Source organism: Oncorhynchus mykiss, chromosome 2, assembly GCF_013265735.2.
Source record: "Oncorhynchus mykiss isolate Arlee chromosome 2, USDA_OmykA_1.1, whole genome shotgun sequence".
In the NCBI taxonomy this organism is placed as follows: domain Eukaryota; kingdom Metazoa; phylum Chordata; class Actinopteri; order Salmoniformes; family Salmonidae; genus Oncorhynchus; species Oncorhynchus mykiss.
The window spans coordinates 60,260,633-60,398,086 of record NC_048566.1 but is presented as its reverse complement, the minus strand read 5'-3'; the positions used below and the strand labels follow the sequence as shown (position 1 = coordinate 60,398,086).

Sequence of the window (137,454 nt, the reverse complement as noted above, 5' to 3'; positions counted from 1 at the left end):
CAATAATGGAATACTAGTCACTTTAATAATGTTTATATACTGCTTTACTCATCCAAAATGTATATACTGTATTCTATTTTACTGTATTTTAGTCAATGCCACTCCGACATTGCTCAATCTAATATTTATATAGTTCTTCATTCCATTCTTTTACTTTTAGATTTGTGTGTATTGTTGTGAATCGATATACAGTGCCTTGCGAAAGTATTCGCCCCCCTTGAACTTTGCAACCTTTTGCCACATTTCAGGCTTCAAACATAAAGATATAAAACTGTATTTTTTGTAAAGAATCAACAACAAGTGGGACACAATCATGAAGTGGAACGACATTTATTGGATATTTCAAACTTTTTTAACAAATCAAAAACTGAAAAATTGGGCGTGCAAAATTATTCAGCCCCTTTACTTTCAGTGCAGCAAACTCTCTCCAGAAGTTCAGTGAGGATCTCTGAATGATCCAATGTTGACCTAAATGACTAATGATGATAAATACAATCCACCTGTGTGTAATCAAGTCTCTGTATAAATGCACCTGCACTGTGATAGTCTCAGAGGTCCGTTAAAAGCGCAGAGAGCATCATGAAGAACAAGGAACACACCAGGCAGGTCCGAGATACTGTTGTGAAGAAGTTTAAAGCCGGATTTTGATACAAAAAGATTTCCCAAGCTTTAAACATCCCAAGGAGCACTGTAAAAGCGATAATATTGAAATGGAAGGAGTATCAGACCACTGCAAATATACCAAGACCTGGCCGTCCCTCTAAACTTTCAGCTCATACAAGGAGAAGACTGATCAGAGATGCAGCCAAGAGGCCCATGATCACTCTGGATGAACTGCAGAGATCTACAGCTGAGGTGGGAGACTCTGTCCATAGGACAACAATCAGTCGTATATTGCACAAATCTGGCCTTTCTGGAAGAGTGGCAAGAAGAAAGCCATTTCTTAAAGATATCCATAAAAAGTGTTGTTTAAAGTTAAACAACAAGCCACCTGGGAGACACACCAAACATGTGGAAGAAGGTGCTCTGGTCAGATGAAACCAAAATTGAACTTTTTGGCAACAATGCAAAATGTTATGTTTCGCGTAAAAGCAACACAGCTGAACACACCATCCCCACTGTCAAACATGGTGGTGGCAGCATCATGGTTTGGGCCTGCTTTTCTTCAGCAGGGACAGGGAAGATGGTTAAAATTGATAGGAAGATGGATGGAGCCAAATACAGGACCATTCTGGAAGAAAACCTGATGGAGTCTGCAAAAGACCTGAGACTGGGACGGAGATTTATCTTCCAACAAGACAATGATCCAAAACATAAAGCAAAATCTACAATGGAATGGTTCAAAAATAAACATATCCAGGTGTTAGAATGGCCAAGTCAAAGTCCAGACCTGAATCCAATCGAGAATCTGTGGAAAGAACTGAAAACTGCTGTTCACAAATGCTCTCCATCCAACCTCACTGAGCTCGAGCTGTTTTGCAAGGAGGAATGGGAAAAAATGTCAGTCTCTCGATGTGCAAAACGGATAGAGACATACCCCAAGCGACTTACAGCTGTAATCGCAGCAAAAGCTGGCGCAAAGTATTAACTTAAGGGGGCTGAATAATTTTGCACGCCCAATTTTTCAGTTTTTGATTTGTTAAAAAAGTTTGAAATATCCAATAAATGTTGTTCCACTTCATGATTGTGTCCCACTTGTTGTTGATTCTTCACAAAAAAATACAGTTTTATATCTTTATGTTTGAAGCCTGAAATGTGGCAAAAGGTCGCAAAGTTCAAGGGGGCCGAATACTTTCGCAAGGCACTGTAGATACTACTGCAATGTTAGATACTGCTGCACTGTTGGAGCTAGGAACACAAGCATTTAGCTTCACCCACAATAACATCTGCTAAATATGTGTGTGACCAATAAAATGTTGATTTGATTTTGATTTCACATCAGTCTCAATGTGACACCTTTTGCTGAGTTTTTACCTCACATAATATATTGATATATAGTATGCCAGACAAAATATCTTGTTTTGCTATCATTATTTCCACAATGTTACAATGAGATGCTTCATGAAGCAAGCTCATGCTGAAGTGATTGTGTGTGTGTGTGTGTGTGTGAGAGAGAGAGGGATCCTAGTCCTGTCTAATTAATCCAAAAGGCAAGTCACGTTTGTAATACTTATGCATGTGTTTTGTACACAGCTCGGGTGGCCAGTGCACCAACCCTTTGGGGGACCATTTGTCTCGCAACCAGAAGGCCCGACAGAGGGTGGTGGTGCGGACGGCCCAATACATCACTCCCTGCCCTCCAGGATATCTACACCAGGCGGCGTCTGAGGAAGGCCCGAAAGATCGTCAAGGACTCCAGTCACCCGAGCCACGGACTGTTCACTCTGTTACCATCTGTCAAGCGGTATCGGAGTATCGGCTCTTGGACCAACAGGCTCCGAGACAGCTTCTACCACCAGGCCATCAGACTGCTGAAAAGCTAAACCTAGCAGTCTCCCTGCACAGATCTGCACCTTACAGACTATTTGCACCGGAGAGAATATTATGTAGATTATAAATTATTTGCATTGACTTCACACACACAAGCATAAAATACATGTTTTCCCATCTCAAAAGGTTTAAAAAAACATATTAGGTTCCAAATAAAGTAACTGGGTTGAACAATTATTCTTAAATCTCCCATAAATCCTATTGTGACATGGAGAATGGAAGCTTGTGTGCAACAGGGAGTGGCAATTGAATGCAAGCTTCACAAAAAACTTGTTCAAATATTTCTAGCCTGTCTAGCTATGCGTAACAGGGTTGACGTGTTATGCTCGACCCGCTTTCATTTGATTTGGCAGAACGTGTCGGGAGTGTGTGTGGGGAGAGAGAGTGTGTGTGTATATGTGTGTGTGTGTGTGTGAGAGTCGAGAGAGAGGATGGAAAGAAAGGGTTTGTGAATCTGGAGAATAGTCAAATTGATTGCGCTCTCTTATCCATTATTGCTGAGTTTGAATGTTCAATTAATTAATGAACACAGATGATGAGCATATGAGATTACAAATGACTTGTCATTGATTTGTTCATTAGATATTACATAGAAGTGCTGGGAGGAGTCTTTCCTTTTCATAATAATACAAAGGACATTTTCCCTGAGCTCTGAGCTGGCAAGCCCTACAAAGAGAGGCACTGATCTTCAGATATTCTTTGTAGAGCTCTGTGTGTATTTATTTGTACAGACTTCTCAAGCACTAACCCAAAAGATCCCTTTGTAAAAACAACAAGCCGGGTATTGTGATTGACTGCTGAAGAGGCAAGTCTGAAAAGTGACAGAACAAAAAAGAGCTGCCTTTTGAATTCCCCCAGGTGTCCAAACCACTCAGCATTGGCCCATGTCCGTCTGACATCACACACCGTTTGACATCAGCTCACCGGTTTGAATGGTGACTGCTGCTGCGAGCTGCTCTGTTTCTGCCTGAACTCCCCAATTGTGTGTCCAGAGAAAAGGGTCCATCTAGGGGGGTACTGACTCGGCCTGAATGGGGCGCAGCACGAGTACTCGCCAAACTCAGCTGAACTCGACTGAACCTGTTTTAATGGGTGGCATGATGGACCCCGTAGTGTGTGTGTGTGTGTGTAGGTTCTATGTGGGTTGACAGTGGTCCTGAGATTCTGTTGCCATGGATCCCGTTACACTCTGTGCCACTGTCAGAAGACCTAATTATTGTTAGGTGAAAATATCTAATTGATGGTTAGGATGCATGCTACTCATTTTGATGCTGCCATTTGCTTCCATACCAGACACTATCTTTGTAAAACAAGATTTTTAACCTAATTGAGTTATCCATTGATTATAATGTTTAGGCCACAATGCTGAAAGATAATGTACTAGGGTTATAGATACGTATGTATTCTTGATCTTTAGGTGGTTTTGAACATTGCCATAGTGATACAGTATGTGTTGGCCTGGGTAACATGTCCTTGATTGGCCTCAAGTTGTATTTTGCTACAAAGTGAACACTAGAGGGCACTACTTGAATGCATAGATGTACAATTTCTAAAACTGGTGTACATTTCTCTTGACATGATGAGGAAAAACATTTTCTTATAATTAAATTCATGGACCCCAAGGAGAGTTGGAGGAAAGGGTTTTAAACCATTTTTTATATTTTTTTGTGACTCCTACTTACACAAATGACCGTTTCATATTATCCTTGTAAATATTATGGAGGCTGAGAGCTTTGGGTCCATAGGCCTATGAATGGTGTATAGTTTTGGCAGTATATTGGCTACCCAAGCTCATTGCGACAAATGCAACAGCCACAAACTTTTCTTCTCTAATGTTTCCTCTGGATTTGAGTCCCTCCTCAACGATTTCTAGAACGCAAACACATTCTAACTGTTCTGATTGGTCCCAGAAACTAACGAATTGAGCCAGAGCCAGAACACACTTCGATAAAGTGGCATTTTGAAAAATCGTCATTGGCTTTAATACTCTGATTGGTTAGAGACGATCCAATCGCTGATGACTTTGTTTTGTACTACATTTTGACGTCACACAAACAACTTCAATGATGCAGTCTCATACTGAAGTATGTAGCGAACATACACAACCAATATACTGCCATTTTCTCCAAAAAATATTGTCTAAAAAGCAGTAATACCTAAGTCAAATCTGACTGAATCACCTCCTCAACTATAAATGTTTCACTTCCCTTTGCCAAAAGTACAAATTATGCAGGCATTTAGTTCCAAAATGTTATTATTAAAAACCATGTGCTGTTAGCCTGTTGGCTATAATTTGCAGCTCCTGAAAAGTGACACTTAAAGGAGAGCCAACTAATTCTACATCATGTGACCCTTGCAGGTCTTGAACCAACAACCTTGGCCTTGCCAGCATCATGCTCTTACCAACACACATGACACCCAATGCCAAAGTTCTTATTTAAGTGAGTGGTTTTAATATTTATTTTAACTAACACTGTCATCGCAAGAAATGTTAATAATGTTGCTAAAAGCAAATTCTGTACATTTATCATCTGAAATAGAGGTTGTTTTGTGCTCTTTTAGATGCAGGGACAGACAAATTAGATTAAAAAACACCAACAACACCCTCAAAGACACACCCGAACACACAGAGAAGGCTGCTTTCAAAGTCAATTGTGTGAATTTCAAGAGCCAGCTTTCATGTCCCGTCTCAAGTCTTTTCACGTGCTCGCCAAAACAGCTACCAAACCCAAAATAAGTCCACTTCCAACACGACATGAGCAAAATGAGCCTTCCAGAGGCATCCATTTGGCAAAAGGCTGCGCCTTGTGTCTTGCTTACACTAAAGGGCCCTATTCTATAAAAGCCTTTTCTCTGAGACAGAATAAAAGTGAAAGAGAAAAGGGGCCTGATTAAAAGGGGGTGCCTTTTGATTCGCGGTGCAAAACCGCTCTGTGCAGATATACGGGGCAAGGGGATTAGGCCCTGGGTCTATGTGACGTACAGCGACTCTCCTTTTCACCCTTTCCAAACCCCCTCATTGTCTCCGGGCAGCCTTGGGGTGGTAAGCTGCCGGCTTGCCAATGGGGCCCGTTGTACAGCGCGACAATGGTTCAACCCCCCAGCCCAGACTCAGGATGTGATAGGGGAGCTAATGTCTCCCCATGCGAGGTACGGGGTGGGGTGGTTAGGAGGGCAGGAGGGGTGAGTGTGTGTTTGTGGAGGAGAGGGAGTAGGCATTGATTTGACATTTCATCATTGCATCCTTGCTTGTTACTGTAAACTATTATTTCCACGAAATTAGAACGACACTGACGTTACTGCATTGTTCTTGTTGTTGTTTTACACATTTCAAGTTACTTCCACGCACAATCTAACCTTTCAGTTTGTTTTATTAGAGTGTTGAAATCTATTTTATTCCAAATCATTGTAAAATATTACCGACCACTGAAAGGGGGGGGTGGGGTAGAAAAGAGAGAAAAGCTCATATTCTAGCGGTGGTTTGTGGGGAGGAATGCCATTGAAATTGGCCGTTTTTATGCACCGGGCTCTTTTGTATGAAGGCTGAGGAAGTCCATTGTGAGTGCAGACACCCTGAGAAAGAGAGTATTGGAGCTGTTGTCTGCGGCTGCTTTTCCTCAGACCTAGCGCAATGAATGAGTGAATGCCATCGGAAGCAGCCAGCCCAACCCTGGGACAACACCACTGGGCAACATTTGAAGATGAACAACAATTAAAAATGCAGCTTCACTGTATTAATTAGTGCATACATTATTTTGTTTGATTTTTAGAGACGGTGGCAGTGTGAGTTGTATTGTTATTATTACATTAAACAAGAGAGAACGAGAGTGAAAACGACAGAAGTGATACAGATGCGACTCCAAGCACTCAGAAACACAGCATTACTTTACACCTTACGGAGTATAGAAATGTGTCAGTTGAGCACTCACACGCACTCCGAACAACATCTAGCAAGCCCACAGAGTAACAGAACCTTCTAAATTTAGATTGAAAAAAACAAGTTAAATGATGACTTTACACTTATAGAAACTGCTCTCTGAATCCCTAGCAATGTACTTCATTGAACTCAGAACTTCTTGGTTAATTTTCGTCTCAGCCCAGCATCTCGCTTACTTAGTGTTGCTAGGAAACCCTGGGGCACTATTTGAAGTTGCACTGGCGCTTTCTTTCTGGACTAGCCTGGCTAACGTTCACTTCTTCTTGGAGGCAGCATGTATACAAGAAACATGATCAGCCAACCAGCTTTCTGAAGACTGTGTAAGCAGTTTGGAGTCAGGGCATTACTGTTTACTGGCAGCAATGTCTGGTGTTTCTGTTGTGCTTTAAGTACCAAGCAAACATCTATTTAATCTACTGTGAATGTTTCAGAAAAGCCAACATCCACATGGATTGAATTGGACAATTCATCTAATGAAGAACTACTTATTATTCCTTATAATGCAACATTTTTGGCTTGTTGATGTCCCGCGCCACCCACTCAGTACAATCTATTTTGTAGGAACAACCATTACCTCAATAACCTTTCATCCGTGCTGAGGAAGAATGAAAGATGTATCTTATATTTGAACAGGGCCCACATACCAATGTAATTAACTAGGTCTCTGTGTGGCGGTACAGAAACAGATCAACAATCAATATTCACTAATTAGCCGGAGTGTTCAGTTTGTGCCTACCGCCTAAGGTGGATCGCATAAAGATCGTTAGAGCTTCAAACTGTTTCATAACCAGGAAAATGGAGTGCAATGACCTTTAACACACTTCTGTGCCCTATTTTTTAAAATGTGAAACACAGGAGCAGTCCTATACAGTATACTCCATGGATTCTGCACTACTTTACATTGTTGGCATTTCAGGAGTTATTCTGATGTGACTGTTATGTGGACCATGGACATACGGTATAGATGTGCATGTGCTTGCAGTTGGGTAAAAGGTACATTGCAAAAATACAAACAACTCATAGACAACTTGAATACCATCTCATCAGCAGAGTTAGTAAGTGGTCTGCGAGTGTCTGAGAGAGAACAAGTGTATGTTGTGTGTCTGCATGCATCATAGCGACAAAGAACTTGAATGCCAGCTCATTGAGGAGCCTCAGCACATTCCAGGCTCTTTATTAAGATCATATCTGGCTTGTCTGTTTAAAAATAAGTCTGTTATCGCATTAAATGTGTGTGTGTGTGTGTGTGCATGCATGTCATCTCTCCCTTTACAGAGTCTGAGTGGCAGAGACAAGGGTTGGGAGTTGGGAGGTTCATTTGAGAGCCCACTGAGTACCCTTCTACTCTTTTCTCTCTGGATTCAGAGAACCCAGGCGTGTGTGAGAGTTTGTGTGTTTGAGTAAGAGTGTGTGTTTCTGGACACTGGGTGCAAATCTGTCTGTGTGTGTGTGTGTGTGTGTGTGTGTGTGTGTGTGTGTGTGTGTGAGAGAGAGAGAGAGAGAGAGCGTGAACCTGAACTCCTTTTGATTTAAAGCCCTCCATTTGAGTGGCTGAAGGAGCATTTTGTTCTGCTCTGGTATGCAGAAAGCTCCTTGACGCAGTAGCCACAGCTCCCAGGCCTTGAACCTGAGCTGAAGAATCACACAAAGAACTCCATAATAACTGTTAAGGTGAGTGAATGAGGACCCAAAAGCGAACTAACTTAAACAGAGCTTCTTTAATAACAAAACATAGGTAGGCTCAGATAGACCGGCAGATTCCGACAGGACAGGACAAGGTTACAGCAAACATGACGATAGTCTGGCTCAGGCATGAAACACAAACAAACAAGAATCCGACAAGGACAGGAGCAGAAACAGAGGGAGATATAGGGACCTAATCAGAGGGAAAAAGGGAACAGGTGGGGAACGGGGTGAATGGGTAGTTAGGAGGAGACAGGGAACAGCTGGGGGAAAGAAGGGGAGAAAAGGTAACCTGACACGACCAGCAGAGGGAGACAGGGTGAAGGGAAAGGACAGAGACAAGACAACATGACAGTACCCCCCCACTCACCGAGCGCCTCCTGGCGCACTCGAGGAGGAAACCTGGCGGCAACGGAGGAAATCCTCGATCAGCGCACGGTCCAGCACGTCCCGAGAGGGAACCCAACTCCTCTCCTCAGGACCGTACCCCTCCCAATCGACAAGGTACTGGTGACCACGGCCCCGAGGACGCATGTCCAAAATCCTGCGGACCCTGTAGATGGGTGCGCCCTCGACAAGGATGGGGGGGGGGGGGGGGAAGACGAGCGGGGGCGCGAAGAACGGGCTTAATGCAGGAGACGTGGAAGACCGGGTGGACGCGACGAAGGTATCGCGGAAGAAGAAGTCGAACTGCGACAGGATTAATGACCCGAGAAATACGGAACGGACCAATGAACCGCGGGGTCAACTTGCGAGAAGCCGTCTTAAGGGGAAGGTTCTGAGTGGAGAGCCAAACTCTCTGACCGCGACAATATCTAGGACTCTTAGTTCTACGCTTATTAGCAGCCCTCACAGTCTGCGTCCTATAACGGCAAAGTGCAGACCTGACCCTCTTCCAGGTGCGCTCGCAACGTTGGACAAAAGCCTGAGCGGAGGGGACGCTGGACTCGGCGAACTGAGATGAGAACAGCGGAGGCTGGTACCCGAGGCTACTCTGAAAAGGAGATAGCCCGGTCGCAGACGAAGGAAGCGAGTTGTGGGCGTATTCTGCCCAGGGGAGCTGTTCTGACCAAGACGCAGGGTTGCGAAAAGAAAGACTGCGTAAGATGCGACCAATAGTCTGATTGGCCCGTTCTGCTTGACCGTTAGACTGGGGGTGAAAGCCGGAAGAGAGACTGACGGAAGCCCCAATCAAACGGCAAAACTCCCTCCAAAATTGAGACGTGAATTGCGGACCTCTGTCCGAAACGACGTCTGACGGAAGGCCATGAATTCTGAAAACATTCTCGATGATGATTTGTGCCGTCTCTTTAGCAGAAGGAAGCTTAGCAAGGGGAATGAAATGGGCCGCCTTAGAGAACCTATCGACAACCGTAAGAATAACAGTCTTCCCCGCTGACGAAGGCAGTCCGGTGACAAAATCTAAGGCGATGTGAGACCACGGTCGAGAGGGAATAGGAAGCGGCCTGAGACGGCCGGCAGGAGGAGAGTTACCGGACTTAGTCTGCGCGCAGACCGAACAAGCAGCCACGAAACGACGCGTGTCATGCTCCCGGGTGGGCCACCAAAAACGCTGGCGAATGGAAGCAAGCGTACCCCGAACGCCAGGGTGGCCGGCTAACTTGGCAGAGTGAGCCCACTGAAGAACGGCCAGACGAGTAGGAACGGGAACGAAAAGAAGGTTCCTAGGACAAGCGCGCGGCGACGGAGTGTGAGTGAGCGCTTGTTTTACCTGCCTCTCAATTCCCCAGACAGTCAACCCGACAACACGCCCCTCAGGGAGAATCCCCTCGGGGTCAGTGGAGGCTACTGAAGAACTGAAGAGACGAGACAAAGCATCAGGCTTGGTGTTCTTAGAGCCCGGACGATAAGAAATCACGAACTCGAAACGAGCGAAAAACAGCGCCCAACGCGCCTGACGCGCATTAAGTCGTTTGGCAGAACGGATGTACTCAAGGTTCCTATGGTCAGTCCAAACGACAAAAGGAACGGTCGCCCCCTCCAACCACTGTCGCCATTCGCCTAGGGCTAACCGGATGGCGAGCAGTTCGCGGTTACCCACATCATAGTTACGTTCCGACGGCGACAGGCGATGAGAAAAATACGCGCATGGGTGGACCTTGTCGTCAGAGAGGGAGCGCTGAGAAAGAATGGCTCCCACGCCCACCTCTGACGCGTCAACCTCGACAACGAACTGTCTAGAGACGTCAGGTGTAACAAGGATAGGAGCGGATGTAAAACGATTCTTGAGGAGATCAAAAGCTCCCTGGGCGGAAACGGACCACTTAAAGCACGTCTTGACAGAAGTAAGGGCTGTGAGAGGAGCGGCCACCTGACCGAAATTACGGATGAAACGACGATAGAAGTTCGCGAAGCCGAGAAAGCGCTGCAGCTCGACGCGTGACTTAGGGACGGGCCAATCAATGACAGCTTGGACTTTAGCGGGATCCATCTTAATGCCTTCAGCGGAAATAACAGAACCGAGAAATGTGACGGAGGAGGCATGAAAAGTGCACTTCTCAGCCTTCACAAAAAGACAATTCTCTAAAAGGCGCTGGAGGACACGTCGAACGTGCTGAACATGAATCTGGAGTGACGGTGAAAAAATCAGGATATCGTCAAGGTAAACGAAAACAAAGATGTTCAGCATGTCTCTCAGGACATCATTGACTAATGCCTGAAAGACAGCTGGAGCGTTAGCGAGGCCGAAAGGAAGAACCCGGTATTCAAAGTGCCCTAACGGAGTGTTAAACGCCGTCTTCCACTCGTCCCCCTCCCTGATGCGCACGAGATGGTAAGCGTTACGAAGGTCCAACTTAGTGAAAAACCTGGCTCCCTGCAGGATCTCGAAGGCTGAAGACATAAGAGGAAGCGGATAACGATTCTTAACTGTTATGTCATTCAGCCCTCGATAATCTATGCAGGGGCGCAGAGACCCGTCCTTCTTCTTGACAAAAAAAAACCCCGCTCCGGCGGGAGAGGAGGAGGGGACTATGGTACCGGCGTCAAGAGCTACAGACAAATAATCCTCGAGAGCCTTACGTTCGGGAGCCGACAGAGAGTATAGTCTACCCCGGGGGGGAGTGGTTCCCGGAAGGAGATCAATACTACAATCATACGACCGGTGTGGAGGAAGAGAGGTGGCCCTGGACCGACTGAACACCGTGCGCAGATCGTGATATTCCTCCGGCACCCCTGTCAAATCACCAGGCTCCTCCTGTGAAGAAGAGACAGAGGAAACAGGAGGGATAGCAGACATTAAACATTTCACATGACAAGAGACGTTCCAGGAGAGGATAGAATTACTAGACCAATTAATGGAAGGATTATGACAAACTAGCCAGGGATGGCCCAAAACAACAGGTGTAAAAGGTGAACGAAAAATCAAAAAAGAAATGGTTTCGCTATGATTACCAGAAACAGTGAGGGTTAAAGGTAGCGTCTCACGCTGAATCCTGGGGAGAGGACTACCATCCAGGGCGAACAAGGCCGTGGACTCCCTTAACTGTCTGAGAGGAATGTCATGTTCCCGAGCCCAGGTCTCGTCCATAAAACAGCCCTCCGCCCCAGAGTCTATTAAGGCACTGCAGGAAGCTGACGAACCGGTCCAGCGTAGATGGACCGACAAGGTAGTGCAGGATCTTGAAGGAGAGACAGGAGTAGTAGCGCTCACCAGTAGCCCTCCGCTTACTGATGAGCTCTGGCTTTTACTGGACATGAAGTGACAAAATGACCAGCAGAACCGCAATAGAGACAGAGGCGGTTGGTGATTCTCCGTTCCCTCTCCTTAGTCGAGATGCGGATACCTCCCAGCTGCATAGGCTCAGCTCCCGAGCCGGCAGAGGAAGATGGTAGTGATGCGGAGAGGGGGGCAACGGAGAACGCGAGCTCCTTTCCACGAGCTCGGTGACGCAGATCAACCCGTCGCTCAATGCGAATAGCGAGTTCAATCAGGGAATCCACGCTGGAAGGGACCTCCCGGGAGAGAATCTCATCCTTTACCTCTGCGCGGAGACCCTCCAGAAAACGAGCGAGCAAAGCCGGCTCGTTCCAGCCACTGGAGGCAGCAAGAGTGCGAAACTCAATAGAGTAGTCTGTTATGGATCGATTACCTTGACATAGGGAAGACAGGGCCCTGGAAGCCTCCTCCCCAAAAACAGATCGATCAAAAACCCGTATCATCTCCTCCTTAAAGTCCTGATACTGGTTAGTACACTCAGCCCTTGCCTCCCAGATTGCCGTGCCCCACTCACGAGCCCGTCCAATAAGGAGAGATATGACGTAGGCGACACGAGCAGTGCTCCTGGAGTAAGTGTTGGGCTGGAGAGAAAACACAATATCACACTGGGTGAGGAACGAGCGGCATTCAGTGGGCTCCCCAGAGTAACACGGCGGGTTATTGATTCTGGGCTCCGGAGATTCGAAAGCCCTGGAAGTGGCCGGTGGATCGAGGCGGAGATGGTGAACCTGTTCTGTGAGGTTGGAGACTTGGGTGGCCAGGGTCTCAACGGCATGTCGAGCAGCAGACACTTCCTGCTCGTGTCTGCCTAGCATCGCTCCCTGGATCCCGACGGCTGAGTGGAGAGGATCCGAAGTCGCTGGGTCCATTCTTGGTCGGATTCTTCTGTTAAGGTGAGTGAATGAGGACCCAAAAGCGAACTAACTTAAACAGAGCTTCTTTAATAACAAAACATAGGTAGGCTCAGATAGACCGGCAGATTCCGACAGGACAGGACAAGGTTACAGCAAACATGACGATAGTCTGGCTCAGGCATGAAACACAAACAAACAAGAATCCGACAAGGACAGGAGCAGAAACAGAGGGAGATATAGGGACCTAATCAGAGGGAAAAAGGGAACAGGTGGGGAACGGGGTGAATGGGTAGTTAGGAGGAGACAGGGAACAGCTGGGGGAAAGAAGGGGAGAAAAGGTAACCTGACACGACCAGCAGAGGGAGACAGGGTGAAGGGAAAGGACAGAGACAAGACAACATGACAATAACAGTTAATCTTCATAAAACTTTATTGGTTACCATGGCCTACAATTAATTTGTTTCCTGAAAGTTCACATCTCCAATTTTACAAGTAAAAGTCTAAAAAAATATGTCAACATTAGTTGTAAATTAAATATGGTAGGGTTTTAATACCATTACAAACAGTTGTTAAAAACATAGGATTCGTTGAGGTAATATTCGGCTTGTTTACATCAAGCTGCTAAAAGCTTTTTTAATTAAGTCATGCTTGAGGCCATGGTGTATGAGGGAAAAGGATGAACAACTAAAACCGCAACTTGATAAAAAATGTACAAAAATATATATTTATATATACATTTATGTGGGTGCCCACATGAATGGCTCAATGGAACCCTGGCTTTAGAGAGGGAAGATTATGAAAAATGGTAATGAGATACGACCAGGTCTCGTGGTGTGCTGCACTTCCATCACCCACCATGATCAACAGTGACAGTCATCGATCCTCAGTCTCAGTTCACGGCCTGCATTATTGGCACTCGGTTGTCGATAACAATGCTGGTGTCGTGCCACAAACCCCTGGTGTCATGGAAACCACGTGCCAAGGCAGTGAACCAAATAAATGAGGTGGATGGGTGTGAAGGGGGCAAGGGAGACGATATCTTTAAACCCTGTCTGTTTTTCGCAATGTGACCTCATTACTTTAATCCCAATGGGGAATACAGTGTAAAAGCAACGGCAGAGGATAATGGAGAAATGTGTAGAACTGTGTCATGTAGTGAGGGTTATGCTATTCTTTATTCTAGAGTTGAACGTATTTACAGAGTTATTCGTTATTGGGTGAAAGTCTAGAACCTTCTATTCCATGGCCTTAGTTCTCTCTTGTTTGGAATGGCATTTTAAATGTTTCAATACTTAAAAAAAAAAATTACAGTACCAGTCAAAAGTTTGGACACATCTACTAATTCAGGGGTTGTTCTTTATTTTGACTATTTTCTACATTGTAGAATAGTGAAGACATCAAACCAATGAAATAACACATGTGGAACCATGTAGTAACCAAAAAAGTGTTATGTTGTGTTGTGACAAGGTAGGGGTGGTGTACAGAAGATAGCCCTATTTGGTAAAAGACCAAGTCCATATTATGGCAAGAACAGCTCAAATAAGCAAAGACAAACGGCAGTCCTTCATTACTTTAAGACAGGAAGGTCAGTCAATCCGGAACTCTTGGGCTCCCGGGTGGCGCAGCGGTCTAAGGCACTGCATCTCAGTGCAAGGGGCATCACTATAGTACCTGGTTAGAATCCAGGCTGTATCACATCTGGCTGTGATTGGGAGTCCCATAGGGCGGTGCACAATTGGCCCAGCGTCGTCCAGATATGTCCGGAGTAGGCCGTCATTGTAAATAAGAATTTGTTCTTCACTGACTTGCCTCGTTAAATAAAGGTTAAATAAAAGGTTTCTTCAAAAGCAGTCGCAAAAACCATCAAGTGCTATGATGAAACTGTCTCTCAGGAGGACCGCCACAGGAAAGAAAGACCCAGAGTTACATCTGCTGCAGAGGATAAGTTCATTAGAGTAGACTGCATCTTAGATTGCAGCCCAAATAAATGCTTCCCAGAGTTCAAGTAACAGACTGATTTATTTAGAATTCAAGGCACACTTAACCAGCATGGCTACCACAGCATTCTACAGCTATACGCCATCCCAACTGGTTTGGGGGAAAAAAATGACCCCAAACACACCTCCACACCATCACACTCTACACACAGAAACACGTACAAAGCTCTCCCTCGCCCTCCATTTGGTAAATCCGACCACAACTCTATCCTCCTGATTCCTGCTTACAAGCAAGAATTAAACCAGGAAACACCAGTGACTCGGTCTATAAAAAAGTGGTCGGATGAAGCATGTGCTAAACTACAGGACTGTTTTGCTATCACAGACTGGAACATGTTTCGGGATTATTCCGATGGCATTGAGGAGTACACCACATCAGTCACTGGCTTTATCAATAAGTGCATCGAGGACGTCGTCCCCACAGTGATTGTACGTACACACTCCAACCAGAAGCCATAGATTACAGGCAACATTCACACTGAGCTAAAGGGTAGAGCTGCCGCTTTCAAGGTGCGGGACTCTAACCCGGAAGCTTACAATAAATCCTGCTATGCCCTGCGACGAACCATCCAACAGGCAAAGCTTCAATACAGGGCTAAGATTGAATCATACTACACCGGCTCCGACACTCGTCGGATGTGGCAGGGCTTGCAAACTATTACAGACTACAAAGGTAAGCACAGCCGCGAGCTGCCCAGTGACACGAGCCTACCAGACGAGCTAAATCACTTCTATGCTCGCTTCGAGGCAAGCAACACTGAGGCATGCATGAGAGCATTAGCTGTTCAGGACAACTGTGTGATCACACTCTCCGTAGCCCACGTGAGTAAGACCTTTAAACAGGTCAAAATACACAAGGCTGCGGGGCCAGACGGATTACCAGGACGTGTGCTCCGGGCATGTGCTGACCAACTGGCAGGTGACTTCACTGACATTTTCAACATGTCACTGATTGAGTCTGTAATAACAACATGATTCAAGCAGAACATCATAGTCCCTGTGCCCAAGAACACAAAGGCAACCTGCCTAAATGACTACAGACCCGTAGCACTCACGTCCTTAGCCATGAAGTGCTTTGAAAGGTTGGTAATGGCTCACATCAACACCATTTTCCCAGAAACCCTAGACACACTCCAATTTGCATACCGCCCAAACAGATCCACAGATGATGCAATCTCTATTGCACTCTTCACTGCCCTTTCCCACCTGGACAAAAGGAACACTTGTGTGAGAATGCTATTCATTGACTACAGCTCAGCGTTCAACACCATAGTACCCTCAAAGCTCATCACTACTCTAAGGATCCTGGGACTAAACACCTCCCTCTGCATCTGGATCCTGGACTTCCTGACGGGCCGCACCCAGGTGGTGAAGGTAGGTAGCAACACATCTGCTATGCTGATCCTCAACACTGGAGCTCCCCAAGGGTGCGTGCTCAGTCCCCTCCTGTAATCCCTGTTCACCCACGACTGCATGGCCAGGCACGACTCCAACACCATCATTAAGTTTGCAGATGACACAACAGTGGTAGGCCTGATCACAGACAACGACGAGACAGCCTATAGGGAGGAAGTCAGAGACCTGGCCGGGTGGTGCCAAAATAACAACCTATCCCTCAACGTAACCAAGACTAAGGAGATGATTGTGGACTACAGGAAAAGGAGGACCGAGCACGCTCCCATTCTTATCGACGGGGCTGTAGTGGGGCAGGTTGAGAGCTTCAAGTTCCTTGGTGTCCACATCAACAACAAACTAGAATGGTCCAAACACACCCAGACAGTCATGAAGAGGGCACAACAAAGCCTATCCCCCCTCAGAAAACTAAAAAGATTTGGCATGGGTCCTCAGATCCTCAAAAGGTTCTACAGCTGCAACATCGAGAGCAGCATCACTGCCTGGTACGACAATTGCTCGGCCTCTGACCGCAAGGCACTACAGAGGGTAGTGCGTACGGCCCAGTACATCACTGGGGCTAAGCTGCCTGCCATCCATGACCTCTACACCAGGCTCTGTCAGAGTAAGGCCCTAAAAATTGTCAAAGACCCCAGACTGTTCTCTCTACTACCGCATGGCAAGCGGTACCGGAGTGCCAAGTCTAGGACAAAAAGGCTTCTCAACAGTTTTTACACACAAGCCATAAGACTCCTGAACAGGTAATCAAATGGCTACCTGGACTCTTTGCATTGTGTGCCCCCCCAGCCCCCTTTTTTTATGCTGCTGCTACCCTCTATTTATCATACATGCATAGTCACTTTAATTATACATTCATGTACATACTACCTTAATTGGGCCGACCAACCAGTACTCCCGCACATTGGCTAACCGGGCTATCTGCATTATGTCCCACCACCCACCACCCACCACCCGCTAAACCCTCTTTTACGCTACTGCTACTCTCTGTTCATCATATATGCATTGTCACTTTAACCATATCTACATGTACATACTACCTCTATCAGCCTGACTAACCTATCTTTGTATGTAGCCTCGCTACCGTATATAGCCTGTCTTTTTACTTTTGTTTTATTCTTTACTTACCTATTGTTCACCTAATACCTTTTTTGCACTATTGGTTAGAGCCTGTAAGTAAGCATTTCACTGTAAGGTCTACCTACACCTGTTGTATTCGGCGCACGTGACAAATAAACTTTGATTTGATTTGATTTGTAAAGGCTATTTGACCAAGGAGAGTGATGGAGTGCTGCATCAGATGACCTGGCCTCCACAATCACCCGACCTCAACCAATTTGAGATGGTTTGGGATGAGTTGGACTGCAGAGTGAAGGAAAAGCAGCCAACAAGTGCTCAGCATATGTGGGAACTTCTCTAACACCGCTGGAAAAGCATTCCTCATAAAGCCGGTTAAGAGAATGCCAAAAGTGTGCAAAGCTGTCATCAAGGCAAAGGGTGGCTACATTGAAGAATCTAAAATCTATAGTATGTTTTGATTTGCATAACACTTTTTTGATTACTACATGATTCCATATGTATTATTTCATAGTTTTGATGTCTTCACTATTATTCTACAATGTAGAAAATAACAAAAATAAAGAAAATCCCTTGAATGAGTAGGTGTGTCCAAATGTTTGACTGGTACTGTATGCATACATATACATTGTATATATACATATACTGTATTTATATACAGTGCCTTGCGAAAGTATTCGGCCCCCTTGAACTTTGCGACCTTTTGCCGCATTTCAGGCTTCAAACATAAAGATATAAAACTGTATTTTTTTGTGAAGAATCAACAACAAGTGGGACACAATCATGAAGTGGAACGACATTTATTGGATATTTCAAACTTTTTTAACAAATCAAAAACTGAAAAATTGGGCGTGCAAAATTATTAGCCCCCTTAAGTTAATACTTTGTAGCGCCACCTTTTGCTGTGATTACAGCTGTAAGTCACTTGGGGTATGTCTCTATCAGTTTTGCACATCGAGAGACTGACATTTTTTCCCATTCCTCCTTGCAAAACAGCTCGAGCTCAGTGAGGTTGGATGGAGAGCATTTGTGAACAGCAGTTTTCAGTTCTTTCCACAGATTCTCGATTGGATTCAGGTCTGGACTTTGACTTGGCCATTCTAACACCTGGATATGTTTATTTTTGAACCATTCCATTGTAGATTTTGCTTTATGTTTTGGATCATTGTCTTGTTGGAAGACAAATCTCCGTCCCAGTCTCAGGTCTTTTGCAGACTCCATCAGGTTTTCTTCCAGAATGGTCCTGTATTTGGCTCCATCCATCTTCCCATCAATTTTAACCATCTTCCCTGTCCCTGCTGAAGAAAAGCAGGCCCAAACCATGATGCTGCCACCACCATGTTTGACAGTGGGGATGGTGTGTTGCTTTTACGCCAAACATAACGTTTTGCATTGTTGCCAAAAAGTTCAATTTTGGTTTCATCTGACCAGAGCACCTTCTTCCACATGTTTGGTGTGTCTCCCAGGTGGCTTGTGGCAAACTTTAAACAACACTTTATGGATATCTTTAAGAAATGTCTTTCTTCTTGCCACTCTTCCATAAAGGCCAGATTTGTGCAATATACGACTGATTGTTGTCCTATGGACAGAGTCTCCCACCTCAGCTGTAGATCTCTGCAGTTCATCCAGAGTGATCATGGGCCTCTTGGCTGTATCTCTGATCAGTCTTCTCCTTGTATGAGCTGAAAGTTTAGAGGGATGGCAAGGTCTTGGTAGATTTGCAGTGGTCTGATACTCCTTCCATTTCAATATTATCGCTTGCACAGTGCTCCTTGGGATGTTTAAAGCTTGGGAAATATTTTTGTATCCAAATCCGGCTTTAAACTTCTTCACAACAGTATCTCGGACCTGCCTGGTGTGTTCCTTGTTCTTCATGATGCTCTCTGTGCTTTTAACGGACCTCTGAGACTATCACAGTGCAGGTGCATTTATACGGAGAATTGATTACACACAGGTGGATTGTATTTATCATCATTAGTCATTTAGGTCAACATTGGATCATTCAGAGATCCTCACTGAACTTCTGGAGAGAGTTTGCTGCACTGAAAGTAAAGGGGCTGAATAATTTTGCACGCCCAATTTTTCAGTTTTTGATTTGTTAAAAAAGTTTGAAATATCCAATAAATGTCGTTCCACTTCATGATTGTGTCGCACTTCTTGTTGATTCTTCACAAAAAAATACAGTTTTATATCTTTATGTTTGAAGCCTGAAATGTGGCAAAAGGTCGCAAAGTTCAAGGGGGCTGAATACTTTCGCAAGGCACTGTATATATATATATACTGTATATATACTGTATATATATATATATGTATATATACTGGAAATACTTCTATATTTCTTATAATTTTGTTCGGTGCAAGGGGAAATCAATGGAAGAATAATTAGAGATAATCAATTATCCACTTCTGAGGGTGGTGTGACCTTTTTTGAAGAATCATCCCTCAAAGTGGTCCTTCCTGTGCTTCAAATTTCCCGTTCTCTCTTCCCTTTTGGTCAAAGGACATTTGATTGGCTGCAGTTGAAGCTCCCTGTGAGCAGATTGGACACGGAGGAACTGACTGTTTATATCACACAGTGTTGTGTCAGTTTTCTGGAAACTTGCCTCAATGGGAATGTCTTTTGAAACCGAAGAGACTTTAGTCACACTTTTCTTTAGTCGTAGTGTTATTAGTTTAAATTTGTGTTGCTGTTTTTGTCCATTAAAGTTCTGTATTTTGACATTTTTGTGTGGACCCCAGGAAGAATAGCTGCTTCTTCTTCAACAGCTAATGGAGATCCGAATAAAAATCGAATCACTGTGGATAGGCCTTTTCTGGCAACTTCAGAGCTTCTACATTTTCCCTTCGTTTGTGGGACATTTGAATCTGGGGCAGGACTCTGGAACTGGTCTGTCCCCAAATCATCCCCCCTTTCCTTTCCTCCCCTGTCCTCTTGACCTTCCCTTTGAAGACAGACACTTATTCCCTACTACTTGAGCTGGACTGACCAAAATGTTTACAAATAGAAACTAAACACTCATTGGACATTTGCAAAATTCTCATCGATATCTGTCCTTGTTTTTTAGCAGTTATATGATGGCTTCTCCATCGCTTGACTCATGAAAATCCAATTATACAGCATGAGCATTAGACAATTCAATTTAGCCTATAATGGAGGCTCATCGGATGTCCTGAAACACCTTGGGAAATTGTTGCTGTTGATACGCCCGTTGGATATTCCTATGTAACATTATCCACGGGTGGAACTTAGGAGTCTGAACAGGATGTTTGTTAGCAGTATTGACCAGTAAACTGAACAAAAATGTTTTTCTTTTGATAATTTCTGTTATTTCTCATTGCAATGGTTTTTCTTAGTGCTCTCCTAACAACAGGCCTACCATTCATCTCCGAACCGTCCTCTCCAATGCTACTGTAGATTGGGCTATTTCCACAGGCCCTAATGAGTTTGTGTTGTCCACTTCACTTCCCATATTGATCAGTGGAGATGGTCACTCGATGGTTGCTCTCTGCTGTTCTGGCCAGGCCCAAGATCGATGATACCTAGTTGAGGGTAAAGGTTTTGGAAGTTGTTTTCTTACTTTTCTGAATGGGATGATTTTTCTTGGGAATGCATTATCTTCTGGTTCTGTCTAAGATGGCATTAGAGGAAAAATTATAGATCCATTGGCATCGAAAAATGAACATTTGCCCCGTGATGTATGGATATTGAGATAGAAGGAATATCAGTTTCCAAATGTTTTCTTAGTAGGTCTCTCACAGGGGTAATTTGAGGACAGAGATTCATGTGCTAGGTTCTCCTGTGGGGACAGCCAAATAACTTTTATAGGTTTGAGATTGAACTTTTTTTCTAATAGTGTAGTAGTACCCTCAAAAGGTTCTACAGCTGCAACATCGAGAGCAGCATCACTGCCTGGTACGACAATTGCTCGGCCTCTGACCGCAAGGCACTACAGAGGAGCCCCCCCCCCCCCCACGCACTACCTGCTCTCCAGTGTAAAAGTAATTTTATTAGGCCCCCTGGAAACCTACTACAATCTAACAAGTGAGGAGCAGCCTCTGCATAAATTAAAGATAATCCTGGCTAAATTATGCAAATGTATTCACAGGGGTAAAAGGGGGGGCACATGGAAGCATGATATTGAAGTAGAGAATCCCAAAGGCTTGGGGTTGCCCTTTAAAATGTAGCTCTCTTTGTTACGTCTCAGACCTGGGGAAATACTACACCAAACTCAATAAAATACATTCACTTTATGATCTTGTTGTGGTATTTCCACCCAACTGATCATTACCATAAAACCATCAATAAAATCCACTTGATTGAATGATGGTAATGATCTGTTTGAGGGAAATCTTGATTTGTATGGTCATTCAATCCTGTTTAAACAATTGGTGTATGTGTATCATCGGTCCAGACTTAGAGTACCTGTCTGGCAAGTCTTATCTGGTGCTTTCCAAAATATTCTGCCTGTATGTTTAGTTTCAAACCCCTTAGGCCTAATCTATTAAAACATGTGTGAACCGGCTCTGTGAGCTAGTGGACTCAGAGTTTAGTGTCACATGAATTGTGATGGACCACCCCTCCCTTCCCCTCAATATTGAGGGAGTGTTAGCCATTTTGTTGAAACACGCAAGCTTGAAGATATGTAACCCCCCCCCCCCCCCCCCACATCTCAACACCCACATGCACTTGTCCCTCATTCCCTGACTGAATTGTGATTTCAGGGTCACTGGTGATGTGCTAGTCTCCATTTCACCAGAGTTTAACCCACCCCTCTAAGTCAAGAGGTCATTAGCACTTCACAAAAAGTAGTCCTCCCCCAGCATCTCTGTTACTTGCTGCTCCATGCTGCTCTTTGCTTTTCTTTTCTTACCAGCCATATTGCTAGCTCCTCAGAATAAATCTATACGTGTGAACGTAAAGTTTCCCAATACATTGCAGTTTTATGTTGAGAAGTGGAGTTTGGCAACCCATAGTCAACCATTCCACTTCAGTCTGGTGCCCTGACAAGTAGCCATAGCCGCAGGAAGTAGGGATGCTGAGGGTGTTGGAGATTTGAATGTGGAATCAGATTGTAAGCATGGTACCTCATGGTTGCCAGCTCAGACCCCATTTCCAGGGGTTTTATTTGTATTTAGCGTATAAACTTCTCCTGTGTTTTCCCCTCATTTATTGCTAAATCCCCCATCATAGAAATATGGGAGCAGCCATCTGACTTATTTGTGTTTTATAGTGAATGGCATTCTGGAATTAGGGAGTTTTCATTTGTTAAACATGAACAAACATGGCTGCCATCTTAAAGAATGTAGCTCCTGTTAGCTTACCTGACACATCTCTTTTCTAAACAATATTACATTTCTCCCGTGTGCTCACCAGAGATGAGATACATTGGAAACAAGTCTAGCTGTTAGGTCGCTAACTTATGTTTTGTTTTTTTGTCAGGGCAACCTGTTATTTAGATTGGTTTATGGAATGAGTTTGGCTGTGTTCCGTGTGATGTTTAGATGATGAAGTTTGCATTTATCTTTTACAATAAAAGGTCAAATTGAGGAATAAAGTTGTGAAGACCTTTATTTCCCAGCAGTACAAAACAACAGTACAACGACTTTTTGAGCAGAATTAATTGAATTAATTGACCATCCTTATAAACCACTTAAATGTGAATGTACGTTACTGTATTGTACATAGGCTGGTCATCTAGGTTTGTACCTGTAGACTTTCCATCGGCATAAAGAAAAATAATGCACAATACAGCAATTGATTGAGTACATTGAGTACATCAAGTGGTTTGTGAAGATGCGATGGTGTGGCTCTGTTGGTAGAGCATGGTGCTTGCAGCACTAGTGTTGTGGGTTTGATCCCCATGGGGGACCATTACAAAAATGTATGCACTCACTACTTACTGTATGGTGATCTGGATAAGAGCATCTACTGAAATGTAAAAGCAATGAATAGACCATTTCAGTTTTCACATAGAAATAAGTTGCATTGGCAAAGTATTTCTAGAAACTGGAAAACATGTAAGCAAGTATTTTTTATATTCCACAGGTATTATCCGTTTAACCCTTTTGTAGGCTGGTCATGGCTCACATCAACAGCATCCTCCAGGATAGCCTAGACCCACTCCAATTTGCATATCGCCCCCAACAACTGCTATCTGAGCAGCTAACCGATCGCTGCAGCTGTACATAGTCCATCTGTAAATAGCCCAGCCAATCTACCTACCTCATCCCCATACTGTTTTTCTTTTATTTACTTTTCTGCTCTTTTGCACATCAGTATCTCTACTTGCACATCATCATCTGATCATTTATCACTCCAGTGTTAATCTGCTAAATTGTAATTATTCGCTCCTATGGCCTAATTATTGCCTACCTCATGCGTTTTGCACACACTGTATATAGACTTTATTTTTTCTACTGTGTCATTGACTTGTTTATTGTGTTATTGGCTTGTTTATTGTTTACTCCATGTGTATCTCTGTGTTGTTGTCTGTGTCACACTGCTTTACTTTATCTTGGCCAGGTCGCAGTTGTAAATGAGAACTTGTTCTCAAATAGCCTACCTGGTTAAATAAAGGAGAACTATACATTTTATAAATGACGCAATCTCAATTGCACTCCACACTGCCCTTTACTACCTGGACAAAATGAACACCTATGTGAGAATGATGTTCATTGACTATAGCTCACGTGTTCAACACCATAGTGCCCACGAAGCTCATCACTAAGCTAAGGACCCTGGGACTAAACACCTCCCTCTGCAACTGGATCCTGGACTTCCTGACGGGCCGCTCTCAGGTGGTAAGGGTAGGCAACAACACGTCTGCCACGCTGATCCTCAACACTGGGGCCCCTCAGGGGTGTGTACTTATTCCCCTCCTGTACTCCCTGTTCACACACGACTGTGTGGCCAAACACGACTCCAACACCATCATTAAGTTTGCTGATGACACAACAGTGGTAGGCCGTATCACAGACAATTTTGAGACAGACAATAGGGAGGAGGTCAGAGAACTGGCAGTGTGGTGCCAGGACAACAACCTCTCCCTCAATGTGAGCAAGATAAAGGAGCTGTTCGTAGACTACAGGAAAAGGCGGGCCGAACAGGCCCCCATTAACATCGACAGGGCTGTAGTGGAGCGGGTCAAGAGTTTCAAGTTCTTTGGTGTCCACGTCACCAACGAACTATCATGGTCCAAACACACCAAGACAGTCGTGAAGATGGCAAGACAAAACCTTTTCCCCTTCAGGAGACTAAAAAGATTTGGCATGGGTCCCCAGATCCTCAAAAAGGTCTACAACTGCACCATCGAGAGCATCCTGCATCACTGCCTGGTATGGCAACTGCTCGGCATCTGACCGTAAGGCGCTACAGTGGGTAGTGCGTATGGCCCAGTACATCACTGGGGCCAAGCTTCCTGCCATCCAGGACCTATATAATAGGCGGTGTCAGAGGAAAGCCCATAAAATTATCAGAGACTCCAGTCACCCAAGTCATAGACTGTTTTCTCTGCTACCGCACGGCAAGCGGTACCGGAGCGCCAAGTCTAGGACCTAAAGGCTCCTTAACAGCTTCTACCCCCAAGCCATAAGACTGCTGAACAATTAATCAAATGGCCACCGGACTATTCAGTTGTTCTGTACACTTCTGCTACTCCTGTTTATTATCTATGCATAGTCACTTCACCACTACCTACCTACATGTACAAATTTCCTCAATTTACCTGTACCCTGCACACTGACCCGGTACCCCCTGTATATAGTCTCGTAATTATTGTGTTATTGTGTTTGGTAAATATTTTCTTAACTCTTCTTGAACTGCACTGTTGGTTAAGGGCTTGTAAATAAGCATTTCACAGTAAGGTCTACACTTGTTGTACTCGGCGCATGTGACAAATAATGTTTTGATTTGTACAGATAATCAACAGCCTCAAGTTACAAATCCTGGTAAACGCTCAAACACAATAAAGTGGTGCACTCGGCCTTTACTAGTCCTGTATTAGCAGACTGATATAGACTTATGTATGGGATATAGATATGGCCCTTGGCAATAAAAAACAATCCAGCATTGTTGCTGGCTATGCAAATAGCCTAATGGTTTGTGTTAAAATAAAAAGAAAATAAAAGATATTCAGAATAAAGTTACAAAACTGTTGCAACTGAGTTACATGGAATTATCACTATTTGTAATGAATTAATGAAATCAATAAATCAATGAACGCAGGCTATTTCCTTACAAAAAAGTCCTATCAACTCCGTTAAATAGAGCTCGTGCATTATGGTCTGTGGGAGGCGCACGCTTCTCATACACTTTCCCTCCTCGCGCTCACCGTTCATCTCCGAGTAGGAGACGAACAACCTCACCGGAGATACCGAAAAGAAAGGAGTGAGGATACACCGGGACCGGACAACACAACTCCCAGCATGAAACAAATGTGAAACCGTCACGGGACTATCTTTCCCAAGAAGCACACATTCGATTTTTTATTGTCTTCTTCGAGATTTGTGAGGTTGGTGAAATATGGAAACGGCTGTTTCAAGAGGCTTATTGCTCGCTCAGCTCTTGATCGTCTGTCAATTAGGTAAGAGCTTGAATTTAATTTCGTTTTTCTCATTGTTAATTATTATTATATCATTTTTGTACAGCCTTTTTTTTTCACTTGATGGTTACTGTTGATTCTGTGAGGGTAGCCTACCTGTTTCTCTCGGAGAATGCAATGCGCGTGAAGTTCAGGTTCAAATTGACTCGGTTCGCTTCACTAGCCTACTTTGTACACCTCAATTTTATGTTTCATGGATTATTTTGCTGATTTGATTTATAAACCTGAAGATAATAATCGACCTTTCGGTCTATTTCAATTGTCTTCGAATGATTATGCACAAGCGGTGTGGGTCTTTGGAGAAGTAGGCTCTGTGTTATTAAACATGTTGAAGTGCGGTTATAATGCAATGTAAGACATGTCATAATCATGCATTACCCCTTTATAATGTCTTATTATCATCTCACATCTCATAAGGATCCTGACTAAATTCGAAAATACACAACGTATTGTAAGCCTTATGATTAAAAGACAGTCGTGTGCTTATAGATAATTGGCGTTAGCGATATTTGTTGTGCAAAAGAGCACCGAGGAACATCTAAAGTCTATCACTTTGGGGTAGCTACGCAAAGAAAGTTAAACATTCAACATTGTTTCTGTGTTGTGTATGAAGGGGCCAAGTGTAAAGAATCCCACCCGAATGTGCATTCCCATTCATCGGGTGTGTGGAATTTATTTGGTCCGTAAATATAACGTTAGTGGAGCTGTGAAGCATGAAAAGGGTGGTTTCGCCACGGCTGTCGAACTATGTTACTAGTAAGTAAAACGCTTTTTTTTGGGGGGGAAAGGGGGGCTAGTAGTGATTTGGTCGATAGGGGCTACTGAAATGAATGGTATGGCAGTCTCAAGCTGCCTGGAAACTAGTGCTTCTGCTACCCCAGCAGAGCCATTAACCACCAGCGTTTTAGAGCCATTAACCACCAGCGTTTTAGGGCTAATGTTTTGGGTTACATTCCACAACTGTATTTCTCTCCTGACATTCAACTAATATCCTGAAAAGTTCAAACAGATAGCCTTTGGTTACACTTTATTTGAAGCCTACGGTACTGTAGGTAGCCTATAAATAATGTGCTATTGATGTGTTATAAGTACGTTTAATTGCACATATTTTGATAGTTATCTTGTCATTTTGACCAAATTCAAATTGATCTATCAATGGGGTTGCTGTTACAGCCACCGTTGGTTACAGGACAATACAGGCAAATGTTTGAATAAACTGATAATTTACATATCCCCACAGAACTTAGTGAAAGGAGGGTTTTCTTAATTCGCCCAGTTGGTCTTAGCCGTTCAGCATCAATATGGCACACACGTACAGTGCAAAAGTGTCAAGGAGGAGACTGATATGCTTGGTTTAATCTTTTGGGTGAGGCATTAGACAAAGACTTGAAAAAAAGCTTGCTAAAGCTAGTTTGCTTAAGAGCTAAAAGCCTTTTGTGACAGGCCTTGTGAACTGGGATATCAAATGTGTTGGTACATGCTGAATGCTTTACCACATGCACCCCACCACCACCACTCCCCTCTTCTTCTCCCTTCTTTTTGCCCCTTTCAGTAGAGTGCTTTAAATGACGCTTTGATGAAACGTGGAGGACAAAGGAAGTGGTCGTTTGTTGGGAAGGCAGCATAGGGATTGATGGCAGAAAAAAGACACAAAGTGAATGAATGCAACGCAGACTCTGCACCATCTGTCTTCCCAATGTGGTAGGCTATAGATGGGGCATTTACACTGGGCATCATCCACAGTGCCCCGCTCTCTCTCAGATGAGGAAGTCTCTGTGCCTGTTGTTTTGGAGCAGGGTGGTCGTGACTCGTGACAGATGGCAGTCATAGTTTGTCACTCAGTCATTCAGGTAGATGGTTGGTTGGTGGGGTTCCAGATTCCATACCCCTTTGCCTCTTGGAAGTCCACCTTAGAAGGGTGTGTCACAAGCTGTTGGTCCAATGCTTAATCCAATTTCAGATGTGGCCTACTGGTATAATGAGGACAGTGTGCCAGTTCATAACTTCATGTTGCCCATGCAGCTGATGTCACACTGAGGAACACAATAAACTACACTTGTAGAGTACACAGCTCAATAGTTTAGTTGCATAGAGTGTATTTGCGTAATCTCAAATGACTGTGTGTGAGTCAAACATTGTCAACTTTAGTCTGAGTATGGCTGTTGTTAACTGTGCAAAATCACACTTATTACCAACAGTAATTGAAACTCAGCTTCCCAGCTCCTTTGATACGAAGACAAAAAGCTTTTTCTCCATGCCACATCAACCTTGTTCTTTCTGCCCCTCTCTACTCGTTCTTCTCATTTCCTCTCCTACCTTCTCCCATTCTTCTTTCTCCTTCTCTCCCTCTTTCTCTGAGGAAGCTGCGGGACACCCTACCAGAGTAGCTTGGCACGCTGGTCCTCTTAGCCATCCAAGCAGGGTTGCTGGTAAAAAGCAGAGCAGATTTACAATCGGCGGCAGGAGGGGTATTTGATGACCAGATTAGTTGGTATTAGGCTCAACGGCATTCACTCAAGTTTGCACAGGGGCCACACTGAATTCTCTGAGTCGCCCCTCTCTCTCTCCCCGACCATGGCTGAATAGGACTATGGTTACGTGGTGGTACAGACCAGCCAAGCCTCCATAGCGGAGCCCAGGACACTGGTTCTCCTCCATATCCGCCGTCTTCCCAAGGCCTCCCCCGTGAATTATGCTGTCAGAAGAGAGATTTGTTTTGTATGGGTGGGGGAGAAGCTGGCAGAGGGCGACAGTGTTCGATGGTGTTCAGCGGTGCGCAGCGACACAGCAAGGGGGGACCATTGTAAGCGTGACGCTAAATCGAGCACCAATTTGTCCCAGAGGCAGTGGTGGCGTGGAGCAGGAGGCTCTCACGCTGCGAGACTGGAGGGGATGTGTGAGAGCGCAGCGTGTTGCGACCGTCACAGGAGTGCCATGGCAATGCTCCGACGCTCTGGCTCCCAGGCTCCCCTTCTTGACACCTCAGCGGTGCCCCCAAGCTAGGAGAGCGATGGAGTTGAGGCTTCAACCACACTTGTAATGTCATTAGTTTTGTCCAGACCTTTTCCTCTTTTCATGCTCACTCTCACTGTCTTTATTCCACATTTTCACATGCATTCTTCTCCTCTCCTTTTTGTCCCATATATTTGTTAAACTTTTTCTCTCCCTCATCATCGTCAACCTAATTTTCTCTCTTCTTTTCTAATTTCTCTTCCTCTCATCATTTTTTCCATTCTCCTCTCACTCCTCCAATCTCACCCCCTGTTCGTCCTCTTCTTGTCTCCCTCCCACCATCTCTACCCACTACCTATTCTCCTTCTCCTCGTTTGTCTCACAAACAACCAGGTTCTGCTGGTGTCTTCCTGGCGTTCTGCCAGCCGGGTCCTCGATGCCCACCACTGGCTGCTTAATGGATGACAGGGCAGATCCGGGTGGCCCGTCTTGCAACTGAAAGAGGGCTTCTCACACCGGGGCCATTGGGGAGAACAAGAGGAGCCCCGTAGAGTGGCTGGTAGAGAGCCATTGATTTCTCCCCCTCTTCTTCTCTTCAGCTGCCTGTTAGTGTGTGGTCTCTTAACTGTCCTGTATATCGATGGCTGTTGTCCTGACACTGAATGCAAATCCCCAAGTGACTAAGATAAAGGCCAGCTGGCTTGTGTGAACAACACTGTTGGTCAAGGTGTATTTTGCTCGGGGGGATTGGTGGTGTATCCCCCCTTTTCTTTTTTAATCTTCCTTTTAGTTCTAATTCTCAATGGGACACAAGTAATGGAATTTGTAAATGTGTTGGGACATGACTGCACATAACACTCCCCAAAAGGCCCATGCTCTTTTCATGTATATTAAAAATCAGTAAAGTACAAATGGAATGTAATTGCTTACAAGAGTAACATTTTGCAACAAAATTGAACTTGACATAGAATGCAGTCTAGGCACTGACAGAACTATTAAAAATGTGTGTAGTATGACATGCCTGTGTAGTTACGCAAATAACTGGGACTTTGAACAACTTAAGAATCTTTTGGCAGTGCTAAGCCTAAGGCTGTACGGGCAGATATTTTACTCAAGCCAAGCTTCAAGTTGGTCAAGTTTTTGACTGTATTTCTTTGTAGGCCATGGCTGCAAATACAGAGTTTTCACCTTCACCCGCCCATTTGGAAATCAAATCAAATGTATTTATAAAGCCCTTTTTACATCAGAAAATGTCACAAAGTGCTTTTACTATCACGTCTGCTCCCGCTCCCCCTCTCTGGTGCTCGAGGGCCAGGCTAAGGGCCAGGCTGCCCTTCATTACGCACACCTATTACCATCATTACGCGCAGCGGCTGTCTGCTGTCTGCTCCTCAGTTTGTTCCCTGTGTCAGCATTGATGTTGTTATTTTTCCCCTGTCCAGACGCTGTTCCTGTCCTGTTTAATGTCCGTTGTTTATTAAATGTTCACTCCCTGTACTTGCTTCTCGTCTCCAGCGTCGATTCTCACAGAATGCTGACACCACTAAAGGAAGCATCAGGGAGTTTTTGGTTTGATTGGTGATGTTGGGTCCGGCTGCCGTCGGCGATGGAACCGGGGGTGCCTCAGCTAGCTCGTCGGGCTTCCATGCTTTAGCTGGCTCGAGAGGTCTCCTTGCCTCAGTTGGCTTGGCAGGCGCCCACCCCACGTCATGCTTCAGCCGGTTCGTCAGGCTTTCACGCCTCAGCCGGATCATCAGGGTCCCACGCCTCAGCCGGCTCGCCAGGATCCCACTCCTCAGCCGGTTCTTTGGGCTTCTATGACTCAGCCAGCATGTCCAGCACCCATGCCTCAGCCAGCCCGTTAGGCTCGCCCAGGTGGGACGCCAGGTGGCGCCCCTAGAAGGGGTGATTACTGTCACGCCTGCTACCGGACCCCCTCTCTGGCACTCGAGGGTGCCAGGCTGCCCTTCATTACGCACCCTTCATTACGCAGCTGCACAATATTGGACTCACCTGGACTCCATTACTTTGTTGACCCTCTGGAATGTGGACCCTCTGGAATTACCTGGACTTCTGCATAAATTGGTCATCAAATTTGATCTTCATCTAAGTCAAAACAACAAACACAGTCTGCTTAAGATAAAAAACGTTTTCATGTAGAGGTCGACCGGTTAAATCGGCAAAAGTGATTAATTAGGGCCGATTTCAAGTTTTCATAACAAATCGGTAATCATCATTTTTGGACGCCGATTATATTGCAATCCACGAGGAGACTGCGTGACAGGCTGACCACCTGTTATGCGAGTGCAGCAAGGAGCCAAGGTAAGTTGCTAGCTAGCATTAAACTTATCTTATAAAAAACAATCAATCAATCTTAACATAAATCACTAGTTAACGACATATGGTTGATGATATTACTAGTTTAACTAGCTTGTCCTGCGTTGCATATAGCCTGTTAATTTATCATCGAATCACAGCCTACTTTGCCAAACGGGTGATGATTTAACAAAAGCACATTCGCGAAAAAAGCACCATCGTTGCACCATTGTACCTAACCATAAACATCAATGCCTTTCTTAAAATCAATACACAAGTATATATTTTTAAACCTGCATATTTAGTTCAAAGAAATCCATGTTAGCAGGCAATATTAACTAGGGAAATTGTGTCACTTCTCTTGCGTTCAGTGCAAGCAGAGTCAGGGTATATGCAGCAGTTTGGGCTGCCTGGCTCGTTGCAAACTGTGTGAAGACCATTTCTTCCTAACAAAAAACGTAATTAATTTGCTAGAATTTTACATAATTATGACATAACATTGAAGGTTGTGCAATGTAACAGCAATATTTAGACTTAGGGTTGCCACCCGTTCGATAAAATACGTAACGGTTCCATAGTTCACTGAAAGAATAAACAAGGGGGGGTCGGGAGACACTGTTGCCCAGGCCGACGATACCCCCGGACAAGGGGGCAGGATATAACCCTACCCACTTTGCCAAAGCACACCCACCACACCACTAGAGAGATATCAACAGACCACCAACTTACTACCCTGAGACAAGGCAGAGTATAGGCCACGAAGATCTCCACCAACCACACAAACCCGAGGGGGCGAATGACCGGACAGGAAGATCACATCAATGACTCAACCCACTCAAGTCGACAATAGCGAAAAAAGCCTGGCACGACGTGACATACTCCTCCTAGGGATGGCATGGAAGAACACTAGTCAGCCGTAATAGTTTGAGGCAGAGAATCCCAGTGGAGAGAAGGGAGCCGGCCAGGCAGAGACAGCAAAGGCGGTTTGTCACTCCAGTGCCTTGCTGTTCACCTTCGCATCCCTGGTCCAGACTACACTCAATCATAGGGCCTACTGAAGAGATGAATCTTCAATAAAGACTTAAAGGTTGAGACAGAGTCTGAATCTCTCACATGTATAGGCAGACCATACCATAAATTCTATATTCTAGAGACAATAAGGAAGCCTGCGTCTTGTGACTGTAGCGTACGTGTAGGTATGTACGGCAGGACCAAATCGGAGAGATAGGTAGAAGCAAGAAGATAGGTAGAAGCCTTTAACAGGAAGCCAGTGTAGAGAGGCTAGCACTGAAGTAACATTATACGTTTTTTGGTTCTAGTCAAGATTATAGCAGCCGTATTTAGCACTGAATGAAGTTGATTTAGTGCTTTATCCTGGTAGCCGGAAAGTAGAGCATTGCAGTAGTCTAATCTAGAAGTGACAAAAGCATGGTTTAGCTTTTCTGCATAATTTTTCAACATAAAGTTTCAGATGTTTGTAATGTTACAAAGATGGGAAAAAAGCTGCCCTTGAAATATACTTTATATGTTCGTCAAAAGAGAGATCAGGGTCCAGAGTAACGCCGAGGTCCTTCAGTTTTATTTGAGACGACTGTACAACCATCAAGATGAATTGTCAGATCAAACAGCAGATATTTGTTTCTTGGAACCTAGAACTAGCATCTCTGTTTTGTCTGAGTTTAAAAGTAAAACATTTCCTGCCATCCGCTTCCTTAGGTCTGAAACACATGCTTGCAGGGTAGGCAGTTTTGGGGCTTCACCATGTTTCATTGAAATTGAAATGTGTGTTGTCCGCATAGCAGTGAAAGTTGACATTGTGTATCCGAATGACATCACCAAGAGATAGAATATATAGTGAAAACAATAGTGGTCCTAAAATGGAACCTTGAGGACACCAAAACTTACAATGGATTTGTCAGAGAACAAACAGCTTTTTCTAACATTTTTGAGAGGAATGGGAGATTCAAATAGGTTCATATTTGTTATAAAAATGTCTTGGTCAAGGTTTGGCTTTTTCAGGAGAGGCTTTATTACTGCCATTTTTAGTGAGTTTGGTACATGTGAAGAGAGATACATGATTTAAAAACTTGAGTGTCTCCATTGATCCTAGGTCCTGTCCTGGCAGTTATGTCCAGACTCAGGACAACTGAAATATGCAGATTCAAAGAGGAGTCTGTAATTTGCTTTCTAATGATCATGATATTTTTGTCGAAAATGTTCATGAACTCATCACTGCTTAAGTGAAGACCGTCCTCTCTTGGGGAATGCTGCTTTTTAGTTAGCTTTATGACAGTATCACATTTTGGATCATTTTTATTCTCCTCAATTAGGTTGGAAAAGTAGGTTGATCGAGCAGCAGTGAGGGCGCTTCAATATTGCACGGTACTGTCTTTCCAAGCTAGTCGGAAGAGTTCCATTTTGGTATAGCTCCATTTTTGTTCCAATTTTCTGGAAGTTTGCTTCAGGGTTCGGGTATTTTCTGTATACAAGGGAGCTATACCGAACAAAAATATAAACAGAAAATGTCAACATTTTTTCCCATGCGCTCAAAAAGCTAATTTCTCTCACATTTTGTGCAACCATTTGTTTACATCCCTGTTAGTGAGCATTTCTCCTTTGCCAAGATAATCCATCCACCTGACAGGTGTGGCATAACAAGAAGCTGATTGAACAGCATAATCATTACACAGAATCACCTTGAGCTGGGGACAATAAAAAGGCCACTCTTTCCATGTGAATATTGGAAGTCACCAAAAATGTGAATATTATCTGCCATGACTACAAGGTCTAATTGGAATTCAGGAACTCAGTGAGGTACACTGTATATGGCCCAGGATGCCTGTAAAACAGTAGCTATAAAAAGTGATTGATTAGGCTGCATAGATTTAATGACAAGATGCTCAAAATACAAAAACGCAGTCATCTGCTGTGTCGCTGCGCACCGCTAAACACCGTCGCCCTCATCGCAAATGCTAGAAACACCTCTGCCTTTGCGGGATGCTCAGAGTATATGGTCACTAGTGTAACCAGGCGAGGCCTCATTTAACAGAGTAAATTCATCAGGCTTCAGCCATGTTTCAGTCAGGTCAATCACATCAAGGTTATGATCAGTGATTAGTTAATTGACTATGACTGTCTTGGAAGTGAGGGATCTAACATTAAGTAGTTATATTTTCAGATGTAAGATATTATCACAATCTCTTTCAATAATGACAGGATTGGAGGTCTTTATTCCAGTGAGATTGCTAAGGCAAACACCGCCATGTTTAGTTTTGCCCAACCTAGATCGAGGCACAGACATGGTCTCAATGGGGAAAGCTGAGCGGACTATACTGACTATGCTAGTGGCAGACCCCACTAAGCTGGCAGGCATGCACCATATTTCATTGTGGAGCTAGAGGAGTTAGAGCCTCTTTCTCAAAACTTATTTCTCAAAGCTAAAGATCTGGATCACGTTCTGCGCATGTGTAATTTTATGCACTCATTTTTTCTAGGTACCGGATCTTAATTTAATCACCCTGTTGCAGGAGAACTTTCCTGCAATGCATGAAATGTCAAAATTGTCGTGTTTTTTAAGTTTAAAAAGGCTTTTGAAAGTTTGTAATTTCCACTTTGAAATTTCAGACTTGATTTTCCCTTAAAATATATTAACCCCTACAAAAATGTCCCTTAATTATAATGCACATAATAATTCACATTTCCTGTTTCTGTAGGATTATTTTCCTGCTGTAGCATACTGGCTCAAATTAAGATCCTAGATCTGTAGCTGCTGCTCACACTCCACCTCCCTTCATGTTTCTCTCTTTACTCATGATGATGTAGCCTGTCTCTACCTCATATTTACGAACAGCTGAAATTAAAACCCTGCAGCGAGTTGAACGAACATTCAAAGCCATTATGAAGGCTATAACCTCTCTCTATTGTTATGGATATTGCAGTTGCACAAGCAGGACACAGTCCCTACACATTATATTGGAGTAAAAAACTATCTGCGCTTTGTGTGATGATGTAGGCTAATCTTTGTAGTTGCTTCCATATCTTAGCCACTAGCCAGAGTTGCTGAAAAAGAACACTACTACTTTGACTGCCTGTCTGCCTCCTGTTTTGTGTTGTACAACATGTACAGTTGAAGTCGGAAGTTTACATACACTTAGGTTGGAGTCATTAAAACTTGTTTTTCAACAACTCTACACATTTTTTGTTTACAAACTATAGTTTTGGCAAGTCGGTTAGGACATCTACTTTGTGCATGACACAAGTAATGTTTCCAACAATTGTTTACAGAGATTATTTCACTTATAATTCACTGTATCACAATTCCAGTGGGTCAGAAGTTTACATACACTAAGTTGACTGTGCCTTTAAACAGCTTGGAAAATCCAAGAAAATAATATCATAGCTTTAGAAGCTTCGGATAGGCTAATTGACATAATTTGAGTCAATTGGAGGTGTACCTGTTGATGTATTTCATGGCCTACCTTCAAACTCAGTGCCTCTTTGCTTGACATCATGGGAAAATCAAAAGTAATCAGCCAAGACCTCAAAAAAAAAATTCTACACCTCCGCAAGTCTGGTTCATCCTTGGGAGCAATTTTCAAACGCCTGAAGGTACCATGTTCATCTGTACAAGCAATAGTATGCAAGTACAAACACCATGGGACCACGCAGCCGTCATACCGCTCAGGAAGGAGAATCATTTTGTTTCCTAGAGATGAACGTACTTTGGTGCGAAAAGTGCAAATCAATCCCAGAACAACAGCAAAGGACCTTGTGAAGATGCTGGAGGAAACAGGTACACAAGTATCTATATCCACAATAAAACAAGTCCTATATCGACATAACCTGAAAGGCCGCTCAGCAAGGAAGAAGCCACTGCTCCAAAACCGCCATAAAAAAATACTGATTTGCAACTGCACATGGGGACATAGATCGTACTTTTAGGAGAAATGTCCTCTGGTCTGATGAAACAAAAATGGAACTGTTTGGCCATAATGACCATTGTTATGTTTGGACGAAAAAGGGGGAGGCTTGCAAGCCGAAGAACTAAATGGCTAAATGGCTTACGGACAACAAAGTCAAGGTATTGGAGTGGCCATCAGGAGGAAGGAGGAATGGGCCAAAATTCACCCAACCTATTGTGGTGTCACGATCGTTGAATGAGGACCAAAGCGCAGCGTGGTGAGCATACGTATTACTTTATTTCGGCTGCCGCTAACAAAAACAATGACCGCGAAGCCTAAGGGCTATAATGCTACAAACAAGGACAACTTCCCACTCCCACAGGTGGGAAGAAGGGTGCCTAAGTATGGTTCCCAATCAGAGACAACGATAGACAGCTGTCCCTCATTGAGAACCATACCCGGCCAAACACAAAGAAATAGAAAACATAGAACACAAAACATAGAATGCCCACCCCAACTCACGCCCTGACCAAACCAAAAAAGAGACATAAAAAGTATCTCTAAGGTCATGGTGTGACATGTGGGAAGCTTGTGGAAGGCTACCCGAAATGTTTGACCCAAGTTAAACCATTTAAATGCAATGCTACCAAATACTAATTGAGTGTATGTAAACTTCTGACCCATTGGGAATGTGATGAAAGAAATATAAGCTGAAATAAATCTTTCTCTCTACTATTATTCTGACATTTCACATTCTGAAAATGAAGTGGTGATCCTAACTGACCTAGGACAGTGAATTTTTATAGGATTAAATGTCAGGAATTGTGTAAAACTAAGTTTAAATGTATTTGGCTTAGGTGTATGTAAACTTCCGACTTCAACTGTATCCTATTCTGTACCGCACCATGATTCCCAAATGTCCTGATTGGCAGACTAGCCAGGTCTTTGGTGGAGGGTGGCAGCTGGCCCCAGCTGGTGGTGGACACATGGCAGCGGGTGGCCAATACTAATGCTCCCGTCAGGGGTCCGGAACCATGTCCGGGTACATCTGGAGAGGCCAATCTGTGATGCTGCCCCGTATCGAAGGAGGTTAATGACAGACATGTCATGCCCATTGAAATAGAACTTTCATCCTCTGTGACAGAAATGTATTGGTGATGAATGATACCACTCAAAAGTAGGCCATCAGTGGAACCTCAGAAAGCTTAAGGATAAATCACACCAGAAAAGAAGAGACTATCAGAGACAGAAAGTTGGTTGTCTGCACTAGAGGTTTTCACAGATCCACCTGTACCCGAGTGCCTGAGACCCGTCCATTCCGATTAATCGGTCGACCTCTAAACTGTAGGCAGTGCTTGACTTGGGCAGGAGCTTGTCGGAGCTGAGTACCGGCACCTCAAATGATCTAGTGCTTGAGCTCCTGTTCCTCTTTAGCTCAAAAGTATTGTGGAGCTCCTGCATCTAAATATAAACAGTACCAGCACCCAAAATGAGTACCGGCACCTATTTCAGTCCTTGTCAAGCACTGACTGTAGGATATGAAAGTGCATGCACTGCAGCCTCAATTAGCCTAGCTAGGTAAAGTTAGCTAGCTTAACTAGCTTCTCACGATTTGATGCAATCAAGACAGGTACTATGTAATCACAGTTAACGTATCTCTCAAAATGGCTACAGACGTACATCCCCCAAGCCACCATGGAAATACTGGGTGATTGTTAATGAGTTGGTCATTTTACTCACTCTGACCTTGATGGATGGTCAAGGGACAGCCACAGTGGATTAATCTACATGAAAAGCAATTAGTGCGTAGGCTAACCCCTAAGCCCTGCTTAGTGGTTCCTACTGAGCTCCAGGTTGGTGGTTTATGATATTGTGTCATCTTCTTTCTGTGACCTCGCTAACAATGAAACATGTGGGAGGACTTTTGTTCCTTAGAGATGTTCCAATACAAGAATCCTTGAGCTTTTATGACTTAAAAATAAAATGCTACTTGCTCATAAAGACGGATATTGCACGAAGACTAAAGGATCACTCAGTACTGAGAAATATGGTTGTGTTGGAGGCCAGAGAGAGTGTTCAGAGAGATTAAAGGGAATGAGTTGGCCCAGAGCTTGGAGCAAGCAGCATGTTGTAGCCCTGCGATATCCTCTCTGGTCTGTTGGTCATCTGTGTTGGTCCATGTTTCCACCATCAGGGTACAAGGAGAAAAGGTGTTTCTGGGAAGTAGAGCACAGTCACGCTCGGATGAGGCTGACTGCGTCCGGCTGTGCAACCTCTTGTGTCCAGCATGTTCAGGGGAAGGCAGGGAACTCAATGGGAGTGCTGTAATTTCCCTTCAAAGCCTTTGTGTCAGTTGTCAGTATCTTCCATTGTCACCGCTTACAATAACACAACTCAGAGAAGGAGACATTCATTGCTCTTAGTGAGAGCATTTATTTGAACTTCTATTTCTGGTATTTCTTTGAGAGCATTTATATTGTCCTAATTGCATCATAGTTTTAGCAATCACAATTCATCATATGATCAGGTGCTTCCTTGAACTTACCCATCAAATGTTTTTCTCCTTCCCTCCCATAAAGAAATCCAATCAGCTTATCAGAAATACCATGAAAGCAAGTGTCCTCCTACACTCATTCACAAACCCTCCTAGCCACCCACACCCCCGGGACAATGTGGAGACAATGTTGGCCGAAAATGCACCCATCCGGCTCAGATGTGGTTTAGTTGCTCTTCTTCTATTTCTGTTGTCGTTCAGGCTCCATGTGTCCAATTAGATTAGATCTATGTCTAGACGAGCCCATGCCAAAATAGCCTCACCAGGCTCCATGATCAGAACGAATCCTTTATGCATTTGGAAATCTGGTTAAAACGATTTGCCACAGTTGCCGAAAGTATCTCTTCTGTGGAATAGGACAGCCTCATCAACTTTTTATCTCTGCCATTGGTCCCGGTGGAATTGGGAAGACAGTTTCTGTCTTGTCAACTGCATTTTATAGAGGCAATTGTGTATGTGTGTGTGTGTGTGTGTGTGTGCACGCGTTTATGTGTGTTGGTGAAGCATATTTAATTTCATTGAACATCAATGACATCCCCCCCTCACTAATTTACTTAGCTGTATGCTTAGCTTTCAACTGCTATTTAAGTCTTCGCCACAGGCGTGTTACTTGGTGAATAATGACAGGGGTCCAGTCTTCTATCTTATGCTATTCCGATCCATGAGGACGGAGATAGTACCTGATTGATGACTGGATTCAGGTTAGAATGGTTATGTAAGGGCTGGCATCTATCCTGCATTTCATCAAACACACACACACAGATTTGATCTCCCAAGCCAGACAACTGAGACTATCATGTTCAGCACTCGCCTCGTATTGTGATACCATCAATGAATGGGACAGTGTAAATAATCAAGAAGACTGTGTAACCGCCCTCTGTGCCTCCTAACAACCATGATCTCGACCTTTTTCATAAGAATGATGACAAATTAGCCTAGAAGCTGTCGTTACTCATGTTCCCTTCATTTTTATTGACGTGACAGACACCTAATCAAGTTGACCGGACAGGAACATGAAAGCTGGTAGCTCTAATTGGTGAGAGCTTCAAGGTGAGGGGACAGGAAACAATCAGAGAACGGAGGGTGTGAATACTTTCATGATTGATGATGAGTACCATATGGAGACCGAATGCACACCGTTCTTCCTGAAGGAGCAATTTGCCAAATACAGTGATGTCATGTAGCCATAGCAAATACATTTTAAAATGCTTTCAAATGGCTCTTGGTTCATAAATCACAGCCTGTATATAATCCTTAATGGTCTTTTCTGTAGGCGCTCCCACACTTCAATGTACGCTATTGCGTTTTACCCAAAGTTGATTTAAAAAATAAATAAATAAGTCCTCTGAGATCATTATGATGTAACTCTCCCCTTTTGATTCCAGTAAGACTCTCTCTTTTCCTCTAAACAAGCCGGGCTAAGTGATATCTTGTTTAAAACGTTCACTGTCCCGCTCTAGAGACGTTAGAGACGTTTGGGCGAGGAACTAATGACAAAAAAGAGACTTCTGGAAGACTGTCTGAATAACACGACACGATCCTTTTTCTCACACCACCCAGAGAGTGATCGAGACAGAGGTGATAAGAGAGACAGAGATGCAGATTGCAAGATCGTGATTTCTCTGTGGTGTGAAATGAAACAGTACATCCTAACCAAGGCAGGCAGTGAGAGGAAAAAGGCTGAATCTGTGGCCATGGCAATGTGTGGGAGACCAGGGGAAGTCACTGTGCCTGTAGGTCATAATGCGGTCCACTTGTTTTCCAGGGAGTTGGGCCCCACGAATCCTGCATGCTGATTTGCTCTGGCCAGATGACCTCAAGAGCTAGATCAGGTGCTTGGAATATGGCTGGCTACTGGACCAGGCCTTGCTTATCCTCTTGCAGTTCAGTTCTGCAGGGGAACGTTAGGATGACACATTAGAAACGCTGGATAAACACTGTGTGTCTGGCCTGAGTCCAGGGAGGATAACGATGGAAACCTTAAACGGCTGGAGCCATTAGACAGAGTCCACAATCAGACAGACTCTCTGGATGGGTCATTATGTACAGGAAGGAGTGTATGCGTGCACAGACGCTCGCACTAATGCACGCACACACAGAGATACTATATTTCTTTCCCTCATCTGTTCTTTATCACATGCACACATACTCCTAATTGTACGCATGTATAGTGATGGGGAAATTATTGATAAAGTTACATTTTGGGATATTATTTTTGACAGTATATCGTATCGTTTTGACAATATCGCAACGTTCTTTTTTGCGCTGGTTGGCTGTACCTGCTCCAAAACTCCAGTATTATCTTAGTATTTTTTTGCCGCACTTTTATTTCCATGACTGATCCAAACTGGGTTTCTCATGGCTCTCTCTTGATCCTCTGCAGCAGACATATGGTGAGCAATATGTTTGGAACGTCGAATCGCAATAAAATCACAGTATCGAATCGCAGTACATCTAGAATCGTGAGAATTGCAATACGTATCGTATCGGCACCTGACTATCGTGATAATATTGTACTGTGAGGTCCCTGGCAATTCCCAGCCCTACGCACTTAGCACACATACACACATGCAGGTGCACACACACACACACACACACACACACACACACACACACACACACACTTTGGGCCACTCAGTCTTATCACCCCGGTACAGGGGACCTGGTGTTGGAAAATACAGGCCGGAGAGATCAGAATTCAACGAGAAGTGTGAACACACACTTACACTCCAACTCATTTCACACTCCTCCCGTCGGACACACACTGTGGCACGTCGTCATGCCACCCGGGCATCGACAGACACTCTCCAGAGTCACTTAAAAAAGGCACAATGAGAGTGTGCCAGAACCAGCAGGATGCCTGTCATACAGCCTGTTCCCACACAGTCCCACAATGCCAATTGACCCATCTCACAATGACATGAGCTTTTACTCTACAGAATGTGGAATCATTCTAGAATCCTCCACAGTCTGGACAAGAGCCAGCACTGTACAGCCATGTATATACAAGGATCAAATCAGTTCAATCCACAATTAAACCAGGATCCTCCAACTCTAGTCCTGGGGAAATACTGGGTGTGTGCATGCTTTTCCCCCAGCCCATTACTAACACAGTAATCAAATAATCAACTGTTCAGGGACTTCGGTCTGTTGTGTTTTACTGAGGGGCTGGAATGAAAGCCTGGACTTTCTCTTCAGGACCAGGATTGGAGAACCCTGATTTTAGACATCGGCGTTTAGACAGAAACCTTTTCTCTGCGTCGTCACTAAAGCTGCATGATGTGCTTGGACACTATAAACTACAACGTCGACTCCTCTCACAGGTAGGATCTTTGAGATCAGTGTGTGGGCAGTAGGTTTAGTTATGTAAAAAATGAAACTGGATAAACATTGCTACGTCAGGTTTGATTAAACCCGGCCCGTAGTCAAATATTATCTTTTGAGTTACAGATGTTTACCATCAACTCAGTCCTGATGTGCCGGCAAATGGTTCATTTGAAGTATTCAACATCCAACAAGGAAGTTTAAAGTATTCTATTACAACTCCCTTTGTTGGTTTGAACCAGTGTCCATGTACTTCTTCCTTGTGTGCAAATTCCAGGCGCTTTGGCCAGGGGGCCTGACCATTTTAAAAAAAGTAAACGATGATGGCCCTCAGGATAATTGATGATGCATTTAGTGTTATTGCCACCCCCTGTTACGGTGCGTGAATGAGGACCCAAAAGCGAATTAACGTAAGCAGAGCTTCTTTAATAACAAAACAAAACGTAGGCTCAGATGGACCGGCAGGTTCCGACAGGACAGGACAAGGTTGCAGCAAACATGACGATAGTCTGGTTCAGGCATGAACAACACAAACAAGAATCCGACAAAGACAGGAGCAGGAACAGAGAGAGATATAGAGGACTAATCAGAGGGAAAAAGGGAACAGGTGGGAAAAGGGGTGACGAGGTAGTTAGGAGGAGACAAGGAACAGCTGGGGGAAAGAGGGGGAGAAAAGGTAACCTAATAACGACCAGCAGAGGGAGACAGGGTGAAGGGAAAGGACAGAAACAAGACACAACATGACAATACATGACAGTACCCCCCCACTCACCGAGCGCCTCCTGGCGCACTCGAGGAGGAAACCTGGCGGCAACGGAGGAAATCCTCGATCAGCATACGGTCCAGCACGTCCCGAGAGGGAACCCAACTCCTCTCCTCAGGACCGTACCCCTCCCAATCTACTAGGTACTGATGACCACGGCCCCGAGGACGCATGTCCAAAATCCTACGGACCCTGTAGATGGGTGCGCCCTCGACAAGGATGGGGGGGGGGGGGGGGGGGGAAGACGAGCGGGGGCGCGAAGAACGGGCTTGATACAGGAGACATGGAAGACCGGGTGGACGCGACGAAGATATCGCGGAAGAAGAAGTCGAACTGCGACAGGATTAATAATCTGAGAAATACGGAACGGACCAATGAACCGCGGGGTCAACTTGCGAGAAGCGGTCTTAAGGGGAAGGTTCTGAGTGGAGAGCCAAACTCTCTGACCGCGACAATATCTAGGACTCTTAGTTCTACGCTTATTAGCAGCCCTCACAGTCTGCGCCCTATAACGGCAAAGTGCAGACCTGACCCTCTTCCAGGTGCGCTCGCAACGTTGGACAAAAGCCTGAGCGGAGGGAACGCTGGACTCGGCGAACTGAGATGAGAACAGCGGAGGCTGGTACCCGAGGCTACTCTGAAAAGGAGATAGCCCGGTCGCAGACGAAGGAAGCGAGTTGTGGGCGTATTCTGCCCAGGGGAGCTGTTCTGACCAAGACGCAGGGTTGCGAAAAGAAAGACTGCGTAAGATGCGACCAATAGTCTGATTGGCCCGTTCTGCTTGACCGTTAGACTGGGGGTGAAAGCCGGAAGAGAGACTGACGGAAGCCCCAATCAAACGGCAAAACTCCCTCCAAAATTGAGACGTGAATTGCGGACCTCTGTCCGAAACGACGTCTGACGGAAGGCCATGAATTCTGAAAACATTCTCGATGATGATTTGTGCCGTCTCTTTAGCAGAAGGAAGCTTAGCAAGGGGAATAAAATGAGCCGCCTTAGAGAACCTGTCGACAACCGTAAGAATAACAGTCTTCCCCGCTGACGAAGGCAGTCCGGTGACAAAATCTAAGGCGATGTGAGACCACGGTCGAGAGGGAATGGGAAGCGGCCTGAGACGGCCGGCAGGAGGGGAGTTACCGGACTTAGTCTGCGCGCAGACCGAACAAGCAGCCACGAAGCGACGCGTGTCATGCTCCCGGGTGGGCCACCAAAAACGCTGGCGAATGGAAGCAAGCGTACCCCGAACGCCAGGGTGGCCGGCTAACTTGGCAGAGTGAGCCCACTGAAGAACGGCCAGACGAGTAGGAACGGGAACGAAAAGAAGGTTCCTAGGACAAGCGCGCGGCGACGGAGTTTGAGTGAGTGCTTGCTTTACCTGCCTCTCAATTCCCCAGACAGTCAACCCGACAACACGCCCCTCAGGGAGAATCCCCTCGGGGTCAGTGGAGGCTACTGAAGAACTGAAGAGACGAGATAAAGCATCAGGCTTGGTGTTCTTAGAGCCCGGACGATAAGAAATCACGAACTCGAAACGAGCGAAAAACAGCGCCCAGCGCGCCTGACGCGCATTAAGTCGTTTGGCAGAACGGATGTACTCAAGGTTCCTATGGTCAGTCCAAACGACAAAAGGAACGGTCGCCCCCTCCAACCACTGTCGCCATTCGCCTAGGGCTAAGCGGATGGCGAGCAGTTCGCGGTTTCCCACATCATAGTTACGTTCCGACGGCGACAGGCGATGAGAAAAATACGCGCAAGGGTGGACCTTGTCGTCAGAGAGGGAGCGCTGAGAAAGAATGGCTTCCACGCCCACCTCTGACGCGTCAACCTCGACAACGAACTGTCTAGTGACGTCAGGTGTAACAAGGATAGGTGCGGATGTAAAACGATTCTTGAGGAGATCAAAAGCTCCCTGGGCGGAAACGGACCACTTAAAGCACGTCTTGACAGAAGTAAGGGCTGTGAGAGGGGCTGCCACCTGACCGAAATTACGGATGAAACGACGATAGAAGTTCGCGAAGCCGAGAAAGCGCTGCAGCTCGACGCGTGACCTAGGGACGGGCCAATCAATGACAGCTTGGACCTTAGCGGGATCCATCTTAATGCCTTCAGCGGAAATAACAGAACCGAGAAATGTGACGGAGGAGGCATGAAAAGAGCACTTCTCAGCCTTCACAAAAAGACAATTCTCTAAAAGGCGCTGGAGGACACGTCGAACGTGCTGAACATGAATCTGGAGTGACGGTGAAAAAATCAGGATATCGTCAAGGTAAACGAAAACAAAGATGTTCAGCATGTCTCTCAGGACATCATTGACTAATGCCTGAAAGACAGCTGGAGCGTTAGCGAGGCCGAAAGGAAGAACCCGGTATTCAAAGTGCCCTAACGGAGTGTTAAACGCCGTCTTCCACTCGTCCCCCTCCCTGATGCGCACGAGATGGTAAGCGTTACGAAGGTCCAACTTAGTGAAAAACCTGGCTCCCTGCAGGACCTCGAAGGCTGAAGACATAAGAGGAAGCGGATAACGATTCTTCACTGTTATGTCATTCAGCCCTCGATAATCTATGCAGGGCGCAGGGACCCGTCCTTCTTCTTAACAAAAAAAAACCCCGCTCCGGCGGGAGAGGAGGAGGGGACTATGGTACCGGCGGCAAGAGCTACAGACAAATAATCTTCGAGAGCCTTACGTTCGGGAGCCGACAGAGAGTATAGTCTACCCCGGGGGGGAGTGGTTCCCGGAAGGAGATCAATACTACAATCATACGACCGGTGTGGAGGAAGAGAGGTGGCCCTGGACCGACTGAACACCGTGCGCAGATCGTGATATTCCTCCGGCACCCCTGTCAAATCACCAGGCTCCTCCTGTGAAGAAGAGACAGAGGAAACAGGAGGGATAGCAGACATTAAACATTTCACATGACAAGAGACGTTCCAGGAGAGGATAGAATTACTAGACCAATTAATGGAAGGATTATGACAAACTAGCCAGGGATGGCCCAAAACAACAGGTGTAAAAGGTGAACGAAAAATTAAAAAAGAAATGGTTTCGCTATGATTACCAGAAACAGTGAGGGTTAAAGGTAGCGTCTCACGCTGAATCCTGGGGAGAGGACTACCATCCAGGGCGAACAAGGCCGTGGACTCCCTTAACTGTCTGAGAGGAATGTCATGTTCCCGAGCCCAGGTCTCGTCCATAAAACAGCCCTCCGCCCCAGAGTCTATTAAGGCACTGCAGGAAGCTGACGAACCGGTCCAGCGTAGATGGACCGACAAGGTAGTGCAGGATCTTGAAGGAGAGACAGGAGTAGTAGCGCTCACCAGTAGCCCTCCGCTTACTGATGAGCTCTGGCTTTTACTGGACATGAAGTGACAAAATGACCAGCAGAACCGCAATAGAGACAGAGGCGGTTGGTGATTCTCCGTTCCCTCTCCTTAGTCGAGATGCGGATACCTCCCAGCTGCATAGGCTCAGCACCCGAGCCGGCAGAGGAAGATGGTAGTGATGCGGAGAGGGGGGCAACGGAGAACGCGAGCTCCTTTCCACGAGCTCGGTGACGAAGATCAACCCGTCGCTCAATGCGAATAGCGAGTTCAATCAAGGAATCCACGCTGGAAGGAACCTCCCGGGAGAGAATCTCATCCTTTACCTCTGCGCGGAGACCCTCCAGAAAACGAGCGAGCAAAGCCGGCTCGTTCCAGCCACTGGAGGCAGCAAGAGTGCGAAACTCAATAGAGTAGTCTGTTATGGATCGATTACCTTGACATAGGGAAGACAGGGCCCTGGAAGCCTCCTCCCCAAAAACAGATCGATCAAAAACCCGTATCATCTCCTCCTTAAAGTCCTGATACTGGTTAGTACACTCAGCCCTTGCCTCCCAGATTGCCGTGCCCCACTCACGAGCCCGTCCAATAAGGAGAGATATGACGTAGGCGACACGAGCAGTGCTCCTGGAGTAAGTGTTGGGCTGGAGAGAAAACACAATATCACACTGGGTGAGGAACGAGCGGCATTCAGTGGGCTCCCCAGAGTAACACGGCGGGCTATTGATTCTGGGCTCCGGAGATTCGAAAGCCCTGGAAGTGGCCGGTGGATCGAGGCGGAGATGGTGAACCTGTTCTGTGAGGTTGGAGACTTGGGTGGCCAGGGTCTCAACGGCATGTCGAGCAGCAGACAATTCCTGCTCGTGTCTGCCTAGCATCGCTCCCTGGATCTCGACGGCTGAGTGGAGAGGATCCGAAGTCGCTGGGTCCATTCTTGGTCGGATTCTTCTGTTACGGTGCGTGAATGAGGACCCAAAAGCGAATTAACGTAAGCAGAGCTTCTTTAATAACAAAACAAAACGTAGGCTCAGATGGACCGGCAGGTTCCGACAGGACAGGACAAGGTTGCAGCAAACATGACGATAGTCTGGTTCAGGCATGAACAACACAAACAAGAATCCGACAAAGACAGGAGCAGGAACAGAGAGAGATATAGAGGACTAATCAGAGGGAAAAAGGGAACAGGTGGGAAAAGGGGTGACGAGGTAGTTAGGAGGAGACAAGGAACAGCTGGGGGAAAGAGGGGGAGAAAAGGTAACCTAATAACGACCAGCAGAGGGAGACAGGGTGAAGGGAAAGGACAGAAACAAGACACAACATGACAATACATGACACCCCCGCTGTTAAAGTGTGTGAGCCAATGACGTGGACATCGATTAAGGTAGCCCCACCCCCCCACCCTTCCGCACTTCACTGATTCAGAGGGGTGGGGTTAAATGCGGAATACATATTCCGGTTGAATGCATTCAGTTGTGCTACTGAATTGGTATCCCCTTTCCCTAATGCTCCAGCTGTGCTGCCACATTATCAGTTTAGAGAGCAGACTGCCTTGGGCTAATAAGTGTGGCATGTTGCAGATCTCAGATCAGCAGCTGGACTCACACCACACGAAACACACACACACACACATATATATAAATATATATATATACCAATTCAGTAGCACAACTGAATGCATTCAACCAAAATATGTATTCCGCATATATATATATATATATATATATATATATATATATATATATATATATATATATATATATATATATATATATATATATATATATATATATACACACACACCATCAAACAGGAATCCCCAAAGACCATCAGTCATGCTTTCCCACCCAAGCAAAATGATGCATTGTAGAACTTGCCAGTTTATTTGTGTATGGTAATCCTTATTGAATGAATGACAGGCTGCCTTTGTGTGTTTGGTGGCATCACTCCATGGAGGATTTGCACCTCTACCCTACTGTCTCGATGCAACCTGGGAACTGAGATATGACATTGGCTATTGCCAATGAAATGATTGGCACAGGTTCTGTGTGAATGCAGGGTGTGTGAGGGGGTGTAGTAATAGAAGCCGGTTGTCTGTTTACCCGTGACCACTTTGACTACTTCCTTTGCCTGTCTGTTGGTTTACAACGGAAGACAGCCACACTTAGCATGACACTTCTTTATATCAAACAGCCACACTTAGCATGACACTTCTTTATATCTTCTGCTGTAACCTTCTCAGTGACCTCTGGAGAGGAACTGCACATTTGTCGGGTTTCAAGAGGTCCCCATTGCCATGGGCTGCCTTACTCAACCTTTCTGGCTAAGGTAGAATTCTGTGCTCCTGCTCCGTGGGCTAGCCAGTGTCTCCCAAGGTCTGGTTAATCCTTTTATTCACCATGCAGCAGCATGATGGATGCTTCACAGACCCACAGCCTTCTATAGGCTACATACACACACAAGGCTGGCTGGCCACCCTCTGTTGGAGAAACACACAGATGTGGTCGTGGCCTATCTTTCTCTCTCTCCCCTCTCTCTTTACTCTCTCGCTCTTTTTCTTTCTCTCTCTCTCTCTCTCTCTCTTTTTACTCTCTCGCTTTACTCTCGTTCTCTTTTTCTCCCTCTCTTTAATCTCTCTCCCTCTCTCTTTACTCCCTCTCTCTCTCTCGCTTTACTCTCTCTCTTTTTCTCCCTCTCTCTTTACTCTCTTGCTCTCTTTTTCTCCCTCTTTACTCTCTTGCTCTCTTTTTCTCCCTCTTTACTCTCTCTCTTTTTCTCCCTCTTTACTCTCTTGCTCTCTTTTTCTCCCTCTTTACTCTCTTGCTCTCTTTTTCTCCCTCTTTACTCTCTTGCTCTCTTTTCTTTCTTTCTCTCTCTCTCTCTCTCTCTCTCTTTACTCTCTCTCCCTCTCCGTGTCTCTCCTTCTCTCTAACTAGTAAGCTCAGGATTACTCATACTGAGGAGAAGTCTTACAATAAAGTATCTCCTCTCACTGGACAAGCATTTTGGGGGAACTATTCAGTCCCTCTCTTGAGTTGCAGGACTTCATAACTCCCTTCCTCGATGTTGAGCGTCAGGCAGGATTCAGATTCAATTATCACTGAAAGGATATTGTAATGGGAAAATGTGTGATAAAAACTCTTTAGAAAATCACTCTTAAAGTAGGAGATTATTGTTTTGTTCAGCTGACTACAGTATTATCGTTCAGAGAAATGCAGAATGAATCTGTCCGCTCCATCGTTACTATTAGTTTAACCTCCTCCACCATTCACCCTGACCGTCTGTGTGTGTTTTAAACCTTCTTCATTAATTCATGAGCACTGTAAAGTGAGACCGCACATTCTTCCCACCATTGTTTCACACACTATATGGCTGAGTCATCAAAACCACTAGCACCACTTGATTTACTACCAACTGACGTTCTACATTCTGATGAGGATAATGAGGTAGTAGAGTTTTATAGCAGGAGTTCAACAAAGCTTTCGACAGTCAATGTTTTTTAGGGATTGACATTCGTTCTTCACCGACATTATTCCCTTGAATAAAACAAGCAATTAACAAGGCAACAGCAAACATGTCGTCCCCCATGAGTGATGCAGCAGCACCCCCCCCTTGGGCCAATTGAGATACTGCTTGTGACAAACACATTTCAGTTAATTACTATAGTTCCCGCCTTAGGCCAATCAGTGGAGTTTTATAAAAGCCTGATCTCTATGGCTAGACGCATCATTAACCCAAGTTTCTGGAAAATCCTCCCAGTGCTGAGATATCGCATGTGACGAACGTTTGAACGGACAGAGACAGATCCACAGTCCACTCCCCGATTTTAAATAGAACGTTTTCCAATGGCCTTCCTGCTGTACTTACTGTATGTGCATGAATATTTCAGTTCTACCGTGGTCACGCTTGTTTTAGCAGATGTGCTCTTTGTAGTCTCACTGTAACTGAATCTATGGGCTGTTTGATCTGTGCATGTACAAGCGACGTGCCATTCAGACTGGTTTTTGTTTGTCCAAACTCCATTCAGACAAAGTTACAACAGGAAATTGAAACCTGGTGTCTCAATGTAGGCTATGAGGCTAACCTCCTTGGTGAAATAAAAACCTCTGTTGATTGAGTGAAACCAAACCGGGGGGGGGGGGGGGGGGGGGGCAGGCAATCAAGGAGACAACTCGACAAGACAATGGGACAAGAATTATCTGTCTGGGAGTGTAGCTCTCAGTTACTTGGGACGACCTCTTGTGATATCTACATGAGATGGTAGCACTGTACAAGCCGTGTAAAGCAAATGTACACTCTCAAAAGCCTTTTTAGATCCTTGGATAGTTTCACACAATCCATTTTCGAAAGATGCTCAATGTCTGTCGGGACATTGTAGTTTTCAATTCGGAAACGCCACAAATGGAGACACTGGGCCACAATGAGTTAAGCAGCCCATGTTGTAATTTAAGGAAAGCTTTTTGTTCCCTTTCAGTCACAGGTGCACCACTGATCCTTAAAGAGGATCACAGGACAAAGCAAGACAAGCCCATGTAGTAATCCTCTGTTGATGTTAAATAGGGATATGCATGGTGCCCTTCACCTCACACACACACACACACACACACATGCAACACACAGCAGATGCACATGTACAACACACACAAACACATATGTAGTCAAGCAGGCATGCATGCATGCACGCGCACACACACACACACACACACACACACACACACACACACACACAGTGTAATATAATCAAGCCTATTGAATGAACCGGTGCTGGAAATGGACAGGTGTCTCATGTGAAAGCCATTGTTTACACTCTATAGACAGAACACTGGCATGTGAGTGACTGCTGTACTGGTGAAATAGAGAAGTTAGGTCTCTAGACAAACTGGATAAGATGAGAGAGAGAGAGAGATAAAGAGAGAGAGGGACAGATGAGAAAAGACTGAGGCTGAGAGGAAAAGACTGAGGCTGAGAGATATAGATGCAGATACTGATCAAGTGGGAGAAGAAGTATGTAGCTTTGAGAGAGATTGAGATAGATGGAGAGAGAGAGAAGAGAGACAAGAGGGAGAGGAATGAGCTGAGAGAGAGAGACAGATGGGCATAAGGAGTTAAGTAGCCAGGGCTGTTCAATGTCGGTCCTGGAGGGCCGAAACACTACTAGTTCATCTTCTCCTAATAAGGGACTAATTCAGACCTGCAAAACCAGGTTAGTGCAATTAACTAACAGTTAGGAACAAAAAACAGTTGTTTTTCGACCCACCAGGACCAGAATTGAACAGCCCTGCTATAGACCCTACTTACTGTATGTCCAACACATCTCAGGGAGGAAAAGGAACATGGCAGAGATATAAATAAAAGTAATTTGAGAAACAGAGAGGAAAGGAGGATGAGTGGTAAGAGAGCTACAGTTGTCTCTCCAACATGAGCATCACAGAAGTATGAGTAGAAAATATCATTGCCGGCTTCCATTCCTTTCTGTATGGTCTCAGTATGGTACATCAGAAGGTCAGCCAAGGGAGATAGGGACAGTGAGGCTGTATCTCAATAATCATTAAAGGTTTACTCTCCTTGTACCCTTCCCTCATCTGCACTGAACAGAAAGAATAGGACGCCAAATACTCTTGTAGGCAATCATATCTCTCGGATTAGCGAGGGAGAGGAGAGGAGGAGAGAAATCCCTTGTAGAGATGTCCCTGTGTTGGAAAGAAACGCGTTGCTTTAAGGCCTAAGAAGACAAAGGGTTGTGTGTGAGTGAACTTCCAACCCCTGACCTTTTAACGAGAGGTCATGACCCTTGGCTGACCCCAGTGTTAGGCGGGCACAGACCAGTGAAGTCCAACAATGTGAGGAAGACCACAAGATAGAGATAATAGTGAAGAGAATGCGAAAAGGGAAAAAAAGAGATCTATTTATCACTAGTTTCCTAAATATTATTTACTAGCGGGACTATATCCCTTTGCACCTTTTGGATGATATCCTTAATGGCTATTTAAACCAGCTCAGTATACAACACATAGCAAATGCTCTGCAGCGGCATTCTTTGAACTCCCCAGAAGAGTTACTGGTATACTGCTTTGGGAAGATTGTGAGAAAAGTGGACTTTTGCTTGGTCAAAGCCATTTAATCCAGGATTAGACAGAGAAATGATATCACAGGCAAACATGAAAACAGCCCAGCAGAGCACGAGTCCCCATCCTCATCTTCTTCCAACCAGAGTCAGGTCAGGTCAAGATTTGCACATGGTTTAAGACCCTTTTCACACTATTGTGGCAACCCGAGCCGTACTGTGTTGACGTAGATATATTATTTTTACATTGACCCTTCCAGCACATTTCCAGTACTGTTGGACTTTGGGGCCTATGCATTTGTAAGTGAATTCGTTTTTTTATAAAGGATAACAAGCTTCTTTCATCCCCCCCCAGATGACAATCTTTTGTAGACAAAATGCTCAACTACGGAAGAATGTTGTTTAAAGGTTGAACATGTTTAGAAAAGGTCAAACCGGTACCCTGTCTTCTAATAAGTTCCTCCTGCTTTCGATCAGTCGCTCTGCGAGGGTCCCTCATGTCCACACTTTTTGAAAACCTTTGGCGTTATTAATGTTGCAGAAATGTAGCACATCCTCGTCTCCCATTCGTGGACATCACTTGGCTTCAGCAACATTTCCAGAACGTTTGGTGTAATCGGTTTGTTTCCCTATGCTTTATTGAGCAGGTGCTTTGTGCAAGCTATGATAATGAGGCATGTTGGTTCTGACAGTAACTCTTCCGTAATTGCCTGGCAGTGTAGCCCTGAGGGATCTGGCTCCAATTCATTTTCCAGACAGGACTCATAGGGCATTGTAATAATAAACTATCCCCTCCTAATCATTCTGCAGCACTGGTACAGTGAAATGCAAGGATAATTATGTCTGCTGGTGAGGTGTGTGTGTGTGTTTGCGTGCGCGCGTGCACGGATGGTTTTCTAGAGACAAGTAAACAAACACGCATGGATATATTCCACAGACAACCCCCAGAGTGCATTATGTTAATGGTCTGTGTGCTGCAGACCTACAGTGCCATCAGTTATGTAGACACAGCCCTTGTCTTTTTCCACATTTTGTTGGGTTACAGCCTGAATTTAAAATGGATTAAATGGAGATGTTGTGTCGCTGGCCTACACGCAATACCCCATAATGCCAAAGTGTAATTATGTTTTTATACATTTTTATAAATTAATAGAAAATGAAAAGCTGAAATGTCATGAGTCAATAAGCATTCAACCCCTTTGTTATGGCAAGCCTAAATCAGTTCAGGAGTAAGAATTTGCTTGACAAAGTCACATAAGAATTTGCATGGACTCACTCTATGTGCAATAATAGTGTTGAACTCTTTGATACGTACGCTCACATATTGTGATCATTGTTGACTGGCACCTGCAGCGTTCCATCACCAATATGTGATTGGAACAGTAGCAACAGAACGTATAATGCAACAAACGTGTCTAAAAAGCATTGTTGTTTGAAAAGCATGTAAACAATGATTTGTACTCCTGGGAAATAAAGGTCTTCACAACTTTATTCCTCAACTTCACCTTTTATTGTTTAGAAAAGAGATGCGTGTCAGCTAAGCTAACAGCAGCTAAATTCTTTATGATGGTTCATGTTTGACAAGTGAAAACTCTATAATCCCAGAATGCCATTCACTATAAGATGCACGTAAACCAAGTCAAAGACAAAGATGGCTGCACTCATTGCCTGAAAAAATATTAACTTAGTTTGGCCACTTTTCAGCATTTTACAAATCTTCGACGTACTTGTTACAGTGTATAAGTTTATGGGGGGGTAAATATCGGGGAAGGTATCATGGGGGGATAAGATGCAGGGAAAATTACTTTGATGGGGGGATTTATCAATAAATGGGGGTCAAACAGAAGAAATTTGGAAATGGGAATGGGAAATGGGGTCTGTGTCACGTTCTGACCTTAGTTCTTTTGTTATGTCTTTGTTTTAGTATGGTCAGGGCGTGAGTTGGGGTGGGTAGTCTATGTTCCTTTTTCTATGTTGTGGTTATGTGTTTGGCCTGGTATGGTTCTCATTCAGAGGCAGGTGTCGTTCGTTGTCTCTGATTGAGAATCATACTTAGGTAGCCTTTTCCCACCTGTGTTTTGTGGGTGATTATTTTTCCGTGTGAGTGTTTGTTTCACACGGGACTGTTTCGTTTGTTTTGTTTATTCACGTTGTTATTTTGTATTTCAGTGTTCAGGCAAATAAACATCATGAACACGTACCACGCTGCACATTGGTCCGATATTTCCTACTCCTCCTCAGACGAGGAGGACGACGATCGTTACAGTCTGAGCTGGCAACCCTGACCTACCATAGTTACAATCTGATTCCGCGTTGAAAGCAACTGGAAACTCGGAAATCTCTGACTTCCGACTTCAGTGCGTTCAAGACAACTGGGAACTTGAAAAAAAAAAAATAGCTCCGACTGGGGAAAACTGTTTTGAACGGTCATCCAACTCGGAATTTAAACTCAAGACCTCGGGCCTCTTTCTAGAGCTCTGACCTTCTGACCTGAAAATTACTGACATCATGATTTGACCTCAGTTCCCAGTTGTCTTGAATACACCATAAGTCAGTTGAGTGAACTATCATCTTTGGTCTGACAGATGCTTACCTGACAAACAGAATGCATTGTGCAAACATGGCACCACGTAAAATAGCTTAGTATTAGCTCATCATAATCAGTACAACCTTCAAAAAAGTAATTTACACACATCCTATGTGTCCATTAAAATCTATGCAAGAATCAGAATGCATTATTTGTCAGCAGTACTTGAAAACATGTGAATAAAACAGTGAAATACATTTTGCTCCATGCATACATACATACGGTATGCTACAGTAGAAACGACAGCACGATATACAGTGGGGCAAAAAAGTATTTAGTTAGCCACCAATTGTGCAAGTTTTCCCACTTAAAAAGATGAGAGAGGCTTGTAATTTTCATCATAGGTACACTTCAACTATGACAGACAAAATGAGAGAAAAAAATCACATTGTAGGATTTTTAATGAATTTATTTGCAAATTGTGGTGGAAAATAAGTATTTGGTCAATAACAAAAGTTTATCTCAATACTTTGTTATATACACTTTGTTGACAATGACAGAGGTCAAACGTTTTCTGTAAGTCTTCACAAGGTTTTCACACACTGTTGCTGGTATTTTGGCCCATTCCTCCATGCAGATCTCCTCTAAAGCAGTGATGTTTTGGGGCTGTTGCTGGGCAACACGGACTTTCAACTCCCTCCAAAGATTTTCTATGGGGTTGAGATCTGGAGACTGGCTAGGCCACTCCAGGACCTTGAAATGCTTCTTACGAAGCCACTCCTTCGTTGCCCGGGCGGGGTGTTTGGGATCATTGTCATGCTGAAAGACCCAGCCACGTTTCATCTTCAATGCCCTTGCTGATGGAAGGAGGTTTTCACTCAAAATCTCATGATACATGGCCCCATTCATTCTTTCCTTTACACGGATCAGTCGTCCTGGTCCCTTTGCAGAAAAACAGCCCCAAAGCATGATGTTTCCACCCCCATGATTCACAGTAGGTATGGTGTTCTTTGGATGCAACTCAGCATTCTTTGTCCTCCAAACATGACGAGTTGAGTTTTTACCAAAAAGTTATTTTGGTATCATCTGACCATATGACATTCTCCCAATCTTCTTCTGGATCATCCAAATGCCCTAGCAAACTTCAGACGGACCTGGACATGTACTGGCTTAAGCAGGGGGACACGTCTGGCACTGCAGGATTTGAGTCCCTGGTGGCGTAGTGTGTTACTGATGGTAGGCTTTGTTACTTTGGTCCCAGCTCTCTGCAGGTCATTCACTAGGTCCCCCCGTGTGGTTCTGGGATTTTTTTGACCCCACGGGGTGAGATCTTGCGTGGAGCCCCAGATCGAGGGAGATTATCAGTGGTCTTGTATGTCTTCCATTTCCTAATAATTGCTCCCACAGTTGATTTCTTCAAACCAAGCTGCTTACCTATTGCAGATTCAGTCTTCCCAGCCTGGTGCAGGTCTACAATTTTGTTTCTGGTGTCGTTTGACAGCTCTTTGGTCTGTGGAGTTTGGAGCCTGTTCTGACTAGAGATGCACAATGTCTTCATATTTGATCTGGGGAAACATTGGGGAAGTGCTTGGGCTCTTGTTGAAGAGAGAAGTTTGTCCGGCTCAGTAAAGCCTCAAAGATAAATTAACCGTAACAGTGAAATGGGCTACTTCAAACTGTTGTTAGAAAATAAAACTTGTTAGAAAATAATTTTAAATTGGCAAGTTGAAACATTGTCTATAGATAATTAGCAGGCAGCGTAGCGTGCCTTGGTTTGAGGGCAGAGCAGGTTAACTGTACTGTTATGTAAAAATCACATTTTGGAACAGTGAGTGCATTCTGACATCATGCGCATTATAAAACTGACATTGGGGTCAACCATTACTGATATTTGGAACTCACACGTGAAAAGGTAACATCTTTTTTGGGGCGGCAGGGTAGCCTAGTGGTTAGAGCGTTGGACTAGTAACCGGAAGGTTGCAAGTTCAAATCCCCGAGCTGACAATCTGTCGTTCTGCCTGTAACGGTTCTCTTCTATCTCCTCCTCTGATGAAGAGGTAGAACAAGGATCGGACCAAAATGCAGCGTGTAGATTGCGATCCATGTTTTAATAAACAAACGTAAAACACGAATCAATACAAACACTACAAAATAAAGAACGTAATGAACATAACGAAAACCTAAACAGCCCTATCTGGTGAAAACACATAGACAGGAACAATCACCCACAAACACACAGTGAAACCCAGGCCACCTAAATATGGTTCCCAATCAGAGACAATGACGAACACCTGCCTCTGATTGAGAACCATATCAGGCCGAACATAGAACTGGACAAACTAGACATGTAACATAGAATGCCCACTCAGATCACACCCTGACCAACCACAACATAGAAATATACAAAGTAAACTATGGTCAGGGTGTGACAGTACCCCCCCCCCCCCCCCCCAAGGTGCGGACTCCGGTCGCAAAACCTGAACCTATAGGGGAGGATCTGGGTGGGCATCTGTCCGCGGTGGCGGCTCTGGCGCTGGACGTGTACCCCACTCCATAATAGTTTTAGTCCACCTCCTTAGCGTCCCTAGATAGGTTACCCTCCTTAATGACCGCTCGGGACAGAGGGGCAGCTCGGGACAGAGGTAGCTCGGGACTGATGGGTAGCTCAGCACTGAGAGGAAGCTCAGCACTGAGAGGAAGCTCAGCACTGAGAGGAAGCCCAGGCAGGTAGTTGGATCTAGCAGATCCTGGCTGACTGGAGAATCTGGAAGAGTCTGGTCGACTGGCAGATCTGGAAGAGTCTGGTCGACTGGCAGATCTGGAAGAGTCTGGTCGACTGGCAGATCTGGAAGAGTCTGGTCGACTGGCAGATCTGGAAGAGTCTGGTCGACTGGCAGATCTGGAAGAGTCTGGTCGACTGGCAGATCTGGAAGAGTCTGGTCGACTGGCAGATCTGGAAGAGTCTGGTAGACTGGCAGCTCTGACTGCTCCATGCTGACTGGCTGCTCCATGCTGACTGGCTGCTCCATGCTGACTGACAGCTCTGGCTGCTCCATGCTGACTGGCAGCTCTGGCTGCTCCATGCTGACTGGCAGCTCTGGCTGCTCCATGCTGACTGGCAGCTCTGGCTGCTCCATGCTGACTGGCTGCTCTGGCTGCTCCATGCTGACTGGCTGCTCCATGCTGACTGGCGGCCCTGGCTGCTCCATGCTGACTGGCGGCCCTGGCTGCTCCATGCTGACTGGCGGCCCTGGCTGCTCCATGCTGACTGGCGGCCCTGGCTGCTCCATGCTAACTGGCAGCTCTGGCGGCTCCTTGCAGACTGGCAGCTCTGGCGGCTCCTCACAGACTGGCAGCTTTGGCGGCATCCTGCAGACTGGCAGCTCTGGCGGCTCCTTGCAGACTGGCAGCTCCTTGCAGACTGGCAGCTCCTTGCAGACTGGCAGCTCCGAACAGGCGGGAGACTCCGGCAGCGCTGTAGAGGCGGAAAGCTTTGACAGCGCTAAACAGGCGGGAGACTCCGACAACGCTGAAGAGGAGGAGGGCTCCGGCAGCGCTGGACAGGCGAGGCGCACTGTAGGCCTGATGCGTGGTGCTGGCACTGGTGGTACTGGGCCGAGGACATGCACAGGAAGCCTGGTGCGGGGAGCTGCTACCGGAGGGCTGGGGTGTGGAGGTGGTACTGGAAAAACCGGACCGTGCAGGCGCACTGGAGCTCTTGAGCACCGAGCCTGCCCAACCTTACCTGGTTGAATACTCACGGTCGCCCTGCCAGTGCGGCGAGGTGGAATAGCCCGCACTGGGCTATGCAGGCGAACCGGAGACACCGAGCGCAAGGCTGGTGCCATGTAAGCCGGCCCAAGGAGACGCACTGGGGACCAGCTGCGTAGAGCCGGCTTCATGGCATTAGGCTCGACGCTCAATCTAGCCCGGCCAACACGTGGAGCTGGAATATACCGCACCGGGCTATGCACCCGCACTGGAGACACCGTGCGCACCACTGCATAACACGGTGCCTGTCCGGTCTCTCTAGCCCCCCGGTAAGCACAGGGAGTCTGCCCAGGTCTCCTACCTGGCGTAGCCATACTCCCTGTTAGCCCCCCCCCAAGAAATGTTTGGGGCTGCCTCTCGGGCTTCCATCCGCGTCGCCGTGCTGCCTTCTCATACCAGCGCCTCTCTGCTTTCACCGCCTCCATTCTACGATAACCTTCCTCGCACTGCTCCAGCGAATCCCAGGCGGGCTCCGGCACTCTCCCTGGGTCGGCCGCCCACCTGTCGATCTCCTCCCAAGTAGTATAGTCCATACTCCTGCTGTCCATAACGTCCTCCCATGTCCATTCCTCTTTACGCTGCTGTTGCTGCCTGTTGACACGCTGCTTGGTCCGTTGGTGGTGGGTGATTCTGTAACGGTTCTCTTCTATCTCCTCCTCTGATGAAGAGGTAGAACAAGGATCGGACCAAAATGCAGCGTGTAGATTGCGATCCATGTTTTGATAAACAAACGTAAAACACGAATCAATACAAACACTACAAAATAAAGAACGTAACGAAAACCTAAACAGCCCTATCTGGTGAAAACACATAGACAGGAACAATCACCCACAAACACACAGTGAAACCCAGGCTACCTAAATATGGTTTCCAATCAGAGACAATGACGAACACCTGCCTCTGATTGAGAACCATATCAGGCCGAACATAGAACTGGACAAACTAGACATGTAACATAGAATGCCCACTCAGATCACACCCTGACCAACCACAACATAGAAATATACAAAGTAAACTATGGTCAGGGTGTGACACTGCCCCTGAACAGGCAGTTAACCCACTGTTCCTAGGCCGTCATTGAAAATAAGAATTTGTTCTTAACTGACTTGCGTAGTTAAGGTTAAGGTAAAAAAGGTAAAATAAAGAAATGACTATCTCATCTCTGTACCCCACACATACAATTATCTGTAAGGTCCCTCAGTCAAGCAGTACATTTCAAACACAGATTCAACTCCAAAGACCAGGGAGGTTTTGCCATGCCTCGCAAAGAAGGGCACCAATAGGTAGATGGGTAAAAAAAGCAAACATTGAATATCCCTTTGAGCATGGTGAAGTTACTACAAAGATACAGGCGTCCTTCCTAACTCATTTGCCGGAGAGGAAGGAAACTGCTTAGGGATTTCACCATGAGGTGAAATCCCTAGAAATCCCCAGTGACTTTCAAACAGTTACAGAGTTTAATATTGTGGATACTCCACAATATTTACCTAAATGACAGAGTGATAAGAAGGAAGCCTGTACCTAATACAAATATTGCAAAACATGCATGCTGTTTGCAATAAGGCACTAAAATAAAACTGCAAAAAATTAAGAAATTAACTTTATGTCCTGAATGCAAAGTGTTATGTTTGGGGCAAATCCAACACAACACATCACTGAGTACCACTCTTCATATTTTCAAGCCTGGTGATATCTGCATCTTGTTATGGGTGTGCTTGTCATCGGCAAGAACTAGAGAGTTTTGTTAGGATAAAGAACTGAATAGAGCTAAGCACAGGAAAAATCCTACAGGAAGATCTGGTTCAGTCTGCTTTCCAACAGACATGGAGAGAAATTCACCTTTCAGCAGGACAATAACCTAAAACACAAGGCCAAATATACCAAGACGACATTGAATGTTCCTGAGTGGCCTAGTTACAGTTTTTACTTAATTCGGCTTGAAAATCTATGGCAAGACTTCAAATTGTCTGTCTAGTAATGATCAACAACCAATTTGACAGAGCTTGAAGAATAAAAAAAAATATGTATTAGTGTTTTAATTTTTCATGATATTTTTTACAAATGTTAGAATTTCTCTTCCATTTTGAGATTAGAGTTTTTTGTGTAGATCTTTGACAACAAATGACAATTAAATCAATGTTAATCCTACCCTGTAACACAACATTTTATGGAATAACTCAAGAGGACCACTCTAAATGAGTGGTCCTCAATGTTGCACTGCACATAATGGCCTACAAGCAATATTGTTACGTGTAATAACGCATTGTTGTTGTTTTTTTGCCATGATCTTTTGGAATGAGGGTATCATGAATTGATCTTTCAAAGTGACGTGGATGTCTTTCAGTTCTCAAATAAAAACAGACCAACTCAATAGGATTTAGAGGCTGTGTGAACGTATAATAATTCTGGTGCCATGATAAGAATAATCCAGGCTGATTTAACCTAATTACATATTTGGACATAAACAGAGCTGTTTTTGAGAGCTATTTTCTTTCTGTTGCAGCTGAACTGGTGCAAGGATACGGATACCGGGCCCAGCGCAAATTCTCAGAAGACATCGACTGGTCCTATGCGGGTAAGTGTGTAGGGGACCAGACGAGTTTGGTTAAATGTTCTACGTCTATCTCAGTAGCATACAATGGGATAAATGATTGATATATGGAAGCTAAGTGATTTTGAAGCATTATAATACCAAAGACCAGTTGGAAGTGTTACCCTGTAGATTGAACGGGTTCCTCACTTGCCGTGAATCCACAAGGTGGTCAGGAGTGGAGTGGTACTCTGGCGGAGACAAGACTTTGATGTCTGCTGGATTGCCACAATGTGTCCTCAAAGCTCCTCTTATGAGATGTGTGTGTGTGTGTGTGTGTGTGTGTGTGTGTGTGTGCACCCGTGGGTGTGCAGGTGCGCGGGCACACAGTGAGTCAGTATGTGATCGATAAGTAGTGTGCGTCGAACAGAGGCCTGGGAAACGATAGTATTTTGAGCTGGTAGTGACAGACTAGTAGTTGCTTGTGACTCGTGTACCGTGTGTGCGCGTGTAATGTGCGCGTGTAATGTGCGTAATGTAAGAACAGATAACCACAGAGACGGTCTAGTCTGTGCATGTGTAAAATATCAGAAGGGATTAACTTTGTCATTATCGGTTTGACTCATCCTTTAACAGAGCTGTTATGGTTTCCAATAAACCTATTAGGCTAGACTGGTCTTGCCTAAGACTAGACTGTTCTGACTGGTTAGAGAAAAATGGAGTAGCCTAGTCATGAAGCTTGTTCTCTTCACGAAGCTTGTACCTTGGAGTAGACTGGGATTTTCTTAGGAATGGCCACGCCGGGCATCTCTATATCAGCCATTTTTTGAGAGGAAGAACAAAGGTGTGTGTGCATGTGCGGCAGACATCAAAAGAGTAGACCATTTGGAGAATAATTTGGCAATAATTTGGCAATAATTCTGTTTACAATGCAGGTCATAATGAATAGCTTGGTTTCATGAATATCTTCTGAAACGGGGACGCCAAAGAGCCCTGGGACGTAATGTCCTATTTGAAAATATAATTTGAGAAAACATTCACGCATTCTCCCCCCTTCTCTTGAAGATCATCTGAACCCATTCCAATTTCCCCCCATGGTCCCATTTTGAGATTTGCATTTGAATACGTATCCCCTTAGAAATTCATTTGATCTTCATGAATTCGCCTGACGTTTGGCATTGTGTGTGGAGAGAGATCAACAAGGAAATGGATTGGTTATCATTGGGGGTCATTTGGAGCCTTGTTCCTATAGTAAATGGCATGGCCTTCTCTCTCTCCTTTACTCAATAACCACAGGTTCGGGGAAAGAGCACACAAGTTTCAACTGAAATGTTTTCAGTTAAGAATTGATGGGGAGATGAGAAAGGAAGACTTATTTACACCGAGGTTCAAGTTCAGAATATGGCCCGCAATCTCTTTTCAACTAATGTTGACAACATCCAAATATACACAATATTGTAACACAAGCTGTTAAACAGTGCAAGAGCTGCAGTGTATTGGCGTAGCCTCATTTGACAGAGGGTTACACACACACACACACATACACAATACACCCCACCGCACACACACAAAACACTAGGGACTCTCTTCTCAGGGACTATTCCTTTATTTCTTTTTTCAGGCATGGAGAATTCCCTGGTGGTGAGAGAATTCCCTGTGTTAAGCTCTGGGACCCATATTTGGAAAGTAGGGCACATTCAGCTCCTGGTTTAGCGGCTGTTTAGCCTAGCTTGTCTGATCTGTGTGGGATGAGACATGACATGGGTTATGACTAGCCAATACGACATAGAATGTATGATGTGTGGCAAAATGTGTGTATTTCTCTTCAATTCAACATTGACTTTGATACAGTTTGTATTATTAGCATGTTTATATTTTATACAGTTGTCAAAGTCAGTAATAGAGCATATTCTACAAAATAGATGCATCATTTGGCATGGAAATGTACCATACATATTTACAATGACCCTCAGGCTGTAGCACACAATAATCACCCCCACCACCCATATCTCTCTGTCAATCTTTGCTTTCACTAGACATGACAAGAAAAAATATATTATCTTTCCCTCCTTGCACCCCTCTCTCCACCCCTTGCTGTCTTTGTGTTCTCTCTCTCTCTCTCTCTCACACACACTCCCCCTATTCTTCCCACTGTCTAGTCTACTCCTACCCCTTTCCCAAAGCTCTCTCTCTGTCTTCCCTTTGCTCCCTCTCTATCTCTTTACCACACCTCCTACCCATACCTCCCCTTTCGCCTCGGTCGGCGTCACAACAAACTGAATCTGGGTGACACATGGGGAGACTGGCACAACAATGGGGACATTATTGGGTGAGGGCACAGACATGTGGGCACAGGCAGCCAGGCGGGGGGACAACCTGTATTCCGACTGCCAATGCCACCCTAACATGCCCCTGTCCCTCCCCAACTTCCCTGTCCTCAATAACCTTCCCCATCTATAGGCCTATTGTATAACTAGCATAAACAGAAAGCTTATGTTGGAGGCTTGAAGATATATATTACATCCCCCATACACACACAGACAAACACACACACATACACTACATTGCTTATTAATATTGCAATGACTATTTTGTTCAGGCACAATATAGAAGCTAATGAGAGTTAAAGAATCATTCTGCATGGTGGGCCCTCCCAGCCAAAGGGCTTGGGGTGGTGATTTGTGGTGTGTGCTTGTTTGTGATAATGCAGGTTTGTGTGTGTGTGTGTGTGTGTGTGTGTGTGTGTGTGTGTGTGTGTGTGTGTGTGTGTGTGTGTGTGTGTGTGTGTGTGTGTGTGTGTGTGTGTGTGTGTGTGTGTGTGTGTTATTGGATAATCTGCATTGTGTGTATGTGCTATCATGATGCAGGTGTGTGTGTGCTTCCATTTGATCATCTGCATGTGTGTGTATGCTCTTGCGGTTGTGTGTGTGGAAGGGATTCTCTTTTGCTGTGCATGCCTATTGAGCGACGCATCCCTTCATCCCTGATCTTTCTTATCCTAAAACCATAATAGACAGGCTCCTCTGACATACCTTTATGTGGATACGAACACTGTACAGTACCGTCATTATCACCGCTAAATGAACGGTCTATTACCTCTCTTAGAAAGGGAAGAACTGTATCTTTACCAAGCATTTATCCTAATTCATCTGAGCTCAATTTGGAGTGTCATAGCAAAGCATAGCATAGCAAATACTTATGTAAATGAGCTATTTCTGTATTTAATGTTCAGTACATTTGCAAAAGATTCTAAAAACATGTTTTCACTTTGGATTTACAATTCTTCCAATGCACCAGATTATTTTTTGCACGCGCCCAAAAACACACTAATAACAATATTATCATGTGAAATATTATTACACACACATACAGGTCGCTACTAAAATAAAGGAAACACCAACATTAAAGTTCTTAATAATAGAGCGGTGGGCCATCACGAGCCACCAGGACAGCCTCAATGCGCCTTGTCATAGATTTTACAAGTGTCTGAAACTCTATTGGAGGATTCGACACCATTCTTCCATGAAAAATGCTGCTTTGAGACCCCTCAAATTCACTGATTAATCTCTTCTAGCCATAGTAGGCAACTGGGCATTTTTATACATGGCCCTAAGCATGATGTGATGTTAATTGGTTAATTAACTCAGGAACCAGTACCACACCTGTGTGGAAGCACCTGCTTTCAATATATATGTTGTATCCCTCATTTAGGAGGTTCCCTTTATTTTGGCATTTACCTGCATATAATAAATACGGTTCTAACGGAATTTTCACATCAACAATTGAAATGACTGAAAAATGTAGATCAAAACATCAAAAAAGTGAAAATGAAATTCTAGCTTGATAAATCATTCAAAGGGATTTTGTCCATTTTCATGTTTGTTCAATGGTAGCCTAACCCGCAAAAACGCTACCTAGCAAAAAAAAAATTGTACAAATTGATACTTGAGGTCAAAGTATAATATTGCAATATGTAACTGTATCTATTTTATGAAATTGGCTGAATGGAACAAATGAAGCTAAGCAAAGCAGCGCTGACCCTGTCGATTAGCAGTGACTGGAATCATGAATACCCAGGTGCCTTTCCTGAGGTTTTGTTGCAGTTTTAGCGAAAGTTGAGAATTTGAGCATAAAAAGCATCAGAACTATTTAGAAAAAATCATTAGATAACAAAGATTTTTAAACTTGGCTTTTCACAACAGCTTATTTATACGATTATCACGGGGTAAGCACACCAGCAGCTACAATTGCCCATAACAGATAGATGATGAAGAATATACTGTTGCATCATATCCCCTCTGCTGTGTGTGTGGAGCCATTGACATGCTAATGAGCTGACCCAGAACTCAGAATGACCTCATTCAGCCTCATTGTCTTCTGGCTCAGATGGGTCTCTACAGTATTTGGGCCCCAGGACTAAAATTCAGTTAGAAATTGTAACGAGTAATAGTAGTAGTAGTAGTAGTAGTAGTATGTGTGTGTGTGTGTGTGTGTGTGTGTGTGTATCTACATGCTCACAGTATATAGCCTAAGCAATGCATATCAAATCTATCTGCTGGAAACTTCAAGGCAAGTGAAATAAACACTACCCATACTCACTGTCACTGATGTTTTAGCCAGCTTTTGTTGTTGTCTATGTCATATGAGACAGGTGTTGGCTAAAACAGAAACAGACTGGCAACCAGGTTTGATAGGATGAGTTAGGTTACAAAACTCAGGAAGGCAATTTAGGTCTCCCATGCGACCAATACTCTGAAAATGATACTGCCAGTCCCTTAGTTGACTCCAGTTAAACTGGAAAATGTACAGCAATGAATGAGCTGGAGCAAATGTTGGAATGAAAGCATGACATTAAATTGTTCTATTGTGTGGAATAGGCACATCAGCTCCATGCACATCCCCATATCAACCATTTGCCATAAGCACTTCATGTAGATATGACTTGATTGAACTACTCATCATATCACCCAAACCATGATTACAAAAAAAAATGATACCGGTAACCGATATTTAACATTTTAGCTGCCTTTTAACTGCCATTCTAGTACAGTTAAATAGTTAACACACACACATGGACACTATCAGGTCACAAGGCGAGACCCAGATGCAGACACAGGAGGCAGATGGTTGGAGTCTTAGATGTTTATTGATCCAAATAGGGGAAGGCAAGAGAATGGTCGTGGACAGGCAAAAGGTCAAAACCAGTTCAGAGTCCAGGAGGTGCAGAGTGGCAGTGAGGCTCGAGGTCAAGGCAGGCAGAATGGTCAGGCAGGCGGGTAAAGAGTCCAGAAACAGGCAAGGGTCAAAACCGGGAGGACAAGCAAAAATAAAATAGAGAAGGCAGGAGCACGGGAAAAACATGCTGGTTGACTTGGACATACAAGACAAACAAACTGGCACAGAGAGACAGGAAACACAGGGATAAATACACTGGGGAAGACAATGACACCTGGAGGGGGTGGAGACAATAACAAGGATAGGTGAAACAGATCAGGGTGTTACAGTACCCCACCCCCACCCCACCCCCACCTGGGCGCATACCTGGCTGACCGGGGTGCCGGCGGTGAAAATCGGCGATGAGGGCCGGGTCCAAGATGTCTTTAATAGGGACCCAGCACCTCTCCTCCGGGCCATAACCCTCCCAGTCAACCAGGTACTGGAAACCCCTGCCCCCTGGTCGAACCCTCAGGAGGCGTCTCACCGTATACACTGGCTGGCTATCGATGACCCGGGGGGAGGGATGGGCCTAGAAACAGAAGACAAAGGACTGTGAGACGCAGGTTTAATCCTAGACACATGGAAGGTAGGGTGAATACGGAGGGCACAGGGTAACACAAGAAGGACAGCAGTGGAACTAAGGACAGCAGTGGAAAAGGACCAATGAAACTTGGGACAGTTTGTGGGACTCCACCCGAAGGGGCAGGTCCCGAGTGGAAAGCCATATCCTCTGCCCAATGTGGTAGTGGGAAGCTGGGGTCTGACGGCGGTCCGCTTGTCGACGATACCTGGAGTTGGTCTTGAGAATTGCCGCCCGAGCTCTTCTTCAGGTACATCGACAGCGGTGGACAAACATCTGGGCCGAGGGTACGCTGACCTGCTCTTGTTCCCGGGAAGAGTGGAGGATGATACCCAAAATTACTGTGTAACTCATGTAGGGCAACATCTGACAAATAGCTCACTTGGTAGTGTGTACCGTTGCTCGACCAGTCGGCGAAAGCCAACATCACCCATGACAGAGAACGGTTGATTGTCAAGGGCAATGAATTCCATTATCTTGACTTTAATGGATTTCGCCTTTGAGTTGTCTTGCTGAAATGTTCTTACTCTTTCAAATGACTGCTCGACTTGTTGACTGCTTGATCCACACAGCAGACATTGTGGGCGTAATTACGTCATACCTACATTATATAGGTATGCACGGTAGCTTTGAAATAAGTTTTTAACCTCTCTAGGGTATGTGGGACGCTAGCATCTGGCCAACATCCAGTGAGATTGCAGAGCGCAAATACAGAAATACTCATTCATATAAATTCAGAAAACAAAACATATTTTACAAAGGTTTAAAGATTAACTTGTTGTGAATCCAACCACAGTGTCAGATTTTAAAATGCTTTACGGTGAAAGCATACCTTATTATTTGAGAACATAGCCCAGTTGACAAATTATTACAAACAGTAACCAGCCAAGCAGAAGCGTTACAAAACTCAGAAATAGAGATAAAATGAATCCCTTACCTTTGATGATCTTCATATGGTGGCACTCAGAAGACATTCATTTACTCAATAAATGTTCCTTTTGTTCGATAAAGTCTCTTTATATCCAAAAACCTTAGTTTTGTTTGCGCATTTTCTTCAGTAATCAGGCTCAAACGCAGTCAAAACAGGCAGACAAAAAATCCAAATTGTATCCGTAAATTTCATAGAAACATGTCAAACGATGTTTATATTCAACCCTCAGGTTGTTTTTAGTCTAAATTATCTATAATATTTCAACCGGACAATAACGTTGTCAATATAAAAGGTAAATAAGAAATGCACTCTCTCAGGATTGTGCATGAAAAACCTCTGTGACACGACAGGGTCCACTCATTCAGACTTGTCTTACTCCCTCATTTATAAGAATACAAGCCTGAAACAATTTCTAAAGACTGTTGACATCTAGTGGAAGGCATGGGAACTGCAAATTGAGTCCTAAGTCAATGGATACTGTAATGGCATTGAATAGAAAACTACAAAACCAAATGTAAAAAAAACTTCCTGAATGGATTTTTCTCAGGGTTTTGCCTGCCAAATCAGTTTTGTTATACTCACAGACACTATTTTAACAGTTTTGGAAACGGTAGAGTGTTTTCTATCCAAATCTACCAGTTATATGCATATCATATCTTCTTGGCCCGAGTAGCAGGCCGTTTAATTTGGGCATGCTTTTCATCCAAAATTCCGAATGCTGCCCCCTACCCTAGAGAGGTTAACATACCGATGTTGGCATTTTTAGCTAATATGTTCATTGATATATCGTGCACCCCTAGGTATTAGTGCTGGGATAAAAAAAAATATATATTTATCACACCATGGAGATCCCCCAGGAAAGGCTTGAGAAATTCCACAGTTCTACCTGTTACACCCCAGTGATAACCTGTCAAAGCAGACACACCTGAAGGTGATTAGCACGTTAGCTCCCCACAGGATCACACCTGCAATCAGTTGGTCACTAATTAGAGAGGAAGAAACCAGAGTACACTTCCGGGAAAAGGGAAAACAACTGAGTTGTGTTTTGAAATGGAAAACGGCAAATTAATGTAGCTGACGCACCACCAATATGTTAGCTGTCTACCTCTACCATGCAATAAACACATTCAAACTCTCTTTTGGCAGGGACTCTCAACCAAAACAACTGGGCCAAGAAGTACCCATCATGTAACAATGCCAGACAGTCGCCCATCAACATCGAGGAGGAGCTGACACAGGTCAAAGTTCAGTTCCAAAAGCTGAAGTTCGAGGGCTGGGAGGAAGCGATGTCTGATGGGACCACCATCAAGAATGACGGCAAGACAGGTATGCGCTCTCACGTCCCCATAAGTCGTCACCATAAAAAACAGCATTACAGCAGCCAGCAATGAAACTGTAAAGCCAAAGTAATACAGTAAAACAGTCCTATCTGCAACCAGCCATTCAGTCACCTATTCAGTATACACTGCCTGTGGGTAGAAACTGCCTCAGAGCCTTGTGGTCTGGGTTTTAATACTACGGTGTCGTAGTAGAAGGAGGAGGTGGAGAAGAAGAAGGGTGGAAGGAGGAATGCAATACAATATGATGATGTGGAAATGATTATATATGGTTAGATACTGAAAGATTGGGCATTGTTATAATGTATACTTATGGCACTTTTAAAGCCGATGGATGTGTGTGTGTGTACGTGACTTTTCGTGATTTCACTTGGAAAGCTTCAGGCCACATCAATATAGTGTGTGTGTGAGTGTATGTGTGGGTTGTTTAATGGGGTCAACTAACACCCTCTGTGTGTTCTCTCCAGTGGCGGTGAACCCAGAGGGGGACTTCTATGTGAGTGGAGGGGGACTGAGGGGCAGGTTTAAGGTGGGAAGAATCACCTTCCACTGGGGACGCTGCAACGCCTCCTCAGAGGGCTCCGAACACAGCCTCAACGGGGTGAAGTACCCCCTTGAGGTAAGACCTGACATTCGCCCATTATAACTATGACAGAGTATAACCTTGTTATAACCTCCATATGACAGAGTATGACCTCATTGTAACCTCCCAAGTAGGGCTTTCTAATTTTTGACTGTTTGGCTGTATTTGACAGTATTTATCTCTTTGACACTTACCAACTAACGGGTGTGATCATTCTACAGTGTTCCCTGCAGTGTACACTCAAACCGAATAAGTGCTTGGGCTCTCTTCGAAGAGAGATTGTTCGGCTCAGTAAAGCCTCAAACGTCCGCAACAGTGAAATGGACTACTACTGTAAGAGTTCATGAGGAGGCGGTACACACCTCAATTCAAACTGTTGTTAGAAAATGCAAACGTTGATACATAGCCTATAGATAATTAGCTGGCAGAATGTCTTGGTTTGAGGGCAGTGCGGGTTAACTGTCCTGTTGCGTAACAATCACATTTTTGAACAGTGCATTCAGACACCACTCGCATAAAAAAAAAAACTCACATTGGGGCGAACATTAGAGATATTTGGAACAAACACGATGAAACGGTTAAGTTTATGAAAAGTTCTAAACATGTTTTATGCGTTGTACATGACCGTAGGAATTCTAAGTGGTTTTAATGGGCTTTCTCCATTCTGATGGTTTTATACTCAACCAAACTAGGACAAAATTGACTGTGAAGTAGTCCGATCAGTTTAGCATTGTATCAAAATATCGCTATAGACAGTATTGTTCAAATCCAAACCGGTATGTGGATCCATGCCAGTATACCTTAAAATAGGATATAGCACTCAGCCCTACTCTCAAGGACAGTACAAGGGATATCAACCATCTCCTGTACCTTGTATCTGTCTGTTCCAGATGCAGATCTACTGTTATGAAGCGCATCGCTTTGAGTCCTTAGACTACGCCATCAAGGACGGGGGCAGGATCACAGCTCTCTCTGTGCTGTTTGAGGTGGGCGTGAGTGTGTGGTCATTTTCTGCCTGTGTCTGTATCATTGGTGTAAAGTACTTAAATAAACATACTAATACATACTACTTAAGTCGTTTTTAGGGGTATCTGTACTTTACTACTTCTATTTTTGACAACTTTTACTTTAACTTCACTACATTCCTAAAGAAAATAAGGTACTTTTTACTCCATACATTTTCCCTGACACCCAAAAGTACTCGTTACATTTTGAATGCTTAGCAGAACAGGAAAGTGGTCCAATTCACACACTTATCAAGAGAACATCCCTACTGCCTCTGATCTGGTGGATTCACTAAACACAAATGCTTAGTTTGTAAATGATGTCTGAGTGTTGAAGGGTGCCCCTGGCGATCTGTAAATAAAATAAAAACAAGAAAATGGTGCTGTCTGGTTTGCTTAATATAACAAATTTGAAATGATGTATACTTTTACTTTCTAAGTATATTTTAGCAGGTATGTTTACTTTTGATACTTAAGTATATTTAAAACCAAATCATTTTAGACTTACTCAAGTAGTATTTTATTGGGTGACTTTCACTTTTATTTGAGTCACTTTCTATTAAGGTATCTTTACTTTTACTCAAGTATGACAGTGGGTACTTTTTTATACCATTGGTCTGTATGCTTTGACCTACTATGGCCACAGTACCGACCTACCTGTGTGTTCAGGTAGGTAGGTACTGTAGATTGGGGGGAGTGGGTGTCCTTGACAGGTATGTCATCTGACACTGACAGGAAGCGGAGTGTGCTGATGGATTTGATTTTGTGCAGGTGTGCATGTGTTTGTGACCTGTGTCAAGAGTGTTTGATGGATCATTTTGCATCCATACCAGCAATGATTTTCATAGTCGATGAGGGATGACTTACTGTGTCTACATAACTAGTCTGAACAGTACCTCTACTGAATAAACAGCCTGGCAGTAACTGACAGTGTAGAATACCAGCAGCTCAATACCATGTATGTGAGCGTGTGTGTGTTTATTGAGGAGATTAGCCCACACATTTTAGGCTACACTCCGCTGCCCACCTGGGAAATCAAAGGGGACAGAAGAATGGAACGGATTACTCACTACAGCATCAGACTGAGCAGAGATTAGACATGCCACAGTACATAGACGGTCAGCTGTGGAATATCACGTCTCAAGCTATTAGCTTAACATCAGTGTTGGCTTTAGCTTAGCATCAGTGTTGGCTTTAGCTTAGCATCAGTGTTAGCTTCAGCTAAGCGGGTCACAGCTTTAAAGGGGCATTCAGCAGTTCAAACAATAACAAAGTGATCTCCATGCCTTTGTTTCAGTAAAAAACTGAGGGATGGGGCTGGAGAAATGTAAGCATTCTCAAATTCATTGACAGCTATGTATACAAGAACTGACCGTCCATTATAACAACATTATAGTTTTAGCAATTCTTTTGAGGCTGCATGGTGTTTATTTACATTTACTTTGTTTACAAACAATGTAGTTAAACAAGGTTATGTTTTTGGGTTCTGATTGGGTACGACAGTTGAAATGAGATCATGAGGCGTTATATCATACGTTATATTCTTCAAGAATCAATGGCTACATCATTATTCATTTATTTTTCTATTGTGTTATTGACTGTACGTTTGTTTATGTGTAACTCTGTGTTGTTTTTGTCGCACTGCTTTGCTTTATCTTGGCCAGGTCGCAGTTGTAAATGAGAACTTGTTCTCAACTGGCCTACCTGGTTAAATAAAGTATAACATAAATACATGTATGTCCCAAAATGGATGTAGCAACTGCAGATTGCCTCTTTAAAGCAGCCCAAGAAATTTAGGGACACAAAAAGGTAAGGGGAAGGAGATGAGTAGAAAAAGCTACTGTAGACTTTTGAGATGCCTGACTAACCTACTGCCTTTCCCTCTTTACAGACTAGCATCGAAGACAATGACAACTACATAGCCATTATCGATGGAATCAACAGTGTCAGTCGATTCGGTATGTCAACCTGACTTAACCCTAATAACTCTAATCTCAACCAATCAACTTCTTTTTACTCAACTGCTGTAAGCACAACCATCATTATCTCCCTTGCATTTCTTTATTGATGTATTACTGCACAGCTATGTTCCTAAGTTTCAGTACATGTCTGTTGTACAGTAGATAGTTAATGCTAATGGAGGTTGAAGTTTTCAATGCAGGTAGGCATTACAGAGTGCGTGAACTCATGTCATGTCAATTCAAAGGCCACTATCCCCCACAATCACACACCCCCTACCTCACTGTGCCTTAATGTAACCCACAGGCACGCCCTAATGCATAAACACACACACACTGTTTTCTTATATATTCATCTTCTGTTGTTCATCCTCTATTGTTTAACCTCTATCATTCATACTCCATCGTTCATCCTCTATCGTTCATACTCTATTGTTTATCCTCCATCGTTTATCCTCTATCGTTTACCCTCTATCGTTCATACTCTATCATTTATCCTCTATTGTTTACCCTCTATCGTTTACCCTCTATCGTTCATACTCTGTCGATCGTTTATCATCTATCTTTTATCCTCTATCGTTCATCCTCTATCGTTTATCCTTTACCGTTTGTCCTCTTTCGTTTATCATCGGTCGTTTATCTTCTATCTTTTATCCTCTATCATTTCTCCTCTGTTGTTTATCCTCTATCGTTTATCCTTTATAATCTATCGTTCATCTTCGATCATTCATTCTCTAACATTTATCCTCAATCGTTTATCCTCTATCGTTCATTCTCTATCGTTTATTCTCTATCCTTTATCGTTCATACTCTATTGTTTATCCTCTATGGTTTATCCTCTGTCCTCTATTGCTCATCCTCTATGGTTTATCCTCTATCGTTTATCCTCTATCGTTTATTCTCTATTGTTTATCCTCTATCGTTTATTCTCTATTGTTTATCCTCTATAGTTTATCCTCTATCGTTTATTCTCTATCGTTCATCCTCTATGGTTTATCCTCTGTCCTCTATTGCTCATCCTCTATGGTTTATCCTCTATCGTTTATCCTCTATCGTTTATTCTCTATTGTTTATCCTCTATCGTTTATTCTCTATTGTTTATCCTCTATAGTTTATCCTCTATCGTTTATTCTCTATCGTTCATCCTCTATCGTTTATCCTCTATCGTTTATCCTCTATTGTTTATCCTCTATCATTTATCCTCTATCAATCATTCTCTATCGCTCATCCTCTATCGTTTATACTCTATTGTTTATTCTCTGTCATTTATCCTTTTTTGTTTATTCTCTATCGTTCATCCTCTATCGTTTATCCTCTATCGTTTATCCTCTATGGTTCATCCTTTATGGTTCATCCTCTATCAATCATTCTCTATCGCTCATCCTCTATCGTTTATACTCTATTGTTTATTCTCTGTCATTTATCCTTTTTTGTTTATTCTCTATTGTTTATCCTATATTGTTTATACTCTATTGTTTATTCTCTGTCATTTATCCTTTTTTGTTTATCCTCTATCGTTCATTCTCTATCGTTTATCCTATATCGGTTATCCTCTATCGGTTATCATCTATCGTTCAGCCTTCATCGTTCATACTCTATTGGTTATCCTCTATCGTTCATCCTGTATTGTTTATCCTCTATCATTTATCCTCTAATGTTTATTCTCTATCATTTATCCTCTATTGTTTATCCTCTATCGTTCATTGTCTATCGTTTATCCTCTATCCTCTATCGGTTATCCTTTATCGATTATCATCTATTTTTCAGCCTCCATCATTCATACTCTATTGGCTATCCTCTATCGGTTATCCTATATCGTTCATACTCTATCATTCATACTCCATCGTTTATCGTGTATTGGTTATCCTCTATTGGTTATCCTGTATCGGTTCATCTCTATCGTCTGTCATTCTCTCTTCCTTTTGATCTGTTCCTCTATTTCACTTTTGCCTCTCTGTCTGCGTTCCCTACACTTTCCCCCTGTCTAGGTAAGAGTGGGAGGGTGGGTCCCTTCTCTCTCCGGGGCCTCCTGCCCAACTCCACAGAGAAGTACTTCATCTACAACGGCTCCCTCACCACCCCACCCTGCACTGAGACCGTGGAGTGGATCGTCTTCAAGAACACTGTGGCCATCTCCGACACGCAGGTGGGTCTGTGTGAGTGTGTCCATGTACGGTTGAAGTTGGAAGTTTACATACACATAGGTTGGAGTCATTAAAACTTGTTTTTCAACCATTCCACAAATTTCTTGTTAACAAGCTATAGTTTTGGCAAGTCGGTTAGGACAACTTCTTTGTGCATGACACAAGTAATGTTTCCAACAATTGTTTACAGACAGATGATTTCACATATAATCAACTGTCTCACAATTCCAGTGGGTCAGAAGTTTACATACACTAAGTTGACTGTGCCTTTAAACAGCTTGGAAAATTCCAGAAAATGATGTCATGGCTTTAGAAGTTTCTGATAGACCAATTGACATCATTTGAGTCAATTGGAGGTGTACCTGTGAATGTATTTCAAGGCCTACCTTCAAACTCAGTGCCTCTTTGCTTGACATAATGGAAAAATCTACAGAAATCAGGCAAGTCCTCAGAAAAAAAATTCTACACCTCCACAAGTCTGGTTCATCCTTGGGAGCAATTTTCAAACGCCTGAAGGTACCATGTTCATCTGTACAAGCAATAGTATGCAAGTATAAACACCATGGGACCACATAGCCGTCATACTGCTCAGGACGGAGATGCGTTCTGTCTCCTAGAGATGAACGTACTTTGGTGCGAAAGGTGCAAATCAATCCCAGAACAACAGCAAAGGACCTTGTGAAGATGCTGGAGGAAACAGGTACAAAAGTATCTAAATCCACAGTAAAACGAGTCCTATATCGACATAGCCTGATTGGCCGCTCAGCAAGGAAGAAGCCACTGCTCCAAAACTGCCATAAAAAAGCCAGACTACGGTTTGTAACTGCACATGGGGACAAAGATCGTACTTTTTGTCCTCTGGTCTGATGAAACAAAAATAGAACGGTTTGGCCATAATGACATATCGTTATGTTTGGACGAAAAAGGGGGAGGCTTGCAAGCCGAAGATCACCATCCAAACCGTGAAGCACGGGGGGTGGCAGCATTATGTTGTTGGGCTGCTTTGCTGCAGGAGGGACTGGTGTACTTCACAAAATAGATGGCATCATGAGGCGGGAAAATTATGTGGACATATTGAAGCAACATCTCAAGACCACAGTCAGGAAGTTAAAGCTTGGTCGCAAATGGGTCTTCCAAATGGACAATGACTCCAAGCATACTTTCAAAGTTCTGGCAAAATGGCTTAAGGACAACAAAGTCAAGGTATTGGAGTGGCCATCACAAAGCCCTGACCTCAATCCTATAGAACATTTGTTGGCAGAACTGAAAAAGTGTGTGCGAGCAAGGAGGTCTACCAACCTGACTCAGTTACACCAGCTTTGTCAGGAGGAATGGGCCAAAATTCACCCAAATTATTGTGGGAAGCTTGTGGAAGGCTACCCGAAAACATTTGACCCAAGTTAAACAATTTAAAGGCAATGCTACCAAATACCAATTGAGTGTATGTAAACTTCTGACCCACTGGGAATGTGATGACTGTCCTAAGACAGGGCCTTTTTTACAAGGATTAAATGTCAGGAATTGTGAAAAACTGAGTTTAAATGTATTTGACGGTGTATGTAAGCCTCTGACTTCAACTGAACACCTGTGTGTGCATTTATGAAATCAGAGAGTGTGTGGAAATGTTGTTTTTGTCAGTACAGAAGAAGAGATAGCGTGAGCAACAGGAAGAGGGGGAGTGGGAATTGACAGATGTCTTTAAGAGTTTGAATGGGTTGGGTGGGACCTTAACATACACTCCTTCATCTGTATAGATAAAAGGCATTGCACAAGGTTGTTTTCACAAGTCACTTCTAAACTGTTTCATTATGCCGGCGCCTGTGTCTTTTTGTTTTTGTGTCGGACTTTGTGCCAGACCTCTGCTTTTGATTTATGTCTGCATTCATAATTGATTGTGTGTGTGTGTGTGTGTGTGTGTGTGTGTGTGTGTGTGTGTGTGTGTGTGTGTGTCAGCACCATGCGTTTCAGTTTAAGCAGAGTAAAGGCCTCTGTGCGCCTTTATTTGTTTGTTTTAATTACAGCTTTTATATACCTGTCAATCACAAATACCCCGAGGGTAACAGGGAAGACATACACGCACTCACACTCCTTTTAAGTCTTTAACTGTTGACATCCTGTTGTCTGACACACACCCTCTTTCCATTTAAACTGGCTTTCAGTCTGCCCGTTTTCGGGTTTCTGTATGGTATGGTAATGTCACGTCTCAAGTTTCAAAACACTTTGAAAGGCCATTTTGGGAGAATTGTTCCTCTATTGTGTAGCTTGGTAGCTTTTCAAACACTCCCTGGAGGCGTACACTAGCTCTTATGTGATAGAATTACCATATCGCCAGTCGTGCATACAGTAGCCTATATATTCAAACAACGTTATCCACATATTTATTGTTTTGATAACCTTAACTAATAACCAATGCCTGTGCATATGCAAAAGTATTTTTCAAAAGTTGTGCCATAAGAGCGCCATGATCATCATGAATCCTACTGTGTGTTTCTAGACAACACCACACCTATCATTACATTTGTACATACCAATGGCTGTTGCAGAGGCTGCCCGAGTTTTTGGCCCCCGGTCACACTCACAGCCACTCTGGTTGGAATGCTGTGTGAGTCAGAGGACCAGTGTTCTGTACAGTGTTATGCAATCAACTGTAGAAGAGGTGTATAGGACAGGCATCCATGCATGTGTCTAGCATGTGTGTATTTTATTTTACCTTATTTTACCAGTCAATTAAATAACAAATTCGTATTTGCAATGTTCTTATTTACAGAAAGTTATTTTTTGATGGCCTGTGTGTTAGGTTGTGTGACGTCTGAATACTGTATGACCCATAGTTTTGAAGGTCTGTCAGAATGTATCATGATAATAGTAATTAGCTAGTATGTGGGTGGTGCCATCAAGTTAGTGCATTTTGAGAAGATTTCACCTCATTTTAACATTCTGTCATAAAGAAAACATATTCAACTTAACCTCTGCCCACCGAACCCGGTAGCGGGATGAAATTTGAATAAACATACGGTGATCGCTACATAAATAGTCATATTAAACAGTCATGAAAATACAAGTGTCTCACATGTTTCGAAAGCCTAGAATCTTGCTAATCCAACTGCGTTGTAAGATTTAAAAAAGGATTTACTGCGAAAGAATACGATGAGATTATCTGAGGATAGAACCCCATAAAAAACAACTATTTCAACCAGCACAGGCGTAACAAAATCACAAACTGCAATAAATAAAATAAATTGTTTACCTTTGACGATCTTCCTCTGTTTGCAATCCCAGTGCTCATTGTTACACAATGAATGGTCTTTTGTTTGATAAAATCAATTTTTATAGCCTAAAACAAAGCATTTTGTGAACCGCTTGTGTCGTGAAGTCCGTCTCATTCCATTTTCGACGACACATTTGAGGTAAATACACACACAAAACGTGACCTTTCCAGTCATGTTTGGTTTCATTGCAATCAACTGGTTTGTTTGTACCACAAACAAACCAGGTTTGGTTGTGTTTGTACCACAACCAAACCTGATGGGTCATTTCGCGGGACGTATTGACTGAAAGAAACCGATTTGCAGACAACAAGTAATGACATCATTGAGCACCAATGATTTGCCCACTGTTTCGTTGATTGACTGTATTTTAACCCAATGACCACTGATCGTCTTGAAATCTAGCTGGGTAGATAGCCAATGAGCTGAGGTAAACAGCAATATGTAATGTTTATGTGTTGGAAGACCAACCCATGTAGTAAACTCCAACGTAAAGAGGTTAATTCGCCATTGACGATTCATACCGGAAGGAGCCACGCATTTTGCGCACAGCATTATTTTGGTAAAGAGCATATTCAGCTGTTTATATATCAATCAGTATGGCGACTAAGTCAGGGAAAGCTAAATCTAAGTCTAGATATACAGATGTACACACAATTTTAGAAGAAATTGATCGAGGACGATTCATTTAGCGATTCTCAAATGGAGGAATATTTTTTGAATGGAGAGGACATCGTTTTGGACTGGTAAGTTCTTCTCATGCTAATGCCGTTGTTTGAAATTAATAATATAAAATATTATTTGTGAAATGAAATAGCCTATTTGAGGCTGTTGAGGGGAGGGCAGGCCCACAACAATGGCCAAAGTGAAATGGAGACAGTAGATACAGCTGGTCTGTCGTTATATAATAAAGACAGTATATCTAGCTGAAATTTCATAATATAAATGAGACAGTAGATCTAGCAGGTCTATAATAATATATTCAACCTTATGTTCCTTGTACTCTATATATATCTGCTTATTATACCTGTTATTAGGATCTCTTTTAGTCCCCATTTGGACTAATCTTCCAAGAGTCCTTAACATTAAAATACAATTTATAATACAAACACACTTTCACATATAACACACTATTACAAACACACATAATACACTAGCATAATGACCCAATAAATACTCAATCTAAAAAAATATTGATTCTTCATCGTAGTCCCACAACATAGTCCCACAACATTTCTATATACTATATTTAAATTGTTTTTAAATAATGTTTAAACTTGTATATTGAAAGGTTTCTAGTTTGCTCAGTTAATTTATTCCATTTCTTTATTGCTCTAAATCGAAATGTTCTTTTGCCCATTTCTTTTTTCTGTCTGGATAACGCATAGATGGTGGACAATCTATTCCTAGTATTTACGGAATGTCTGTCTCTTAACAACTGAATACCATTGTGAATAGAACTTGGCCGTTTTAAATGATGTATATTATAAAATAAGATAAGCATGTTTTTTTCAATTATCTTGTCGATTGATGACCAACCAAGTACACTGCGCATGACTGCAACAGAAGAACCATATCTCCGCCTTAAAACAATCCTTGCTGCTTTATTCTGTGCATTCTGCAGCCTCCTAACTTCACTAGATGATGCATTTCCCCAGACCACCGGACAATAGTTCACTTGACTCTCAACCAATGCCTGTGTTATTTGCTGAAGGATTTTCCCTGGTAAATATTTAGCTATCCTTCTGATTATGCATGCTGTTTTAATATTTATTTTTTTTACATAGATTAGATTTTTACATAGATTAGTTATTTGAGACGACCATGATAAGCAGTAGTTTGGTTTCTGCCACTTCTTCAATTTGTACTCCTCCCATACTTAATTGTATCCCATGCTGTTTTGGCCTTTTCCTAGTTGAACAGACTGCCCAAATGTATTTCTGAAGGCATGGATGTGCTATGGCACCTGGCATCAGCAGCACCATTTTGTGTAGAGGACTGAGGGTCTTCCAAATATTGAAAGTGTTATTTTGTAAATGTGTATATATATTTTTTTCTCATGTTTTTTCAAAATTTGTTGTTGGGGGGGGGGGGGGGGGGGGGGTTAGAATAATATTTTGGTATTTTGTATATAGTTATTTCATTAAAAATGTATAACTTCACCAATTTGGCCACTTGGGTACATTTGGGCTACTTGTGCGGGACACCTGGGTGACTTCATGATAAATGTCATGTAAGCACACACATTTTGGAAGTTATCATTCTGAAACTTTGCACAAGTACTGTTGCCCTCATGTTTTTCACTGAAATTGTCCCCATCATCCTATCTGAATGTTTGTTTTATCTTGTTAATTTTAAAGATGATGATACAACAATAAAAAATAAACATAAAAAATGTCATTGTATTATCTAAACCAGATAGATCTATTGTGTTATATTCTCCTACATTCAATTCACATTTACACAAACTTCAGAGCGTTTTCTTTCAAATGGTACCAAGAATATGCATATCCTTGGTTCTGTGCCTGAGCTACAGGCATTTAGATTTGGGTATGTCTTCAGGCGGAAATTGAAAAAAGTAGGGGGGTAGATCTAAGAAAACATGTTTTCCCATCTCAAGAGGTTAAATTTACAATTTAAAAAAAGACTATAGTAAGTGTGTACTAAGTGCCAAGTAAAGTAACAAGGTTGACTGTAAGAGGGTTGACCAGAAAATGGCCAAAAAGAGTAGAACCAGCTCACCTGATTTTACACTATGATTTGACTATGAAATGTTCAATATTTATTTTGAAAGAAATATTTTAAATGGAATAGTTTCACCATATTTAAAGGAGAGTTCAGTTCACGTGACAGGGTCGATCTTAAACTGAGAGCCAGACGTAAATGAATCACTGATCACATAAAATAAATGAAAAACCTCAAGAAATGACTTTGTCGAAGCAACAAAAAATAACTAGGGCTTTACAATGATGGCTACGCCGTTGATAAATGTTGGGACTAATTTGGTTAAAATATTCCTAGAAATCTCAGAGGCATTGTTCTGTATGAATGTGTTGGTTGTATTGTATTCTAGCTGGTGATGTTCTGTGAGGTGATGACCATACAGCAGACTTCCTCTGTGACATTATTTTGAGTTTATGCTATGAGGGGTCATAAGAGGTTATAACTGTTAATTGTGTTGTAGCTGGAAATGTTCTGTGAGGTGATGACCATGCAGCAGGCGGGCTACGTGATGCTGATGGACTACCTGCAGAACAACTACAGGGAGCAGCAGCAGCAGTTCATGGGCCAGGCCTTCTCCTCCTACACCGGCACAGAGGAGGTCCTCACTCCCAGTATGTACCTGTCTGTCTGTCTGTCTGTCTGTCTGTCTGTCTGTCTGTCAGAGGGGGTCCTCATTCTCAGTATGTACCTGTCTGTCTGTCAGAGGAGGTCCTCACTCCCAGTATGTACCTGTCTGTCTGTCTGTCTGTCTGTCTGTCTGTCTGTCTGTCTGTCTGTCTGTCTGTCTGTCTGTCTGTCTGTCTGTCTGTCTGTCAGAGGGGGTCCTCATTCTCAGTATGTACCTGTCTGTCTGTCAGAGGAGGTCCTCACTCCCAGTATGTACCTGTCTGTCTGTCTGTCAGAGGAGGTCCTCATTCTCAGTATGTACCTGTCTGTCTGTCTGTCAGAGGAGGAGGTCCTCACTCCCAGTATGTACCTGTCTGTCTTGTCTGTCTGTCTCCAATAATCCATCCAACCATCTGTCGTATTCACTCCTGGTTCTTGGCACTAACACCTGATTCAACTAATCATCGTCTTGATGATTAGGTGATGAATAGATTCAGGTTTGTTAATGCTGGGCTGGAATAAAGTCTGCTGCCAAGTAACTCGCAGACAAATAGAGCATTAATATGTATTAAGCCTACATTGTCATTGTAGCAGAGCATAGAATGCTTAATTCTGAGCAGAAAATAGCAACATACCAATAACAAACATCCTAAATATATTTGTGACACTTTTGGTGGACTATTAAAATGTCATAGGTGGATTTTGATACTTGTGAGGCAAGACTGGTAACCCAACTGAGAACCTGCAGCTTGTTATGGGCAAAGGTAATCTGTGACGCACACGTGCACACACACACACACATATATACACACACACATACACATGGTACACTGTGGCTGTCTCAGAGGTCATTTGATGTATCATACTATGACTGGTTCCTGACCCTACTAAAGCCGTGATGGCAGTTTGTTGTGTGTTTTCTGGTTAGACATCAGCATTAATCAGGACTTTAACTAGCATGTGGCATGCTGGCAGGCATTCAATATAAGACAGCATGTGTGTCAGCATCTGTGTGTGTGCGCCTCTCTTAATTATACCCTGACTCTCTATATCCTTGAAGGGAGAATTTAATTGCTGTGGATGCTTAGGCACCAGGCTAATACACTAGCCCCTCTCGCGCTCTCATCTTTATGTCGCTCTCTCTTTCTCTTTCCCTACATGCCAGCAATTGTATTAGTCTCTCAGTTTAAAGTTCTCTCCCCTCTTTCTCCCCTCTTTAGACCTGGTGGTCGCTAGGTGTTGCTAGGTTACTGTGGCTGCCCCCTCTCTTTCACAGAGCACTTTCCAAATGTCTTCGGAAAATGGATACAGTGCATTGAATATGATATATAATGTACATGAATCGGTGTGAGATGCACATCACAAAAAATAAAGAAAAGAACTGGAGAACAATATTGCTGTTTCTTTGCTCCTCTCTGCCCTCTTGTGTTGAAAAGGGGTTAGTACAAATGTGAGTATCTTTCTTAAATCCCTCAGCATCATTAAAAACATGAAATGAATGCATTCACCCCCTCACCACAAATGATTTCCATGGTCTACTCTTGTGTCGCCCTTTTGACCCTTCTGGGAAAAGAGGATACGTAACTAAGTAAACTGAAGTGCAGGCTTTAGCGTAGATCGTGTAGATAATGTGTCAACGATTTAGTTGTTGTCCCTGGCCATTGTCTCAGGTCTCATTTTGATTGATTTAAATCTATTTCTCCACCCTCTAATCTGTGTTAATCCCAGAGTCTCAGTGTGTCTGCGAGCTGCATTAGTGCCGCAGCACTAATCTTTGATGGTGACCTTTGACACAGGCATGAGGCACGGGTTTACCTCTCTTAACGAGAGAAACACCCACTTGTGATGACCATTATTCCCCCATGCAAATATTTTGGTTTTGGTGCCCGGAATGAAGTTTGACATTTATTCTACACAGCATTTCTTTCTACCACTGCAAGTGATTATTTTACGTGGAATTCTTATGAATCTCAAATCATTTGGATTGATTTATTTCTCACTCTTTCTCTGTTTCTTCTGCCTCTCTCTCTCGCTCTCTCTCTCTCTCTCTCTCTCTCTGTCAGTCTGCAGTTCAGAGCCGGAGAACGTGCAGGCAGACCCCCATAACCTGACCAGCCTGCTGGTGATGTGGGAGCGGCCACGGGCGGTGTACGACGCCGGGATAGAGAAGTACTCAGTTACCTACAAGCTGGCCCAGGGAGAGGACCCTCCGGCCTTTGAGTACCTGACCGACGGAGACCAGGATGTGGTGAGGGACATTTATGTAGCGGGGGTTGTTCACGGAACTAATGCTTGTGATCTGGAGCTCAGCAAACTAACACGCAGATCACCAACTGAGGCCAATCACATTTTGGAAGGTTTGTGTGAATGAGCAAATGAATGAGGGAATGGATGAAGAAACAAACAAAGAAACTAAAGAACCATAGTATGATTGAAAGCAAGAACAGATCCTACAAAGGTATAACCCTCCACATCGCCTGCACCCTAAACCCCATGTACTCCCCTCTTCCCGTCGTTCCCCAGGGGGCCATATTGCAGGACCTGATGGCCAACACCAGCTACGTGGTTCAGGTCTTGGCGGTCTGCACCAACGGTCTGTACGGCCGCGTGAGCGAGCAGCTGACTGTCGACATGCCGATCGACGACCCTGGTAAGAGCGACCGCGACCGCCAATACGTCTACACAGACCGTACATAGGGAGGGGGGGGGAGTTATACTCTGCCGTAGCGTTCTGCTGACATAGAGAGTAGAGACCAAACATAGACGGTTGATCATTTTCAAACAGTTCCTTTTACTGTATCGCTTTAATGGTAGGTCTTAACAGCAAAGTCACACCGCTAGTGTAGTCTAGTCAGTCAGTTTGCCGATAAGATGCCCTGAAGGCTTCTCAGATAGAGTATGACCAGATTGTGTTAAGGGAATTCTGAAGAAGTTAAAGATGTAGTTCTGTCCTGGTTTCTGATTGGTGTCCACGTGGTGTCCGCAAATGACCACACATTTCACACCCACCGAACTGTCGCTGGTTTCCAGAGCCACTTCTGTTTCCCTAGCCGTCTTGGCCATGCTCCCTGTATGACGTTGTTTGTGATTGGAGAAGCCCACCCCCCCCCCCCCCCCAGATTCTCTGTCTTCTCTTTGTCCAGTTCTGTTCCTTTAAACATGCACCCAGTTCCTCTATGTGCCACAGTAAATGTATTGCGTGTATTGTACTCTGTCTCTGGTGAAATCTTCTGTTCATCTTTCTTTGTACCCTTTTCAAGTGTGCTTTGATTTCTAAGACGGAAGAATGTCCCCCTCAATCTGTTTGTTTAAGGTATTCCACGTGTACCTTCTATGTCACACAAAATATAAACAATTGCACTTTTGTTTTGAAATGGCATCTTTTCCTCCTGTCACAGTAAGAGAATGTTTGCTTATGTGCAGCATTTGTATGAAATGATGGGTTCTCTGTATATCCTGAATTGTAAGTTTATAATAAACACATTTTGTCTTGCTAAAAATACTCGGCATCATATTTCGATGTGCATGAATTGTGTACACTCATCCAAATGACTTGAAACAATTGTGTGACCGAATGTGCTGTGACAATTGTGGTGACAAAACAACTCATTTGTGAATCGTGTTTGTGAATTCATTCATTCATCCCTTCCCTCTCCACTTAACTTTTGAAAAACCCACCTCATGCTTTACAAACCCACTCTGATCTGGCCTGAGGCCTCCATGATGTGTAACTTAGTCCCATTCAGGTAAGAGGATGTGTGTGTGCGTGGGCCGCCTGTGTGTGCATGTGCATGGGTGCGTTAACACTCAGTTTGTGCTGACGCGGAAGTACTACCTGTGGATAACTTTCCCTCCTGTTGTTATTTCTCTATCTCTCTCCCTCTCCATCTCCCTCTCCCTCTCTCTCACCTGGTGAGACAGCAACATATTCACCAAGATTTCTAATATAGGTTCATACTATCTAATGACTTGCCGCTTCATATACTGTGGACCCATTGAAAGATGTGGATATCAAGCTTCCGAAGATTTTTGTCAAGCCTCTATCCTGGACCCGAAGACCAATCTGTGAATTAAAATAAAGTTTTTGCACCCAGTTCATCAAACAAATACCATCAAAAACAGAATGGTTTTCACAAAATACTCAATCTGTTTGTGTGTGTGAGTGTCTCCTTGTGGTTATTCTTTCAGTTACAGTTTAAAGTACGTTTGAAGTAAAGTGTCTGTCTGTAAGAACGTCGTTGGGTTTGCCAATGGGGCCAATATCTCAGAATACAATGTCATTGTTACTAATTGTCAAAGTTGTAACTAAGGGCTCTGTGTTCAATCCGCATCGTGGAAGTTCAGCTTTACAGCGTGATTGAAGTTTAAAGGCAATGTTCCTGCTTTAGCGGTCTGCATTCAAATCAAATGAATCAAATACATTTTATTTGTCACATACGCTGAATAAAACAGGTGTAGACCTTACAGTGAAATGTTTACTTACAAGCCCTTAACCAACAATGCAGTTTTAAGAAAAATACCTGGACAAAAATATAAAAATAAATGTAACAGTAATTAAAGAGCAGCAGTAAAACAACAATAGAGAGGATATATACAGGGGGTACCGGTACAGAGTCAATGTGCTGGGGCACCGGTTAGTCGAGGTAATTGAGATAATATTATTATTAGAGTTATTAAAGTGACTATGCATAGATAACAAGAGGGGGGGATGCAAATAGTCTGGGTAGCCATTTGATTAAATGTTCAGGAGTCTTATGGCTTGGGGGTAGAAGTTGTTTAGAAGCCTCTTGGACCTAGTCTTGGTGCTCCGGTACCGCTTGCCGTGCGGTAGCAGAGAGAACAGTCTATGACTAGGGTGGCTGGAGTCTTTGACAATTTTTAGGGCCTTCCTCTGACACAGCCTGGTATAGAGGTCCGGGATTGCAGGAAGCTTGGTCCCAGTGTTGTACTGGGCAGTGCACACTACCCTCTATAGTGTCTTGTGGTCGGAGGCCGAGCAGTTGCCATACAAGGCAGTGATGCAACCTGTCAGGATGCTCTCAATGGTGCAGCTGTAGTTCGAGTCGTGCCTGGCCGTGCAGTCATGAGTGAACAGGTATTACAGGAAGGGACTGAGCACGCACCCCTGAGGGGCCCCCGTGTTGAAGATCAGCGTGGCGGATGTGTTGTTACCTACCCTTACCACCTGAGGGCGGCCCGTCAGGAAGTCCAGGATCCAGTTGCAGAGGGAGGTTTAGTTCCAGGGTCATTAGCTTAGTGATGAGCTTTGAGTGCACTATGGTGTTGAACACTGAGCTGTAGTCAATGAACAGCATTCTCACATAGATGTTCCTTTTAGGTGTGGAGTGCAGTAGAGATCATCTCTGCAGTAGAGATCATCTGTGGATCTGTTGTGGCGGTATGCAAATTGAAGCTGGTCTAGTGTTTCTGGGATAATGGTGTTGCTGTGAGCCATGACCAGCCTTTCAAAGCACTTCATGGCTACAGACGTGAGTGCTACGGTGTCGGTAGTCATTTAGGCAGGTTACCTTAGTGTCCTTGGGCATAGTGACTATGGTGGTCTGCTTGAAACATGTTGCTATTACAGACAGACAGGGAGAGGTTGAAAATGTCAGTGAAGACACTTGCCAGTTGGTCAGCGCATGCTCGGAGTACACGTCCTGGTAATCTTCTGGCCCTTCGGCTTTGTGAATGTTGACCTGTTTAAAGGTCTTACTCACATCGGCCGCGGAGAGCGTGATCACACAGTCGTCCGGAACAGCTGATGCTCTCATGCACCGTAAACGCTGCCTATGTCGGCTCAATCGGAAATTACCTTTCAATTTATTTCACGGAATCTGTAATGCTTCAGCTTTACAGATTGATTAGAGCCCTAAATTGAAGGCCAGAAGAAAAACAATCACACAAAACAATGTCTAGGCTGTTATCTTCCTAACTTGTCAGACTGTTGACCATATCAGTATCAGTCTTAGTTATTTATTTGTATGAACATACTTACAGTAACCCAGTGAGCACAAGACGTTGAAAAGGCGTATAAAAAAAATATATATATATATATATATATATATATATATATATATACATATTTTCTACCTCCCAAAAACTTATTTTGCTCTTTATTGTTTGCAAAATGTTTCTAACGCTCTCATCTGTGATTATTTTCAGAGGAGACCCCTGATCCAGATTCTACTGGATTTGCAGAGGAAGTAAGCATAATATAACATACATTTGACTTATTTCATAATGCAATGTGGTGATACTGTCTGTAGCGCACTGCAAGAAAAAACATGAATTTAAACATAGGACAAGGAGTAGTGTCTCATAACAAGGCATCAGTATATGTGGTGTGTGACTGTGTCTTTCCCCACCAGGAGGACTATGGACCCCGGGTTGAACCGGGTGAAGACCAGGACAATGACATGGACTGGACCACCCCAAGCTCTACGACGACCAGGCCCAAAACAACCACTGGCCTACCAAGCCTCCCTTTGCCTGGTATCAGAACAACCACCCCTTCTGTCCAGAGGAGAACCACCACTCCAGTGTCTCCTTTCAAGACCACTCAGCCCAACCGATCCCATACGTCCACGGAGCCGAGTGTAAGGTACCGCACCACGACCAGAGCTCCAGCAGAGGGGGCCGTCTCACCAGGCAGCAGAGGGAGCGGGAGTACACAGAAGTATACCACAACAGCGACCATGCCACTGTCTCGCATTGATGACGTCACCACTTCCTCAACCAGAAAGGAGAAGGGCAGAGGGGTGGTGCACCCCGTGACCGTCCCAAGCGGCAAAGGCAGCGGTGTTCCCATGGCCATCCCTCTCCCGGAAAGCTGGACCGTGGCCACTTCTTCCCCCTCCCTTTTTCAGGGGGTACCACCACAGCCTACAAGTCCCAGCATGCCCTTGTTTTCGTCCACTGCCTCCTCCTTCGGCAGCGTTCTCTCGCAGACCACGCAGCCGGTGTTCAACGGTGAGATCCTCCCCTCCACCCTTCCTGTGTGTGACACGTCGACCCCTGGTTACCCCGGCTCCGCCACTAGCAATGCCCCCACCGCCTGCCTGCATGCCCCTCCTTCGTCTAGACCTGTGTCGTCTGTGACCCCTCCTGCTCGGGACTCCCCGCATGCTGCTACAGCACTGTTGTCTAGTGGTGACTCATTCCTCGCTCCCTCCTCCCTCTCCTCCCCCACCCTGCCTCTCCTCCCTCACCCCTCACACCCCCTGTCTGGTTGGGAGACCGTAGTTTCTCATGGTGTTGGCGATGAAGGCGATGATGATAGTGGTGATGGCGATGTGTTGTCTGGTTCTTCATCCATGGCCTCAGGTGACCCCGCACTATTTAGTGACACTCCCCCCCTTCAAACTCTCCCTGACTCGCCCGTCGAGTGGGACCTGTCTGAGCTAGCCTCTAGACCGCTCCCTGCAGCCTCTCTCTCCCTGCAGCCTTCTCTTCTCCTCTCTAGTGACTTCTCTCTGTCCGGGGCCACCCCGGGAATCACTGACTATGTCTATGGCAGGCTGGGGGACTCTAGTTATGCTACGGGCGGTGTAATAGAGTCTTCTCTGTCGTGGGTTGTTGATGGTGGCGGAGGGTTCACGGTAGCTAGCAATGGTGTGGAGTCGTTGTGTAGCTGCTCTCTGGATGGCACCTCGTCCTCTTCCTGGTTGCATGCCTCTCCTCACCTCCCCCTGCCCACGTCTGACTGGGGGGCGGCTAGCCTAGCGCTCTACTCCTCCGGTAGCGACTTAGACCATCTCATCCATTCATCTCTGGCGGGCTCCACCAACCCGTCTGTAGGTCAGCCTCTCTTCTCTTCCTCCTCCTCTCCTCCTGTTCCTCATCCTCCTCTCTCCGGTTCCCATGGTGACCTGCACGTTTCTGTTACAGCCACGCCGCTCCACTCCAAGGACCGCTGGGTCTCGGCCCTCCGAACCTCCGCCCCCCCCTCTTCTTCCTCCCGCACGGCCTCCCCCGTCACCCCCACCCTCACCCCTGACCTGCAGACGGTAGACAGTAATGCGTCTGGCTCGACCCTGTCGGGAGAAGCTCAGGAGGAGCTAGATGAAGAGTGGGACAGGATTCAGAGTTCAGCCTCGGCCTCGGCCTCAGGGGAGGGAATGTTCCCTTACATCCCCACCGCCCCCCCCCCATTCACCTCTGAGGTTGCCGCCTCTCCCGATTCCGACAATGATGAACGCTCCTCTGCGTTTTACTTTGAGAGTGAGAGTGGCAGTGCTGTCGCCACGGAGACGGCGGGGAGCACAGCAACAGTATCTGCGATAACTGCGGCGGTGCCCTGGCCGCTAGGTGGGGAGGAGCAGAGTGGCTCGGGCCAGGGCGAGAGCCCTTACGACAACGAGATGTCCTCAGACTTCAGTATCCCTGAGCGCACAGAGAGAGACTCTGAGGAGGAGGAGCCAATCGCAGGTAAAACAAACATCCACAAGGGGGCAACATCTCCCCGTACATCAAGGCAAGGCACAGTGCTGGACCTGTTGGATTGGGGAGAACTACAGCTTCCATGATGCCAATGGAACAGGAAATACTCTGGAATTTAGGAGGCACATCACCTAACACACCACCTGTCTACGATAACTAAAATCCCATAAGATGAAAGTGTGTGTGAGAGTGTTTGTACCTGTGTGTGTGTGTTCACCATCATGGCCTTTCTTTGTAGAACAAAGACATTACTTTTTTATACATTTTGATTGTAGACCTCCTAACAATTTAGACCCAGGCCGCTCTACTGTGTCAGGATCATGTTGAAGTTCACAATCAGTTCCAAAGTCATCATCATTTCAGTGTTCTTTGTTACGTATTTTCTGTTATATTCATTCACATTTACTTGCACGTGCCTGTGTCTCTACTGTGTGTTTGCTGTAACATCATGCGACATCCTGTAAAGGGAATCAGATCTCTTGCAAATCCCAACTCGCACCAACATAGATTGTTTGCCTTAGCAGACCACAAGTGGTCAAATTCCCCATTAAACAGTCAATGTAATTCACAAAACACTTGAGATGGTCTCAGGGCCCCTGTTTAGAATCTTTTCAGATGGATGACCTCTTTAATATTCCATGTTTTTGTCATCATTCAGACCCCAGACAAAACAGCTCATCGATAGAAACTATCACCTGCATTTAAGTCTTTGCATTAGAAGCGGGCAGAAAACAGTTTTGCCCAATAGGTTTTTATGGTCTCCACTCATTCACACTTCTTATACATTTGCTGCGTTGTGAGTCCCATAGATTTAAGCCCTTGTGTGCTTCAAGCTTCGAGCCATACTCCTGAACTAACCTTTAGTGCATGTTAACTATGTGAAAGCATTTGTGTTCACTTTCATCCTCATTGCCGCCATTGTATAAGGTTTAGAGAGGTCGCTAGGGGTTTAGATTTGTTCGCTGAATGGGTATAAAGATGTTGAAGCAAAGGTCTAGGGTAGCGTTTCAAATTGAAGTCAACAAGTCTACGTAGTTCAAGCAGGAGCTCTGAATTAGTCAATGTATTAGAACACAAAGACAAGTTGGACAATTCTTTAAAAGTGCTTTTTTTTTGGTACAAAACAACAATACATGTAGTTCAAATGCTAGAGTAGTCCGATGCTAACACGTTTCACTTGCCAAGTTTTGTCTCACCTCTATGTGAAATCACATGTTTATACTGCATTACTTGCTCAACCTTTGCGATGTTTGTTCTTGAGTACGGAGTGGGTGTATTGATTTACTACTGAAGTGTTTGTGAGTCAGTATGTACAGTGGCAAGAAAAAGTATGTGAACCCTTTGGAATTACCTGGATTTCTGCATAAATTGGTCATAAAATGTTATCTGATCTTCATCTAAGTCACAACAATAGACAAACATAGTATGCTTAAACTAATAACACAAATTATCGTATTTTTCTTGTCTATATTGAATACATCATTTAAACATTCACACTGTAGGTTGGAAAAAGTATGTGAACCCCCTAGGCTAATGACTTCTCCAAAAGCTAATTGGAGTCAGAAGTCAGCTAAGCTGGAGTACAATCATTGAGATGAGATTGGAGATGTTGGTTAGAGCTGCCCTGCCCTATAAAAAAAACACTCACAAAATGTAAGTTTGCTATTCACAAGAAGCACTGCCTGATGTGAACCATGGCTCGAACAAAAGAGATCTCAGAAGACCCAAGATTAAGAATTGTTGACTTGCATAAAGCTGGAAAGGGTTACAAAAGTATCTCTAAAAGCCTTGATGTTCATCAGTCCACAGTAAGACAAATTATGGAGAAAGTTCAACACTGTTGCTACACTGCCTAGGAGTGGCCGTCCTGCAAAGATGACTGCAAGAGCACAGTGCAGAATGCTCAGTGAGGTTAAGAAGAATCCTAGAGTGTCAGCTAAAGATGACAAAAATCTCTGGAACATGCTAACATCTCTGTTAACGAGTCTACGATACGTAAAGCACTAAACAAGAATGGTGTTCATAGGACACCACGGAAGAAGCCACTGCTGTCCCAAAAAAAAACATTGCTGCACATCTGATGTTCACAAAAGAGCACCTGGTTGTTCCACAGCTCTACTGGTAAAATATTCTGTGGGCAGATTAAACTAAAGTTGAGTTGTTTGGAAGGAACACACAACAGAGGAAAAAAGGCACAGCACACCAACATCAAAACCCTCATCCCAACTGTAAAGTATGGTAGAAGGAGCGTCATGGTTTGGAGCTGCTTTGCTGCCTCAGGGTCTGTACAGCTTGCAATCATCGATGGAAAAATTCATTCCCAAGTTTATCGAGACCTTTTGTAGGAGAATGTAAGGCCATCTGTCCGTCAATTGAAGCTCAACAGAAGTTGGGTGATGAAACAGGACAACAACCCAAAACAAAGTAAATCAACAACAGCATGGCTTCATTAGAAGAAAATACACCTTCTGGAGTGGCCCGGTCAGAGTCCTGACCTCAACTTGATTAAAATGCTGTGGCATGACCTCAAGAAAGTGGTTCACACCAGACATCCCAAGAATATTGCTGTACTGAAACAGTTTTGTAAAGAGGAATGGGACAAAATTCGTCCTGACCGTTATGCAGGTCGGATCCGCAACCACAGAAAATGTTTGGTTGAGGTTATTGCTACCAATGGAGGGTCAACGAGTTATTAAATCCAAAGGTTCACATACTTTTCCCACCCTGCATTGTGAATGTTTACACAGTGTGTTCAATAAAGACATGAAAACGTGTAATTGTTTGTGTGTTATTAGTTAAAGCACACTGTGTTTTTTATATTGTTGTGACTTAGATAAAGATCAGATCACACAATTCCAAAGGGTTTCTTGCCACAGTAGAAGCTGATTGAGTGAATAATTTGTTGTGGGAGTTGTGTTGTGTGTCTCAATAGTCAACATTAGCTCACTCCTCATCCATTGTCCCCTCCTTATCTATTCTCACCCCACTTACAGAGGCCAGTAACAGCAGCCATGAGTCCAGGGTGGGTCTGGCCAGGGATAAGGAGAGGAGGGCCGTGGTCCCTCTGGCGGTGGTCTCCACCCTCACCTTCGTGGGACTCATCATCCTGGTGGGCATCCTCATCTACTGGAGGTAAGACCAGGAGGAGCAGGTGGAGGAGGAGAAGAAGGAGGAAGAGAAGGAGGATGGTTATTATTAGATCCATAATGATTATATTAGATCCATAATGATTATTATTAGATCTATAATCCATTCTTATTAGATCCATAATGATTATATTAGATCCATAATAATTATTATTAGATCCATAATCCATTATTATTAGATTCATAATCCATTATTATTAGATCCATAATCCATTCTTATTCGATCCATAATCCATTCTTATAAGATCCATAATCCATTATTTTTAGATCCATAATCTATTATTATTAGATCCATAATGATTATTATTAGATCCATAATCCATTCTTATTCGATCCATAATCCATTCTTATTCGATCCATAATCCATTCTTATTAGATCCATAATCCATTATTATTAGATCCATAATCTATTATTATTAGATCCATAATGATTATTATTAGATCCATAATCTATTATTATTAGATCTATAATGATTATTATTAGATCCATAATCCATTCTTATTCGATCCATAATCCATTATTATTAGATCCATAATCCATTCTTATTCGATCCATAATTCATTATTATTAGATCCATAATCCATTATTATTCGATCCATAATCCATTATTATTAGATCCATAATCCATTCTTATTCGATCCATAATCCATTATTATTAGATCCATAATCAATTATTATTAGATACATAATGATTATTATTAGATCCATAATCCATTCTTATTAGATCCATATTCCATTCTTATTAGAGCCATAATGATTATTATTAGATCCAATATGATTATTATTATTAAATCCAATAATGATGATGAGTATCATTTCCGCACTGACCCCTCTGACCCTAAGCATCATCTGTATAATCAGACAGCTAAACTATAGAACATGAACAACAGCTTCCTTTCTGCATTGATAGGCTCCACACACACTGGCACCAGTAAATCTCATGACTCCCAATGGAACAGCTGTGTGGAACTGCCCCAGGGTTACCTGTCATATTGTTATTCATCTGTCGCTGAGAATTGGGTCTGGTTGGTCCCCAGACATCAGGGGGCACGGGTGGAGTGAAGCGGGAGGTGGCGTATGCGAAGGGGGTAGGGGGTTGACCTTAAGAACCTCATATTTGTCTGTCTCACTGGGAGGCCTAATCTTCTGTGACACGGGCCCAATCTCCTTCTCACTCTCACACACTTCCCCATGACACATCCAATATCTTCACTACGGTTTGATGTCTGGCTTTTCACATGAGCTTTGCTGTGTTTGGGTAGGTTCACTTACACATAACTGCCAGCATTCAGAGTTGCACGTCTTCAGGAATAAAGATATTTTGCCCAAACTGAGATCATAGAAAAATTCTTATTTTCCCTGTGGCAGCATACTGACCGGTCGGACAGTAAAATAACCAACTTCTGCAATCCAATCAAGGACACACTTTCAAAAATGTAAACACTTTAAGACTGTCCATTTCTCATCCACTGGGCTGGAGACGTGACATATTGTTCATGCTTTCTGCCCTGTTTTTGTATTTTCATGTTAAGCCAGAGTAATCTTGGTGCTGCTAAGGGATTAAATCTGATAGATGGACCCCACTCAGGGTGTAGAGTGTTGGGCTCGGGGTCGTCCAGTGGTTGGGGAACAGGGCCTCGGTTGGAGTAGGAGGGGGAAAGAGCCTGCGTCTCATTATGTCCGACATGAAGGCGTCGTGTCAGCGTCTTGTAAAACGAGTGGCGCGAGGCTAAATTGCTGTAATCCCTTCCGTGTCGCATCCTTGTACTTCCCCTGGTGACACGGTGTTCATTTGGCCACCCCATAGCTGTGCACTTGGGTTTAGCAAAGTGGGTACGTCTTTTAGAAACGCAAACATGTTGTCTACTGGGGACATCTCCTTGATGGTTTTGTCGTCCAGAGTAATCTGTGTGGCGATGTCCATTTTTGGGTAGCTGAACACAGGCTCATCAAAGAGAAATGCAGGCGTGATCCTGTTAAAAACGTGTCCGAGATTAGAAGGATTTTTTTTCTCCCTGTGTTACGGACAGATTACCATGTGTTCGCCAACATCTGTGGTTGTCTTTGTATCTTAAAAAACACAACAACAAAAGTGTTTTTTAGGCCTTTCTTGTCTCTGAGCGTCATATATCTACAGTTATTGTCTTTTTATTACATTTTACTCAATCATAACACCAATATTATTATTGTCTTTGTCACAATTTCTTTGCACATTTTTCACCAAATGAGAACAAAGCATACAAATACCTATTTTGGGTTAGATGAGATGGATAATAGCTATATATTTTTTTGACAAAAAGTAAAAAATCAATGGCAATAGGTCACGGAGACAAATATAAAGCTTTTCTTCCATCTCATCTAATACAAGTTTATTGTTTATTAACCTATATCATCATACATATGTTTCCACAGAAAGTGTTTCCAGACTGCCCATTTCTACATAGAGGACAACACATCGCCCAGAGTCATATCTGTTCCACCCACACCATTGCTTACAGCTACAGGTAACCATCCTGAGACAAGCACACTCTCACGCAATACAAAACACACACACACACACCCACAGATAAAAGTGTTAACAAGCACAGAGCCATGTAGACAGTTACCCTCTCCATCTGTCCATGCTCTACATTTTCATCAAGCCTACCTCTGTCATTAACACTACCTCACTCAACATCTGCTTCTGACAAGAGTGTGGAGTTTCAAACGTTCATTCTGATAAAGGACTTTTGTTGATCATCTCAATACCTTTGCTCTCTGCCATTCAGATGAACATGAAGCCGTTGCGGTGAAGCAGTTTGTCAAGCACGTGACAGAGCTCCACCACACCAACGCATTCTCCCGGGAGTTTGAGGTGTGCTGTCAAGTTCTGTAACCTTTGCTCCCTCAGAAGACAGGATATAGTTTATGACAAAAACACTAGTATTTACTGGTTACGTGTTTCAAGTCAGCTGTTTTTTGAGTTAATGCTGTTCTGTGTGTATCCATCTTGGCAAAATTGTTACGTGTCGTTTGCGATGTTACACGGCGGCTGTCATTATTTTAAGGTCAGCATGCAGAAACCTTATGAGGCGGTAGGCTATGCACTGTGATGGCCATTCAAATTCACACTCTCTCTCACGCTACATGCTACAGGCCCAGATTCCTCTGAGGAGCCATGTCTGTTGTCCTTACCACTGTGACTTACAAGTGTATCATAATCTACACTGCATTCATGGATGTTGGATGTTTCTCTGGCTCAAGTTAAGATAGGTTCAACTGGATATGTACCATTGCTCACCATGTTAAATCCAGCTTGACATTTTATCAGTGCTGTGTAAATGCATACATGTGTAAATGTTGTCAAAAACACAAAAATAGTTTTGTAAGTCAAAGCTAATATAAGGACATTCACATGGTACATCGAGTGAATCTGAAAGCCACTTTTTAAGCCCTGTGTATCGCATGAACAGTGTCTTTAAGTTGAGATTTGCCCACAAACCGTTTTCTTGTTATTTATTTGGACTTTTTTGCTCACCTTGTGTCATGACATTACATTGCTGTGCTTTTTGCATTCTCACCCCCCCCCCCCCCCCCCTCCATTAGATATTGAAAGAGTGTTACGAGGTAAGCTGTGTCTCCCTTTTCTCTTTTGATTAGATTATTTCTGTAGTAATCATGTGTAGATGTTTGTCACATTTCCAGCTGCCCATGTTGATGTTTTTGTCAGGCATGATGACACATTATTGTTTGGCTGCGTAGTAATGGAGGATGGTGGGATGTTAGGGGCGGAGTGCTGAAGGCCGTGTGTTTTTTTAGGAGGTGCAGGTGTGCACAGTGGACCTGGGTATCACCGCAGACGGCTCCAACCATCCAGACAACAAGAACAAGAACCGATACATCAATATCCTGGCCTGTAAGTCAAACATGCAGCTTCAAACGCACGTACACACACATACAATGTTGAACGCACCCAGCTTATCTCTTTCCTCCTCTACTCCTAGATGACCACAGCCGAGTAAGACTCTCAACCCAGGCTGACAAAGACGGGAAGAGTGGAGATTACATTAACGCAAACTACGTTGACGTAATACGTTTTTTGTTGCATTTCTATCTGCACAATAACGTCAGATGTTAGCAGTGTTCTGAGGGCAAATGTCTTGTTCACGTGTCAGTAGCTAATCTGTTGTTCACTCTCTTTCTCTTTACCTTCCCCTGCCGCCCTTCCCTCCACAGGGTTTCAACAAGTCCAGGGCCTACATCGCGGCCCAGGGCCCTCTCAAGTCCAGCACCGAGGACTTCTGGAGGATGGTGTGGGAGCAGAACGTGGGCGTCATTATCATGATTACCAATCTGGTGGAGAAGGGACGGGTGAGAGACCGGGGCCACCTATACGCTTATACATATTTAGTAATAGTTTATAAATAGTTTATTCATGCTTATTCATGAAAGTACACGAAAGTGTTTCGCTGTGTCTCTCAGAGGAAGTGTGACCAGTACTGGCCCCTGGAGAGCCAGGATGAGTACGGTGGTTTCCTGGTGACGGTGAAGAGCAGCAAGGTTCTGGCCCACTACACCGAGAGAACTTTCACCCTCAGGAACACCAAGGTCCAAAAGGTTAGAGGTCACACTATTTACATCACATTTACCTCTCATTCACCATTAATAGTTTCACCTCTACTTCCTCACATATATTATCTACCTTTGTTGCACCTACCCTACAAGTCAGTTGAAGCACTACATCATTACAACTTTAGTTTCTGAACATTTCGTATGGAGCTCACGAATCCCAAGTGTCAAAGTGACAGCCAAAGTCCCATCCTGTTCACCACTTCCTGTTTCCTCCCGCCAACCCCAGGGTTCACTGAAGGGGCGGATTAACGAGCGGACCGTGACACAGTACCACTACACCCAGTGGCCAGACATGGGCGTGCCTGAGTACACACTCCCCGTGCTCACCTTCGTCCAGAAGTCCTCCAAAGCCAGGACAGATGACATGGGGCCTGTCGTAGTGCACTGCAGGTGGGAAGCCATAGATTTGCAGAATGTATAGAATAGCTTTGAGGTCAATATCATTTTTCCCCACCGAAATTCAATTAATAAAAAATGGCTCATCTTCTATATGTGAATGATTCAATTTAGGAAGTAAATTTACATTCGGACTGGCATAGAAATAGAATAGAATGGACTTGGTCCTCCATTAAATGCAATCTCTTAACATGCATTCTGTGGCTGCTTTCATCTAGTCTAGCTGAGAAGGTCAACATGGAACATTATTTCATAGAGAACTAGAGTGAACTCAAAATACCAGGATTCACAATCTATATAAGAACCTTCCTCTATCCAAGTTCTTCACTATTCTCTATTTAAATGTGTCTCTTAAATGTAAACTAAATTGTGTACCTCGGTGTGTTTCCAGTGCGGGCGTAGGCAGGACTGGCACCTACATAGTGTTGGATAGCATGCTGAAGCAGATCAAAGAAGAGGGCACGGTCAACATCATGGGTTTCCTCAAACACATCCGCACACAGAGGAACCACCTGGTACAGACAGAGGTGAGAGCTCAGCCAGAGGGGGGGGGTTGCACTTTTGGGACTTTTCCATTGGTGCCATTGCGCCAGAAAAGCTCAAATAAAGGCTTCTAAAGTATTTGAAAGAATACTTTTTGATCCCAGGTCTGATACCAACAAGAAAACAGTGAATCTGCTATGATCAGTTGTCCTGTTACCTTTCCAAAACTGTACGAATGTCAACACCCAACTAAGGCTTTCAACCCCTACTTTCCCTGTGCATTCAGGAGCAGTATGTGTTCATCCACGACGCCCTGGTGGAGGCCATCTTGGGCAAGGAGACGGAGGTTTCCTCCAGCCTCATCCACAGCTACGTCAATGACCTCCTGACCCCAGGGCCCTCCGGCAGGACGCAGCTGGAGAAACAGTTTAAGGTAAAGACACATGCTTACAAGTCATAGAGGAAGTATTTGCATTACAGCAAAATGTACAACTGGTAAACTTTCCATAAGAACTCCAGTAAGGACATGAAGGGCAGAAGGACATGAAGGGCAGAAAGTAAAACATGCATTTAAAGGAGAATTTGTCTATGGGGTTTAAAGACAATTTTATTTTTTTTCACATCAATTGTCTTTCTTTGTCCTTTGAAAATCAAATCAAATCAAATCAAATTTTATTTGTCACATACACATGGTTAGCAGATGTTAATGCGAGTGTAGCGAAATGCTTGTGCTTCTAGTTCCGACAATGCAGTAATAACAAGTAATCTAACTAACAATTCCAAAACTACTGTCTTGTACACAGTGTAAGGGGATAAAGAATATGTACATAAGGATATATGAATGAGTGATGGTACAGAGCAGTATAGGCAAGATACAGTAGATGGTATCGGGTACAGTATGTACAAATGAGATGAGTATGTAAACAAAGTGGCATAGTATAGTATAAAGTGGCTAGTGATACATGTATTACATAAGGATACCGTCGATGATATAGAGTACAGTATATACGTATGCATATGAGATGAATAATGTAGGGTAAGTAACATTTATATAAGGTAGCATTGTTTAAAGTGGCTAGTGATATATTTACATCATTTCCCATCAATTCCCATTATTAAAGTGGCTGGAGTTGAGTCAGTGTCAGTGTGTTGGCAGCAGCCACTCAGTGTTAGTGGTGGCTGTTTAACAGTCTGATGGCCTTGAGATAGAAGCTGTTTTTCAGTCTCTCGGTCCCAGCTTTGATGCACCTGTACTGACCTCGCCTTCTGGATGATAGCGGGGTGAACAGGCAGTGGCTCGGGTGGTTGATGTCCTTGATGATCTTTATGGCCTTCCTGTGACATCGGGTGGTGTAGGTGTCCTGGAGGGCAGGTAGTTTGCCCCCGGTGATGCGTTGTGCAGACCTCACTACCCTCTGGAGAGCCTTACGGTTGAGGGCGGTGCAGTTGCCATACCAGGCGGTGATACAGCCCGCCAGGATGCTCTCGATTGTGCATCTGTAGAAGTTTGTGAGTGCTTTTGGTGACAAGCCGAATTTCTTCAGCCTCCTGAGGTTGAAGAGGCGCTGCTGCGCCTTCTTCACGATGCTGTCTGTGTGAGTGGACCAATTCAGTTTGTCTGTGATGTGTATGCCGAGGAACTTAAAACTTGCTACCCTCTCCACTACTGTTCCATCGATGTGGATAGGGGGGTGTTCCCTCTGCTGTTTCCTGAAGTCCACAATCATCTCCTTAGTTTTGTTGACGTTGAGTGTGAGGTTGTTTTCCTGACACCACACTCCGAGGGCCCTCACCTCCTCCCTGTAGGCCGTCTCATCGTTGTTGGTAATCAAGCCTACCACTGTTGTGTCGTCCGCAAACTTGGTGATTGAGTTGGAGGCGTGCGTGGCCACGCAGTCGTGGGTGAACAGGGAGTACAGGAGAGGGCTCAGAACGCAACCTTGTGGGGCCCCAGTGTTGAGGATCAGCGGGGAGGAGATGTTGTTGCCTACCCTCACCACCTGGGGGCGGCCCGTCAGGAAGTCCAGTACCCAGTTGCACAGGGCGGGGTCGAGACCCAGGGTCTCGAGCTTGATGACGAGCTTGGAGGGTACTATGGTGTTGAATGCCGAGCTGTAGTCGATGAACAGCATTCTCACATAGGTATTCCTCTTGTCCAGATGGGTTAGGGCAGTGTGCAGTGTGGTTGAGATTGCATCGTCTGTGGACCTATTTGGGCGGTAAGCAAATTGGAGTGGGTCTAGGGTGTCAGGTAGGGTGGAGGTGATATGGTCCTTGACTAGTCTCTCAAAGCACTTCATGATGACGGATGTGAGTGCTACGGGGCGGTAGTCATTTAGCTCAGTTACAGTTAAAAGAGCAGTTGCAACCGCTGGCACATCATGTTTAAACACTAACAGTTAATCTAGTGCCACTGATTACGTTTACATGCACACGAGTAATTCAATATTAACAGATTATGTCAGTAAGCCGAATATGGCATTAAACGCCTTACTCTGCTCATCCTAATCAGTCATAATCAAAGTACATATTCGCCTATTAAAACACCTGGTTTTCTGAGCAATCTCTCAAATGATTAGGACACGTAAACAGCTTAATCGGACTTCCAGCGGTGTGTTTGATCTGCACGTGTGCTAGCACGAGCAGCGCGAGTGAAGCTTCCATCTTTTGCACGAGTGAAGTGAGTTCGGAAAAAAACTGAACGTGTGTATGTTTAGAAATTATTTTCACGTACAAACTTTAGCTATCCGAACTCAGGATCGAATAGGCTTCCCAAAATAACATGGTTGCTGTGGTAGAACATATATTTAGATTGGCGATTTTCTGCATTTATCACAGTCCCATCGGGTAGTCTGATTTCAGATGTGTTTATGTAAGCAGGATTATTTGGGAATTCGTTCTTCTTGGAAAACATGTAAACGATTAAATTATATTAATCTGACTATTCACAATAATCATATTGTGTGCATGTAACCGTAGTCAATGTGATTACAGCTGGTATCCCAGTCCAATGCCAAACAGTGTGACTACTCGGCAGCCCTGAAAGAGTGCAACAGAGAGAAGAACAGAAACTCCTCTTTAATACCCGGTGAGTTCCAGACAGGTTTGTTCATACTTCTCCAGAGGCAGACGAACGTGTGGACACCATTTTTATGTTTCTGCATCCAGTATGAAGGAAGTTAGTTGTAGTTTCACAAGCCAATGCTAGCTAGCGTTAGCGGGAAACTACCTCAAACTTCCTTCATACTGGACGCAGAGACATTAACATGTCAAATTCCTTTAACAGTGTGTAGACAATGAGACCGCACCCGGCCTCAACATTGTCACTTTCAATTGAACATTTAACAAAATTCCCCCACACTTGAACCCCTCAACAAAAACTGTTATAAAAAAATTGTTAAAAAAAACATTATTTGAAAGCATAAACCTTGGGTACTGTTTTACTCTTGTTTGGTGTAAGCAAATGTGTGTGACAAAATCACTTTAGGTAGATAAGCAGTGGTTATGGTTAAGTAATACTGCTTTAATAAAGCTAATCATTGTAATATTAATATTATACAAAATGACCTTCTCTATACCTAATGAGGAAGTTTAACATCGTGTGGCTTTGTCTCCAGTTGAAAGGTCACGGGTGTGTCTGTCCACGGTGGTGGGAGAAACTACATCAGATTACATCAACGCCTCATACATTACGGTAAGAACCCAACCATTCTACATTAAAGAGTCAGATGCAGCAGTGGAGGCTGCTAACGGGAGGACTGCTCATAATAATGGCTGGAATGGAGTGAATGGAATGGTATGGTTTTTATGTGTTTGATACCATTCACTCTATTCCAGTCATAACACTCCATTCCAGCCATCATTTTCAGTAAATTCCACTTTTGGTTACTGGTCTAAATTGTCTGAATGTTTATACCACCTGTCTACATTTTCTACCACCGGTTGTGTTCCTCAGGGGTACCGGCAGAGCACTGAGTTCATCGTGACCCAGAACCCACTGGCCGGCACAGTGACAGACTTCTGGAGGATGATCTGGGATCACAACGCTCAGGTCATCATCACACTGCCGGGAACACCAGCAACACTGGGAACACCAAGCCTGGTGGGTATCTATCTGTCCTCCTGGACACAAAACCGTCAGCCATTTTGTGCCTCAAATAGGAAGTCCTTATCACATCTTTCTGTGTTTTCAGGCAGAGGGGGAGGAGCCGTACGTGTACTGGCCCCGCAAGGAGCAGACAATCAGCTGTGAGGCGTTCACAGTGACCCTGCGGAGCGAGAACCATGTGTGTCTGGCCAACGAGGAGATGCTGGTGGTGCAGGACTATGTCCTGGAGGCTACACAGGTGAGCTGAGGGAGATCAGTAAGACCAGGGAGATCTGCTTGATAAGATAAGAGATCAGTCACAATAGCATGATCAGCTACTTAGAATAGACTAACTACATTGAAGAGGAGGATCAGCCGCACACTGTGGGATCAGCCCAAAAAGAACAGCCTCATAGAAAAGACCAGTCACTATGGGCCAGTCGTTATGGACCAGTAGCTAGTGCTCAGTAAATGTTATCACTGTGTCTATACCCCAAAAACATTTAACCACTGTTTATTGTTACACAGAGGGAATATATAGCAACATGAGTATTCCATTTAGGAGTTGTTCTGCTCATATTTCCCTGGATCTTGGCCCATGGTGAAACCAAATGAAGGGTGGAAATGGAATTCAATACACAATCCCCACACATCAATGGAGCACAGCTGTTATTTTTCACACAGTTTTCACTCAACCATCTGTACCTCCAATCACTGGACCACTTTCAACACACGTACACACAGGCACACACACACACTCTCTCTCTTTCTCGCAGTCTTTCGATCTCTCACTCTGTCTTATTGTGTTATTGTCCCCCTCTGGGCCAGGATGACTATGTTCTGGAGGTGAGGCACTACCGGGCGCCTCGCTGGCCCAACCCAGACAGCCCCATCAGCAGCACCTTCGAGCTGCTCAGCCTGGTGAGGGAGGAGAGCTCCTCCAAGGAGGGCCCCATGGTTGTCCATGACGAGTAAGACCTCTTGATTATTTATCTGTGAAATAAGGTAATGATGTCCACTCTAAACCTTTTTCAAGACCTGGAACCAATGGAATAGTCCCAAAAGTCAAAATCTCACCCACCTGGAACCAGGCAAGCTCAATACCCCTGAATCCCTCTTTTGCCTTCTATTTTTTATTTTGGCCACTTGTAATAGATTAAAGAAGATCCGCTCTGACCTAAGAGGATAAGTAGATATGTCTATATTTCCAATACACTTAATATTTCTTGGAACTGAAACACTGCACTGATCCAGGCCTATTGAGACAATCCTGTCTCAATACTCTTGTATGACACTCAAACCTTGGTTTTAACCACAGATAATACTGTAAAGGTTCAGTAAATACTGACAGGATTAGTGCTCTATGCTCCAGTTTGTAACATTTCCCAAATATGTCTTGGAATTAGCCCAAAGTATCTAAAGCTGGCTTATCCCCTGGCTATTATGACCAGAGATTTTCAGTTTTTCGGCACTTCATGGCACCGGTCTGATTTTGCAGGGTTGGCGGTGTGACTGCGGGAACCTTCTGTGCCCTGTCTACTCTGGTGTGCCAACTAGAGTTGGAGAGCTCTGTGGACGTGTACCAGGTGGCCAAGATGATCAACCTCATGAGGCCCGGGACCTTCACTGATGTTGTTAGTCAATCTGAATCACTGTACCTGAGTGATGCACATTAGCCATTTTGTGTTAAAACATTCTCCCTTCAACAGCACAGTTTCTCTATTTCTTTCTCATTCAGGAGCAGTACCAGTTCCTGTACAAAGCCATGCTGAGCCTGGTTGGCACACAGGAGGACGAGAGGACGCTCCAGTCCTCTGACAACAACGGAACGGTCCCAGGGGGCCCTGTCAGCACAGCCGAGAGCCTTGAGTCCCTGGTGTAACCATGGCAACGGGGCCCCTAACTTGCCAGTATGGACTCTTGCCTGTCTCACTGTGTTCCGTTTTTAAAGACAGCAGCTTTGCCTTTTTCCCCCCCTCCTTTTTTCCTCCTCTTCTGTTCTCCGTCATTGAATGGCAGTTTCCTGACCGCTGGACATGATACCGCACGACCCTGTAATGTGTGCCTTTGTACATTCATCTTGTACTTCTAACGGCGTTCATACAATTGTAGATTAACTTTATGATGTTTTGTCGATACCGTCATCTTGAGATGTTTGCTTAACTAACTGTTTTCCCTAAACTTTCGTATTTATTGGCAGTAAGCTATAAAAAAAGAAGGGAAAACGCAACTTTTACGTTAAACAACATTTTGTTAGCCTATTTTTTGTAGAGTCAATGCATTGAGCAACTCATTCTTCCGTCTAGACAATGTAAATACTATTTTGTTTGTAGCAACGGTGAGCTTTTGAAATCAAAAATGCACATTGGCATGAAATAATAAATCTAATATGTAAATAATATTATAGCAACCAAGACAATGGACCAAATTTCTATTTATACTTCTAGATTTTTATATTTTACTACAGTTTTTTTTTTTGTCAATTTTCAATGTATGGCTGCAATTCTAATAACTTAGTCAAAGCATTTTTTTGTATGTTTTAATGTTATAGCTAATGTTCTGTATTTTGTAACGGACTAAATAGGAAGCTTTGGGGTACTGACACGTTTTAGCTGTACATGAAACTTTGCTGGATGATTAGACATAGGATTAAACAAGTGAAAGAAAACCAAGGAAGGAGCTTTTTCTTAAACTACTGTGAAGGTCAATCTAGACCTGTGGGTGCAAAGTACATTAAATATCAACTGTTCCATAATTGGTGTAACTTCACATTGAACTGGATGCTAGCACTATACAGCCTGAGGCGTGGGCGGCATCATGCCCTCAGGTCAGGTGCATTGTGAATATACAGTATGTTATTAGTGCCTCAATAGAGTTCATCTGACCCCATCAAATTGTTCAGCAGATGTTTGAAATAATTATTATGCATGATCATTTCCAAATAAGGCAGCAGGGCTAAGTCTTAACAATCAACCCAAGGTATGAGCTGTCCTCAACAATAATGGGAATCTGTAATCGCTCAAGAAAAGTACATTACAATAAAGGGGACAAGTATAGCAATGAGTGAAGGCATTTGCTCTGTCCTTGACACTACTATTCATAAGATGAACAGATACAAATCAACTAACTAAAATGTAAACTGAGCTTTCAACCAGATAGTTCTTAATGTTCATGGATTTTTTTGACAGTATTCACCATGGGCCTGATTCCAATTTAGGAATTTATGCCTTTCCTATGCACGCCTTTCCTGCGCACTTCTCAGTATTTGGTATTCAGGCTTACCTTATTCAGTCGTGTAACGCGGTCTGCAGGTGTCCTTGCGCACTCTGAATACATTTCATTCAACTGCTCAAAACCCTCCCACTTGCTGGCCAACACATTTTCTTGTGAAGTTTTCATTCAATATGGTTTTCAGTATATTGAGAGAACAGGTTCTGAATATTAGGAATCAATGAAAGAAAGATATCTAAATATATGCATATTCGTCTCCGTTTCGGCACCAATTGGTCGATTTAAAAATGCTCTTTTAGATTATTTAGGTTCAGGAATGTATTTATGAATCATAAAAAAAGAGGTTTGGAGAGCCTTTATGCACAAAAGGAAGAAAACTCATGGTAATGTTGGAATATTAGTGTATATAGAATTGTAATAGGGAGAAGAGTGTACAATAGTAGGCTATACCCTCTATTGCCTGCACTAACCATGGAACTGTGTGATTACACAGCCCAGAATTGTGCCATGCGTCAGGTTCAAACTGTTACGGTGTGGTCTGCGCTCCGCTCCATAACAATTTAATTAGCCTACATGTCTTTATTTATATATTATCAACTGTTGCTAATGATCCTCCGCAACAACCACAAAGCATTTCATACATTTTACAGTGGGAAAGTTATGCTTCAATTTGCTGCCATATGACTGGCTTCACATTTGTCTCCAGCGATTATAAAGTAAAACTATTGTAATTTATGTTTTCAATTCTCTTATCCAACCAGAGTACTCATTTACCTAGCTCTTATCAATAGTTCTTATCAGGTTATAAATTACAGTGCCGTGAGAATGGTGTTATCTCTATCTGAAAAAAATCAAGTAGATGCCGGTAGGATCTCGAGACCTTATTCATGATTTCCTCACACGTTAAGGTGGTGGCATTATTTGGGATTTAAGAGCTGCTTTTTTGCTATGTTACAGAACGGTTTATACTGAACGACAGGTTTCCCCAAATGTTCTTGGACAGACAGGTACGTTTGCTCCCGTTTGGTGTGGCTTGAAGCAACAAGTGACATATTCAAAGGGCAGTGGCCATGCTAACAGCGTTCCCCAACACACAGCCCAACCCATCCCTGTTTTTCAACTGGTCGTTCAGTACTGTTTCCTTTCAATTGAACGTACCAGAACGTAAAAACTTACACCATAATCTGACCTGGGCTGCGTTCAGTATCTGTAGACACACCTCCGCCATACCTTCATTAGGTGTAGCAGGTGAATAGCATTAAGCTTAAATTCAAGGTCAGAATACACAGAAATAAAAGTGCATAAAAAGGGAACTACTTAACATTTTCACATGCTTAACTCAGATCGGAATTGGGCCCAGTCTGCCTAGACTGGGCCCAAAGAAAGTATTTGTTTATGGTTAGAAAAAAGATAACTGCCACTTCCTCATTGTCTTGTCCCCTCTTGAACCACCTACCTCCTATATACACCCTTCACCCAAATGTGATCAGGGGGCTTTGTGGGGGTGATCAAAGATTTGCTATGATAAAATGATCTTTCGGCAGGCTCCTGATAAGCCCTTGTTAAGAAACAATATGTGAGGTCAGAAGACAAACGGGTGTCTTGATGAAACCGGATCCATTTTAGACACTGGATTATGGATTCCCGGAGACGGAGAGGCGACTCTATGGAGTTATGGAATAATCCATGTGGAGAATTGGTTATTCCAGTAGATTTCCATGTTCTAATCCATCTAAGACTCCAAAAGAAATGTGCATTTTCAGGGGAAATTAGGTCAAGTGTCCAGACACCGTCTTAATCAGGGGCTGTATCCATACCCCAATTTGCATTTTTGACTTTTAATGATTACATGCCCAATTATCCATGGCTTGGTGGCCTAGTTTGCATGGGCGGGCCCACATTGAGTGGAAGGAAAAGCTGATTGTTTTTTCAAAGAGGATTTAATGAGACAACACCGCTATATCCATTGAAAACAGAATGGATGCAAACACTGTATTTATCGATTTATGCAGAAATGTTAATAGTTGATGAGTAACATGTGATATGGTACACAGATAAAATGCATACCTTATTGATAATTGGTGCCTCACTGGAACCATAGCTCATGTCAACTAAAAATAATCTCTTTAGGAACCAGACCTAACAATGATGTTAGGGAAAGCAATTCAGCTATATTTCCAACATTATCATTATGAAAATTGGATTTAAAAAATATATATTTAGAGTATTTAAAACAAAAATATCATGTAAAGTTTACCAAATTTTTTAATAAGAAAATAACTATCGAGTCCTTCAAAATGTTGAAATGCAAGGATGTTAAAAAGCTGCTCCACGATAACACAAATGAGCTGAAAATGATCCACTGATTCAAGATTAAAATAGATTTTCTATATTTTTTATGCAATCGACCTTTCATATTGTGTAGGTACTTGAGCATTAATGACTCACTATTCAATCAATTTAATCACAGAGCCACACGAGACCTTCATGCGGATCACTTCCCTTTTATTGTTCTATGAAATACAAAAAAGGAAAACCACATACAGTTGAAGTCAGAAATTTACATACGCTTAGGTTGGAATCATTAAAACTCATTTTTCTACCACTCAACAAAGTTCTTGTTAACAAACTATAGTTTTGGCAAGTCGGTTAGGACAAATACTTTGTGCATGACACAAGTAATTCTTCCAACAATTATTTACAGATTATTTCACTTATAATTCACTGTATTACAATTCCACTGGGTCAGAAGTTTACATACTCTAAATTTGACTGTGCCTTATTAAACAGCTTGGAAAATTCCAGAAAATTATATCATGGCTTTAGAAGCTTCTGATGGGCTAATTGACATAATTTGAGTCAATTGGAGGTGAACCTGTGGATGTATTTCAAGGCCTACCTTCAAACTCAGTGACTCTTTGCTTGACATCATGGGAAAATCAAAAGAAATCAGCCAAGAATTGTTTTTGTAGACCTCCACAAGTCTAGTTCATCCTTGGGAGCAATTTCCAAACGCCTGAAGATGCGTTCATCTGTACAAACAATAGTACACAAGTATAAACACCATGGGACCACGCAGCCGTCATACTGCTCAGGAAAGAGACGTGTTCTGTCTCCTTGAGATCAACGTACTTTGGTGTGAAAAGTGCAAATCAATCCCAGAACAACAGCAAAGGACCCTGTGAAGATGCTGGAGGAAACAGGTACAAAAGTATCTATATCCACAGTAAAACGAGTCCTATATCGACATAACCTGAAAGGCCGCTCAGCAAGGAAGAAGCCACTGCTCCAAAACCACCATAGAAAAGCTAGACTACGGTTTGCCACTGCACATGGGGACAAATATCGTACTTTTTGGAGAAATGTCCTCTGGTCTGATGAAACAAAAATAGAACTGTTTGGCCATAATGACCATCGTTATGTTTGGACGAAAAAGGGGGAGGCTTGCAAGCCAAAGAACGCGATCCCAACCGTGAAGCACGGGGGTGGCAGCATCATGTTGTGGGGGTCCTTTTCTGCAGGAGGGACTGCTGCACTTCACAAAATAGATGGCATCATGAGGCAGGAAAATTATGTGGATATATATATATATATATATACCTTTATTTAGTCAGTTAAGAACAACTTCATATTTTCAATGAAGGAACATGTTCAGGGGCAGAACGACAGATTTGTACCTTGTCAGCTCGGGGATTTGAACTTGCAACCTTCCGGTTACTAGTCCAACACTCTAACCACTAGGCTACCCTACCGCCCCTATATTGAAGCAACATCAAGATACCAGTCAGGAAGTTAAAGCTTGGTCGCAAATGGGTCTTCCAAATGGACGACCCAAAGCATACTTCCAAAGCTGTGGCAAAATGGCTTAAGGACAACAAAGTCAAGGTATTGGAGTGGCCATCACATTAAATCTTATCGAAAATGTGTGGGCAGAACTGAAACAGTGAGCGAGCAAGGAGGCCTACAAACCTGACTCAGTTACACCAGCTCGGTCAGGAGGAATGGGCCAAAATTTACCCAACTTATTGTGGGAAGCTTGTGGAAGGCTACCCGAAACGTTTGACCCAAGTTAAACCATTTAAATGCAATACTACCAAATACGAATTGAGTGTATGTAAACTTCTGACCCACTGGGAATGTGATGAAAGAAATCAAATCTGAAAGAAATCATTCTCTCTACTATTATTCTGACAGTTCACATTCTGAAAATAAAGTGGTGATCCTAACTGACCTAAAACAGGGTATTTTTACTAGGACTAAATGTCAGGAATTGTGAAAAATGTAGTTTAAATGTCTTTGGCAAAGGTGTTTGTAAACTTCTGACTTCAACTGTACTCTATGCCACATTATAATCTCTGAGCAGTTTTAAAATACAAATATACACTGAGTGTACAAAACTTTAAGGACGGCTGCTCTTTCCATGACAGACTGACCAGGTGAATCAAGATGTAAGCTATGATCCCTTACTGATGTCACTTATTAAATCCACTTCAGTGTAGATAAAGGGGAGGAGATACAGTAGGTTAAAAAATTAAGCCTTGAGACATGGATTGTGTCTGTGTGCCATTCAGAGGGAGAATAGGCAAGACAAAATATTTCAGTGTCTTTGAACGTGGGATGGTAGTAGGTGCCAGGCGCACTGGTTGGTTTGTGTCAAGAACTGCAACGCTGCTGGGTTTTTCAGCCTCAACAGTTCCCTGTGTGTATCAAGAATGGTCCACCACTCAAAGGACATTCAGTCAATTTGGCACAACTGTGGGAAGCATATGTGTAAAATATGTACACATCTTTGGAACTGCAGCAGCTGATCAATAACAGGAATATGTTATGGTCAAGGAAAGACTAGACCCTTTGGGTGAGTTTCTGATACACATCGTCTTAGCAGGTCTGCGAAGGTTATAGGATTGTTACATGTTATAAACGACACTCAGCAAGTTTTGTGGTTCTCCATGTCATGAATTGTACAGCCTTATTTAAAGAAGTTGCTTGGAAACTGTTCACCTGCAATGTAACTGTTATATTCGCCACGTGTTGAAACAATAAATTGGTTGAGGTAAGACAAGGCTGTGAGGAAATGCCTTTGAAACAAGCAGAAAGTCAGGGTGCATCTCTCACTCTCTCGCCTTTTCAGATGAGCACAGATGAAGGCATGGAGATGAACAGAGGAAGTAACTTGGGACTATGGAGATGATTTCTCTGGGCCTTGGTAGACAGCCAATGATTGGCTGTATTTCCCATCTGTCTTGGCGTTGAATCTACAAATATTTCTCAATTGTTTAAACTAGCTTTTTTTCTTAATCTCCTTTTCTTTATCTGCACTCTTCTGAAATAATTTAACTGAATTGAATAGAATTGTATTTTTTCATGTGTGGGGTCTTTTTTGGATCCGTGTAGATGGAGAGGACACCAGGAAAGGAAATCAATATACACTATTTGAGACGCAGCTGATTATTCGTGAGTTACTACTCTTGGATGGTGCTTTTGAAGTGAATTGTAAGCCCTCCTCCTGCAGTCTCTTCTGAGCCACTCCATAGATGTCCTTGGTCATTGGCACCACCAGTCCCTTCATACAGATTTCTTCTGCAGATTGAAAGGCAGTTTTCACTTCACTTTTACTATGGCAGAGTAGCCGTTGGGGTCTCTGTAGACCACCAGGCTGATGTGCTTGGTCTCAAGCTCGCCTGTGGAGTGGCGCAGGCCCACGTCATTCCTCATGATGATCATGTCCCGCTCGCCTTTATCTACAGGAGAGGACACGGATGGACCGAGAAGGAGAGAGAGGGTTATACTATTTTTAAATCATCTTTACTGCTATTTTCTGTATAAAGAAAGTAAGAGAAGGAGGAATATAAAGATTATAGAGAAAGATATACATATTGGTGTTTGTGGAAGTAAAAAGAGTAGAGGGAGAACTTACCAAAGGAGGGCCTCTAAATGCTTAGCCAGTGAAGCAGGGTGTCTGCATGAGGGACGACCTCCTTACTCAGCATCCCGAACCTGACCATACAAACAGTGTTAATTAAAGACATTTACAGGGGTTAAAGCAAAACAAATCCCATGACTGAAACTTTAGTAGATAACCATAGACTTCCAGTCATAACGCTAGTTAGCATTGGTTAGTGAAATTACAATTCCGTTCAAAAGTTTGGGATCAATTAGAAATGTCCTTGTTTTTTTTTAAGAAAATTACATTTTTTTGTCCATTAAAATAACATCAAATTGATCAGAAATACAGTGTAGACATTGTTAATGTTGTAAATTATTATTGTAGCTGGAAACTTTTTTATGGAATATCCTCATGGGTGTGCAGAGGCCCATTATCAGCAACCATCAATCCTGTGTTCCAATGGCACATTGTGTTAGCTAATCCAAGTTTATCATTTTAAAAGGCTAATTGATCGTTAGAAAACCCTTTTGCAATCATGTTAGCACAGCTGAAAACTGTTGTTCTGATTAAAGAAGCTATAAAACTGGCCTTCTTTAGACTAGTTTAGTGTCTGGAGTATCGGCATTTGTGGGTTTGATTACAGGCTCAAAATGGCCAGAAACAAATAACTTTCTTCTGAAATACGTCAGTCTAGTTTTGTTCTGAGAAGTGAAGGCTATTCCATGCGAGAAATTCCCAAGAAACTGAAGATCTCGTACCATGCTGTGTACTACTCCCTTCACAGAACAGCGCAAACTGGCTCTAACCAGAATAGAAAGAGGAGTGGGAGGCCCTGGTGCACATCTGAGCAAGAGGACAAGTACATTAGAGTGTCTAGTTTGTGAAATAGAAGCCTCACAAGTCTTCAACTGGCAGCTTCATTAAATAGTACCCGCAAAACACCAGTCTCAACGTCAACAGTGAAGAGGCGACTCCAGTTCATGCTTTTCCAGACAGTTCATCAGACAGTTCATGTTATTTGCCACAACATCCATAAAGCTAGCCACTAACTGGCTAATGTTAGATAGTCAGCTAGCTTGCTAAATCGCGATTTTCGTAAATGAACTTTATGATAAAGAAATATGCATAATCGTTTGTCTCTACATTAACTAACATATTCCTGTCAACTACATATTTTGCATGATTCGTTATGACGGTATAATCACTTACATTTGCTTCCATCCACGTAGTTTTGTCAGCCATCTTTGCTGAAGAAAGTCTAACAGTCACTAGCGCGTGCTGCAGCCTCCCCCAGGTCCCAGTGCCCGTCTCTAGGATGTTTAAAATATGATGCAACTGTTGACGAAAAATATATATATATTGATGTATTTAGGTGGGGCGACACCGGTTTGGAACCACTGGCATACAGATGTAAAGAGATCGCAACATTCTATCTGTCTGATTGGCGCTGATCATGCACTCACAGATGCCATAATGGGGCAGATGTCTCCTTCGCTGTGACTGAGAACTTTAACCTCTGCATTTAGCAAAGATATGAGTACAACATTTTGAACGGTATCTGGTCAGGACTTGAGCCTCTCACCACTCCATCTTGAAGTCGTCTTGGCCAATGATGTCGTCGACCGCTCCCTCAAATGCACGGTTAGAGAAAGACAGGGACAAGCCCATCTGTATACTCAGCAGCTCTTTCTGTTGCACAGGGATTTTTTGTTGTTTTTGTTCAATCTTGTCAGTCAAATCTCCATTGTAGCTCTAGTGTATAAGTGATTCAGCGTTTGCTAGGTGTATCCTGGTACTTTAATAACCATTTCTGAAAATCACATTCTAAATTAAGTTCTAAGTCAATTATAGGACAAGTATTGTTTTTTAAACCAAATCTAAATTCTTTATGTAAATTAACTGAATCCCCAACGTTATATTCCATTTAGTTGGAATTCTTCTCCGTGTGCGAGCATGAACAGACTTTAATCACCACAATGGGAATGAGAAAGCACACGGAGAAGTAACGCTCCAGTCCAACAAAATGGAATATACCGTTGAGGATTTGGAATGACAATTTCATGTGTACAACATCTAAAGACCTGCATCACTATACTGAGAGCATTGCTGTTTCTCAAAGGACGTATTTGGGCGTTTTTGGAGCCTTTGTTAATGTTTTATCTGTGCCCCTGCAACTGCAGAACGAGCCTGAGGAAGTCTCGCTGGTGGGGTAAGCTTCTCAAAACTAAGTGAAATTGCAAAAAAAAAAAAAAAAAGTACAAAAATAAAGATTTGGTTCCAAAAAAGTTAACTTGTCTTTTAAAGCTGTTATAAGTATCATTATATTTACCCAGGAGACAGCAGCTCTAGCTCTAGCAGGGGTCAGTGTTGATCAGACCCAGCTACACAAAGCCACTCATGGACTTGGAGAAACCCTGTTGGACAGAAATACAACATTTATCCAAAGCGACACAGAACTATCGAGATTGACAGTAACGCCATACTCACCACCCTGGTGTTGGAAGTACCTTGAAGCGGAGTGGTCCTCTGATGAGTGTGTGGGCCGGCTCGATGCCGTATTGCTCGGCTGTATTGCTCTCGCGGTTGGGGAAACCCTCCAGGTGGAAGCCAGGCATGAAGTCCATGGGAGACGTAGACTCCATCAGAGTTCCTTCCACTAGGATGCTCGCCACCTGGGGGACATAGAGGAGGATGAAGTTACTCCTAGACACTGATCCTGGATCAGTTTCTCAATTCTGGCCCTAATGGTTACGTTTAGGATTTGGGGAGGATCTGCTCATCCTAGATGGCTACTGTGCCTTGTTGTCTTTGAGGAAGATAGCAGGGCTGATGGTATTGAGGAGGACTCCATAAAGGACTCCAGCTGAATTTGTAGTGCAGAGGATTGTCTGAGCACTCTAGTGCAGGGAGTCCACCACAGAATGAGCTGTATGACTCAATCTAAACACACACACACACACACGTAAATGGATTTACAAACACAATTTGCACGTACACATCTATCAAATGTTTTGTGCATGGACTAGTCAAATGCGTTGTCAACATGCTGGCACATTTGTCCATTTTCCTGTGTGATAGTACGGTCCGTTCATCTTCACGTCAAGATGGGGGGAAAATGAACAAATCAAAGACGCATGGTGTTTCAATCTGTTGGGCCCGCAATCAATATGGCTGCCAATGAAACTGACAAGATGCCACTCATCCCTTCGACATACGCTCAATCAATCATTATGTGCACAGCACATACACAGACACACACATGCACACAATCCCGTATGTGTACAGATTCCACACTCACCAAAACACTTTCTTTCAAAAGCACAAATCACTTATACTAGATTCTTTCACAATCTCCCTCACGTTTCGCTCACAGTGCAGCCGTCCGCCTTGGCTTGGTCGATGCACTCCAAAGCCAGCATGTGGTCGATGCCAGGGTCCAGGCCCATTCACTATGGTGATGCCAGCTTCCTCAGCACTGAAAGGAAACACACAGACAAACACACTCAGCCACACCAGCCCCACGTAGAGACAATATATTCACTTGACTAGTAGCTTATCCTGCCTAATGCCATCTCAAGCAATTAGATCAAGTGTCTTGGTGCCTGCCTGTAGCTTACATCTAGTCAATGGTGTATCAAATAGCCCATGATTGGCATTAAAAGGTCCAATGTAGCCATTTTTATCTCAATATCAAATAATTTCTGGGTAAAAATGATTGGGTAATAATCAAGTACCTTACTTTGATTGTTTAAAAAATATATATATATGTCAAAAAGAAACAACAATAGCTTCTTAGCAAAGAGTAATTTCTCAAGCAAGAATTTTGCTAGGACTGTCTGGGAGTGGTCTAATTGGATGAGCCTAATGGGAGGGATATGTAACCTGAAAACTCAGGTTGTTATTGGCAGAGAGGTTTGAAACCCCCTTTGTTATTAACTTATACTGCCTGGTGACATCACCAGGCAAGCCAAAACTCCATCCCAGCTAAACAGGCTTAAATTTCAGGCGTTCTTTTCAAACAGCTCTTACACTAAAAGGGCATTATCATCATTTTCACAGTATTATACACCTCATCGTGTGGAAATATGTACAAAACACACTGAGCATGCAAAACATTGGCACCTGCTCTTTCCATGACATACACTGACCAAGTAAATCGAGTTGAAAGCCATGATCCCTTATTGATTTCACTTGTTAAATCCACTTCAATCAGTGTAGATGACAGGGAGGAGACGGGTTAAAGAGCGATTTTTAAGCTTTGAGATAATTGAGACATGGATTGTATATGTATGCCATTCAGAGGGTGAATGGGCAAGACAAAAGATTGAAGTGCCTTTGAACAGGGTATGGTAGTCCAGGGTGCAACTCAATATTAGGAAGTTGTTCCTAATGTTTGGTATACTCAGTGTACAATACACAGGGAAATCAAGTTTTTTTGAGTTCACTGGACCCTTAAGACAAGATAAAACACATTCTCCATTAAATCTCCACTTCTACAGAGATGTTTTCCCCTAACCCTACCCCTCTCACTCCTACTTTAAAAACCAGAAGAATCTTCTCTCCATGCACTTCTGTCCCACCTCTGTTGAAGGTCCTTCATGGCTTGACTCGGGTAGCTGGCAGTCACCATGTTCACCTTCTTGTTGATGCAGTGCTTGGCGATCACTGGGTGATACCCATACGGCAGCATACTGAAACATAAATGGCACGTGACAATGACACATGTTCACCTCTCGTTCACCTCGTGTGTGTGTGTGTGTGTGTGTGTGTGTGTGTTTCTGAACCTTTATTTTGACAGGGAAGACATATTGAGACCTCAATCTTTTTTCCAAATGCGCCCTGTATATTGTATAATACAATATAAAATACACATTAAACACACACACAGGTTGTTAGACATTTTTGCAGAAATACCTTATAAGTGTTCAGACCCTTTGCTATGAGACTCAAAATTGAGCTCAGGTACACCCTGTTTCCATTGATCATCCTTGAGATGTTTCTACAACTTGATTAGAGTTCACCTGTGGTAAATTCAATTGATTGGACATGATTTGGAAAGGCACACACCTGTCTATATAAAGATTCAGTTGACAGTGCATGTCAGAGCAAAAATCAAGCCATGAGGTTGAAGGAATTGTCCGTAGAGCTCCGAGACAGGACTGTGTCGAGGCACAGATCTGAGAAAGGGTAGCAAAACATTTCTGCAGTCCCCAAAAACACAGTGGCCTTCATCATTCTTAAATGGAATAAGTTTGGAACCACCAAGACTCTTCATAGAGCTGGCCATTCGGGCAAAATGAGCAATCAAAGGAGAAGGGCCTTGTGCAGGGAGGTGACCAAGAACCCGATGGTCACCCAGAGAGCTATAGAGTTTCTCTGTGGAGATGGGATAACCTTTCAGAAGGACAACCCTCTTTGCAGCACTCCACCAGTCAGGCCTTTATGGTAGACTGGCCTGACCACTCTTCAGTAAAAGGCACGACAGCCCGCTTGCAGTTTGCCAAAAAGCACCTAAAGACTCTCAGACTATGAGAAACAAGGTTCTCTGGTCTGATGAAACCAAGATTGAACTCTTTGGCCTGAATGCCAAACGTCACGTCTGGAGGAAACCTGGCACCATCCCTACGGTGAAGTATGGTGATGGCATCATGCTGTGTGGATGTTTTTCAGCGGCAGGGTAGGGAGACTAGTCAGGATCGAGACAAAGATGAACGAAGCAAAGTACAGAGAGATCCTTGATGAAAACCTGCTCCAGAGCGATAAGGACAGAGCGATAATGTAGAAAATATTAAAATAATGAAAAACCCTGGAATGAGTGGGTGTGCCCAAACTTTTGACTGGCACTGTGTGTGTGTGTGTGTGTGTATACACACAAACAGTGCCAGTCAAAAGTGTGGACACACCTACTCATTCCAGGGTTTTTCATTATTTTAATATTTTCTACATTGTAGAATAATAGTGAAGACATCAATCTATGAATTATCACATATGGAATCATGTAGTAACCTAAAAAGTGTTAATCAAATCAAAATATATATACATATTTGAGATTCTTAAACATAGCCACCCTTTGCCTTGATGACAGCTTTCCCACACATGCTGAGCCCTTGTTGGCTGCTCTTCCTTCACTCTGCGGTCCAACCCAAAATGCACTTACACAGCCTGAAGGTGTGTTGGGTCATTGTCCTGCTGAAAAACAAATGATAATCCCACTAAGTAATATTTCCACTGGTCTAATGTCCATTGCTCATGTTTCTTGGCCCAAGCAAGTCTCTTATTCTTATTGGTGTCCTTTAGTAGTGGTTTCTTTGCAGCAATTCGACCATGAAGGCCTGATTCATACAGTCTCTCCTGAACAGTTGATGTTGAGATGTGTCTGTTACTTGAACTCTGTGAAGCATTTATTTGGGCCACAATTTCTGAGGCTGGTAACTCTACTGAACTTATCCTAAGCAGCAGAGGTAACTCTGTGTCTTCCTTTCCTGTGGCGGTCCTCATGAGAGCCAGTTTCATTATAGCGCTTGATGGTTTTTGCGACTGCACTTGAAGAAACTTTCAAAGTTCTTGACATTTTCCGCATTGACTGACCTTCATGTCTTAAAGTAATGATGGGCTGTTGTTTCTCTTTGCTTATTTGAGCTGTTCTTGCCATAATATGGACTTGATATTTTACTAAATAGGGCTACCTTATGTATACCACCTCTACCTTGTCACAACAAAACTGATTGGCTCAAACGAATTAAGAAGGAAAGAAATTCCACAAATTAACTTTTAACAAGGCACTCCTGTTAATTGAAATGCATTCCAGTTGACTCCCCCATGAAGTTGGTTGAGAGAATACCAAGTCCATAGCCTTTTATGATGCACAAATTATTGAGTAATAGGGATTTGTGTGTGTGGTACTCACATCTCTGACTTGAGGTGAGAAGTCCTCTTCTTCAACGGGCATGGTGGCATCCGAGGGCAGCTGAGTAAGATAGAGCCGGGAAGCACTTGTTATTTCAGCAAAGAACAGAATTACCGTTCCAAGTGGCCATCACTGGCAAGCAGTGGCATCTACAGTACGGTACGCTTGAACAGACAAACACAACCCAAGCTTTTGTTTTGTGCTTGTATTGCTACATTCCACACAACCCTCTCCCCCAAGCAAACTAAACCTCAAAAACCAAAACATGCTAATGGCTCACTGTACCTTACCCCAGCACCTCGTCTTACCATCTCCCAAATGTAGGGAAAGAGGCGGTCACCGAAATATTCAGTGGCTTCAATGGGGAGCTGGGCAGGAAGGTTATCAATACAACACGAGGATACCTGTGCCCTCCACACTGGAAAGACAAAAAGGCACCATAAAAGAAAAGCAGACAACTTCCAGGAGTTATGTGTTACTTATGTGTCTTTGTACCTGTCGTGGTCTATGTGCTGGTCCGCATCATACATCCAGAAAGGCTTATCGATGGTGGTGCACTCAGTCATGAACTCAATAGCGCCCACAATGTTAGCAGATATGTCACAAATCGCAAGGAGCCTGAGACATTTTGAGAAAGGGAGACCGAGAGAGAGAAAGAGAGAGCATATCATTACAACACTGTATAATATCACAACGAGTGTAATGTTTACTGTTCATTTTTCTTGTTTATTTCACTTTTGTATATTATCTATTTCACTTGCTTTGGCAATGTTAACATATGTTTCCCATGCCAATAAAGCCCATTGAATTGAATTGAGATAGAGAGTGAAAGAGAAAGACAGGAAGCAATAAGGGAAGATAAGAAAAGAAGGAAAGTCCATATCACAGTGTTTATCAGCCAGTCGGGTCACGGTGACTGCACTCCACGCTCTTTGAGTTCCCGTAGAACGTTAATATTATTAAAGATACTGTAAGCCTTGACATTTTGACCACAATCACCTATGGCAGGCTTCGGACTGCGATAGTACCAGTTCTTAGCGCAAATCCAATAGCTCAGCTGATTACTTAAGAATTGAGTCTCACGCAAAAATAAATACACAAACTAACAGAAGTTTTGTCTGATGCAGAAGGGAGGAGGGGGGATGATTATGGAGCTTACTTGTGGAGAAGCTCTGGCCATCCCTCGGTAGAAGTGACGGAGGGCTTGACGTGCCTCAGGAGCCTCTGGGCGCCCAGCCGCCTCAGGAGCCGTGGCGTCTGGGGGTCCTAGTAGATCAAATCAAATCAACCTTTATTTGTCACATGCGCCGAATACAAGTGTAGACCTTACCGTGAAATGCTTACTTGCAAGTCCTTAACCAACAATGCAGTTCAAGAAGAGTTCAAATATTTACCAAATAAACTAAAGTTAAAAATTATGAAAAGTAACACATTAAAACAACAATAACAGATGTTAGATGCCGTTGATTAAGCAAGTGATGGCGCAACCATAAAACGCAACCTGAGGCCGGAGGACAAAGACCAGGATGCGTCAAAAACTAGTCGGACAAGTTGTTGAATTAGTGATGCAATTGCTTCCACTACTTCTTCCACTGATATCACTTTTGCTGCTGCTGTTACCCCTGTCATTATCACTACTGTTACCACTGTACCACTTAAATCAATTATACTACCACTAACAACTAGTCTTTGGCATATCTGCAGAACATACTGACAAGACATCCATAAACCCAGTTCCAAAATCAACAACTATATAAGCATTTTTGACTTCTCAGCTTGTACAGGGTGGTCACCCACTGACAGACTGTAAGCCACTCTTGCCTGTGTAACATGCTGGCTCCACATGACTCTCCCCTTCCCCCACGAGGGCTTAGCCAGGGGCAGGTGAGCCAATAAGCTCAGGCTTCAGCAGTAGAGAAGGGTGGCTGGGCCAATGGGGTCACAACTCTTAGCTGTGCAGCAGGAACAGGTGAACTGTCAGGGGGAGCAGCAGGAACAGGTGACCTGGCAGGGGGAGCAGCAGTAACAGGTGACCTAGCAGGGGGAGCAGCAGAACAGGTGAACTGTCAGGGGGAGCAGCAGGAACAGGTGACCTGGCAGGGGGTGCAGCAGGAACAGGTGAACTGTCAGGGGGAGCAGCAGGAACAGGTGACCTGGCAGGGGGAGCAGCAGGAACAGGTGAACTGTCAGGGGGAGCAGCAGGAACAGGTGACCTGGCAGGGGGTGCAGCAGGAACAGGTGAACTGTCAGGGGGAGCAGCAGGAACAGGTGAACTGTCAGGGGGAGCAGCAGGAACAGATGAACTGTCAGGGGGAGCAGCAGGAACAGGTCAACTGGCAGAGGAAAAAGGCAGACTCACGCTGGTTCTGAAGTGTGATGTGTACTTTCCGGGTGATACTCCATGGGGTCGTAAACACCATCGCTTTTCTTTATCAAGTGGTGTTGATGACTCTGGTCATGTCTGAAATCCGAGATGGAAATTGTAATGTTCACCATGTGACACTGCTCACAGAACACATACAGCTGAAGTCAGAAGTTTACATACACCTTAGCCAAATACATTTAAAATCAGTTTATCACAATTCCTGACATTTAATCCTAGTAAAAATTCCCTGTTTTAGGTAAAAGCTCAAATTCCCTGTTTTAGGTCAGGTAGGATCACCACTTTATTTTAAGAATGTGAAATGTCAGAATAACAGTAGAGAGAATGATTTATTTCAGCTTTTATTTCTTACATCACATTCCCAGTGGGTCAGAAGTTTACATACACGCAATTAGTATTTGGTAGCATTGCCTTTAAATTGTTTACCTTGGGTCAAACATTTTTCAAGAAGCCTTCCACAAGCTTCCCAAAATAAATTGGGTGAATTTTGTCCCATTCCTCCTTACAGAGCTGGTGTAACTGAGTCAGGTTTGTAGGCCTCCTTGCTCGCACAGGCTTTTTCAGTTCTGCCCACACATTTTCAATAGGATTGAGGTCAGGGCTTTGTGATGGCCACTACAATACCTTGACTTTGTTGTCCTTAAGCCATTTTGCCACAACTTTGGAAGTATGCTCGGGGTCGTTGTCCATTTGGAAGACCCATTTGTGACCAAGCTTTAACTTCCTGACTGGTATCTTGAGATGTTGCTTGACTATATCCACATAATTTCCCTACCTCATGATACCATCTATTTTGTGAAGTGGACCAGTCCCTCCTGCAGCAAAGCAACCCCACAACATGAAGCTGCCACTCCCGTGCTTCACGGTTGGGATGGTGTTCTTCGGCTTGCAAGCTTCTCCCTTTTTCATCCAAACATAACGATGGTCATTACGGCCAAACAGTTCTATATTTGTTTCATCAGAACAGAGGACATTTCTCCAAAAACTACGATCTTTGTCCCCATGTGCAGTTGCAAACCGTAGTCTGTATTTTTTATGGCGGTTTTGGAGCAGTGGCTTCTTCCTTGCTGAGTGGCCAATCACGTTATGTCGATTTAGGACTCGTTTTACTGTGGATATAGATACTTTTGTATCTGTTTCCTCCAGCGTCTTCCCAAGGTCCTTTGCTGTTGTTACGGGATTGATTTGCACTTTTCGCACCAAAGTATCAAATCAAGCTGTCCAAAATGTCACATGCTGTTGTGCAAATGGAATAGACAACAGGTGGAAATTATAGGAAATTAGCAAGACACCCCCAATAAAGGAGTGGTTCTGCAGGTGGTGACCACAGACCACTTCTCAGTTCCTATGCTTCCTGGCTGATGTTTTGGTCACTTTTGAATGCTGGCGGTGCTTTCACTCTAGTGGTAGCATGAGACGGAGTCTACAACCCACACAAGTGGCTCAGGTAGTGCAGCTCATCCAGGATGGCACATCAATGCGAGCTGTGGCAAGAAGGTTTGCTGTGTCTGTCAGCGTAGTGTCCAGAGCATGGAGGCGCTACCAGGAGACAGGCCATTACATCAGGAGACGTGGAGGAGGCCGTAGGAGGGCAACAACCCAGCAGCAGGACCGCTACCTCCGCCTTTGTGCAAGGAGGAGCAGTGCCAGAGCCCTGCAAAATGACCTCCAGCAGGCCACAAATGTGCATGTGTCTGCTCAAATGGTCAGAAACAGACTCCATGAGGGTGGTATGAGGGCCCGACGTCCACAGGTGGGGGTTGTGCTTACAGCCCAACACCGTGCAGGACGTTTGGCATTTGCCAGAGATCACCAAGATTGGCAAATTCGCCACTGGCGCCCTGTGCTCTTCACAGATGAAAGCAGGTTCACACTGAGCACATGTGACAGACGTGACAGAGTCTGGAGACGCCATGGAAAACGTTCTGCTGCCTGCAACATCCTCTAGCATGACCGGTTTGGCAGTGGGTCAGTCATGGTGTGGGGTGGCATTTCTTTGGGGGGCCGCACAGCCCTCCATGTGCTCGCCAGAGGTAGCCTGACTGCCATTAGGTATCGAGATGAGATCCTCAGACCCCTTGTTAGACCATATGCTGGTGCGGTTGGCCCTGGGTTCCTCCTAATGCAAGACAATGCTAGACCTCATGTGGCTGGAGTGTGTCAGCAGTTCCTGCAAGAGGAAGGCATTGATGCTATGGACTGGCCCGCCCGTTCCCCAGGCCTGAATCCAATTGAGCACATCTGGGACATCATGTCTCGCTCCATCCACCAACGCCACATTACATCAAAGTTGGATCAGCCTGTAGTGTGGTTTTCCACTTTAATTTTGAGTGTGACTTCAAATCCAGACCTCCGTGGGTTGATAAATTTGATTTACATTGATAATTTTTTGTGTGATTTTGTTGTCAGCACATTCAACTATGTAAAGAAAAAAGTATTTAATAAGAATATTTCATTCATTCAGATCTAGGATGTGTAATTTTAGTGTTCCCTTTATTTTTTTGAGCAGTGTATATCATTTGGAGAGTATGCCCTTACTTACCCTTGCTGTCAATATTTTGTGGATAGGAGGGGATAATAGATCACAACCCCAGGGTACGCCATAAGCACGTAGGTTAAAACATATATTTTTTTAATGAAGATCCAGCCAGATTGTATTGCTTTATTCAACACACGTAGGCTACAATACTCCACAATATCAGAGAGAGTAAGAATTCCTCTCTCACTCCAAGCTGGAAAAGATATTGGCTGGCCACCCAACTCAAAATGAGACTGTAATTATTAAACAATGGCATATGGGGTGGATTATTAATAATATATTTTCAATGGCTCCCCATTGAATGCCATATTGTAAGCATTTGCGTGATGATATGGCCAAAGGTAAGTTTGGCTTTTTTGATAGAGATGTTGGAATATACCCGATCTTGGAGCCTGTACGGCTTTGCTAAATTCTCCTCCAGGGGGCGCCAGGCCATTGGGACATTGGTTATGCAGTTTCCTCCAATATCCCAGTGGAGGTGAGAGGGGAATCCGAGAGCTGTAGAAGTTTATCAGAGGAAGTATGTTCATCTTAATGATGGAAATGCATGTCTGAAAAGAGATGTGCAATTTGTGCATTGAGACCATCTTTGTAGGTCTAAAATTACAGTTACTCTTCTGACTTAAAATCGGCTTGAATTTATGGGAAGACTTGAAAATGACTATCTAGCAATGATCAACAACCAACTTGACAGAGCTTGAAGAATTTTAAAAATAATAACGTGTAAATATTGTACCTGGAAGACTTCCAGCTGTAATCGCTGCCAAAGGTGATTCTAACATGGCATGGCAAGGCGACTGGTAATATGGCAGAATATAAACAGTGTAGTTATTCACTCTGCAAGCCAATCAAACAAGCTAAACGTCCGTATAGAGATAAAGTGGAGCCGCAATTCAACGACTCAGACACGAGACGGATGTGGCAGGGACTACAGACAATCACAGACTACAAAAGGAAAACCAGACACGTTGCCGAGACCGACTTCTTGCTTCCGGACAGGCTAAACACATTCTTTGCACGCTTTGAGGATAACACAGTGGCAACAATGTGGCCCGTTACCAAGGACTGTGGGCTCTCCTTCTCCGTGGCCGACGTGAGTAAAACATTTAAACCAGCTGGCTGGTGTGTTTACGGGCATATTCAATCTCTCCTTATCCCAGTCTGCTTTCCCCACATGCTTCAAGATGGCGACCATTGTTCCTGTACCCATGAAGGCAAAGGTAACTGAACTTAATGACTATCACCACGTAGCACTCACCTCTGGCATCATGAAGTGCTTTGAGAGACGAGTCAAGGATAATATCACCTCTACCTTACCTGCCACCCTAGACCCATAGATCCACAGACGATGCTATCGCCATTATTCTGCACACTGACCTATCCCATCTGGACAAGAGGAATACCTTTGTAAGAATGCTGTTTATTGACTATAGCTCAGCATTCAACACCAAAGTACCCTCCAAGCTCATCATTGAGCTCGAGGACCTGTGCAACTGGGTCCTGGACCTCCTGACGGGCCACCCCCGGATGGTGAAGGTAGGAAACATCACCTCCACTCCGCTGATCCTCAACACTGGGGCCCCAGAAGGGTACGTGCTCAGCCCCCTCCTGTTCTCCCTGTTCACCCATGACTGCGTGGCCAAGCACGCCTCCAACTCAATCATCAAGTTTGCATACGACACAACAGAAGTAGGCTTGATTACCAACAATGACGAGACAGCCTAAAGGGGGAGGTGAGGGCTCTGGCAGTGTGGTGCCTGGAAAACAACCTCTCACTCAACATCAACAAAACAAACGTGATGATTGTGACTTCAGGAAACAGCAGATGGTGCACCCCCTATCTACATTTATGGGACCGCAGTGGAGAAGATGGAAAGCTTCAATTTTCTTGGCGTACACTTCACTGACAAACTGAAATGGACTACCCACACAGACAGTGTGGTGAAGAAGGCGCAACAGAGCCTTTTCAACTTCAGGAGGCTGAAGAAATGTGGCTTGTCACCTAAAACCCTCAAAAACTTTTACAGATGCACAATTGAAAGTATACTGTTGGGCTGTATCACCGCTGGCAAACGGAAGGCTCTCCAGAGGGGGGTGTGGTCTGCCCAACACATTACTGGGGGCAAACTACCCCCCCTCCAGGACTCCTACAACACCCGATGTCACAGGAAGGCCAAAAAGATAATCAAGGACATTAACCACCCGAGCCACTGCCTGTTCACCCCGCTATCCTCCAGAAGGTGGATCAAAGCTGTGACCGAGAGACTGAAAAACAGCTCCTATCTCAGGCCATCAGACTGTTAAACAGCCATCACTAGCACATTAGAGGCTGCTGCCTATAGGCACAGACTATAAATCACTGGCATCTTTAAGGAATAGAATACTAGTCTGGCATTAATCATCTCATGTGAACACTACCGTTCAAAAGTTTGGGGTCACTTAGAAATGTCCTTATTTTCGAAAGAAAAGCAAAAAGAATTGCCCATTAAAATAACATCAAATTAATCAGAAATACAGTGTAGACATTGTTAATGTTGTAAATGACTATTGCAGCTGGAAACGGCAGATTTTCCAATTTACATAGAGAGTTACATTGCACACCCTTTAGTTTCCTATACCATTGGTACATTTTCTTTTACCTTAATTTATTAAGTTACATTTTTTACTTTGAATTTCATTAGCTTTATCTATATACAGAGCCTTGCGAAAGTATTCGGCCCTCTTGAACTTTGCGACCTTTTGCCACATTTCAGGCTTCAAACATGAAGATATAAAACTGTATTTTTTTGTGAAGAATCAACAACAAGTGGGACACAATCATGAAGTGGAACGACATTTATTGGATATTTCAAACTTTTTGAACAAATCAAAAACTGAAAAATTGGGCGTGCAAAATTATTCAGCCCCCTTAAGTTAATACTTTGTAGCGCCACCTTTTGCTGCGATTACAGCTGTAAGTCGCTTGGGGTATGTCTCTATCAGTTTTACACATCGAGAGACTGAATTTTTTCCCCCATTCCTCCTGGAAAAACAGCTCGAGCTCAGTGACGTTGGATGGAGAGCATTTGTGAACAGCAGTTTTCAGTTCTTTCCACAGATTCTCGATTGGATTCAGGTCTGGACTTTGATTTGGCCATTCTAACACCTGGATATGTTTATTTTTGAACCATTCCATTGTAGATTTTGCTTTATGTTTTGGATTATTGTCTTGTTGGAAGACAAATCTCCGTCCCAGTCTCAGGTCTTTTGCAGACTCCATCAGGTTTTCTTCCAGAATGGTCCTGTATTTGGCTCCATCCATCTTCCCATCAATTTTAACCATCTTCCCTGTCCCTGCTGAAGAAAAGCAGGCCCAAACCATGATGCTGCCACCACCATGTTTGACAGTGGGGATGGTGTGTTCAGGGTGTTGCTTTTACGCCAAACATAACATTTTGCATTGTTGGTTTCATCTGACCAGAGCACCTTCTTCCACATGTTTGGTGTGTCTCCCAGGTGGCTTGTGGCAAACTTTATGGATATCTTTATGGATATCTTTAAGAAATGGCTTTCTTCTTGCCACTCTTCCATAAAGGCCAGCTTTGTGCAATATACGACTGATTGTTGTCCTATGGACAGAGTCTCCCACCTCAGCTGTAGATCTCTGCAGTTCATCCAGAGTGATCATGGGCCTCTTGGCTGCATCTCTGATCAGTCTTCTCCTTGTATGAGCTGAAAGTTTAGAGGGACGGCCAGGTCTTGGTAGATTTGCAGTGGTCTGATACTCCTTCCATTTCAATATTATCGCTTGCACAGTGCTCCTTGGGATGTTTAAAGCTTGGGAAATATTTTTGTATCCAAATCCGGCTTTAAACTTCTTCACAACAGTATCTCGGACCTGCCTGGTGTGTTCCTTGTTCTTCATGATGCTCTCTGAGCTTTTAACGGACCTCTGAGACTATCACAGTGCAGGTACAATTATACGGAGACTTGATTACACACAGGTGGATTGTCATTAGTCATTTAGGTCAACATTGGATCATTCAGAGATCCTCACTGAACTTCTGGAGAGAGTTTGCTGAATAATTTTGCACGCCCAATTTTTCAGTTTTTGATTTGTTAAAAAAGTTTGAAATATCAAATAAATGTCGTTCCACTTCATGATTGTGTCCCACTTGTTGTTGATTCTTCACAAAAAAATACAGTTTTATATCTTTATGTTTGAAGCCTGAAATGTGGCAAAAGATCGCAAAGTTCAAGGGGGCCGAATACTTTCGCAAGGCACTATATACATACAGTACCAGTCAAAACTTTGGACACACCTACTCATTCAAGGGTTTTTCTTTATTTTTACTATTTTCGACATTGTAGAAATAACACATATGGAACATCAAAACTATGAAATAACACATATGGAATCATGTAGTAACCACAAAAGTATAAAACAAATCAAAATATTTTTTATAATTGATTTGTTTAACACTTTTTTGGTTACTACATGATTCCATATGTGTTATTTCATAGTTTTGATGTCTACGCTATTCTTCAATGTAGAAAATAGTAAAAATAAAGAAAAACCTTGGAATGAGTAGGTGTGTCCAAAGTTTTGACTGGTACTGTATATAAAAATAAATAAACGATGGAAACACTGCCATGTTGATCGGAGCCTTGCTGTTGGAAAACCACATTAGTGTCTGCCTTTCGGCTGTCGCTGATGCACCTCCACCGACTTCACTGCTCGACTTTCGTCTACAGTCAGTTGCTTTAGCCTTACCACTCAAACACGCCCATTAGGTAGCGTTCCATTGATTGTATGTTGCCAGAACTTACAACGCCTGGACAAGTATTTTACCTTTCAGCTAACAACATCATATGTTATAGCAATCTGTCAGTTTTTGACACAGTCAATGATGTGGCACGCAACTGTTGGTTGATGCATGCAACGTCTAAGCAGTGGAACACGACCAAATTCTGCCAAAAATGTAGCTCCAAAAAAAAACAAAAAAACATTGGCACATTCACTGATTGTCCCAATTGAATAATTCACCACCTTATTCCAAATTATTATTTTCAATTTGAAGAATAGCCTATCCTGTTTGAAGAAAAACCTATGATCATTTAAGATCAGTTGCATATAAGTATTGGTATTTCTAAAAAACTGCCCACAAGAGTCCTAAAGACTTATAGCTTGCCTAACTTACATCCCTTACATTGCATGTAAGCCTACATCACTGGAGGATATGTAAGTTTTTAGCTTCATTCAAAACTCACCATTATGATAAACTCCTTATGGAGGGTAATCAGTGCCACTTTGAAAATGAAATGCTTAAAGCTAGTTAGTTGCGACATCCATTTTTGGATTTACAAATACATGATATATAGGCTACCCTTGAATCTTGAAGAATATAACTTAGAAATGCTTTATGAGCTTAGTTCAACTGTTGTACCTCATCAGAACCCAAAACATAAGCTTGATTTACTTCAAATGTTTGTAAACATTGTAAATGTAAATGTCAAAACATGGTTAAATCTAAATCTAAATCTAATCTAAATGTAAATGTCAAAACATGGTTAAATCTAAATCTAATCTAAATGTAAATATCAAAACATGGTTAAATCTATAATGTTGCTATTGTGGATGGTCGGCCCTTGCATCCATAGCTCTGTCTATGAATTTGAGTGTGATAGCATTTCTCCTAGCCTCGTCGAGAACCAGGCTTCCCTTTTCGGAAAGCCTGGCAAAATCCTGGTGAAGTCCATTAAAGAAAGCAGCTACAAAGGGGCTTTGCAAACCAATCACGTCAAACCAATCAAATGCCTTGCTTGGACGGAGAAACAAAATACATAGCTTCAGCAATCCGGGGTTAATATCAATGATTAAAACCCCCATCAAAATAGGTGTATGTCTGCCGGGTTTGTGGTGACTTTCAATATCAATAAATCACAGACTGCTGGCTACACTTGATACACTAAACATTTACTATAGCCTGTAGGTAGACACGCCCTCCCGAGTGGCTCCCGAGTGGCGCAGTGGTCTAAGACACTGCATCTCAGTGCCAGAGGCGTCACTACAGACACCCTGGTTTGAATCCAGGCTGCATCACAACCAGCCGTGATTGGGAGTTCCATAGGGTGGCGCACATTTGGCCCAGCATCGTCCGGGTTTGGCAGGTGTAGGCCGTCATTGTAAATAAGAATTTGTTTTTAACTGACTTGCCTATAAATGTTAAATAAATATAAATGAATGCCATAACCAGGGCTGGCTGGCTCCAGGCGTAAGCGACATGAGTGAAATGTTTCTCCAATCCATGGCCAAATGGATCGAATTTCTGGAAATGTCCTTTAAAATTGCAAAAAGTTATCTCTGCCACATGGCATAATTAGTAAAAATCCATGAAATGTGTTATAAAATGTCCATGTTCTATCCGCCTGGAGAAAACATGCTTTAAAACTGCAAAAATGTATCTCTGCCCCATGGCAAAATAAAATAAGCAGAATTGCATGAAATGTGTTATAAAATTGCTACATTTTCTCTCTGTGTGGCAAAAGTGTAGAACTGCAGAGAATGTGCTTTAAACTGCAACATTTTCTCTATGTCCCATGGCGAAATGTGTTTCATGAAATTAACATTAAATCTTACATTTTTCTCTCAGTCATCAAGAGGGTGGCCACCAACCAAAATCTCACTTATGGCCCCAAAAGGCTAGAGCTGACCATAGCCATAACTTATTTTTGTTTTGTAGTGTTCAAGCAGAGCAGTTGTAATGCCATCATTTACTAGGAAAGCAGTGATGAACATTACATGCAGCACACCTTTCATAGGCATGTGGGGGTAGGGTTCTTGAATTCAAACATCCAGTCAAAATGTAGCTGCTGGAATCCAGTGGAGCATTGTAGCCATTCTGTCTAATACAAAAATCTCCTGGCCGCCAAACGAGGTATGACAACAACGTTACTTTGGAGGTATGGCCACGGAAGACTGCATTTCTCCAGGCCCATCCCTCAGCATTTCCCCCGAACAGAGGCGGGATGACCGCTTTATTATTGTTTCAATTAAGTATTCCAGCTTTACTATGATTTTTTTTAATGATAAACGCATTTATATTTTCATATTAGTGTGTATGATTAATGCCACATCAATTGCAAAGTTAAAATGAAAATCGAAAATGTCTCATTTAAATTGGCAGGTAAAAATGTATTCTAAACAAATTTGGGAAATTGAAAAAAACTTGTACATGCAATGTGTAAAGTGAAATTGAAACGGTATTTTTTCCGGTTAGACATACTAATCGTGCATGTGTGGTCACAACCTCAGTTACAATGCAGCATCCTTTGACCTCCTCCCCTTCACAGAGACCCATCTGAGCCTGAGGAGTCTGTCTTGTGATGGTGTTGTGATTATTGTTATCTTTCAAAGTGTGCCTGCGGTGTGGTCAAGTAGCTGCTTGTGTAACAAAGGTGGTTCAGTGACCAAGCACCTGTGATGAGTAACGATGTCTGATGTTGAGTAACTTTGCCTGAGACAAGAAAAATTGCATTGGCTCACCAAGATAAATTGCCTAGGCTTTGGGTTAGCATGCCAAATGTTATTTTGGTGTAAAGGTAATCGGGTCTGAACCCTGTTGTTTACGCTAAAATCAATATACAGAGCTAGGATGTAGCAATGCACGATGGAGTCATGTTGATCTCGTGGTTCAGCCTCCAGGAAACAATTTGCATACACTTTGAAAATGAAAAGAGAAAATTGTACATTGGGCAGTTGAAAAATAAAAACAAGCACTTTCCATTTCACTTTGAGCATTACATTTAGAATTTTCTGTTTACCATTTTCCATTTTCGATGTACCATTTAGCATTTTCATTTAGCATTTTCGATTGTCATGTTAACACGGCAATTCATTGTGACACGAATCATGCACACTGATATGAAAATAGAAATGCATTTGTCATTTTGATATTCCAATTTAGCATGTCATTTTTAAAGTGGCACTGATTATCCTCCATATAGATGATATAGACCTAATTATCACTACAACAATCGTAGGCCTATGATGATGACAATAATAACAGTAAAGTTATATTAGGATATTATTATTACTACTAATACTACTACTGTTATTATTAACCCGAATATTTCCTCTCACCATCATGCAATATTTTGGCCTAGGCTATGTTCATCACTTTCTAAATAATGGAACTCCTTTTCTTAATCATGTCAGTCAAATAGGATATCGGACACAATATGACATGTACAGAGTTTCATTTTATTGTCATTATTTTATTTTCATAACTTAAATGATTGAGTTTGTGCACCTGTTTAAAAACATAGCCTATAGGTTGTGTCAAAGACACTCGTTTCCTGCAAAACTTTGCATATACACAAGTGTTGGAAAATCTTGTAACTTTATCAAGGGCATCATATAAAATGGGGTAGGCTACCACACTTATCACAGCAAAACATAATTTGTACAGTCTTCAATTATTCTCTTAAATTATTAGCCTATAAAGTTTCAAATAAATATCGACATTTTACAGTAATCCTGAGATTTAAAACAACAGTATAGTGACATTATAATGTCAAATTCAAGGAAAATATGTACTAATAGAATAGTCCACAGCATCTTTGCGCGGTCTAAACTCGCATGCGTAATTCCAGATTTGGGCAAATCAGTGTGCGTAAAGGCGCATGGTTGGCATTTTAGCCTCTGAGCTTTTTAGTCAGTTTCGCCTGTGGTGAGAGTGGCAGGGGATTGGGATCCAGAGAGATCGTGTAGTTTTCGCATGTGCTTTTTCAGGTCAAAGTTCCTACAGAATCCCTTGCCGCAAGTCGGGCACGTGAAGGGCTTCTTGTCATTGTGCGTGTGCATGTGGAACGTCAGGTTGTACACTTGGTGGAAGGCCTTGTTACAGATGTTGCATTTGAACTGTTTCTCCCCGCTGTGCGTCAATTTGTGGTTCTTGTAATTACCTTGAAGATAAAAAAAAATAAAGAAAATTGATGTCAACAATATTGTGAAGAATCAGAGCCACAGTTATCAGTCAATTCCGTTTGAATCCAAATCATAAATTGAGTCGTACATTGTACATGTAATCTGAGTTTAATTGAGCAACGTAAATTCAGTTCTGAAAGCAATCTAGATTTTCTTCTCAAATCAAAATAAATAATAATCTCATATCCAAATATTGCAAATTATTCCATGTATTTAGGCTACTTTATTTGAACAAATCGAGTAATGGTCATAACAAGGCACATTTCCAATCATGTAATCCAGAACACTTAACATGAACATTCTTTATAACCTTTTTGGTGAAATCCTTTGCCGCAGAACTCACAGACGAAGGGTTTGTAACCTGCATGGATTCGTGTGTGAGTGTTAAGAGTTGAACTCCGGTTGAACGCTTTTCCACATTGGTTGCATTTATGAGGCTTTTCCTGTGAAGGGCACATGAACAAATGAATGTGATTTTAGAAATCTAATTTTATTTGGGTTCCAACTAAAGCTGTAGGCATACAGTACAATTGCTTATATATAGGCATATAATAAACTAGACTATAGCCTATAGCCTACTGTTAAACAAGTGAACGTTGAGATGTTCAACATCAGGCAAAAATATTCATATTTTAGCCTAAAATACAATAATGGCATTGATGCGTTGTTAAATCAAATTTACCGATAATGCAGGCCTAGTTCCATGTTGTGGTTTTCATATAGCCTCGCTTAAACAACATAGAACATGGGAATGGCTTTGGGTATGATTAAGATGATTGAATAGAATACCTGAGTATGAATAATTTTGTGGCGACAAAGGGTGCTTGCTTGTCGAAATCCCTTGCCGCATACTTTGCAGATGAATGGTCTCGCTCCAGTGTGCACGGGCATATGGCGCGTTAAATTGTAGTGGGCGTTGAACACCTGTGAATAGAAAATACAGATATTATGATTCAAACATGAACGATTTGAAATTATCAAGCAGGCCTGCAAAGGAAAAGACCACCAAATGTACGAAATGGATGGTCTTACCTTTCCGCAAACCTCGCAGGTGAATACTTTGGGTTTGCCGCTTGGGCAACCACTGTTCAATTTGGAAGAGCCCTTGAATAGTTTGTCCGATATAATCTGTGCGCTCTCTTTCATGTAGTGATGGAGTTGAGTTTGGGAAATGTCTTTAACTCCGGATGCGTATCTGTCTGCACAGTGAGACACTTTATTTTTCTCCGCGAGGAAAGCTCTCTGGCGTGCATGCTGCAGTGGAGTGTTGAGAAAGTAGGAGGCCATGGGGTGGATGTTTACGATGCTGGCTGGGGGTGGGCATGCACTCTGCCCGCAGTTCAGGTAGCACACAGCTCCCATGGCATGAAAAGATGACTGGTTTACCACCCGTGGTCGAAAAAGTTTGTATTGTCCCACCGACGAGCTCAGATCTGGTTGTTCGTTCTTATAGTTCAAACCAATGCTGACCAACTCATTTGAATTATACGAGGAAGCGTCAAAGTGACTCGTATCTAATCCATTCATATTTAGTTTATGACCCGGTTCGTATGCCAATGGCACTAATGGTATCATGCAATGCAGTGATGATGAAGTCATGTTGAGCGCCTGCTTCGGGTCCGCTTTGCCCACCGGAGTGTGATGGAACAGGTTGGGGAAAGGTATCGACTTTGGCTCGGGCGTCCTGGCCATAATCCGTTCGATCGAAAAAGCGAGAGGCTTGGTGGAGGTGATCATGTTTCCGCCCGCAGTCAAGTTTCTAGAAGCCGAGGGGGTGCCGAAAATTCCCGCTGAGTGGTAGAGCGCACTGTCCATAACTCTCAAAACAACACCTTTGAAAAGCAGGCGTTGGTGGTCCTTTTGTAGATACCTTTGATTCCTTCTCACTGCCCCGACAGAAAGGACATCATTCGGCACACTCGGAGTCGACGAGAGCCCCCTCACTGTTCTCGCTTGCGTTGATTCCGGAAAACCAGCACTTATGTCTAGCACGACTGCTCAATAAGGCGTGTTGAGTCAATAACGCAGCCAAGACCTCACCAATAGTCACCGCCCAAGAAGAAAAAGTAAAGTAGATAATTGCTCAATTCTCTTCCATCAATTCTCCACTTGTGGCCCATCTACTAGGCTACTGCTACGATAACGTTGGTCTTACCCGCGTCGCAAAGGAGCTGTTCTTTGGTGGCCGGAGTCTTGTATAACTGTAAAGCTTTTGGCAAATCTGAGTTCCCCTTGTGGTTTCGTGTGACATCATTTGAAATCGCACAAGACAGGCGCTCTGTGGGGTCAGAGGATGTCAGCATTTGACATATCAGAATTTGATATCTTAATTGGTGCATGATATTTTAAGCATGCAACAATTCTAACTAATATAGGCATTGGTTTTACGAATGTGTATTATGCTCATATTAAAGATGAACTGTTATTTATAAAAATGTACAAAGCAGTAGATGTATAAATCCTCTTTACTATACTATAACTCAGCTATTAGGACCTAGTCCTAGGCCAATATTTTAAAATTGGTCAGACACATGACGCTACCTTTATACTCATTGCGTTTTTAACCGAATTAACAATTATAATTGTCTCTATAGTAATCCAACAACAAAAAAAAAACACTATGCAGAACACATTACAATCTAATCTGAATTCTAGTGGATACATTTTGATAAAAAGCTTATCTTAAGGTGGGCCTTTACATTTAGGCTACTGTATAAAATCCAATATAGGCTACAGTATTTTCATAAAACACTAAGTTAATTAAAGTAGAGCTATTCATTTTTTTTTATCAGTCTGCCATACACGAGGAAGCTCAAGTAAACCCAAAGCCGGTGGGACTGCGGAGGTGTGCACGATGAGCTCCATATGTGCCTCAAGGACTATAGGTTTGCGCAGTCAGGAGAGGTGTATGTATCCGAGCAACAACTTCTCTAGCGAATGTACAGTAATGAAAGCTTGTCCACTGTTCTTGTTGAAGTCATATTGGTAATAACGTGGAACGTTTCATCTGGGTATATCTAGAAGAATGCTCAATGACAATCCTGTCAATGAACAAGGTAAATATGCGCATTGATTGAAACTGTCTGCGTTCCGTTACAGCAATTTTTATTTAGACTGTTTACACTGTTTGATCTCTTCCAATTGAAATAAAAAAAATATCGGATACCGAGAAATGAATGAAGAAGCAATGTCACGTAATAGAATAAAGAGATATGTTGGCGTTCTTTTTTCTTCTAATTGAAGTAGCACTAATAGCAACACTACATTATTATTATTATTATTATTATTATTATTATTATAACATAACTATTGGAGTAATTATTATTCAATATATTATATGATACGGATTGTCGAAATTAATAGGTGACGATATTTCAAGTTTATTGCGTGAAACAAATCAAATTGGTGGTCAAAATGCTATCTGTTTGGTGTCAAATAGCCTATAATCTAAAGCCTTTTAAAGAGAATCAGCGGGGTGCTTTCTTGTGCTGCTCGAATTTCTTTCAGTTAAACATTTTGGAGACCTGACTGAAACCCATATGGCTTGGCTTGCTATTCATTGATGCGGTGCTAAGGATTCAGACCTAAACATCTTTCACGTAATTAAAATGATTTGTAATCACTTGATTGACATTAAAATCTCATATAATTACAAAGTATTGGTATAAAACTGGCGTTAATCCCTTGTGTTTTCTTTTCCCCCCGGACTTTTTATTTTCCTTCAATTCTGAGACTATGGCATGAAGAGAATGCGATACAGCTCACTTCTATTGCAAGGATCATTTAGGTAACCAACACAGTGATTGTAGTAAATGACGCAGCTCAAGGGATTAACAGTGATGCATAATAATAATAATAATTCCTATTTATAATATTTATTATTATTATTATTTAGTTAGGCCTATTTTTAATCTCAATCAATGCATATGTATTATTATAAATAGTATTATTAGGTATTATTTACTTTTCCTATTAGGCTAAAAGTTAATTGAAGAAATGCTAAAAAAAAAAAAAATACTGATATTTCACCAATAAAATTTAAGGTTAGGTCTATGTACTAAAAGCCAAAAATAAAAAGGCTTAACTGCATGCATTCATTTCTTTAATATGCGAAAGAATCGTTTATGTTGTGAAAATTCTGCGGACGGCAAATACGCCTAATTCAAAAAAAGAAAAAAAGACTAGGCTAAACTCCTTCAGTAGCCTCCTATGAGGTTTATTTTGAAAATTAACCCATAACATATTGCTTATATGCCTATTCATACAGTGTAGCCTAAATAGTTTTTATTAATCTTTCTGGCGAACAAAACGAAACAAAACATTGGATGTAGGCTAGACTTAAGCCTTCACACTGTGTAAATTATAACACTGCTTCAATCATCAAGTCAGTAACCGACCATTAACTACTTAGTAATTACATGCTGTCAGTAATTAATAAGGGGATATCCTGATTGGTTAACTCCACAGCAGAACGACGTTATGCTTGTGGCGACACAGACAGACAGCTGGACCACAGCTAGCTATAAAAAATCTTTGGCTGGACCGTGGACGAGGTTGCCTGATGCTGTTTCTCCTCTTCACTTGCATTTCGTTTGAAAATACAAACTCAACAACACCTTATTTTGTGTCATGTGAGATAGGGTAATGTGGTGTAACTAGCACCCCTCCCTGTCATTCTCACAGAAACCATTTTCAACTCTTTCCCTGGTTGCCACTACTCTTGCACAAATCAAATTTGGCTCTTTTTTAAGTCACTCTAACAAAACGATTCTGAGGGAAGTTGATCTAATATTTTGCCTATTAGAAAAAGTTATGTACAGTATATCATCTACTTAAATTAGACCTCTAAACTTTTTATAGATATGTCTACCATTAGGGGAGACTAAAGATACATAATCCACTTGTTTAGAGATACAAAAAAAATGCAGTTTTTAATAAAGCAGTAACATTTAAGGTGAGTGTGCTGGGGGGTAAACTGCCCCCGCAGTCCAATGCAAGTGAATGGTACCCAAATTCTAATTTTCCAAATCATGTCCAAATCACGTCCAAAAAATCAACAAAGTAACTTAAATGAGTTACACATTCATTTTTTAGATAGGCTACTTAAGAATGATTTGGCATCATAATGAGAAGAGGATATTGAGGATAGTGAGGATATTAATGAGAAGAGGATAGTGAAGACAGTGAGGATATTAATGAGAAGAGGATAGTGAGGACAG

General features: G+C 43.3%; 2 protein-coding genes and 1 pseudogene across 8 annotated transcripts; 1 reads left to right on the top strand and 2 right to left on the bottom strand.

Moving 5' to 3' along the window:
- Nucleotides 1–25,444: 25,444 nt before the first annotated feature.
- On the top strand, nucleotides 25,445–105,075 carry ptprz1a (protein tyrosine phosphatase receptor type Z1a). Of its 7 annotated transcripts, none has more exons than XM_036952092.1 (31): nucleotides 25,445–25,769; nucleotides 60,778–60,849; nucleotides 68,679–68,858; nucleotides 69,337–69,488; nucleotides 70,343–70,438; nucleotides 72,348–72,414; nucleotides 74,403–74,560; nucleotides 81,009–81,159; nucleotides 83,218–83,402; nucleotides 83,678–83,804; nucleotides 87,320–87,360; nucleotides 87,526–88,126; nucleotides 89,045–89,584; nucleotides 92,590–92,728; nucleotides 95,156–95,247; nucleotides 95,512–95,597; nucleotides 96,329–96,349; nucleotides 96,542–96,638; nucleotides 96,727–96,809; nucleotides 96,959–97,093; nucleotides 97,205–97,339; nucleotides 97,581–97,744; nucleotides 98,142–98,277; nucleotides 98,520–98,666; nucleotides 101,228–101,321; nucleotides 101,851–101,927; nucleotides 102,189–102,335; nucleotides 102,427–102,579; nucleotides 103,149–103,291; nucleotides 103,819–103,954; nucleotides 104,059–105,075. In XM_036952092.1, exons 1-31 carry the CDS (start codon nucleotides 25,709–25,711, stop codon nucleotides 104,200–104,202), a joined length of 4,560 nt encoding a protein of 1,519 aa, XP_036807987.1. In that variant the 5' UTR covers nucleotides 25,445–25,708; the 3' UTR covers nucleotides 104,203–105,075. The 7 variants fall into 7 exon arrangements, with proteins under 7 accessions (XP_036807987.1, XP_036807974.1, XP_036807997.1 ...); XM_036952079.1 differs by having other exon boundaries at nucleotides 87,526–88,954; XM_036952102.1 differs by lacking the exon at nucleotides 89,045–89,584.
- A 5,387-nt stretch (nucleotides 105,076–110,462) lies between these two features.
- Nucleotides 110,463–123,703, bottom strand: LOC110501735 (annotated as a pseudogene).
- A 6,991-nt stretch (nucleotides 123,704–130,694) lies between these two features.
- On the bottom strand, nucleotides 130,695–135,388 carry LOC110492825 (fez family zinc finger protein 1-like). The gene is made up of 4 exons (XM_021567308.2): nucleotides 133,268–135,388; nucleotides 133,025–133,159; nucleotides 132,546–132,678; nucleotides 130,695–132,213 (listed from the first exon to the last, which is right to left on the bottom strand). The coding sequence occupies exons 1-4, from the start codon at nucleotides 134,048–134,050 to the stop codon at nucleotides 131,960–131,962; spliced, it is 1,305 nt and encodes a 434-aa protein (XP_021422983.1). The 5' UTR covers nucleotides 134,051–135,388; the 3' UTR covers nucleotides 130,695–131,959.
- Between the last annotated feature and the right edge of the window lie 2,066 nt (nucleotides 135,389–137,454).

Coding starts and splice junctions, on each gene's coding strand:
- ptprz1a (XM_036952066.1), top strand. CDS start 25,709: ATGGAAACGGCTGTTTCAAGAGGCTTATTGCTCGCTCAGCTCTTGATC. Junction 81,160..83,217: donor AGAGGAGGTCCTCACTCCCA/GTATGTACCTGT, acceptor TCTCTCTGTCAG/TCTGCAGTTCAGAGCCGGAG. Junction 96,350..96,541: donor TATTGAAAGAGTGTTACGAG/GTAAGCTGTGTC, acceptor GTGTTTTTTTAG/GAGGTGCAGGTGTGCACAGT.
- LOC110492825 (XM_021567308.2), bottom strand. CDS start 134,050: ATGGACAGTGCGCTCTACCACTCAGCGGGAATTTTCGGCACCCCCTCG. Junction 133,160..133,267: donor CCTGCGAGGTTTGCGGAAAG/GTAAGACCATCC, acceptor TTCTATTCACAG/GTGTTCAACGCCCACTACAA. Junction 132,679..133,024: donor ACAAAATTATTCATACTCAG/GTATTCTATTCA, acceptor TGCCCTTCACAG/GAAAAGCCTCATAAATGCAA.